The following is a 129,575-nucleotide window of genomic DNA, read 5'->3' on the forward strand; positions in this document are numbered from 1 at the left end:
AGGCCAGTCTGGTTGAGAATAATAGAAAATGACTTTCAGAAAGCATATCAGGAGACTTCATCACCTAAGGTCCCACGGGGCATTTTAAAGACTTTTTATCTTTTACTGTGAGGGAAATGGCACTGTAGGGTTTTGGGCAAAAGAGTGATTTGATTTAAGTGATATAGAGGATCACTCTAAGTGTTAAATAGAGAACAGACTGCAGAGCAATGATGGAATCAGGGAGACCAGATAAATGACTACTGTGGAAATACAGGTAAAAGATGATATTCATGACTTGAATCAGGGTGAGAAGTGATAAACAGTGACTAGGATCCTAGATATAGTTCTAAGGCAAAGGTAACTAGATTTTCCAACACAATGGAGGACAGAGAGAAATCAAGCATGATATCAATATCTTTAGCCGGAGCAATTACAAGACAGAGCTGTGGGTTTGGAGTGGGCAAAGATCAGGAGTTCACATTTGAACAGAAGTATGAGATGTCTAATTAGGTATCCAAAAGGACATGTTGAGTAGCTAGCTAGATATAAGAGACTGGAATGTAGGGAAGAGGTCTGGGCTAAAGATATAAATCTGGGATCAGCTAGATTATATTTAAAGGTAAGAAGCAGGATGAGATGACCAGTGGATAAAGAAGATCATGTAATAAGCTAAATGACTTGCCAACTCAGAGGGGAGAAGAGGAGGAACTAGAGATACAGAAGGAACATTCAGGAAGATAACAGAAAAGCCAAGAGTGTGTAGTGTAATGGAGGCCAAGTAAATAGAGTATGTCAGGTGTTATTAGGCTTAGTACAATAAGGATAGAGACATAATCACTGGATTTAGCTAGTGAGAGTCCCCAAAGACCGTAAAGGCATAGTTTTGGTGGAGCTGTAGGAGTGAGAACGTGTTAGGAGTAGATTCAAGACAAAAAAGAATTGGAATACCCAAAATAGACAAGTTTTGCTGCAAATGGGAGCAGAAATGGGCTTGTAGCTGAAAATGGGGCGGCGGGGAGGTACGTGTTGGAAAAATCAAAAGTTTTTTTTAAGATTGGATAAAGAAGCTTCTATGATGATGAGGATGATCCAGGAGAGGGGGGAAAATGATATAGAAGAAAAGAAAACTGCCACAACAATGTTTTTGAGTAAGGGATGGCAGACAGAAAATATGATGTAGTTCACAAATGGAGGGATTGGTTCCAAGTTTATTTAGTAATTGGTAGGAAATATATGGGTACAGGGCTTGGTGGGTTGGGAAGATGAGGTAGGGGAAGTCTCTGGCAGTTTTCTTCTGGTGCTTCAGTTTTCTCACGGAAGTAGCATGCAAGGTCATCAACTGAGGTTGAAGAAGAGGATGTACCAGAAGTCACAGGATAAAGGAGAAAGAAAGAATGGTCTAGAAGAGTGGGAGAATAAATTAAACTAGGGAAATATATAGTATGACTACTGGGCAGCATTAAAGGGTTCACTGTCACACATTTAAAGTCAAATTAGTCATCAAGGTTGAATGCTTTTTTTTCCTTAGACACCTTTAGTTACTAGGCTTCAGTTAAGAATAAGGAGAAAGAAAAGAGTAAGGCCAGTGAAGGGTGGTACGATAAATGGATCCTACAATTTATTGGTAGACAGAATGTTTTTAGGATTGCTGGAGGTAGAATTCTAGAGGGAGTAAAGTTGAAAAGACAAGAGGTGATAATCAGAGAATGAAATGTATGAAACTGAGATTGTGAGGTGGGCATATTAATAGCTTCAGTGGTGGCAAAAAACCCAACTGAACACATCTATGAGGAATATTTTAAAAATATACCATACGTAGCTCCCTAAAAGATTATGAAAGTTTACAAAGAGAAAAAACAATAAGTGATAAAGTAGAGGGGTAAAACATTAAAAATGCAGACCAATAATACCCACTATGGATTCTAACAGCCCAAAATATAACCTAGTTGTTAATGTCCTAAGAGAAGATGCAATCAACTGCCAGAGTATTCCACAGTTAGACCAGATGAACTGCTCTAGAGCAGGGACTCTTCCACATAGTGTTTGCTGCATAAGGAGATAAGGGAATCTGATGAATATAATGAGCAGTATTCTCAGCAGCAATGTTTACAAACCTATTACCCAACATTTTCAAATTAGAAAGGTTGATCACAGGAGTATTTTCACACAAGCAGTAAGTTACCCGTGCAGAGCATCCAAGTCAGACCAGACAAGACCACTGCAATGATACTTCTAAATCAGAAAGGGTGGAGCCAGAATGTACTGAGCCTCAAAAGGCAAAACAGTGTATTTTTCCAGATGTAAATCATACATAAAAAATAGTGAACCAAACCCTATCTCAATCTGATCATTTTTTAAATAGAAATAGAAAGGGGCTGGAGTTCAGGAAAGAAGAGTCTCATCCACAGTCTAGAATTCTATCTATGTACCATCCCCATTCAAAAGTGTTTATAAAGTATCAGTGCATGCAGAAGAATTTGCATCTAATTAATTTATGATTAGGAATTAATACTGGAAAATATGCAATGACATTGAAAGAAGTTCCTTTTGAACTGCTTTAAACCTGAGGCTCTGCAAGCATGAACATCTAGGTTAAGAAAGACTGGCAAGAATTCAAGGAAACAACACTTACGTATTGCTGATGGTAGTAGGAAAATATTCTGAAAGTATCAAATTTAAAATATACTGACCCAAGTGAAGAAACTTACCCCATAAAAATAAAAGCACCAAAATATAAAGAAATATGTATAATGATATTTATTGCAACATTATTTGTAGTGACAAAACTGGAAACGAACCTACTATGGAGTATATTATGCAGTTATAAATCACTATCAGTTGACAATATTCTTCACTTATTGAGAGAGGGAAAAGCAAGTATTAGAGTAATATGTTCGCATGATTCTAATTTTTAAAAAGTACAGTTTTCATATACATGGATATTTATTTGTTCAACAAATGTTTACTAGCATGCCAGGCACCATTTTGTAGTTCACACAATCTAGTGGTAGAGAGAGACAAACACGATAACTAAGTAAAATACAGTATTTAGAATGTTAGAAGATGAAAATAAAGAAGGGAAGAAGAGTAGGAAGAATGTAAAAGGGAGACTAAAATATGAGGCAAGTGAAGTGACATTCAAGGCAGAAGGCATAGCAAGAGCAAAAAGGATGGTCATTATGGATAGAGCAAAGTGACCAAGAGAAAGTAGTAAAATAAGATCAGACAGGTGTAAGAAGTGGTGTGAGTGGGCAGAACATGTAAGGTCTTAAAAGGCTTTAAAGGTTAGAAGTGAGGACTTTTAGTTAATTACCATACCAGGTTTTGAACTTCAGTTACCTTACAATGATGGCGTATGCTTTTCTTTTAGTTATCTTTGCATAGTTCACAGTTTAAACTGAACACATTATTGTAATAAAGAAAAAAGAAAAAAAATCATTGAAGTTGATTGAGAATAGACATGCACAATTGGACATTCCTAAAAGCTGCTTCTTGACTTTGTGATCCACAGGTATGCAGTAAATCTCTAAATGTATTTCATGTAACGTATAAACAACAAAGGTATGAAACAATTAAAGATTTTATTTAAAAACAGATATCTATGTCTCAGCTATAGAAAGGATGCCTTCTAAGATTTATAAAAATGCAAAAAGAAACAGTATTATGAAATAACTATTACTTAGCGATTCTAACATCTAAAAACGAGAGTGTAATGCAAAAACAGGATATTATAATATTATAAGGAGAAAGCACTAAAAGGTAGGTTGACTTCAATTAAGGGAGGAGAGGAAAGCAGGGAATTTAGAATAAAAAAAGTGGATTTAAACCTTAGCCTAGCTTCGGCAAGTTACTTAACTTCCCATAGATTCAGTTTCTCCATCTGTAATATGAGGGTAATAATATTTCTTACAGAGAAGACTCAAATAATACATAATCTGTCATACAACTTGGCCCTATTTCATTGCCTGGTATTTAGTAAACATTAAATAAATATTTGATGAAACTGAATATTAAAAATAGATAAAGTAACAGTTACAATAATTATAACAATATCTGTTCTCAATGTGTTCATATTCAATTAAAACTTCAAAGTGGCCAAAAAAGCTAATTTTCATTTGATCAGAATCTAAACTAGAAAGTTGTTAAAATGAAGAACTCTGATTTTAAATATATTTTTCAGAAAATAATAGTGTATTTTCACATTGACTTTAGAACAAAATGTTTCAAATAATTCATATTTTCTTTATGTGAGATGAAATATATAGCTTAACAAAGTCAGTAAGTCTAATTAAAAAGAATGGACCTGACTCAAATGAAAAATGTTATATATACAATTGAACTGTGAACAACACTGTGCAGGCCCACTTTATGCGGATTCTTTAAAATAAATAAGTACTACAGTACTACATAATCTGTGGTTGGTTGAAATCCATAGACTTGAAACTGCAGATACGAAGGGCCCAAGTGTAAAGTTACACATTGATTTTCAACTGCATGGGGGTGGGGGGCCCCAGCCCCCACTATCACTGCATATCCTTTATAAATCTAAAAAGTATATGTTAAACTTCATAGCATTTTTAACCTTTTTAAAAAAGATGAAATATGGCGGAATATATATTCCATAATATTCAATACCAACCAATTCTTTTCCTACTATTACATTCTAGAGTACAGTTATTGATAGGAACAGAGAGTAAAGAAGCAGCTATGGGACTGCCCAAACTGTACATTGTTTGGAGTGTTTTATTCCCCATGGGAATAAATGGGAATGATACTGTAGTGTGCCTGAAAGAGAAAAATACAAGAGAAATCATCCATTTAAAAAGGTACGCATTAAGGGGCAGGAAAGGAATAAAGACGCAGACGTAGAGAATGGACTTGAGGACACGGGGAGGGGGATAGGTAAGCTGGGACGAAGTGAGAGAGTGGCATGGACTTATGTATACTAACAAATGTAAGATAGCTAGTGGGAAGCAGCTGCATAGCACAGGGAGATCAGCTCCGTTGCTTTGTGACCACCTAGAGGGGTGGGATAGGGAGGGTGGGAGGGAGACACAAGAGGGAGGAGATATGGGGATATATGTATATGTATAGCTGATTCACTTTGTTATAAAGCAGAAACTAACACACTATTGTAAAGCAATTATACTCTAATAAAGATGTTAAAAAAATAATAGATATACAATAAATTTCATGCATTTAAATTGTACAATTTTATAAAAATAAAATAAAATAAAATAAAAAGGTACGCATTAAACATTCCATCAACTGGTCGTATTTCACTAGTTGGTCATGGCTTGGTAGTGTATGCCTTCGTAGTGTATTTGGTACTTCTGATAAATCCGTTGGCAACAAGTTACAAGGTCCAGGATCAATGAAGTACAGAGTTGGATGGGGATTAAGAGAACAGTTGAGATAACTGAGCATTAGAGGCTAGGTTCCCTGACTTGCAGATCAATGCAATTCCTACAATATTATTTTGTTAATTTGATTATAAAGAAAACTATTTTAACGATATAATGATGTTTAAAATACTCATAATTCTCCCCACTACTTGAGCCAAACTTGGAGAGAAAACCATGTACATAATTTAAAGCAAAACCAAAACAAAATAAAAAACCACAGATTACAAATTAGGAGGAAGAGAAGCTGAAAGGAAAAAAGTAGGTATTTTTCATATGTAAAGGTTACCATTACCTTTTCCAAGTCTAACTCCTCTAATAAAATGCTGGCATTTTTGTTTGCTTCAGCAGCCTGTCTATCTTTGGCTTGTACTATCGACTCATACAAAGGTGACACTTCTTCAGCATCTCCTAAAATGAAAAATTAAGATGTTTCCAGACTCAAAAAATTAACGTTTAGAGATTCCTGAAAACATGAAAATATTAATTAAGGTACTTGAATGAACATAAGCAATAAAGATCAGTAGTAGGGCAAAACAAGAGTGCAAATAAAAACATAATTTAAATGGTATATTTTTAAAAAATACATAAGCAAAGAGCTTCTATTGTTCTTCAAAATAATATCCATTTGACTGGTACTAAAATTATTTACTCCTGTAATTTGAATATGAGAAATCATACTGCAAATAGAGCTGCAATAATCTGTCAGCTGGTTAATGGGCTAAAGGAAAAGGTCAATGTCAACAAAAGAAAATGGGTTTAAACAATTTAAAATACTTATTTGGCAAGAACTGTTCTCAAATATTTAAGCTTTGTTGCTATAACTTCTTGTGCTAGAATCGTTCATAAAAAGCACGTATTTATAGACTTATCTCAGTGATTTCATTCTTAGAACATACACTTTTTGACAGGAAAGGGATATTTCCCTATGAAGACAAAAGCTTTATTTTTAATCTCTGCCCCCCTTCCATAAGGGGTATCCAGGAATATTAATTGTCATAAATGAATCTAGAGGCAGGCAAGACAGTGGATTAGCTATGTTAAATAAAACTTACGGGAAAAAGCTGTTCACTATCATGTGATAACTGCTGAGAAAATGAAAGACATTTTTAGATTTTCAGAGGCATGTCTTAGGATTTTATTCAAATATTTTGATCTCAATTAGAATTCTAAAGGGATTTATTTTATTTTCCGTACTTTCCCTGCAAAAATCCTAGCAAATTCATTCTTAAACTGACAGTTACTCCAACTTTTATATTATGTTGAACATCTTAAGAGTTTTCTTGACCATAATTAAAAGTACTGTGTTAATTTTTGTTTAGGTCTAAAAAAAATCCACTGACTTGTTCCTCTCAGAAGAGATATCTGTCTGGATAGATTATAGCACTAATGAATAGCAACAAGAATTTGCTTTAGATTGTTTAGTATTTACATTAAAATTAAATTAGCTTAAGTACTATTTAAAAAGATAAAGTAATTCTAAAACAGAAAAAGTTTTATTACTTCATGAGGTAAGTAAATCATCTGAAGAGTTTCTTAAATATTATACTTCATTCCCAAATACTAGATAAATGAAAATTGCTATGTACCACACATTATTGCTCAAACTAAGACTTGTTTTATCTTAGTGTGGAATATACATATATATAAAAAGCCAAATGGGATCCCAAGCTCATATAATGGGGATGAATTTAATCAGTATATTACCTTATCAGTGATCGTTGCTATGTATCTCATACATTCAGAATCTGATGGAAACTGATTGACTTCTTTGCCTAAGTAGCGCACCACCTTCACATGATCCTAAAAAATAGATATTAATGTCAGACTGAAAACAGACTCTATCAGGATTCAGTGAATCTAGTCTGTCTTAACTAAGATTCCATTAACATTAGTGCCACAAAATAAAGACTTAAATTGGGTATTATTCGCACTTTGAATGAAAAAGAGACAGGCTTTGGTTCTAATAAGTTAGATAAATCTACATTGTTCATTTTCATCCTACCCTCCAAAAAAAAATACAGAATAACGTGACCTAAAATTCTAAACCATTCTGAATTTAAAAAAACAATAAAGTCAGTTTGAAGAAATGCAGGATATGTGTGAAAGAAAAGAAAAACCTCATCTTCTTTTTCTAGCTAATTCGTTAGAACTGAGCATCCTGTTTCAATTTGAAGCATCAAGAGAGCAGAAGTAACAATTTTGCTCTTTCTTTGAGATAAAACCTGAATGCATAGCACTATACTAGGTAGTGGAAAAGAAATAACATAACTTCCTTAAAGCTTGAGCGATGATTATATTGTTCACTGTAACACAGTTCACTAAGTTCAAAACCTTTAGACCAGCCTTCAAGAGGCTCTCTACTTTCTCTAATCCACACTATTACTGACACAACACATATAAACAGATGAATAAACATCTGTTTATATTTAGTACATTTCCTCTATTGCATTTATTTCTTCCTTCTCATCCGCGTCCTTTTGAACTATCCCTATCTTTTAATGAATAGCTTAAATGCCACTTGCACCTTTCCCTGATATCTCACCAACACTTCTACAGTATTTAAACTATTTATATGGGACAACTCATACAGCTACCTGACTTTGTGTGTGGATCCCTGATTATTACATTTTGTACAAAATACAGCAGTTGGAATCTGTACAATGTAATATGCCAACGATTACAGTTGTACCTGGTAGGCACTAAGAAAATAAATAATGGAATGAATACAAAGAGTATAAAAGATAAGTGCCTTTCTTAAGGAGCTAAGTCTATTTGGAAAGATGAGATATATGCATGTTAGATGTTAAGGTAATAACAATATGTATTTGTCAAAATAAATGATAAAGATAATAATGAATTGTAGAATTTCTACAACCTTTAAGAGATTAGGTATCTCAATGTGAGCTCAAATGGAATGGGAAGAGTTTCTGTAGAAGGGGAGATTTACACTGTACCCAAAGAGTGAGTAATTTTGGAAGAATGAGGAAGGACATGGGCATTCCCAAGATGAGAACAAAGGTGCTATGAGAGACAGTGACAAAAGACCAAGCAAGGAGAAGACTCCACATTAGGGACTCAATGGGAGATGAGTTCTAAAAGCACTACATTGGGCTTTGAATAACAAACTAAGATTGGATTTCAAAGGATTACAGAGACTGGGGAGACATGAAAAGGTACTTGAAGAGGATACTAACATAGTGAAATGGTTTGGATGATAAACTTGATATGCTAGCTTGCTTGGAGAAGAGGTAGGTAGCCACTGAGAATAAGTTTGATTAGCGAGGAAAAAAAAATTCAGAGAGTCAGTGGGAAGGTAGTCTAGAACACCCAGGGAGGAGGTGGTATAAAGAACAAGAGTCAGAGAGAAGAATAAGAGAAAAAGGAAAAGATGATTTTTTACAATTTATGTATTAAAAATTTTCAATACAACAAAGTAATTTGGAATCTATAAGAGATTTTACCTACGTGAATGACAAAACTCAAAATTATACCTACAGAATGACAAAACTCAAAATTATAATCCCTGGAATAGTAGTCTGGCTTCCCCAATAACAAATCAAACCTGCATTTAAGAGATCAACCAGAACATTAAATCAAATTACTTATACACAGTTCTGTGCTATGCATTACAGAAAGTTTCAATTTCACAAGATTTATTTCTACTTCTGAAGGTTTCAAATACTGGCAGCTGAATTTTCATTTTTCCTTTTTTCCTAGAAATTAAAGTCAATAATTAAAAATGGAGCCAATTTAAGTTAAATTTTTCTCTGCTGTGCTAATACAAGAAAACACTCATTCATAAACAAGTAATTAATTACTCTTAGTTGGATTTATATTTTGTGAAAGATTAAGATTGCAACTAGATTTTGCAAATACTACTTAGAACAACTTTTTAAAAGTTTACTTAGCTTTGACATCCAATATGGATACTATTAATGGCTTTTCTGGCATGCCTGTACCTACCTTTCAATGTTGCCATCAGAGTGATTATTTGCTTATTATTTTACTGCTTTCATCACTACTGTTAGATCCTAAAATAAGAGTCTTTAGTGATAATTAAATTATGCACTTCCTAGCCTAAGTGAAAAATATCCAAGTGACTGAGGATGAAAGACTTCTACCTCTCTAAATGCTGCCATAAGAGGAGTTATCTTGCGGTTATCAGCTGCATCCACACCTGCACCTGCTGGCACCAGTAACCGAACCACGTCAAGGTGTCCACCATTTGCTGCCAGCCACAATGGAGTGTTCCCCTTCTTGTTACGTACATCAATGTGAGCACCCTTAAATGCATGACACAAATGTCACTTTTAAATGAAATGACACAGATAATAATAAAAATCAACTATGAATTTTGTGAAAATATTTTGTAAAGGAAAAAATTGTTTAAAATACATAGGACTAAAATATATTTCTCTCTCAGAATTACATTACAAAGAATTTCCAGTCATCAAATTAAAAGCCACTGAATCAAAACTAACGATACATCAATAATTGCTTTTCTTATTTTAAAAATAATGACTCCTTGTGCATAATTCTGAGCTTCAAATCCTGAGAAAATGTAAAATTTTCTTTAGTGAAAAATAATGGTACATCCTGTTAATATCATAATATATTAAACTATCCCAGAGCATAAACAGTATCCTATGAGGCAATTATATCTTTCAGATTATTTGTATTCATGTATTTATATTATGTGGCTTCATAAAAGAATGAATCTTAAAATAACATGAAGGTTTAGCACTCAGTGGGCATCATGGTAGATAAGACTCATGGTAAATAACTAGTTGATAGTAGCCACTACTCATTACTACTGTTAGGACACCATGCAAAAGTCTTTCAGACTGTTAAAGTAGGAAATCCAATTTAGCATACAAGCAACTTTGAAAGACTGGCAAGTAACTCCTAGGTGACTAAAACAAAAAATATCCTGGACTCCATCTTATATCTTGAACAGTTCCATAACTGTCTCTTAAAAGCCCTAATTACCATAAAGAACAAGAAAATCAACAATGAAGCCTTAGATTATTGCCAGACTTAACAAGACTTAAGGTGGTATCTTTGCAAAACTGTGTGGGAGATGTGAATATGGATGACAATAGCTGGATGTTCAAATAGCTTATTATAGTACTTGAAAAGTATATACACAGACAAAAAAGGAAGAAAAGAAGTATTTCAAGATTGCACTGAAATATATTAAACAATGCAGCATAGCTCTGGATGGGTGGAAAATAATAGAGGTAGGTTTAAAACATAAAAAAAATACACTGCAGTTTATAGAAGTAATCACATTTGATTTTTTAATAGTTCAAGTTGCACAGAGAATAGTAATCACTAGTAACACCATGTTCATATATGAAGGGTATGGTAGCATCATACCTGCCAATGAGAAGCTCACAGGATTTATAATGCCCTTTATCTGCTGCTATGGTTAAAGCTGTATCTCTCGAGGAGGGCACTGGAGGGGCATTAACATCAGCACCTTTATCCAAAAGAACTCGGCCCACCTCTGCATATCCACCAGAGGCAGCTTCCATCAGCGGTGTGAGGCCAGTCTAGGTTTAGTGAAAAACAAAAAACAACACGTAAGAGACCAGAAAGTACTAAAATGTTAAAGAACAACGATCTGGGGGAGCAATACGGTATAGCTATTACAAAATTCACGACTAAATTTCAGCACTGACACTGCTAACCTCTCTCAGTTACAGTGAGGTCTACTGAAAGCAGATGATTCTACCCAATGTCCATTTGTTGGTAAAACTTTTAAGACACGTGTACTTGGCATATAACTGGCACTTAATAAATGCTCCCTCTCTTCTCTTTCATAATACTACACAGTTTTCAGCTGATAAGCCCCATGTCATTATTACCTATAAAAATCTATTGCTGAGGTATTTTCAAGAGTTCATGCTTAACTGAGTCATACAGAATGATTTCTGTTTAAATATATATGTAGGAGATAAATGTTACTACAAAGTACTAGAAGTATAATTAGCATATTGCTAATGTACACCTTAAATGTCAAAGCAATAAATCCATGGGTAAATCTCAGACTTTTTCTTACCTTAGCTCTGTGTTCCACATTTGCTTTTCTATCAAGCAGAAGACTAACCACTTCAGTTCTTCCTTGGAAGCAGGCTAAGGTAAGGGCAGTGTTCCAATTGGTTTCTCTCTGAGCATTTATGTCAGAGCCCATGTCTAACAGGAGCTTAACGGCAGCTGTGTGCCCATTCATAGCTGCTAACATCAGAGGAGAAATACCCAATTTGCTACCAGTTCTGGGGGTGGAAGTATGGGGAGAACAAAGGGAAAAATATATTTTTTAAATGTCCCACAAAAACTAGATGATAGGGCTTCCTTGGTGGCGCAGTGGTTGAGAGTCTGCCTGCCGATGCGGGGGACACGGGTTCGGGCCCTGGTCTGGGAGGATCCCACATGCCGCGGAGCAACATGAGCCACAACTCAGGCCCGTGAGCCACAACTGCTGAGCCTGCGCGTCTGGAGCCTGTGCTCCGCAACAAGAGAGGCCGCGACAGTGAGAGGCCCGCGCACCGCGATGAAGAGTGGCCTCCACTTGCCGCAACTGGAGAGGGCCCTCGCACAGAAACGAAGACCCAACACAGCCAAAAATAAATAAATAAATAAATAAAAATTTAAAAAAAAAAACAAAAAAACTAGACGATAATATAGAATTCTATCTTAGGATTTAAGATTCTTTATTCTGCAGAATTATTTAAAAGAATCATTCTTCTCAGCCCTACTAAATCTTTGAGATATTACCAAGACTACACTACAAATCTTTTACTACCCAGAACTAGAATACTTTCTGTATCTCATTCAGCATTCCTAAATATGGCATTAAAAAAAGTGTTCTACAAATATCTTTAACATAGCACTGTTAAGGGACTTGGAGAGAGAGAATAAAACTTGCCTAGAATTAATCTCAGCTCCTGCATTTAGTAATATTTTGATAATGTTCACATAGCCACCAGAAGCAGCCAGGCTTAGAGGTGTGCAATCAGAAACATTCCTGTGCTCTTTATTTGCCCCTCGAGCTAACAATAGCTCTACCACCTGGAAAAAGAAAAGGAAGAAATGTGTTTTCTTCTGATGGTGAGACAAGCTGCAAGGTGTATATTTCTGATTTCTCTTTTTTTCTGCTTTATTGTATAACAAAAGAAGGGGAAAGTCATTCATCCTTTGCACAAAATCAGTCTCAAATGAAAGCAAAAGGTCTTAGAGGCCAATAAAGGGATAGTTTCTCAAGTAAAATCCATTTTGGAATCTGCTGAAATGGCACAGTGTTTTCATTGAAAGATCTTGACCTCATGTGTTCTTGTGCAATGCTGTTTTGGAAATTAGTATTTCTGTATTATTCTACCACACAGTGGTAAAATAGAATAAGATTTTTTCATTTATACATGAAAATGTCTTTAAAATATTTTTTAAACTTAAAAACTAAATGTTAATAACATTTTTGGAATAAAGCTAACACTTATCTTACCCCAACATTTTACCATAAAAACTTTTAAGCACACAGAAAAGTTGAAAAAAATTTACATACAATCATCACCTAGATTCTACCATTAACATTCTCCTCTACTTACTTTATCACATTTATTCGTCTGTCCATCATTTTTTGATGCATTTCATTTCTAAGTAAATTGTAGACACCCTTAAACACATCAGCATGTGTACCATGAACTAAACTCTTATTTGTTTTTAGGCTTTTTAGGGTTTTTTTAGGTGAAATTTGTAACTTTCAATAAATGCACAAAACTTAAGTGTATATTCACTGAGTATCGACAAATGCATAAACCTAATTTAAATCTGTTATTTACTCATGTTCTTTCTCAGCCAATCCTACCCAAAGATTAGTTTCATTTACCATAGATCTTCATATAAGTCAATCACACAGTGTTTGACAATCATCTGTGTGTATTGCGTAGCATTCCATTATGTGAATATGCTGCTTTATCTATTCTATTGATAAACATCTCTACTGTTTCTAGTTTTGGGCAATTCCGAATAAAGTTGCTATGAACAATTCTTGTGGAAATATATTTTCATTGCTCATGGGCTCCACCTAGTAGCAGAATTTCTGGGTGCATGTTTAGTTAAGAAATTGCCAAACCTGTTCCTAAAGCGGTTGTACTATTTACACGCTCATCAACAAGGAGTTCTGGTTGCTCCACATCCTCAGCAAAACTTGGTATTGTCAATCTTTATAATTTTAGCCATTCTAGTGGATGTGGTTGGTGGTATCTCACTGGGGTCTTAATTTGCATTCCCTGATAGCTGAGAATATTTAGCATTTATTTAAGTGCCATTCATAGATCTTTTGTCCATTATGCCATTTAATGCACAAAACAACTCTTTGACACAGGTACTAGCATCTTCATCTTCATTTTACAAATGAGGCATAAGGAAGTTAAGGACTGCTCAAGATCATAGCACTTATCCTTGCTCTTACTGTTAAAAATGTATCTAACTGGGAAATAAATAAATGTTAATGACCAGTGCTTTGCCTTACTACCAGCTAAAACTTTACTCGTTTGAATAAAGCTATGACCAATTTTATTTTTTTTTTGTTTTTTGGGTTTTTTTAAGTTCACATTCATAAGCATTCTCTTTTTTAAATTTCATTAAAAAAATTTTTTTTTGAAGTATAGTTGATTTACAAAGTTGTGTTAGTTTCAGGTGTACAGCAAAGTGATTCAATTATACATACATATACATACTTTTTTTTTTCAGATTCTTTTTCCTTAGAGGTTACTATAAAATATTGAGTCTAGTTCCCTGTGCTGTACAGTAGGTCCTTGTTGCTCATCTATTCCATACACAGCAGTGTGTATATGTTAATCCCAACCTCCTAATTTATCCCTCCCCAACTCCTTTCCCCTTTGGTAACCATAAGTTTGTTTTCTGTGTCTGTGGGTCTATTTCTGTTTCGTATATAAGTTCATTTGTATTTTTTTTTTTAAGATTCCATGTATAAGCGATATGATTCTTATCTTTCTCTGAAGCTATGACTAATCTTAGATGACTTTCTATCACATTTTTGCTTTTAGAGCCAGTAAGACTAACTGGCTTATGTAACAAGATCATAAAAACAAGCCCCCAAATTGGCATTAGGCTATTTTATTTTACAAACAGTCCCTTAAGCAATAAAGTAGAAAACCCTAATCACATTTCTTAAGTTTTCTTAATTCCTTTATGCAAAGATAACTGACCCTAGTTATCTCTCAGAGGGAATGGTCTATTCCCCAAAAGTAATAAACATTCAATATAAAAGAATTATTTTGTGATTTTATAGTAAAATGACTTTCTAATATTTTATTTTATTTTATTTTTTGTTTTTTATTTTAATGTCAAACATTTATATTAACATATTTCCATACAAATAACCCAATGAAAGTTTAGTATTAGTTGTTTTGTTTGTTTGGTTTTTTTTTTTTTATACTGCAGGTTCTTATTAGTCATCAATTTTATACACATCAGTGTATACATGTCAATCCCAATCGCCCAATTCAGCACACCACCATCCCCATCCCACCGCAGTTTTCCCCCTTTGGTATCCATATGTCTGTTCTCTACATCTGTGTCTCAACTTCTGCCCTGCAAACTGGCTCATCTGTACCATTTTTCTAGGTTCCACATACATGCGTTAATATACGATATTTGTTTTTCTCTTTCTGACTTACTTCACTCTGTATGACAGTCTCTAGATCCATCCACGTCTCAACAAATGACTCAATTTCGTTCCTTTTTATGGCTGAGTAATATTCCATTGTATATATGTACCACCACTTCTTTATCCATTCGTCTGTTGATGGGCATTTAGGTTGCTTCCATGACCTGCCTATTGTAAATAGAGCTGCAATGAACATTCGGGTGCATGTGTCTTTTTGAATTACGGTTTTCTCTGGGTATATGCCCAGTAGTGGGATTGCTCGGTCATATGGTAATTCTATTTTTAGTTTTTTAAGGAACCTCCATACTGTTCTCCATAGTGGCTGTATCAATTTCCATTCCCACCAACAGTGCAAGATGGTTCCCTTTTCTCCACACCCTCTCCAGCATTTGCTGTTTGTAGATTTTCTGATGATGCCCATTCTAACTGGTGTGAGGTGATAGCTCATTGTAGTTTTGATTTGCATTTCTCTAATAATTAGTGATGCTGAGCATCTTTTCATGTGCTTCGTGGCCGTCTGTATGTCTTCTTTGGAGAAATGTCTATTTAGGTCTTCTGCCCATTTTTGGATTGGGATGTTTGTTTCTTTAATACTGAGATGAATGAGCTGTTTATATATTTTAGAGATTAATCCTTTGTCCGTTGATTCATTTGCAAATATTTTCTCCCATTCTGAGGGTTGTCTTTTCATCTTGTTTATGGTTTCCTTTGCTGTGCAAAAGCTTTGAAGTTTCATTAGGTCCCATTTGTTTATTTTTGTTTTTATTTCCATTACTCTAGGAGGTGGATCAAAAAAGATCTTGCTGTTATTTATGTCAAACAGTGTTCTCCCTATGTTTTCCTCTAAGAGTTTTATAGTGCCCAGTCTTACATTTAGGTCTCTAATCCATTTTGAGTTTATTTTTGTGTATGGTGTTAGGGAGTATTCTAATTTCATTCTTTTACATGTAGCTGTCCAGTTTTCCCAGCACCACTTATTGAAGAGACTGTCTTTTCTCCATTGTCTATCTTTGCCTTCTTTGTCAGAGATTAGTTGACCATAGGTGCGTGGGTTTATCTCTGGACTTTCTATCTTGTTCCATTGATCTATGTTTCTGTTTTTGTGCCAGTACCTATTGTCTTGATTACTGTAGCTTTGTAGTATAGTCTGAAGTCAGTGAGTCTGATGCCTCCAGCTCCGTTTTTTTCCCTCAAGACTGCTTTGGCTATTTGGGGTCTTTTGTGTCTCCATACAAATTTTAAGATGACTTGTTCTAGCTCTGTAAAAAATGCCATTGGTAATTTGATAGGGATTGCATTGAATCTGTAGATTGCTTTGGGTAGTATAGTCATTTTCACAATGTTGATTCTTCCAATCCAAGAACATGGTATATCTCTCCATCTGTTGGTATCATCTTTAATTTCTTTCATCAGTGTCTTATAGTTTTCTGCATATAGGTCTTTTGTCTCCCTAGGTAGGTTTATTCCTAGGTATTTTATTCTTTTTGTTGCAATGGTAAATGGGAGTGTTTCCATAATTTCTCTTTCAGATTTTTCATCGTTAGTGTATAGGAATGCAAGAGATTTCTGTGCATTAATTTTCTATCCTGCAACTTTACCATATTCATTAATTAGCTCTAGCAGTTTTCTGGTGGCAGTTTTAGGATTCTCTATGTATAGTATCATGTTATCTGCAAACACTGACAGTTTTACTTCTTCTTTTCCAATTTGTATTCCTTTTATTTCTTTTTCTTCTCTGATTGCTGTGGCTCGGACTTCCAGAACTATGTTGAATAATAGTGGTGAGAGTGGACATCCTTGTCTCATTCCTGATCTTAGAGGAAATGCTTTCAGTTTTTCACCGTTGAGAATGATGTTTGCTGTGGGTTTGTCATATATGGCCTTTATTATGTTGAGGTAGGTTCCCTCTATGCCCACTTCTTGGAGAGTTTTTATCATAAATGGGTGCTGAATTTTGTCAAAAGCTTTTTCTGCATCTATTGAGATGATCATATGGTTTTTATTCTTCAATTTGTTAATATGGTGTATCCTATTGATTGATTTGCGTATATTGAAGAATCCTTGCATCCCTGGGATAAATCCCACTTGATCGTGCTGTATGATCCTTTTAATGTGTTGTTGGATTCTGTTTGCCAGTATTTTGTTGAGGATTTTTGCATCTATATTCATCAGTGATATTGGTCTGTAATTTTCTTTTTTTGTAGTGTCTTTGTCTGGTTTTGGTATCAGGGTGATGGTGGCCTCACAGAATGAGTTTGGGAGTGTTCCTTCCTCTGCAATTTTTTGGAAGAGTTTGAGAAGGATAGGTGTTAGCTCTTCTCTAAATGTTTGATAGAATTCACCTGTGAAGCCATCTGGTCCTGGACTTTTGTTTGTTGGAAGATTTTTAATCACAGTTTCAATTTCATTACTTGTGATTGGTCTGTTCATATTTTCTGTTTCTTCCTGGTTCAGTCTTGGAAGGTTATACCTTTCTAAGAATTTGTCCATTTCTTCCAGGTTGTCCATTTTATTGGCATAAAGTTGCTTGTAGTAGTCTCTTAGGATGCTTTGTATTTCTGTGGTGTCTGTTGTAACTTCTCCTTTTTCATTTCTAATTTTATTGATTTGAGTCCTTTCCCTCTTTTTCTTGATGAGTCTGGCTAATGGTTTATCAATTTTGTTTATCTTCTCAAAGAACCAGCTTTTAGTTTTATTGATCTTTGCTATTGTTTTCTTTGTTTCTATTTCATTTATTTCTGCTCTGATCTTTATGATTTCTTTCCTTCTGCTAACTTTGGGTTTTGTTTGTTCTTCTTTCTCTAGTTTCTTTAGGTGTAAGGTTAGATTGTTTACTTGAGATGTTTCTTGTTTCTTGAGGTAGGCTTGTATAGCTATAAACTTCCCTCTTAGAACTGCTTTCGCTGCATCCCATAGGTTTTGGGTTGTCGTGTTTTCATTGTCATTTGTCTCTAGGTATTTTTTGATTTCCTCTTTGATTTCTTCAGTGATCTCTTGGTTATTTAGTAATGTATTGTTTAGTCTCCGTGTCTTTGTGTTTTTTACGTTTTTTTCCCTGTAATTGATTTCTAATCTCATAGCGTTGTGGTCACAAAAGATGCTTCATATGATTTCAATTTTCTTAAATTTACTGAGGCTTGATTTGTGACCCAAGATGTGATCTATCCTGGAGAATGTTCCGTGCGCACTTGAGAAGAACGTGTAATCTGCTGTTTTTGGATGGAATGTCCTATAAATATCAATTAAATCTATCTGGTCTGTTGTGTCATTTAAAGCTTCTGTTTCCTTATTTATTTTCATTTTGGATGATCTGTCCATTGGTGTAAGTGAGGTGTTAAAGTCCCCCACTATGATTGTGTTACTGTCAATTTCCTCTTTTATAGCTGTTAGCAGTTGCCTTATGTATTGAGGTGCTCCTATGTTGGGTGCATACATATTTATAATTGTAATATCTTCTTCTTGGATTGATCCCTTGATCATTACATAGTGTCCTTCCTTGCCTCTTGTAACATTCTGTATTTTAAAGTCTATTTTATCTGATATGAGTATAGCTACTCCAGCTTTCTTTTGATTTCCATTTGCATGGAATATCTTTTTCCATCCCCTCACTTTCAGTCTGTATGTGTCCCTAGGTCTAAAGTGGGTCTCTTGTAGACAGCATATATATGGGTCTTGTTTTTGTATCTATTCAGCAAGCCTGTGTCTTTTGGTTGGAGCATTTAATCCATTCACGTTTAAGGTAATTATCGCTATGTATGTTCCTATGACCATTTTCTTAATTGTTTTGGGTTTGTTTTTGTAGGTCCTTTTCTTTTCTTGTGTTTCCCACTTAGAGAAGTTCCTTTAGCATTTGTTGTAGAGCTGGTTTGGTGGTGCTGAATTCTCTTAGCTTTTGCTTGTTTGTAAAGCTTTTGATTTATTTCTCCATCAAATCTAAATGAGATCCTTGCAGGGTAGAGTAATCTTGGTTGTAGGTTCTTCCCTTTCATCACTTTAAGTATATCATGCCACTCCCTTCTGGCTTGTAGAGTTTCTGCTGAGAAATCAGCTGTTAACCTTATGGGAGTTCCCTTGTATGTTATTTGTTGTTTTTCCCTTGCTGCTTTCAATAATTTTTGTCTTTAATTTTTGCCACTTTGATTACTATGTGTCTCGGCATGTTTCTTCTTGGGTTTATCCTGTATGGGACTCTCTGTGCTTCCTGGACTTGGGTGGCTATTTCCTTTCCCACGTTAGGGAAGTTTTTTACTAAAATGTCTTCAAATATTTTCTCGGGTCCTTTCTCTCTTTCTTCTCCTTCTGGGACCCCTATAATGCGAATGTTGTTGCGTTTAATGTTGTCCCAGAGGTCTCTTAGGGTGTCTTCATTTCTTTTCATTCTTGTTTCTTTAGTCTGTTCCGCAGCAGTGAATTCCACCATTCTGTCTTCCAAGTCACTTATCCGTTCTTCTGCCTCAGTTATTCTGCTATTGATTCCTTCTAGTGTAGTTTTCATTTCAGTTATTGTATTGGTCATCTCTGTTTGTTTGTTCTTTATTTCTTCTAGGTCTTTGTTAATCATTTCTTGCATCTTCTCAATCTTTGCCTCCATTCTTATTCCGAGGTCCTGGATCATCTTCACTATCATTATTCTGAATTCTTTTTCTGGAAGGTTGCGTATCTCCACTTCATTTAGTTGTTTTTCTGGGCTTTTTTCTTGCTCCTTCATCTGGTATATAGCCCTCTGCCTTTTCATCTTGTCTATCTTTCTGTAAATGTGGTTTTTGGTCCACAGGCTGCAGGATTGTAGTTCTTGCTTCTGCTGTCTGCCCTCTGGTGGTTGAGCTCTAATATTTTATTAATTACTTCAAAATACTTTACTGTTCTAATGACACCAAATAAAAGCAAGAGTGTTATAGGCAAAATTATTACCCTAAAAGACTTCTATAATTATTATAACCTCATCTGTTACATTTTAGTAAGAATACATAAAGATTACAGTAGGCTTTACCATTGCTTTGAAAGGAAGAAAATCAACTGATTTCTTTTTGATTCAATATTGAAAAATGCTATGAGACAAGTATTATTTCAAACCACACAGTGATTGAAAATTTCAGTTAAGTCAAAATTTTACTTTCATTATATACCAAAACCAGAACATTTACATTTCTGACTGACAGAATCACCTCCACTGTGGAATACAGAAAATAATTAGAATGGTGAAATAAAAAAGAAAAAGATTTTTAAGCTGAGAGTGGGAAACTCACCTGGAATGACCTAAAGTGCTTCCTAAATATAAGATTCAACAACTCCCTAATTGAGAAGTTACCAATCCACAGAGACAGCACGACTGGTGAATAGAACTGGATTTAAAAAACTGATTTAAAATGAGGTTATCCAACTGATTATTAAATGCCAGCAGAATGAGGTTATCCAACTGATTATTAAATGTCCGAAGAAGACACAGAATGGAGCAAAGCTATGACCTCTTGGGCCTACACCTAAGCACACCAGCTGTTCTACCTAAAGAAACTAAAAGGTCATATAATATAACTGAGAACCTTTCCTCCGGAGTTGAGAAGGGCTGGGGAACAATTAAAAGACAAAAGTACTCAGGACAACTAAAAATTGAACACTCTTAATTCCCTACTAATCTTACATACAGAGCAACAGAGGCTGAGCTTAAGTACCTTTCACACTAAGTACTCTGGGACAGGAAAAGATGAGTGAATATAGGCCCCACTTATCAGGAGCTTGTTGGTTTGATTTGGGATGTCTTAATCATTCTCTTAGCCTGAATGCAATATAGAGGGATTCCTATGGCAGTTCGTACTTTTACATGAGTAGGATAATAAACAATGTATGATTTTTCTGGCAAGACAGCTTATGCTAACACTGATTCTTATCCTTTTGCTAAAAGATTATAGTTTCAGTTACTGTGATAAATCTTAATGTCTGTCCACTGTTACCACAAAATCATATAAATTGAAGTGCACATCTGTTAAACAGAGAGAGACAAAAAATTACACTTGGGGACAATAATACCTCCTATCTTCCCCCAGAACAAGCCAAAGATAGTGGTGTGTCCTTGGTTCTTTCTGACCGGGCTTCAATGTCTGCATCATTGTCCAGCAATATTTCCACAACACCAACATGACCAGCTGTAGCAGCCAAGATGAGCAGAGTAAAACCTGGAGTAAAATAAAGATCTTCTTAGCTAAGCAAAGGAACAGTGCTGTTTTCCATCAAAACAGGGCTACAAGTAGTATTTCGTCACAGAACACAAATAATTCAGAAGAAAAGTTAACAAAAGTAGGCCTTACCTTTCTTGTCTCTGTGCTCAATACTAGCTCCTCTCTCTAGCAATGTCTGTACCAGTTCCTCATGACCACCAGCACAGGCAAGCGTTAGTGCCGTGTCATGATTACTCTCAGTCTGTAAAAAATTGATTAGCTCATTAGACAATTAAAAATGTTAACATCAATTACATAATATGTACATATACCAAATACACACACACACACACACACACACACACACACACACACACACACACATACATATATACCATTCTACTATATCAAACATTGGATAGTAAGTTTCTTTTTTTTCCCACTAATGGTCAACTTGTGATTTTTTTAAAGACTACAAATAATATTTGAACTTTATGGGCAATTCTTAAAGCAAGCAAGAAGAAAAAAAAGTATGATTTTCAACATATGCTGTTTTCAACTACATGCTTTAAGAAATACTACTGTGGACTCACTTTCCCTTCTACCCATAAATGGAGTAGCATAGACAAGATTTATCTTCCTATCCCAAACGACAAAAAAAAGACAAACTATTTGAAATGATGTTAGTTAGACAGGCAACACATGACAGTGATCACTGAGGACAGAAATGATTAACTTATTGTATTGCCTGGAGAGTTTCCAGGCTAAAGTGCAGGAAGAGGGTACCCAAACAGAGCCTGGCATTCTCCCTGAGTTGAAAAGAGAGTTTGGAGAAGTGAAGGTGGCTAGAATTCATGGGGCAGACTACTGGAGAGGAAGGCACTACATACAGAGAGTACTCCAGAGATCTGCAGAGGGCTCCCCTTGAGTCTTCAGCTGAGTTCTGATCAACACACGTGCATAAGAAAAAATTACTGGAGGCCAGGGAAAGACTACCAGAAGGGACTGAACAACACCTAGAGCTTACACAGAACTGGGAATAGTTTGGTTCCCACAGCCAGAGCAGAAAGACCCTCAAAACACACAGAATATCAAGAAAAATCCTCAGCCATTAGGCCAAATTAGCTACTCTGGACCCATCTAACAAAGCTGAAAAACAAGGCTTGAAATGAAAAAATTACTTCCAAGTAACTTAACTGCATTCGAGGAACAAAGCCCCTAAAAATTTAAAGGAACAAAAAAATATAATATACAATGTATTTTGAAAGACAAACACAATTATAATTGAGACATGACACTGTTTATATACAGTTTACTTCTGACTTATGCCAGTGATAGTGACCAATGATAGATTTAACCAGTGGTCACACTCTATCATAGTTTAAATACTTATTTAGTGAACTAAGTCCTCATGCTTTTAGTACTCTAAGCTTGTGCTATACCAGAAAGGTAACTACTAGCTACATGTGGCTATTAGTACTTGAAATATGGCTAGTGTGACTGAGGAACTAAATTTTAAATTTTATTTACTTTTAATTAATTTAAATTTAAAATGTGATACTCGATTTGGTTATTGGAAACCTTTTCTGTATGTCTGGAGCAAACTGAGTAATGAAATCTACTTTTTAGCCATACATTTAATCAAATCTAAATGCAAAACAAATATTTCCAATGAAGTCCAAATTGAGATATATTTTAAACAGGGTGGCAAACCATCTGGATTTGCCCAGGATGGAAGGGATTACTGGGATGAGAGACTTTTGGTGCTAGAGTCAGGAAAGTCCTGGGAAAACCAGGATGATCTGACCACTCTAACCTGTAAGTGTAACATACACACTGAATTTTGAAGACTTTTAGTATGAAATAAAAATGAGAAATACCTTAGTAACTTTTTAGTTTTGATTACATGTTTAAACAATATTATGGATATATTAGGTTAAATAAAATATTCTTTAAATGAATTCCTATTTCTTTTTGCTTTTTATTAAAATAAATTTATTTATTTATTATGGCTGCGTTGGGTCTTCATCACTGTGTGCGGGATTTCTCTAGTTGCGGTGAGCAGGGGCTACTCTTCGATGCTGTGCGCGGGCTTCTCATTGCGGTGGCTTCTCTTGTTGCAGAGCACGGGCTCTAGGCACGCGGGCTTCAGCAGTTGTGGTGCATCGGCTCAGTAGTTGTGACTCGCGGGCTCTAGAGCACAGGCTCAGTTGTTGTGGCACACGGGCTTCGATGCTCCGCGGCATGTGGGATCTTCCCGGACCAGGGGTCGAACCTGTGTCTCCTGCATTGGCAGGCGGATTCTTAACCACTGAGCCACCAGGGAAGTCCCTCTTTTTGCTTTTTTTAATGTGGCTACCAGAAAACATAAAATTGTATGAGTCTTGTATTATTTTTTTATTGCATAGCTCTGTCTAAGCCATCTTCCCGCTTTTACATATTCACTTCTATTACAGCATTTATCACCAATCTTCCTTATGTTAATATTATTTACGTGTCTATCACCCTCAGGGGACTATAAATTCCTGGAAGGTAATGAACATGTCTTATTTATGTTTGCATTCTCTACCTATTAGTGATGTCTTGCCTAGGAAACAATAAATGATAGTTAAGTTGGATGAATGACAGTAGCTGTAAGGATCATAGAATAAAAGGCTATCACTAATAAAACAAAGGATTACATATATGAAATATATATTTACTGTGTTATATAATATTATAAGGAAGGAATTATTACGTCTGATTTCAGAGAAAAGGAGACAAAGGTCAGAGAAATAACCTTCCGATGGTCACACATGCTAACAACTGGTAAAGACTGGTGTCAAAAAAAAACCAAGAGGATCATGGATAACAAAATGCTGCTTACCCTCTTACATCAGAGAGCAGCCCTAAGGCACAGCTGACTGCGGTGAACAGAATGCTAAGTCCGTCTGTATTATGTGCGCTCCATGGTAGTGCATAGACAATCAGTAGAAGAGTCATCTTTATGATGAAGAGTCAACTTTATGATGAAGTTTATGAGGTTTCTAGAAGTCTTCTAGGGGTTAGAGAGTAATTTAGGAAACTGGTGCCAATCGTAATAGAGAATGAAGAGACAAACAAAACTTGGCAAAGGTAAGCATGAAAATTTTAGAGGATCAGTAAAATTTGGGTTTTTTCCACATTATAAAACATCAATTCAGGGGGCTTCCCTGGTGGCGCAGTGGTTGAGAATCTGCCTGCTAATGCAGGGGACACGGGTTCGAGCCCTGGTCTGGGAAGATCCCACATGCCACGCAGCAACTAGGCCCGTGAGCCACAACTACTGAGCCTGCGCGTCTGGAGCCTGTGCTCCGCAATAAGAGAGGCCGCGATAGTGAGAGGCCCGTGCACCGCGATGAAGAGTGGCCCCCACTCGCCGCAACTAGAAGCCCTCACACAGAAACGAAGACCCAACACAGTATAAATAAATAAATAAATAAGGTAACTTACCATTTAAAAAAAAAAAAAATCAATTCAATTGGCATTTATTAAGCACCTTTTATATTCAAAGTACTCTGCTAGATACTCTAGGGCTGACAAAGATAAGTAAATATAGTCTCTGCTCACTAGGAGTTTACAGGTTACTGTACAGGGCAAATTTAGGTTGAAACAAAGAGAGAAATACGAACAATGTGAGAGTTGAAGGAAAAGATATTTAAAGCTGAAGAAGAGGGGGAGGTTAGTCAAATTCCCTGGGCAACTTGAAAGTAGGTAACTTCACTATATTTCTGCATTAAGGTGAAATTAAAGCAACTAATATTTTACAACAATCTTTTTAAGACAATAATGAAAGAATTTAAAGATTCTGAAGTGAGACTTTCACCGCCCCCTGCCCAAATACATACTACACATTCCCACAATGGTAAGAAATATCCTGATTTGCAATATATCAAGAAACAACTTAACTGAAGTAGGAGTTTGGGTTAAAACTCACTACTGATAAGATACAGGTAGTTTTGAATTAAAGAAAACAGGTGTTTTGAATATTTCTAATCAAGGAAATGAAATGTAGGTGATGACTTTCTAGAAGGCAAAGTAACACTAAAGTTATGTTATTATACTGGCTAGCAAGTCACATTCTTGGTCATATATCTAAGAGAAACCTGGAAAGGAAAAAGATGCCCAGAGCTTTGTTAAGAGCTTTCCAGGTTTATATTTTAAAGAAAATTTCCATTTAGCTCACAATATCATAAAATATATCATTCTGCATCATAACATGTTATGATGATTCAGGCTTATAAAAAATGATAAAATTATATTCAATGTAAAAATATTCTGTAAATTACCAGTATGACTATTCAATTTTACAAGATAAAAACAACAAGCAAGAATCATAAGACAAATGCAATATTAAAGGAAAAGGCAACTTTTAATGAGCTAGAATATAAGTGAAAAAAAAATCTGAACTATAAAAAAGGAAGTATATCTATTAATTTCATTTAAAGTAATTAAATAAATTACTTTGAAAACTATCAGGATTTAAAGGGCTGAATATTTTTAGACCTCCATAGTCCCAAATATCTCATTCTCTAACCATGTTAGGGGTCATATATAACATTAAAAAGGATGGCACTTTAGGGCATTCAATAAATGAGAAAAATCAGTAAGACAGTAAATAACCTATTTAAAACACTTCATATAAACAAGTAGAATGAATGCATTTTAAAGTAGAATGCTTTAATGGCAGAGTATTTCATATTACTATTATGAGTTAAATGAGTTTTTTCCTGGTCTCCTTAATTTCTCATTAAATCGTGGTGAAACTGTTTTCCACGTTGCAAAAACAGAAGAGAAATACCAATGATATTTATACCATTAAGGGTAAAACATAATTTTACATATTCTACAATTTCAGTCTTGATATGTAGGTTAAATTTAACATCTACCTTCTTTAAAAGATAATGGAGGGCTTCCCTGGTGGCGCAGTGGTTGAGAATCCGCCTGCCAATGCAGGGGACACGGGTTCGAGCCCTGGTCTGGGAAGATTCCCACATGCTGTGGAGCAGCTAGGCCCGTGAGCCACAACTACTGAGCCTGCGCGTCTGGAGCCTGTGCTCCGCAACAAGAGAGGCCGCGACAGTGAGAGGCCCGCGCACCGCGATGAAGAGTGGCCCCCGCTTGCCGCAACCAGAGAAAGCCCTCGCACAGAAACGAAGACCCAACACAGCCAAAAATAAATAGATAAATAAATTAATTTAAAAAAGAAAAGATGACTACTATCTTTAAAAAAAAAAAGATAATGGATACATGTTAATTATTAAAAACAGGAAAAAAAGGCAAAATTACATGAGGAGGTATTTATTTTTCTCATTTTTGAGATGTGCTAGAATAAGTTACTCCAAGTTCAAGGAAAGCCTTTAGAAATTTGAGAATAAAATGTCAAGCAGTTCAGAACTAGAACACAAGTTCAGTTCATGCCAGAACACAGGTTTTAGAACCTATGAACAGAACAACTAATTCTTTCTCACTTTTAGTGGCTAGTAGAGTTAATAAAAAGTTCACACTATAAAATACAGAAAATATTTAATTAATTCAGGGGATTCAACTCTAACCTTCAACCAGATTTATTGTTTCATATAAAACCACAGTTCTCAAAAATCTATATGTGATTCCTAATTTCCATATCTAGAGTACCCAGGTATAAGTTGTATTACACCACTCAAAATAAAAATAGAGATTAGAGCTATGTTATCAGAATGTATAGTAAAACAGTCCCAAATAATTACTTCAAACTATCATTTATTGATGTTTCCTAAAATAAATTTTGGTAACAGCACAGTGGGTAGTATTAATCTTAAAAGTTTTGATAGTATCCAGACAAACTTAATTCAATAAAACCATTACATGAGAGGGGGAGAGCCTGTGGCACACAAACCAAGGCTGATTTCTAGTTATAGAACATAAGATTTGAGGAATGTTATAAAGAATGCAAACTCTTATCGTCAGCATTCTTTAAGGGCCAGAAATTACACATATGATTCCAGCTAATCCTTGTTTAAAATATTAGTTCCCTACTACAATGATCAACTAAAGGATCATTTTTCAAGAATCATTAGCATTTTAAAAAAAAGACTTACACACTGAGGCATTAAAAAATCACACTTCTTTTGTTCTTCCTTAAGTTAAGATTTGCGGTAAATATGCCGTATGGCCAAGGCAATATGCTAAACAGATGTAAAGATTAAACACACATGACCCTTTGCTATCTAGGCAGACCCATTTTCTCGATTTTAGACCCAGAGTCTTTTTTTCGTTTGTTTGAAAGCTGGCTCCACTAAAAATTGGCTGTTAGGCAAGGCCTCTTTCCTTACCTGTAAAATGGTAATAGTAACAGTACCTACTTCATGGGATTGTTACAGAGATTAAGTTAAAGAAGTAAGTATCTGTAAAGAGTTAAGAATGTACATGTTAAGTTTTGTTAAATAAACAAATGAAAGATCCAATTATTAGAGGATTTTTAATCTTTCAAAATAGAGGAAGAATCTTAGTATGAACTTTTTCATCATATCACCTGTCTGTAATGGCACAGTATTGTCACACATAAACCAAAATATCCATTATGTAAAATCTCATGGAATTTGTATTGAGAATCTAGAAAAAACTTCAGGTGGATGAAGCATAAGAGAATCTTTGTATTTATCACTTTAAGTACCTTCTTGGTATCATAAAAACTAGTAAGTTAAAAAAACTAACACTGAAGGTTAAAGAAAAAATGGTGAACAATTATTTCCAAATAATTATTTTGTATTATGTGTTCCCAAACAGGAAATTTCTAATTTCTAACTATGCAATTATGGTAAACTCCATGAAAAGTATTGTAACTCATATTAGGCTAACCCAACTGAAAAGCCTCAATGTAAAGACCGGATAAAGAAGCAGATTTTTAAGGAGCCACAGTCAAATCTTTTTACATAAGTATGTCTACTACATTTAAAATGTACGTCATTTTTTCAAATTAACTTTTTAAAAGTATTTATATGTAACTTCTCAGAAATTAATTTATGGTTGGTTGAGTGGTATAGTCAGGTAAAATTTCATTATCATGATAATCTCAAATTCAATAAAATCATGATCATACTTGATGGAACCTTTTCTGTAGCTGATTGATTGATTGATTGAATTTTGGCTGCACCGTGCAGCACGCAGGATCATAGTTCCCCAACCAGGGATCGAACCTGCCCCACTGCAGTGAAAGTGCAGAGTCTTAACCACTGGACCACCAGGGAAGTCCCTGTGGCTGTTTTATTTTAAAGCATTAAAAAAAAAGAAAGAAAGAAAGAAACCCTTTATATTTTGGTCAAGTTTTACTTTTGCTTATGGATCAATTCTTGATCCCACAAAATTAGAAAATATACTTCTGGTTAAAACATTAACAGACTCAGAGCAAAACAGATTAGAGGAAAATAATGCAAATTCAATAAAAAGTTCAATCCAATTCTATAATGCTATCAATATGAAATGTAGACCATTGTGGTTCACCAAATGAATGTCTAATTTTTTTTATGAGACTAAAAATGAAGCTCTATAGCATGGTATTTGGAAGGGTGCCTTTGAAGTCAAACCAACCTAAGTTTGACTCCCAGCCCCACCATTTCTTAGTTAAATGAAGTGATTGTAAGCCAAATGCTTAATCTCTCTCTTAGCCTGGGTTTCTTCATCAGGAAAATGGGTGTTTAAGAGGAGCTACCTTATCTGTGTACTCTGAAGACTGAGTAAAGTTATTCCTTAAAAAAAGCCCCTAACTATTTTAGGTGCTCAAAAAAGTTAGCTCATATAAAATACGGGAAGCAAGGAAGAACAGAAATGAAATTCCTTTTTCATAGTATTACCAAGAAACATCTTAATGAAAAGGAGGCTTTATTTCAATAGCTTAATAGTACAGGTCCTTAAGGATGCAATAATACAAACACACGCACACACAAACACACACACACACACACACACACAGTCTCTCTCTCTCCCCCCATCCCCCCTCCCTAAAATTGATGCTTATAAAGAAGTGATCATTTATAAAACTGCAAGTTTTATAATGTACACCACCACCCTCACACTAGTCTCTCCATCAGGCATTAATCAAAACACAAAACTAAATAAACTGCAAACATTTCTCAGTCCTGAAGAAAGCCATATACCCTTACCTCATTCAGCAGTCTTCTAAGCTAGGCTGCTTGGCGTTTCTTCAGGACAAAACACAAGCTACCTTCTCTTTTCCAACCTCACTTTGCTCTGACATTTCATGGTAAACTAATTCTTTTAAAAAACGTTTTTTTAAACTTAACAGTGTTATAGAAACAGACACATAGACTTACTACATATTTCAGTCAGCAAGATCAGAATTTTCAAAGAGAATATAAATGCAACTGAGTATATATGCTATATAAATGGAATCCAATATGAATTTTAAAACACATCTTCTAATTTGAGTTTAGAAGAAAATACATAATCTTAAATAAGTTCTTTCTTTTTACATCCCTTTTGAAACTAAAGTTTAAGAAAACAAGATTACTTGATGACATCAGAAACCAGATCTTCACAATAATTATCACTAATAATCTGTATTTGGCATTTTATTTCTTTAAATGTGGATTCTAATTTATAACTGTGGCTCAGGTCTTTGCCCAGAGACAAAGCAGTCTAAGATGATTTAAATAACTGATTAATGTTTCTAATGATGATATCATTCCAGTTAAAAACTATCACTCCTGAGTTTGGAGCTTGCCTGTGCATCAGTATCAATGGCAGGGTAGATAGGAAGCATGGCTGAAGGAGAGATGATAGGACTTGGAGTTGGAGTCTGAGGTTGGGAAATGGAAGCAGCGATACTGTGGGTAGGAGTGTTTGACATTGCAGATGCTCCTCCACTGACTGCTGTTGAGCAAAATAACTGTACTTAATGAGGATGAAACGTTGTTAGGTAACAGCAAGAAACAGTTGTCAGAAAATATTTAAATATCTTTAAAAACAAAATATCTACAGGTAGACTGCCATAGCACTAATAACTCATTGTCCTGGTTATTTCTGACACTGGACAACAGACCAAAATTTAAACATATATTGAGAGTAACCCATTTGCTAAACAGTCAACCATATGAAAAACAAATTCCCCTCTTACGATATGTAATCACAAAAATTAATTCAAAATAACCCTGAAAACAAAAATATTTTTATGAATTAAAATTAAATATATATGCAAATGGTTACCCATTATATCTTCTTAATCAGAAAAGGAATAAAAGTTAAAATAGTCAAGTTCAGAAGGAGAAAATGTGTCTTTTACCTGCCAATTTCACACCTTATTTTCTAGAACTAATGAAAGTAATATCACTGTTTGGGGACATTCGTTATTGAATATTTAAAATACTTCCTATTCTTTTATTAACTGCAGACAGGGGGTGGCCCTCAGTATGACAGCATATATATATAAAAATTGGATCCTCACACAGAAACAGTTTTTCACATACAGAATTATTCTGAAGGGCATAAAATGCTCACCAACCAATCTAGCAATCACATTGACTTAGGAGGACAAAATTAAAACATTAGGGTAGAAATAAATGTATACATGCAATCAGCCTTCAAATATAGATTACTGTTAGTTCTTCTAAGTATAATTTTGCCATGATATTATTTTCACCAAAATAAGCAAATTAAGAAGGGGCTAATTAGGTCAATACTTGAGATGGGAGAATTCCAAAGGTGGTAGCAGTTGAGGGTACTTTATTCCCTCATCAACTCACTTCTGGAGTTGACATGTGAACATCAATCCTTTTTCCCCCTTATTCAAAATGCTATAGCACTAGAGTCTGGGCATTAATCTTTGAATGATCAACAGTAGTGTGGATGTATGTTACCAACGTAGTTATCAACTACATCAGACAGAAAACAATCACGATTCACAACTGGATCTGAAACCAGGCAAAAGAGGTTATGCTCCTACCAAGAACAAAACTGAAATAGACCTTATCATAACAATTATAAACACAATTGTCAATTAAGAAATCTATTTTACATGAAATCCTTAGTTCACGCACAAACATACACTATACATTATAGCAACACTCATTCTATAATTATACATTTTTCAGTCCACTTAAAAGCCAAAGGAAGAACAAAGGAGGAAACAAAACAAAACAAAACAAAACACACTATTTGAATCCTTAGGGATCCAGATCAATAGAAAAGGGCATGTATATTTGAAAATTTTCAAAAATTTTGCTATGTATTAACCTTAAATACCTATATGATAGGGAGTTAAGAAAAAGACAATAATTTGTTCTTTTCTTTTTTTGGACTTAAAAAAAATTTATTCCAATCAGAAATACCAAAAGAAACACGTTAACTCTGCTTAAGATCTTCTTCGGGAAGGATTTTTTTTAACCAAGTTTCCAATTTCAGTACTATCTTCATGTCAAGTTCAGGTGTCAATGTTCCACTGGCTTTGTAAAAGAAATCTGTCATTTTTCCTTCTTTAAGCTGGTGAACAATTTAAATCTTATCATTATCTTTTTCTTGAAAGTTAAAGGAATTCACCTGAAACACCATCTGGGACTGGTGTTTTCAGGGATGGTAGCTTTTTGATAACTTTCTCAATTTCTTCCATTGTTAGGTCTGTTACGTTCTCTCCTCTGGAGTCAACTTTGATAACTGGATTTCCGCTCTCCAGGCGTCCATTTCCCCGGTCTGTGGTAAGGGGGAGGGGAGGGTGGCGGACGGGGTCGACCAGGCCCCTTCCGTCCCGGACATTCAACGGAGCCAGGGGTCCCGGAATCCCAGACCCCGAGGGGGCAGGCGCCCTTCCGCGGTCCCAACGCTGCTCTCCCGGGCCGCAAGCAAAGCCCGGCCCCTCCCCGCCCCGCTCTCGATGCGCGCCGGGAGGCACCTTCCTTCCCGGGGCGCGCCCAAATGAACGCACTGCCTCCTCAGCCGGAAAGGCTCGTTCTGGCAGTCGGACGGCGCTCCCGGCCCAGCGAAGCCCGGCAGCGGGCGGCAGAGCTGGGAGGCAAGAGCTGGGCCCTGCGGCTGCAGGTCCCACCCGGGACGGCGCGCGCGGGAACGGCGGGGCGCACCGGGCGGGGGGGCGCACTGCGCGCGCGGAGGTGGGGGGGGGGTGGTGAGTCCTCAACGGCCGCGCCAGAGGGCCGTGCAGGCGGCCTCCTCAGACCCTCCTTCGTGCTTCCACTCACTCCACGCGGAGGCCGGGGGAGCCCCGTGCTTTCCTCTCGGCCGCTTCCTGGACTCAGCCATCGCCCCGGGCGCCCGGCTCCACGCCCGGTAGCGACCCGCCTGCAGGCTGGCGAGCTCGCGAGACAATCATTTTTTTTAAACTTTTATTTTTAAAGGCAGTAGTGAAAGCATAAGTGTTATACATTAGGAAGGGGACTTTTCAGCATGGTTTGGTCATAGACACATGTGATTCAATATTGTAGAGTGGTAAAAACTATGTCCTCCTATCTTTAACCATGGTCCAGACAATGAGTCTTTCTAGAGAAAAAGTTGCATCCCAATGAAATTTTCTCTGTTAAAATACCTACAATTTTTCAATCCAATGGGAGAAGACAAAAAAAAAAAAAAAAAAAAAGAGGAAATAATCATGGAAAAATGAACACAGGTTAAAATGAACAGGTGAAAAATTAATAATGTTTCAGATTAAGGTTTTAGAAAACAAAAGATATCAAAGAGCAGTGCAAAGTGCCAAACCAAAAGTACAGATCAAAGGTACTAAAACTGTTTAAAGGAGACAATGCATGCAGAAAGAATATGAAAGGATTTTGACCAAAATAACTAATTGGTATAAGAAAAAAAGAGAAGAAGGAGTGTAGCACTGGTAGACAAACATAAAATTTCTATATGCTAGAATACAGGGTTTACTATAGGAAAAGTCAAAGCTACAAGTTAGATCACAGAAGGTACTAAATTTCAATCAAAAGTGATTTTCTGACACAAGGTCCCCTTATGCCACATTGTATCTTAACTAAGTTTGGTGAAAATTTACTAAGAAAAATGCATGTCAGTCTTTCCATGAGGGATACTAAGTGCAGAAGAAATATGTTTTCTTATTGATTTAAAACGTCTCCATAAAAGTTCTTTTTCTTTGGCCGCGCAGCACAACTTGTGGGATCTTAGATCTCTGACCAGGGATCCAACCCGTGCCCTCAGCAGTGAAAGCCCGGAGTCCTAACCACTGGACCGCCAGGGAATTCCCATCCATAAAAGTTTTCATATTGATTTTTAAAGCCCACTATTCTTGATATGTGAAAAACTTGATAACTTAAAAATCAGTAGATTCAAGTGACTATGAAATTCTATATATAGATTTTTAAAAAGACATTAGGATGAAAGAAAAGAATAGGAAAGGATGTCTATTATATTCTCTCCCACCCCTCAGTTTAAGATTAATGAAGAATAAACTAATTTCAAGGATACTGTTAGGATCTAAAGACCTAGGTACCATTGCTGCTTCATCTGCTACCTGTGAGACCTAAGCAAGTCTCTCAGCCATCTCTAGATGCTTATTCTGCGCAATTTTTTCATGAATTTTTCACATGACTTATTATACATATTTACTGTCTCTCTAAACTCCATGGAAATAGGCACTTTGTTTGGAGCACTGATATATATACAGCAACTAGAACTATGCTCATCACATTGTCAGGACGCAAATAACTCTTGAATAAATAAAAAGATGGTTTGGGGACCCTTCCCTTTCAGATTCTAAAAGGTTGCAGTGTATTTGGAGAAGGGAGAGGTAGTTACAAAAAATAAATTTAAAGGTATATTTTATATAGAAAAATCAAATATTAGGTAGCAGGTAGGGCAAAATGCTATCTTCATTGATTTATTAAACACACTTTTATTACAAACGGTCTTTGTACAAGAGATATTGCTGGGGGCTTCCCTGGTGGCGCAGTGGTTGGGAGTCTGCCTGCCTAATGCAGGGAACACGGGTTCGAGCCCTGGTCTGGGAGGATCCCGCGTGCCGCGGAGCAACTAGGCCCGTGAGCCACAACTACTGAGCCTGCGCGTCTGGAGCCTGTGCTCCGCGACGGGAGAGGCCGCGACGGTGAGAGGCCCGCGCGCCGCGATGAGGGGTGGCCCCTGATGAGGGGTGGCCCCTGCTCGCCGCAGCTGGGGAAGGCCCTCGCACAGAAACGAGGACCCAACACAGCCAAAAATAAATAAATAATTAAATAATTTTTTTAAAAAAAGAGATATTGCTGTTTACTACTATGAGATGTGTAAAATTAAGCCTACTACCTAGGAGCTTATTTCTTTAATGTGAGAGTAAAAGTATACAATAACAAGAATACAAGGTAGAAAGTGCATAAGATGAAGAGAGGGGAAAAAAAGAGCCATAGGAGTTCTGAAGAGGAAGCAGAAGAGGACTTCCTCCTTTAACACCAATTCCTCTTTTCCCACCTGGAAAAATTCTTGTGCTACATTACAGAACAAGTAGAGAGACTGATATAAGGGGATGCAGTCTTATAAAAATACAAAAATAAGTAACCCTTTATTCAAATGTCAACTAAGTTATGGGTATATACCTCTTTAACATATCCTCAGTTGAGGAAATTCAGATGAAAAACTAAAATGCATTTTCCCATTGAAACCTAACTCATTTTTATCATATTATTTCTATAGAAAAAAATTCATTTTGAATAATGGCCAAGTTCTGGAACATTAAAAATGGTCTGAATAAAAAAGTCACATAAATATTCTGAAACATTTTCCTTAAATGAAATGTATAAATAACTTTCCTGAAGAGGGGAGAGACAGAAGGAAAGGGATGTCCTTACTAAGTTTATTCATCCCTAAGGGAAATAATCTGTCAAAGTTATCAATATTCAAAGCATGACAATTTAAGTTATATCTAAGCTATTTTGGATGTGCTGTTTTGACTAGCTGGATATTTTATGAAATGGTATTTGTGCATCAAATTCTTGTCTAATACAAAGAACCATCAAAATGCAGGGGTCTTAGAAATCACCAGGTTCAACTCATTGCTACAGATGAGAAAACAGAATCACAGGATCCTTATATAGATAGCAAGTTTCTAAAGATCTAACACCAAGAGATCAGTTCTCCAATTAACAAGTTCAATATTCTTTCCACCAGAAAAAGAGGCTGTTGTTTGACTCTGCTCTAGAAAAGCTGACTTTAAATTCTATATTTAAGGGATAAAGCTGTCAACACCTGAACCCAATGTTTAATTACTAAAAGTGAGACAACTAAACATTATATGCCCCGATTTATGCAACATAAAATACACAGTACCTCCTATGAAGTACTCTTGCCTCCCTGAAATAACTTGCAGTTTATAAAAATTATTAAGGCAAATATCAGGAAAAAGTTAAATCAGGGCTCCTCAATCTTGGCACCACTGACATTTTGAGCCAGATAATTCTTTGTTGTTGGGAGCTGTCCTATATATACACTTCAGGACGTTTAGCAGCATCCCTGGCCTCTACCCACTACATGCCAGTAGCAACCCTATCACAGGTTGTGATACTAAAAATATCTCCAGACATTGCCAAATGTCCCCCTGGAGGAAAAAACAAACAAACAAAAAAAACCCTGGGGGTGGGAAACTGGGAACCACTGAATTAAACAGAAGCATACAGACTAAACTAAAATCTAGACCATGTTTTAAAAGAGAGAGAGAGACAGTAAAAGGGAAGAACTGTTCTAAATTAAAGAAATTCCAGAGACATAACCATCAAAATAATATAGACCTTATTTGAAATGTTCAAGGAAAATGAAGAAATCTGAATATGAACTGTACATTAAATCGTATAAAGGAATTACTCTGGTTAGGTAAGAAAATGCCCTTATCTTTTAGAGATGCATATTGTAGTATACAGAAATATTGTCAGGAATTTAAAACAAAGTGGTGTGGCAAATTTTGATAATGGTGATCTGAAAAAGAGATTTATAGAGGCTTTATTTTATTAGTCTCTATACTTTTGTGCACATTAAATCCTTTTAGTTTTTAAAGATTAAAGGTGATGTTTTACTGCAGAGGTTGCTTTTGTTTAAAAAAATTATTTAACGGTAATACTATTCGATTAACAAAGTATTTTTTAACCGGTTTGCAGGGCAGAAATAGAGACACAGATATAGAGAACAAACGTATGGACACCAAGGGGGGAAAGTGGGGGTGGGGTGGTGGTGTGATGAACTGGGAGATTGGGATTGACATGTATACACTAATATATGTAAAACAGATAACTAATAAGAAGCTGCTGTATAAAAAAAATAATAAAATTCAAAACAAGTATTTTTTACTTTCTCCCCAAAATAAACTTAACACAAATGCTTAACAATAAAAAGCAAGGTCTTTTAACAATGGTCAGAGCTGAATGAAGTTGTTTATGCTATTAATGGTATTCCCAATCCTTGTATACTCAAAACACAAAGTCGCATGAAAATGTGGAAATGTAGCGTCATTTGGACCAACTGTGAAAATTAGCATAACATTTCAAACTAACTCCTCTTCAGAACAAATGTATTATCACTGCTACATAAGAGAAGAGCAGTCCATTTGGTAGTGTAATAAACTGGTATTCGCTCCAAAGAATAAGGATACAGTATATTCTGATTAACTAGACATCATATATACAAACTCCATTCAATTTAACGAATACATTCACTGTCAATTACATACTATGTGCAAAGCAGCAGGACAGCCACAGGAGAATGGTAATACAAAATGATTTTTTTTAATAATCAATGCCTTCCACAAATATAAATATAGAAAGGCAACTCTATGCACAAACAGCTAACTATATCAAACAAGATTGGAAAATAGTACAAAATAGATACTAATACAGTGATTGTACAGAGGAAGGAAAAGACAATTCTGCATGAAAATAGTCAAAAGAATAATGCTTAAGTAAGATGGGGGTCTTTCAGTATCTTGCTGAGAAGTTCAGAATTTATATGGGAGCTTACTGAAGGGTTTAAGCATTAAAATAAATACTCAGTGTTCTAGAAAGATAGAGGCCACGTGAAAGATGGTTTTGGATAGACAGGACAACAGAGACAAAGAAACCAATTAGGAATTATCAATCATTTGATCAATATATCAAATGAAAGATTATGCAAGGTGGGGATAGGAAAAAGGGTCAGTCTTCGAGGGTAAACATACTTTAAAAAACGAGAATGCTAGCAACTACAGAATTTGGATTTCTTGACCTTTAACACTCCCCCTCCTCCCATCTCATCACTATCCACCAATTTATTACTGCTTTTGTTGTTCTGGAAACCACCCTCCACTTATCATTGAATGTCAAGCTGGTAATCTGAATTTCAAGATGATAATAATATTAAAAGGCTGTATATAGAAAGGTAAATATTAAAAAAGAGATTAATTTGAATCTATGATAATTTTATAACACTGATTGAATAAATTCTTAATAGTTTACACTACGTCTCTCAAACAAGCCCAGAAAAATATGGTATGTGTTCTTCCTAGTTCTTTGAATACAAACACATATTTATTATTATAAGAAATAGTCATCATCATAGTCATCATAATTATTTTCTTCTGTACATCATAATTATTTTCTTCTGTACGTGGTCCTAAAATCTAATACAAATTTCTTTGCTCTGTATTTTTTATAGTCTTTTTTTTGGGGGGGGGCGTGGGGGGGGTATAGTTGTTTTACAATGTTGTATTAGTTTCTACTGCACAGCAAAGTGAAGTAGAGTTCCCTGTGTTATACAGCAGGTTCTCATTAGTTATCTATTTTATACATATTAGTGTATATATGTGAATCCCAGTCTCCCAATTCATCCCACTCTATATAGTCTTAAACAGGGTAAAATTCAGCTAAAATACTGCAACTCTTAATAAAGAGTAAATTATCCCAAAATTAATACATTTGGGGTATAATTTTTCTGTACTAGTGGAGTCCCTGAATACTGATTTATGGATACATTAAAAAAATATAAGAAAATCAAATAAAAGCCCACTTAAAGTCCTTGTAAAAAGAGTATCAATTAATAATCTGACATTATGGTATTGGTATCCTGAGATTAAAGCAAATAAAACTAAAGTGAACCTGACTAAAATAAATTTAGCTTTCAAAAATCTATTCACTGGGCTTCCCTGGTGGCGCAGTGGTTGAGAATCTGCCTGCCAACGCAGGGGACACGCGTTCGAGCCCTGGTCTGGGAAGATCCCACATGCCTCGGAGCAACTAGGCCCGTGAGCCACAATTACTGAGCCTGCGCGTCTGGAGCCTGTGCTCCGCAACGAAAGGCCGCGATAGTGACAGGTCCGCGAACCACGATGAAGAGTGGCCCCCGCTTGCCGCAACTAGAGAAAGCCCTCGCACAGAAACGGAGACCCAACACAGCCAAAACTAACTAACTAAATAAATAAATAATAAAAATAAAAGGAATTCCTTTTTAAAAAAAAAAGTAAAATAAATATCCTTTAAAAAAAAAGTCTATTCATTAAGAAAACACTGATTTATACCTATATTCTTTCATTCATACTCATCTATCCATCTAATAAATTTTAGTTAAGATCTAGGAATGTGCTAAGCATCAGTGATATACTGGAAAACACAGCAGTGTTCTCACAGAGCTAATACAAGACATGACGTCTTTTCTTATGCTTCAAAGTACTTACCTGCCTGCAACAACTCAGTATTAAATTATCAATACAATATGAAATTTTTGACATTAATTATAAACTTTATAAAGGGAACAAATTATTAATGTTTAAAATAAGTAAAAATTGTATGGAATTCTCAAATCTAGAGTTTTTAAGTAGATTTTTTGCTAACAGAATTAGTTATAGATTACTTCAAGGGTTTCCTTAAGTTCAATATCAATAATACAATGCAATTTAATTATAAATTTAGCCTACTTCTGCTATTTATCATTATTCATCAATTATCATAAAAAGAGCCTCAAAATAAAACAATTTCCTGTAAGATGGCATTAAAATGCACATGCAGATATACACACACATACAGATTACACACCTACACACAGAGTCATGACCTGGTAAAATGTGAGAATTCCAAGGATATAGAGTCTAGAAAGATTCCAGGGGGGCGCTGTTAATAAGAGAATTAAAAATCAGATTGCTATTAGACTTTTCAAATACAAAATTAGATGCTAGAATACAATTTGCAATGAAAAGAAACGAAGCACAATTATTTCTAAAACGTCTAAACTGTAGAACAAGGTAATTTTTTAGAGATGTAAGCACTCTGAAAATTTAAAAACCACAGACATGTCTCAATTTAGAGAATGTATGCCTTAACAACAAAAATGAATCCAAGAAAAGGACAGCCTTGGAATCATAAGACTAAGGAGTTAGAAAAGAAATTAGTAGAATATAATCTTTCATTAACATTTCAGGTAGTTGTTAATAAATAATTCCTTAAAGTTAAAAAAGTAAAAGCATATTAAAACAAATATATTACTAAAATTTCAAATTATTTAAAAAATAGTAAAGTCAAGTTTGAATGAAATAATGTCAAAAGCCTACGTTAAGGGAAAGGGAGCAACTAGTTACAAACAGTGTTTAATTCAATCCAATGCCTGCTGAAGAACAGGAAGAAAACATATTTTTCAAACTGGGAGGGAAATAGAATTTTAAAAACTCCAATTCAGTTAAAGACAAGGGGGTGGGGTGTGGGATAATAAGAAAATACATCTTCGCCATAATCTTCAATGTTAGGAAAAAGAACAAAGACCAAAAGACCAAGTTAATATAAAAGTGAATGGGGGGCTTCCCTGGTGGCGCAGTGGTTGAGAATCTGCCTGCTAATGCAGGGAACACGGGTTCGAGCCCTGGTCTGGGAAGATCCCACATACCGCGGAGCAACTGGGCCCGTGAGCCACAACTACTGAGCCTGCGCGTCTGGAGCCTGTGCCCTGCAACGGGAGGGGCCGCGATAGTGAAAGGCCCGCGCACCGCGTTGAGGAGTGGCCCCCGCTTGCCACAACTAGAGAAAGCCCTCGCACAGAAACGAAGACCCAACTCAGCCATAAATAAATTAATTAAATAAATAAAGTAGCTATTAATTAAAAAAAAATGAATGGGAAAATTCCTCTTATTTTAAAACTGACATGTAGATTAGGATTTAAAAAAAAACTACACTTCAGAAATAGAATTAAGGAACTACACTTATATTTCATAGTAAAATAGACCTGATCATATCTTAAGCAAAGGAAAATCTCAACAGATTTTTTTTAATTAATACATTTTTTAAATTAATTACATTCTTGGTCCATTAAGCTAAAAGAAACTAAAAATTATCAATAAAAGAATAACACTGTACTTGAAAATTTAAAAAGAAAAGAAAAAAAGCCTCCTCATGAACTCTCAGAATATGGAGGAAAAGAAAATTAAAATTGTGAGCATATTATTTCCAATGGAATTTGGTCATAGCAATCCTTAAAGAAAAATTTAGAGCATAAATGTATTCAGAAGAGCACAAGAAAGGTTTAAAATACATAAAATCTTCAAAAAGAAAATACAAATCAACATATATCAATATAACTTATAGTGATAAATACAGAAATGAAGAAATTCAGAGAGATACAAAAGTAATTAATACAACCAAAAATTCCTTCTTGGGTAAGTCTAACAAGAAAGAAACAAGCCTTTGACAAGTCTGATTACAGAAAATCAGAGAAAGAAAAAAATATAAGGAGAAAACTGAGCACAACTATACATCAATAAATGTGAAAGTCTAAACAAAATGGATGGTTTTCTAAGAAAAGAAATCATCAAAATTACCTCAAGGAAAGGTAGAAATGGGATAGAATATATCCATAGAAGAAATCTTAAGGGTAGTCCTTTCAGAAGGAACAGAACATTACTATCTTATTTACGAAGTCCAGAAATCAGATGGTGAAACTCCCTAGCTCATAAGCATAAATAACCCTAGTAGCAAACCTAAACAGAAAAAAAAACCTAAATAAAACAAAAACTTAAATAAAACACCACTAGAAAATTCAGCAGTTGTGTAAAAAGTAGAGCACACACACATATAGGAAAGGGGATCAAGAAGACATTAAGAAATCCAATTAATGTGTGATCTTCCCCTACCTGGAATGTTTTTCCCAATGCTTTCATCATTCTTCAGGTCTTAGTTTATATTTTACCTTCTCAGATGATAATACCAAAGGAGGTACTCTCCTCATCTCTCTACCATACCATTCTCTTTATTTCCTCCACAGTACTACCACAGTCTAAAATTATCTTGTCCTTGGGTACTTGCTTATTATCTCTCTTCTCCATATAAAAAAGAGAGGAACCATTCAGACTTAGCACTATCACCAGTTTGTGGCAAAGTTCCTGGCACAATGCAATATCCGATATTGCAAGTATCCAAATACTCGCTGAATAAATACTAAAAATGAGAAGCACCATTACCAATATTACATCAATGTATTCATGTAATTCACTACATTAAAATGTTAGAGGTGAAAAGAATATGTATCATCTCAACAAAAACACATGATAAAACACAGTATCTATTACCATGGAAATACCTGGTAAGCCAAGAAGGACACTTTTGTTCTTGACAATGTATTCTATCAGATATCCAAGGCATATATCAAGTAGGAGTTTAAAAATTAGAAGCATTCCATGTAAATCAGAAAAGATGCCCAAATCAGAACTAGAAGGGAACAGATCTGGAAACCTAACCAATGCAACAAGACCAGAAAACAAAATAAAACAAACAAAAAAACAAAATAGAGAAGTAAATACTGAAAAAAGGAAACAACAAAATGCCATCATTTGCAGAAAACATAATAATCCTTCTAGAAATTTCGAGAGACTCAATTGAAAATTAAGTAAATGGTAAGATCAACATACAAAAATCAATAGATTTCCTATACAGTAGCAATAACCAATTGAAAAATAAAGTGCAAAATGGAAGAAAAGATGTAATTCACAATAACAACAAAAACTACAAAATAGCCCCGGCATCTGGTTCCCATTCCCCCCACCCACCCCTTCCCCCCGCGCCCCCCCTTCCTACTCCTTAAAAATTCAGAAGAGCCTCCACCGAGGAGGAAAGCCCGCCCAGCACAGGGCGGAACGGGCGCCCGGACTCCCGGCTGCAGCCCCCGCCCCGCAACCCAGATGGAAGCGTTCGCTGCGCCCCCGCCTCCTGCCAAGAATCCGGCTCAGTCTACACCTCGGTCTTCCGGGCTCCCCCAAACCAGAAATCCACTCACTCAGACAAGGCTTTGATCTTCCAACTTTGCCAGGGAGCAGAGAATCCTCACGACCCGTCGCCTCCGCGCCCCCCGCCTCCTGGAGCCGCAAACCCTACAAAACCGGATCAGAAACCGTCTCACGCTACCACTGCCTGTGCCAGGAATCCCAGACTCGGCTGACCTCAAGCCTCTTTTTCTCAAAAGCAAAAAGTCTTATCTAACCAGTAAACCAGCCGCTTTCCCCAGCAAGGGGAGGATCAAACTCGGGAGAGGGCAGGAGCGGGCCGGCGGGGCGGGGGACGCGACCCCGAACCGGGGGCGGGAACCCTGGGTTCCGGGTGGGCGCGCGTGGCCCCCGTGCGGGGCCTCAGGCCGCCGGTAGCGCCGCGTTCCCCGGGCGGAGGGGAGGTGGGGCGGCCCCGTTACCTGGAAGACCAAGGCGGCCCGAGGCCCGGCTCTCATCTCTGCCGAGCCCCCCCGGCCCCAATCCACCCCGACGCGTCCAGAGCCCCGGTGGGCGCTCGCAGCCCCCGAGCCCTGGTCGGAGGCGCCCGCAGGAGAAGCGCGGAAAGCGGCAGCCGGTCCAGCAATGGCGACGCGCGGAGGCTCGGCCTCTCCGCATGAGGGGTCGGGGCGGCCGGGGGCGCGGAGCCGGGCGGCAGGAGAGACGCGGAGGACGCGGGTGCCCCGGGCTCGGGCCGCTCGAGCGCGCAGACTGAGCCTCGGCCGGCGCTCAGGGCCCCTCTGCGCGGACCTGGGCTGGGACGGGAGGACTGGAGGGGAGGAGAGAGAGGCGGGAGGGGGCGGGGGGCGCCACCACCCTTTTATCCCACCTCCCAAAGGCACTCCGGCGCACACTTGCACCCAGACTCCCATCCAGCACCGCACCGGCGCGGCGCCCCCGGGGGAGGAGGATCTGCCGCCGCTCCGCCCACGCCGCGACCGCCACTCGCACAAGTCTCTCCGCCGGGCCGCCGCCAACCCGGCCGAGACCCCCGGAGCGCCGGGCGCCGCGCCCGCCGCCCGCTCTGCGCCCGCCCGGAGCGCGCCCCGAAATAGCCGGCCAGCCCACTTCAAAGGGCCGCCCGGCACATCGAAGCGCGCGGTCCGCCTGCCGCCTCGCACTCACCAGGGGTCCGCGCGCGCGCTTCGCGCCCAGACCTCGCGGGCGCCCCGGGCAGGGCCTCGGCCCCGGCCCCCGGATCTGCTCGCCGCCACGGCCCCGGGCCCCCCCCGGGCCGGTCCCGGCGTCGGGGAACATGGGGGAGTCGCACGGCCGGGGAGGGAGTACGGGGAACCCGGCGGCGAGGGAGGGGGCAGAGGCGCGCCCCGCCGCCCCTCTTTCTGCGGAAGATCCGAGTAGGCCTCGCCCCCGCTGCGGCCGCCCTCGGCCCCTCCGGCCCCCGCCCGGCCCGGCTTTCGACACGGGCCCCGCTTCCAGCAGCCACTCCGGGCACCCAACGTCCTCCGGGCGCTTCCAACAAAAACTGCGCCGTGGATTTCACTGTGCACCTCAAAGGCGCGAGCCGGCGCACTGTCCTGAAAAGGAGGTACGCGCCCGCCGCGCTCCGGGCCGCCCCCGGGGCCCCCGCCGCCCCTCTCCGGGGCCATCCGGCTAGCGGCCGCCCTCCCGGCCGCCTCTCGGCCGGGCCGGACCCCCTCCCGCGCCCTGCGCCCGCGACGCGGCTGGGCGCGACCTTGCCCCCGGCCCGGGGGGGCCCGGCTCGGAAGCGGCTCGGCCGGGGCCGCGCCTCCGCCCCCACCTTTTACAGCACAGCTTTCGCCGGGGAAGACGGGCGCCTCGGACGCCCGGAAGGGTTATTTTTATTTCCCGGCGCTCCGGTGGTTACCGAGTTGCCAAGACCTTATCAAAGCGCAGCTGGCTCCAGCCGACTCCCCCGGGCCGGGCCCGGGCCCGGGCCGCCAGTGATCCCGCCGCGCCAATCACTGCCGCGCTCGGCCGGCCCGCGCCTCCCGCCTTAAAGGGACAGCGCCCCGCGCCCGCCCCGGCCCGGCCCAGCCCGCCCCCGCCCCCGCCCCCCGCCGCCCCCCGCCAGGCCCCCGAGGCCACCCGGGCGCTCCCGGCAAAGAAAAAAAAAAACACTAAAAAATACTCAGGAGTAAACCTAACAAGAAAAATGTAAGACCTACATGAAAAAAAACGATAAAACTTTACTAAAGGACATAAAAGAACACCTGAAGAAATGGAGAGGCATACCATGCTCCTGGATGGGAAGATTCAATAGTGGAAAGATGTCAATTCTCCCCAAATTAATCTGTAAATTCAATGCACTTCCAATCCAAATCCCAAAGGGATTTTTAATGGAACTTGACATGTTGATTCTAAAGTTCATCTGGAAGAGAAAATACACAGAAATTGCCAAAATTTTTTGGAAAAAGACAATGGGGAGGGGTGCCCTACCAGATGTCAAACATGAAATGACAATCATCAAAACAATGGAGTATTAAATCCAGAACAAATATATTTTGGACTTTTAAAATATGATAGAGATTGTATATCAAGTCAGTGGGAAAAAAAGACATATTGTTCAATAAATTATTTGGGGAGAAGGGTTACAAAACTGAAAAAATTAGGTCCCAACCACAGAATATATATTCTAAAAATTCCAGATGAATTAAAATCTACTAGAAACATAAATAAAACTAAGAAGCAGTAGAAGAATATAAGAGACTAAATTACTATAAGAAGGCTTTTCTGGAAAGACACAAAACCTAGAAGCTAGGAAGGAAAAGACATAGATTTTGACAGTATAAAAATGAAAAATCCAAAGATTCCATAAAGTAAGACAATTGACAAGTTAGGAGAAAATGTTATAAAATATGATGAGTATATTATAAACAGAATTATAAAGAAATCCTAAAATTTCAGTAAGAAAAAGGCAAATCCCGAAATGGGCAAAATGATATGAGTAGGCAATTTATACAAGACATAACAAATGACCGATAAATATGCTCAACTTCACTGGGAATCAGGTAAATACAAATTAAAATGTGGTATTACTTTTTATCCATTGACAGATAATGCCTATTTTGGAGATTTGGCAGAATCTATAATTGACATTTTAAAATGCAGTTTTCCTTCTAAGAATTTAGTGTACAGAAATACTTGTACATGTAAGCAAAAAAATATGTACAAGGATGTGCATTAAAGTATCGATTATAACAAAAAAACTAAGTAATCCATATGCCCATCAACAGAATAAGTTAAATAAATTATACTATGAAATAATAAATAACCATCTAAAGAATAAAGTAGGTCTACATATAAAAGCCTACACCACGACTATCTGAGGTACGTACGTATCCTGCTCATTCTGTCCCTTCACTTTTCATCTCTTTACACTTCATTATTTATCTTTATGAAACTTAACAATATAGTGACATTTTCCCCCCAACTTGTTTATTATCTTCTTCTTACTTGAATAAAATTCACTTAGGCAAGGACCATATTTTGTTCCTTGCTCTGTCCTTTGCAACTAGAACAGAGCCGTAAGCATAAAAATATTTCCTGAATAAATACATGAATACTGATGTAGAAAGATATCAACATTACATCAGGTGAAAAGTGCCTCAGTAAAGCAGGCGTGGTATGTGTCTGCTTAAGTTGATTTTAAAAACAAAATGTATGTGTACAAGAACATAAGCAAAAAATTTCAAGATATATAAACCCAAGCGATTAACAGTGTAATCAAAGAGTGAAATCAATGAGAGAATTTTACATTTTTACTTGTCTGTACCCTTCTATATTGCTTACCTTTAAAAACAACAACAACAACAAAGACCACGTAGTTTCCTATTGTGTAATCTTCGCAAATAATTTTTTAAAAAACCTTTAGATCTTCAAAGAAAAATATCAAGAAGAACTTACTTATTTCCATATTTCTAACAAAAATTCCAAAGGAACTACCATAATAATTTGTATTATTTTTAGGTATATAGGATTAACTTGCTGGTATATGTAATTCAGTCTGAAATGCACATGCAACCCAATAATTTTTAAATGAATGCAAAAAGTCTTGGCATCAAAATCAGTCATTGTAAGATTCAGTTAAAGCAACTGCTTGGTTTCCCAAGAGAAGAAAAATCAGGAGAATATTATATTCTTTCCCTTCATTCTTTTTCCTTCTGTATCCAATTAAATTTTTCTGAAAGTCAGGTTTATTGAAGTATAACTTCGAATATATTCACCCATTTTTAGTTGTAGAAATCTGTGAATTTTGACAACTATATAGTTACGTAATTGCCACCATAAACAAGATAGACAATATTTCTTATATTCAAAAATTTCTCTTGTTCCTTTATAGGCAATCTCTTACCACTACCCTCTGCCCCTAGCAATCATGTTTTCTGTTACTTTCATTTTCTCTTTCACAGAATGAAATGGAATCATCCAGAGTTTTGAGTGCAGCTTCTTTCACAAATGCACAATGCCTTTAAGATTCATCCACCCTACAGCATGCGTTAGCAGTTCATTCCTTTTTATTGCTGAATATTACCTGACTAGGATCTCTAGTAGTATGTTGAGTAGGAATGATAAGAATGGGCAACTCTGCCTTGTTCTCAACCTGAGGGGGAAAGCATTCATTCTCACCATTAAGTATGACATTCGTTCCAGGTTTTTCATAAATACCCTGTATGAGGTTAAAAAAATTCTCAGCAAACACAAGAATTCTCTGAAAATTTTGCTGAAAATTTTTTCAACAATGCATGTTGAATTTTGCCAAATTCTTTCTGTATATATAGTGAGATTATAAAATAATTTTTCTTGAGTATATAAATGTAGTGAATTACACTGATTGATTAGCAAATGTTAAATCAACTTTGCATTCCTAGAATATACACCATTTGTTCATGATGTATAATCTTGTTTATATATTGCTAGATTCTGTTTGCTAATATTTTGTTAGGATTTTACATCTAGGTTCATTGCATATTGGTCTATAATTTTCTTTTCTTATAATATCTTTGCTTGGGTTTTGGTATTAGGGTAATAATGCAGGTCTTATGAGTTGGGAAGTGACTCCTCATCATCTATTTTCTGGAAAAGTTTCTGCAGAATTTGAATTATGTCTTCCTTTCATATAATTCACAGATGAAGCCATTCAGATGTGGAGTTTTCTTTGCTGGAGGGTTTTTAATTAGAAATACTATTTCTCTGTTAGATATAATATTATTCTGGTTATTATTTATCTTGAGTGAAATTTGATATTTTGTGTTTTTCACAGAATTGTTCATTTCATCTAAGTTAAATTAGCTGGCAAAGTAATTCATAACACTCCCTTATTAACCTTTTAATGTATATGGCTGGGATAGCTTGTCTTTTCTCTCTCTTTCTCTCAATCACTTTTAATGATTCTTTCAAAGAACCTACTTCCAACTTTCAGTTTTATTTTCTTTGTTGTTTTTATTTTCAATTTCATTAATTTCTAGTTATGTTTATTTTTGTTAATTTATATTCTACTGTTAGGTTTATTATTGCTTGCATTCTGCTTGCTTTGGTTTAATTTGCTCTTCTTTTTCCAATTTCTTTTTTTTTTAATTTATTTTTAATTAATTATTTATTTATTTCTGGTTGCATTGGGTCTTCATTGCTGCGTGCGGACTTTCTCTAGTTGCGTCGAGTGGGGGCTGTTCTTTGCTGTGGTGTGTGGGCTTCTCATTGTGATGGCTTCTCTTGTTTCGGAGCATGGGCTCCAAGTGCGTGGGTTTCAGTAGTTATGGCATGCGGGCTCAGTAGTTGTGGCTCGCAGGCTCTAGAGAACAGGCTCAGTAGTTGTGGTGCATGGGCTTAGTTGCTCCGCGGCATGTGGGATCTTCCCAGACCAGGGCTCGAACCCATGTCCCCTGCATTGGCAGGTGGATTCTTAACCACTGCGCCACCAGGGAAGTCCTTCCATTTCTTAATGTAGAGCTTGAGGTCACTGACTTTACTCTTTTTTAATATAAGCATTTAATGTTATAAATTTCCCTCTAAGCATTGCTTTAGCTGCATACCACAAATTCTGATATATTTCATTCAATTCAAAATAGTTTCTAATTTTCCATGTGGCTTCCTCTTTGACCTATGTATTATTTTTAAGGTATGTTATTTAATTTCTAGATATTCGGGGGTTTTCCAGAGATCTTTCCATTTTTTATTTTTAGTTTAATTCCATTAGTCAGAGAACACAGAATCTTTTCATCAGAGTCAAAATATTTTTGAAGTTTTATAGGAATTTTAAATAAAGTTAATGGAATGATAATTGACAGAAAGTCATACTGTACCAAAGCTGTATGCTTAAAAATGATAAAAATGATAAAATTTTACTACTCAATAAACATCAAATATGAGAAGGTTAAGAGTCAATTAAAAAGAAAGATTTCTAGTATCAATATTTCTTTTATATTTAACAACAACAAAAAAAATGAATGCTCCATTCTAAGAATCCTAAATTTCTGAAGGTGGAAAGGATCTTAAACATCACCTAATCAATGATAACCTATTCTCATGGTTATACATTGAACATTTACACCTTTTTCGAACTCTGAAGATTTACGTTTTAATATCTAGCCTCTATAATTCTATCATTTTGTTATTATCTATTAAATCTTATTTAACTACATTCTAGGGTCCTAACCTTTCCTCTTTCGTTCAGTCTATCCGTTCCCTTCTGGATCATTTCCTTCCCGACCAATTCACAAATAAATGTGCCCACCATCTCAAGTACTTTATAATCACGCCCTTCTGAGCTTCTCTTCCTGGACTAACTCATTTAAATACTAATATGTCCCCTTCGTTTCATCTTGAATCTTTTTGCATGTTTAAGTTATGTTTAAGTTAGGTAAGTTAACAAGGTAACGTCATCCATAAACACGTTTTAACTGATAATTTAAAATATCAGTTTCCACTGATAATTTTCAAATATTTCTCTCTCCCAAATAGACTTCTCTGCTGAGCTTCAGTTCTATTTTATCTAAACTGTTTGATATCTCTTCCTGGATGTGCTAGAGACACTTCAATGAAACATATCTTAAATTGATATCTTTCTGTACTCTTTTCCCCATCTCCAAGAAGAGAAAGCTCTTCTTCCTCCTGTATTTCTTCTCAGAGGAACGTACAGAGCCTTGCCTTTACTATCTTCACTGTCTCCCTGGCTCCACTGCTCAGAGATAATACTCTACAATGGACAGCAACAGAGGAGGGGATAGACTGTCATCCAAATAAATGATTGAACCCTATCTAAATTATATATGTTTTAGGTTTTATATATATATAAATAAATAATATATATATAAAACCTAAAACTTAATCAAGCACAAATAATTAAAAGTCAGATTTCTAAGTATTCCAATTCCTTTTAAAATGTAAATAAGATTTATGACTCTTTTGTTAAAAACTGGCCAATGACTCGCATTTCACTTAAAGCAATGCCAAAGTCTTTACAATGTCCCAAGGTAGGAAAAATTATTATATTTCAGTGACTCATGTAACCAAAGCTCTAAGAACACAATAGGTACTCAATGAAATAATTGCTGAATGAATAATTTCCAATATTTGGGTAAGATCTAAAAAAAAGAATATTCTTGGCATATCAAACAATGGTGAGCAGCAGCAACCTTAGGACACTAGATACTTGCTCACTTAAATTCCTAAGTATTTATGAACCATATTTGATAAATTTCAGTAATAACTGGAACAGGTCACTGCTACCTATTATAAAAAATACTTTTCTTTATCTATTAATTTTACTTTATTTGAGTCGAGGTAGTATTTAAAAGGACGTACATTTTTTATGCCATGTAATAAGAATAAAGACACTACTTCTGCTCGCTTGTGACTTTCACTCAATTTTTAAATCCTGAAACTAGAAAAAATGGTAACCCTTTTCGTAGGTGAGGCTTTAAAACATTTGTATTATCAATCTCAATGAACTTACAAAAAGATGCCTTTTAATTTTAAAATTAATTGTATTTTGCATAGAAATGAGTCCTAAAAATCTGAATTTATATATAGAAGCCAAATAGACTCTACAACCAAATAAAGGGTAAAGCGATGCTTACCCTCCTCCACCCACACCAAAAAATGCTTCAGAAAACAGGCAATCACCTTGTCATGCTTCCTTGTTTGAGGAACACACATTAGTCCAAAACAGTGCAAGACTAAGATATAAATATATACAAAATTCACATGATAATTTTTTAAGGCAAAGAAATATAACAAGGTTAAAAATTTATTCCCAGTCTTCAATTCTAAAAGCCGGATGGATGTTATTATAAAGAAACCTTTCAAAGAGCACATTTTAAACTACTTAGTAAATGATTTCACTGTAGCAATCAAGAATAGATAGCTATATAGAGGAAAAATGAAAACCCCAACTGTCTTAAGCTATAAGAAGAGGTGTTTGTGGCTTTAGATACAATCATTATAGACAGCGGTGAAAGTACTTTATCTCACTAATCTTAAACTGAAAGAAAGAGGTATTTTGGCAAGCTGTGCTAATGACCCAAAACATTGTGTTAAAGACATGTATGTCAAGGTATACGTGAAGAATAATGAATAAAATTAATTCATAAAATGTTAGCATGGACAAGAATCAATATTTTTCAAAATTACTTCATAAAGTAAGTAGACATTTAAGTAGATCCTCTATATCCTGAAGGTTATACTTAAGTAGCTATTATCAAGTAACTAGATTCCTTGCTTAGCACCGACCTCAAGAACCATTTCAAAGGACTAAAATACAGTAAGAGCTCTCCCTAACTAAGTTGGTGAGTATTTTTTGGCATGACCTGATAAAAGGTTCACAAAATTAGTCAAATGGCCCCTGGAAATTATACTGCTCTTTGCAAGCTGTCATTAAGTAACTCTTACTCTGGAATAATTTTACTAGACATACATAAAATCACAATCATGAAAATACATGCCTGGGAAAAAAACCTCAAACTTTGTCCTATCTTGGTTTCCCCAGTGAAATCTTACTTTTTAAATTCACTGATTTTGTTGTCTGCCGGCAGACAAGAAGTAGCAGGCATGCAGTCTGCATCACATAGTGTTTCCACAAAAGTTTTGTTTCCCTCCTAGGAATAGGACTATTTTGCAGTGAGTTGACGCAAATATGAAATTTAAATATCTTAAATTACAAAGATTAAAAATTAATTATCATTTACATTATTAAAAGAATCTTCATGGCCAATTCAACTCAGTAGATTTTCTTAGCTAATTAATTTGGATGTGAGTCTTAATAATGAGATCAGTAACTCCTGGTTGGTAGGATCTATGTCTTTACTAATCTATTTCTACCATAGCACTTCACACATCAAATGTCACAGACATAGCATATTTTATTTACTACATTTAAAATGTTTGAAAGAAACTAATACATTCAATTTTCAGAAAGAGCTTTGTAAGCATTCTCTAACTAAAATGTTCTATTTGTCTGCTGGTTATCAAGAACTCAGGATGCATTCTGAATAGCACCCTTTTAGCCTCCAACTCCCCACCAATCACTCTAAACTGAGCAGCTCTGAAATAGTTGTTAGCTCTTGTGTTGCTACTATATCCTACCCACAGTAAGAAGGGTTCTTGTGGTAGAAGGTGGAAAAGCAGTTATTATGCCAATACCACTGAAGTCTTATATTCCTATAGTCATATAGTAAATACCGTTTACATTATGGAAATCAAGGTTTATGCAATGTTTACGGCATAGACAATTGTGCTATAACACAATAAATGCATCCTGACGAACCTCACATTCTGCAAAATAGCACATTAAAAATAATAGGACTTAGGGAAAAAATAGGACTGGGGACATTCCACTCAAAACTTAAGCAACTCTAATCAGAACACCACAAATAAAGAAATATGTCTTAACTTTTAAAAGAAAAGAGAACACTGTTACAGCACTTTCAAGAAAGAACCTTTAGGCAAACTAAGCCAAGACAAAGAAATTCAGGTGAATGAAAATCACATTAAATATATTATTTACTCTTTGACCTGGGGTATTCAAGTGTGTTAGTATACTTTACATTCAGCTCCTATTATCCCGTGGTACACAACCTAAAAATATTGGGAAAAACCATGTATGAACCAACGTACCCTCAGACTTCTACTACTGCCATCATTCACCTTAGATAGCCATATGTATAATCTAAATCAACACATTTTTGAAATTACCCCAGGAAAACAAATATAGACTAGAATTGTCCCAAGCAAACTGAAACATGGTCACTGCATCTCCTTAATAATTGTACATGATATATAATATAGGAATATAGGCAACCACTAATCTCCTTTCTGTCTCTACAGATTTGCTATTATGGGCATTTCATATAAATGGGACCATACAATATGTGATCTTTTGAGAGTGGCTGCTTTTCTTTACAGAATGCTTTCATGGTTCATCCATGTTGTAACATGGATCAATATTTCATTCCTTTTTATAGCTGAATGCTATTCTATCGTACGGATATTCCACATTTTGTTTATTCATTTGTCAGATTGACATTTGAATTTTTTCCACCTTTTGTTTTTAGAAATATGCTTCTATGAACATTCACGTACAAGCTTTTGTGCAGACATAAGTTTCTATTTCTCTTAGGTATATATTTAGTAGTGGAACTGCTGGGTCATAGGGTAACTCTATGTTTAATACTTGCAGGAACTGTCAAGCTGTTTTGTAAAATGGTCGCACATTTTGTAAAATGGCTCAGACTGTACTTTCTATCCAAAGGTCTCCAAAGCCACTTTAGATGCAAAATGTTTAAAGTTGACCTTTGCTGCTGCCCAAATCGTAGCCACTGTGGGCAGTCTGCCAGATGGCATCTTAGGTTTCTCAGGAAGAAATTAGAATACACAAAGGGGGAACTAAGTGTACAATTACATAACGTAGATTTCATATTTAATTTTTGGGAAAAGCAATAATTAGGTGGCTTTTGGTTTTAACTGGAAATAGCCACTCATTGGGAAATAATTACTCGCTAATGGCCTTAGTGAGTCACTCTGGAGCTTCTCCTAGAACTAGAAAACCTAAGCTCTGCTCCCAGCAGAACCTGGAGCCGGTGCCCAGTGCTGGCGAGGCAGCACAGAACAGGGGCGTCGTCGCTGGAGGGAGCGGAAGACGGTGCAGCCCCTCTGGAAAGGAGTTGGCCAGCTCCCTAGAAAGCGAAACGCCATTGCCCACTTTTCCCCAGTGTCACCTCTTGTGCAAGTCCAGTCAGCGTCCCAGCAGGATCCTGACGTTGACACGACTGCCCCTGTCATCCGTTGCCCTGGGAAGGCCCCCGGCGGCTTTCGGTCTGCGGCTCTTCCCAGTCAGGCGAGCGTTTGTGTACAGCTTCTGTGTGGACTTCAGCCTCCATTTCCCCGGGGTAAGTGCCCATGACTGCGGTTGCCGAGTCCTGCGACGGCTGCTTTTTGAGGAAGTTTCGCGGTAGGGGAGCGCCTGGCCTGAGCCCCGTGTGCCGGCCTCTGCCCATCTCTCTGCCGCCTCAACCCCAGGAGGGAAGGTCCACGTGGACCAGCGCTCCCCCTGCACCTGCTGTGCCCTCGGTCCTCAGGGTCACAGGGCTTCCCCAGAGCACGGGCAGCGTGGGCCCCTCCCTGCGTCGCGCCCCACCCCCGCCTCATCCGGGTCCCCCGCCCCCCGTGGCTTTGGTGGGAGGGTCTCAAGGAAGGACCCCCGCCTCCGAGCCTACTCCACCCTCAGCCCCCTTTCCCACAGAGCTTCCGTCCCGACGCCAGGCCCGTGGGGCTCCCGCAGCAGCAGCGCTGGGACTGCCGGGTTTCTGCAGCTCTTCAGTTCGGACTCCATCTACCCGGAGTCAGAGCCCGCAGGTCAGGGCTTGGCCCACGCCAGCCACAGGTCCACGTCGTCCTCTGCGCTTGTGGCCGACAGGCTGTGTCAGGAGTTCCCACGCCCCCAGCCCGAGTTCCGTTCGTTGGCTAGCGCGGGCCCCCAGAACACAGGCCCCCAGTCCACGGACTAGAGCACCGGGCTATTTGAAAGGAATAGCCAGGTGGAAGGAGGAGGTGGGGAGGCGTGGGGCGGGGCGCGGGGCGCGGGGCTTCCAGTCCGCCTGCAAGCACCCACCCCGCAGCTCTCTGAACCCCGTGTTTACCGAGATTTTGTTCCATGAGCACGATTACAGCGGGGGCCATGGGCAACGGATTCACGTTGCAACCCCTGGCCCTCTCCCCTCGCAGGAGGTGGGCAGGCAGGGGGGCCGTAAGATGCAACCCGGCCTGTGGCTTTAGGTTTAGGAGCTGTGTGCCAGGACTGGGGGCCAAGACCCGACCTCTTTCTCCCGTAATTCACAGCGCGGCTCCTGCTGGGCACGGAGGCTGGGGGACGACGGGAGGCTGAAGAGCATGGCGTCCGCCTTCACCCCCTCCCTCCTCTCTTGGCTGAGCCCTGCGGCCGTGCGGGTTCCCAGTGGGGCCCCCCCCGGGGGGCCTGTCCCTTCAGGTCCTCCCAGCTGCCTGACACCCCTCTGCCCCTAGCGTGGACCCACAGAGCCCCCAGCTCTTCCCACTCCTGGTCCAGCAGGATGGGGTCCCTGCGGCACCCTGGACAGGCGGGCGATGGGCAGCCCAGCCCCTCCCGGGAGGCAGCCCCGTGGGGTGGGGAGGGGGGCGGGCACTGCGAGCCACCCATGGTCGAGCGCGTCACCTCGGTGCGTGGCGTGGGGCGCCGTGGCTACACGCATCTTGATGGCCGGGATCAGACCCAGCTCTGCCACCAACTGGCTGTGTCCCCGGAGGCCGGTCACTGGACCCCATTGTCCCTGTTCACCATCTGCAACGTGCGTGACCCGAGGACCCCCTCACAGGTGGTCGTGAGGGCTGACCGAGTCGGTTTGTGTGGAGGACAGAGAACAGTGAGGCCAGCAGGTGCGGAAAGAGCTTGTCACTCATGGTGCTGGGCAGGGGCACGCCTTGTCACCTAGGGCCTCCTAGGAGCACGAGGGTTCGGCAGGAATGAGGGGAGGGGTGGCTGGGGACTGGAGCCTGAGGTGTGGGTCCCCGGGAAGGAGCAGGCTCAGGATTGGCTAGAATGAGCCCGGGGCTCCGGGCCTCTCCGGGGTGATGAGGGCAGGGGGACGGTGGCCCCGAGTGTGGGAGCCCCGTACAGAAGGGGCTGGGGTGCAGCCCTGCGCTGGCTGGTTTGCGTCAGAAAGTGACAGACACGGTGAACGCGGGTACCAGGCCCGACCCAGGGCTCAGCGACAGTTCTTATTCCTCAACACAAACGCTGTCCCGCTTCGGCCGGTGCTGTGCCTTGCGGTGGAGGAAAGCGGGACTCAGAGGACTGTGGGACTCCGGCATCCAGGGTGGGGCCCGGGCACGTGGGCCCCGGAGTCCACCGGAGCGGCGGGCACATGGAGCTTCGAGGCTGGGGGAGGTGAGGGTGTGGACAGTGGGGCTGCACAGACCGCCTTGACACTTGAGAACCACTGGCCCGAGGGACCACGGGGACGCCCGTGGAGGGGGGCGCCCAGGAGAGGCGGCCTGCTGGCGCGGGGCGGGGTCCTGAGTGCCGCCCCACCCTCCCAGGGCGCCCTGTGCTCCTGCCCAGTCGTGGCCGGTGGGGCCGTGAGGCTGCAGGGAGGCCAGTGCCCGGCACGGCGCCTGCTGCCCGCAGAGGCCCGGTGTCCCTCAGGCTGCTTCTGAGCCAGGCGTGCCCGACGAGCCCCTGCGCCTGGCAGAGCCAGCGGGCACGCTCCCCCAGCGCCCCTCCTGTCCTCGGACAGGCACGTCTGCTCAGCCCGGGAGCGGGGCCGGGCGCGCTGAGTCCTGGGCCGGGCAGGGGGCGCAGCCTGGGCAGGTCCTCGAGGCACCCCGCCTGCTGCTGGCCCGGCAGGGGCCCCGGGGAACCGGCACCTTCCTCCGCGCCCCACGTCGCTCCCTCCCCCAGGCTGGTCCGTTTCTACCTGTTTCTGCGAACCGGATAGACCCTGAAGGGACAGAAACTTAGCTCCGTTGAAACGGCTGAAGCTTAGGCTATCACCTTGGGGTAACTCCTGAGGAGGGTCCTAACAGTTAGGACCCGAGGCCCTTTCTTTCCCATCTCCCTCCTCTCGTCCGCCTCATCCGCCTCTTCTCCTTGAACCCCCCTCCGTGCTCCCGCCCCCCGATTTTACAGCCGTCTTCTTCCTTCAGAAAATCAAGAGCATCAAGAAGAAGCTGAGGACTTCCCTGTTTGCGCAGCGGTTAAGAATCCGCCTGCCCATGCTGGAGACATGGGTTTGAGCCCTGGTCCGGGAAGATCCCACATGCCACGGAGCAGCTAAGCCCGTGCGCCGCAACTATTGACCCAGCGCTCTAGAGCCCGTGAGCCACAATTACTGAGCCTGTTTGCCACAACTGCTGAAGCCCGTGCGCCTAGAGCCCATGCTCCGCAACAAGAGAAGCCACTACAATGAGAAACCTGCTCGCCGCAACTGGAGAAAGCCCGTGTGCAGCAACGAAGACCCAATGCAGTCACAAATAAATAAATTAATTAATTAATTTTTTAAGTTTTAAAAAATAAAAAAAAATAAGCTGAGTCTCCTGTGCATCGACTTCAACAAGAACCTGAACGGGGACGTGACCTTCCTGCCATTCACACGCGAGGAGCTGGGTGCGTGTGGGCCCCGCGGGGTGGTCGAGAGGCGTCTGTGTGCCCTGCCCCCGGGAAGGCCTTCTTCTCCTGAGGCGCTCAGAGTGTTTGGGTCCCAAGGTTCTGGATCCTTCCTAGGGGAAGGTGGCGGTCTGTCTACCGAGATTCTGCCCCGAAGGAGGTTGTCCCTCGAGACCCCGCCCCGCCCCTGCTCTCTGTGATGTTTCTTTAATCTCACAGGGTTCTCCTGCACCTGACCCGGCGTGGGGTCTTGAAGGGCTGGGGCCTGGGCGGCTTTTTCAGCTTCTGCCCTCTTCCCCGAATGCTTTATTTTGAAGTCTAAATTTTTTTTTTTAAACAGCTAACATTATTTATTTATTTATTTATTTATGGCTGTGTTGGGTCTTCGTTTCTGTGCGAGGGCTTTCTCTAGTTGTGGCAAGCGGGGGCCACTCTTCATCGCGGTGCGCGGGCCTCTCTTGCTGCAGAGCACAGGCTCCAGACGCGCAAGCTCAGTAATTGTGGCTCAGGGGCCCAGCCGCTTCACGGCATGTGGGATCTTCCCAGACCAGGGCTCGAACCCGTGTGCCCTGCATTGGCAGGCAGATTCTCAAACACTGCGCCACCAGGGAAGCCCCCGAATGCTTTAGTTTGAAAACTTCACACCTGTAGGGAAGTGGCAAGAATAGTACCAGGGAGACCCCGTGTGCTCCCCGGGCCCGGCCTCCCTGAGTGGATGCCATGTGTGCTTTTCCTGCGCTGGGGCTTCTGGACGCATCGCCAGGAGCGAGGGCGCCTCCTGAGTCCCCGGGTGCAGGCCCCCCTCGGGAAGCAGAGCGTGGAGCTATCCCCCAGCCATCCCAATGGCAGTCTTCTTTTAAAAATTAATTAATTAATTAATTTTTGGCTGCGTTGGGTCTTCGTTGCTGCACGCGGGCTTTCTCTAGTTGTGGCGAGCGGGGGCCCCTCTTCGTTGCGGGCACATGCCTCTCATTACGGTGCCTTCTTTCGTTTCGGAGCACGGGCTCTACACGTGCCGGGTTCTGTAGTTGTGGCACGGGGGCTCAGTAGTTGTGGCTCCCAGGATCTAGAGCGCAGGCTCAGTAGTTGTGGCCCACGGGCTTAGTTGATCTGCGGCACGTGGGATCTTCCTGGACCAGGGCTTGAACCCGCGTCCCCTGCATTGGCAGGAGGATTCTTTTTTTTTTTCTTTTGGAACCAAAACTTTCATCCCAAGGATTGTCACAAAACATATTACAAATGACAGCATGAAAAAAAAAAACTGCACAGTAACTCAAAGTTCAGCTCTACAATATACTCTTAATCTGGCAGGACATTGGTGTCTTGAATACTCTCAAATTCCCAAGTAATATTACAAAGAGCTTTGTATTCATGTACAGCAATCACACAGGGGACTTATGCCCTAAATCAAAGGTAAACTAACTTTCTTGAAACTTCTTCGATTCTAAAGTCACTGGACAACCTCTTGTCCGGTGTGAAGACTAGTGGAATTTTTAAACCTCTAATCTAGGGTAAGGGTGCAGCTTTAAGTTTTACCTGCTGCCTTGTGTTCACAGCACCTTTTAAAGACTGCTTGCTTAACTACAGCTGCATGCCATATCCCAGCTACAGAAAGCCTTTTCAATGTTTGCCAGTGTTGTTTCCATAATAGTAAACATCACACTTTAGCTGGGCAGGAGTCAGAGTTTTATTATCCGTCTAGGCAAGACCAAAAATTCAAAGCAAATTCAATTTTGCTTAAGGGAACATTGGAAGGTAACAATTCTTCATATTACATGCCTCACAGGACCCATTTCAAACCATAGAGAATGACACCTTTATGTGTCACTGTCCCAAGAGACAAACAAATGTGAACAGCTAAAACATTTAAAAAGTGCACCAAGCTTCGGAAGTCTCAAACAGAACTTGAATTTTCTGTACATACTCCTGTCAAATGAAGTTACTTCCTGTACACCACTCTTCTTGCAAAGTGGTCCTCTATTTCCTTTCATTTGACCTAGATCGGCTAGGAGACCTAGAGAAAGATCGGGACGGCTTGTGATTTCTCTCCTGGGACAGGGATCTCTCTCTTCTCCTATATCTAGAAAGGGACCTGCTCTGGCTGAGGGAGAAGCTTCTCCGTCTCGGACATGTGTGGCGAGGTGAAGGACTCCTCCTCCGGTAATCATCTCGAGGGCGACGACCCCAAGAAGGAGGCGGTCACGATTTCGACTTCTCTTTTCCCCATTCGACAGGTGCACTCTTACTCGGCAGCCACATAGTGTTCTCCCATCTAGTTCTCGGACAGCATCGGCTGCATCTCGGGGATCTTCACGTTCAACAGGAGCGAAGCCGGGAGGGTTTTTAGCAACCCACACACTTCAGAGTGGTCCATAATAGCCTAAAGCTCGTTCCAAATCAGCCTTGTTACCACTGTTTCCAAGATTCCCTACATAAACTTGACAGTCCAACGGACAGGCATCACGATGCAAGACCCTCGTGGCTCCTGGGTTTCACAGGCCATAGGGTGATCCCAGGCCTCTAGAATCTGGCAGCTGCATCTGCTCGCACAAGCTGTCCTGTGGGGATGCTTTTCCCCCTTTGTGTCCAGCCCGGGGCCCTACTGGCTTGGCCCCGCCTCCCCGGTGAGAGGGTGAACCCCAGCTCCCTGGAGCAGACACTCAGAGCCCTGTTGACCGGACTCACGGGACTGGGGCAGCGGCTGGACATGTGTGGCCAGCCTGGTGGTGTTTGGCCCCGTCTGCAGTTCCAGTTCCAGCTGAGAAAGAGCCTCGCTCTGTAATTTTCTCCCGGTTATGTAAGGATCCCCGGTGTCATTTGACAGAAATGTAGATGGTGTGTTCTTTCTCTGTTTTCTCCCTGCTTCCTCTCCTCCCTCTCTGCCTCCCTCTCTCCCTGTCCCTCTTTCCCTGTCCCGCTCTCCCTCTACCTCTTTCCCTCTCCCTCTCTCTCTCTCTCCATCCGTCTCTTCCTCTCTCCCTCCCTCTCTCCCTCTCCCTCCCTCTCTTTCCTCTCTTTCCTCTCCCTCTCTCCCTCTCCCTCTCTCCCTCTTCCCTCTTCCTCTCCCTCTCTCCCTCCCCCTCTCTCCCTCCCCCTCTCTCCCTCCATCTCTCCCTGTGCCTGTTTCCCTGTCCTTGTTTCCCTGTTCCGCTGTGCCTCTACCTCTTTCCCTCTCCCTACCTCTCCCTCTCCCTCCACCTCCTTCCCTCTCTGGAGAGGGAGGGGGAGAGGGAGAGAAAGGGGGGGAGAGGGAGAGAGGGATAGAGGGATAGAGGGAGGGAGGGAAAGACATCTCTCCCTCCCTCCCTCTTCTCCCTCTCTCCCTCTCCCTCTTGGAGGGAGAGGGAGAAGAGGGAGAAGAGGGAGGGAGGGAGAGGGAGAGAGGGAGGGAGGGAGAGATGTCTCTCCCTCCCTCTCCTCCCTTTCCCTCTTCCTCCGTCTCTCCATCTCCCTCACTCCCTCTCAGAGAGGGAGAGACGGAGGGAGAGGCAGAGACAAGGGAGAGGGAGAGAGGGAGAGGGAGAAGGAGGGGGGAGAGAGGGAGAGAGAGAGAGAGAGAGAGGTCTTTTCCTCCCTCCCTCTCTCTCCTCCTTCTCTCCCTCTCTCCCTCCTCTCTCCCTCTCCCTCCCTCCATCACTTTCCCTCCTTCTCACTCTCCCTCTCTCCCTCCCAGAGAGGGAGAGACAGAGGGAGAAGAAGGGGGGGGAGAGAGGGACACGGAGAGGGAGGGAGGGAGACAGAGCGGGAAGCAGGCACCCTCTCTCCTTCTCCCTCTCCCTACCTCCTTCTCCGACTCCCCCTCTCCTTCGCTCCCTCCCTCTCTTCTCCCTCCGTCTCTCCCTCTCCCTCACTCCCTCCCAGAGAGGGAGAGATGGAGGGAGAGGCAGAGACGAGGGAGATGGAGAGAGGGAGAGGGGAGAGAGGGAGGGAGAGGCAGAGACGAGGGAGATGGAGAGAGGGAGAGGGAGAGGGAGGGGTGAGAGAGGGAGAGGGAGAGATGTCTCGCCCTCCTTCCCTCTCCCTCCCTCGCCCTTTCCCTTCCTCTCTCCCTCTCCCTCCCTCTGGCTCTCCCTCTCCCTCCGTCTCTCCCTCTCACTCACTCCCTCCCTCTCACTCACTCCCTCCCAGAGAGGGAGAGACGGAGGGAGAGACAAGGGAGAGGGGGAGAGGGAGGGGGGAGAGAGGGAGAGAAGGAGGAGAGAGGGAAAGGGAGGAAGAGACCTCTCTCTCTCTCCCTCTCCCTTGTCTCTGCCTCTTCCTCCGTCTCTCTGTCTCTGGGAGGGAGTGAGGGAGATGGAGAGATGGAGGGAGAGGGAGGAGAGGGAGCGAGGGAGAGGGAGGGAGAGAGGGAGGGAGAGAGGGAGAGCGAAAGAGGTAGAGGAAGAGTGGAACAGGGAAACAGGGACAGGGAAAGGGGGACAGGGAGAGAGGGAGAGGGAAAGAGGGAGAGGGAGAGCGGAGCAGGGAAACAGGGACTGGGAAAGAGGGAGGCAGAGAGGGAGAGGAAACGGGGAGAGGGAGGAGGGACGGATAGAGGGAGAGGGAGAGAGGGACGGGGGAAGAGAGACAGGGATGGAGGGAGGGAGAGAGGGACAGGACAGGGCAAGAGGGACAGGGAGAGAGGGAGGGAGAGAGGCAGAAGAAGAGATGGAGGGAGAGTGAGAGGCAGGGAGGTAGAGGGAGGGAGGGAGGGAGAGAGGGACACAGAGAGGGAGACAGGGAGAAGGGCTGATGGGGGCTCCCTCCCCCTCCCATCCTCTGCCCACTGCTTTCTCTTTTTTCTGCTTCAACAAACACCAGGCGCCTTTTAGATCAGCCCTGAAGTCAACGCTGATGCTTGGACGGCCTGACCTCCCCGCTGCCTTCCAGCCCGGGACCACAGCCAGGAGATGAAGTCTACGGGGCCCTGGGCGGCAGCGGCGGGCTGCACAGGCACCTCCTCTGACGCCCTATCTCTCCTCGTTTACGAGGCAGCCGCCAGCTCCCCTCCCTGACTCCCCCAGATTTGGGGCCTTTTTAATATGTCTCGATAATGTCGTGAGCTACTATTTAACTTTTCCACGAGGACCCATCTCCCGAAATGCAGTGGTTTTCAGCCTTGGCTGCACTAGAGAACCCCCAGGGAAGGGAGAGAAGTCTCTCCCTCCCTCTCTCTCCCTCTCCCTCCGTATCTCCTTCTGGCTCTCTCCCTCTCCCTCTGGGGTGATGCCCGATGAGCTCAGATTCGCAGATGTTCCCCCCATCCCCTCTCTGTGCCTTGCGTGGGGTCTGGGCCTTCTCACTGTGGCCTGGGTACAGCCTTGACATTCAGACATCGGTTCCTGCAAGGACACTTGCGTTTGGTCCATACCGCTGCAGCCTATGCTTCTCCCGTTTAGCATCTTCAGTAGATGGGGGCTGTGCACGAGCCCTTCATCTTCCCCGCAGACACCACTGGTGCTTGCTCGGCCTCGTGGGTGATGCGGGGGGCACGGGGGACAGTCCTGTGTCCCCACCTTCTTGGGCTGCAGACAGGCCACGTTGGTCCTGTGGTGACTGGGGGCTCCCAGGAGAACCCCACCGCAGAACTGGAGAGGTGGCCCCAGAGAAGGTGACGTACGCCTGGGGCCGGGCCTCACCAGCCAGCCACGGGCCACCTGCAGCAACAGGCCTCTCGCCGTCCAGGGGCTGGGTGTTCGGGCGCCGTGGGGATGAGCTGCTGTCTGCACGGCAGCCGAGTTTGTATTGTTGAGCCCGGGGAGGCCCCTGGGTGGCTCCTGGAGAGGCTGGTCGCATTTCTTCCTGCCCTTGGCCTTAGAGCTCATCACGGTTCACGCCGTTTCTGGTTCCAAAAGGACCTGTGTTCATAAAGACCACGTGTTAGGACAGCACCAAAGTGTCTAGAAATCCGGGCCAGGAGGAGGCCAGTGGCCTGAGAGCCCTGCCCGCCCACAGAGACCTGGCCCGGGGCCTGTGGGGAGGGCGTGGCCCACGGTCCCCAGCGCTGGCCGTCTCTGGGTTCCAGAACTGCGCGATCCTCGGGGAGCTGGTGAGGCTGCAGGCTCAGAAGTCCCGCCTGCTGGGGTTCAGCACGCGAGCCGACTCCGTGCTGGAGATGAACATGCCCAAGACCAGCCAGCTGGTGGCCACTTTCGTAGGTAACCCCGCCTCTCCGAGTCCCAGTGGGGACGGGCGTCAGGCGGACCTTGACTGGACGTGGTGCTGCCTGAGACCCCACTGTGTCAGCCCTTGGGGGTCGCCTTCCCCAACCCTTCATTCTGCCTCGAGGGGCGTGGGGTGGGGGGCGGCTGGGGGGCTGCCACAGGGACATAGCCGAGCCTCTCCCCTCCGCCCGCAGATGAGCTGGCCCAGAAGCTGAAGCCCCTCGGGAAGCAGGAGCGGCCGTGATCCTGGAGCTAAAGAAGGCTGAGTGCCAGAGGCGGGGCCTGCACTTTGACGGGCCCATCAACGTCTAGGACCTGCGCTACTACATGAACCAGGGGGAGGAGACGCGCTACCACGTGGACCAGCACCTGCTCAATGAGTCCTTCCCCATGCAGGTGGTCACGCGCGGGCAGCTGGGCATCTCCCAGGAGCTGCTGGGGCTGACATTCGACCTGGAGGAAGGCGCCAACATGTGTCACGAAGATGAAGATGTGAGGCACTACACGGTCCGGGACGCGGCCTCGGGCAAGGTCATCCATCCAGGATGCCATCCAGGTGGCAAGTTCCACCTGGACCTCTACCCTCGGTGCATGCGTGGGGGAACCTGTCGGCCGTGGGCCAGGGCTCCTCTGTGGAAGCGGGGCCTCACCCGCATCCCTCCCCAGGGAAGGGAAGTCCGGGCACATGGCCTGCTTTGGCCTGCAGCTGGGCTGCCTGCAGCAGGATGGGAGGCGCCAGATCGCCATCGCGGCCATGGTGGCCAACTTCACCAAGCCTACGCCCAACCCGCCCTCCCTGTTGCAGCATGATGAGCTGGAGACCTACTTCCATGAGTTCTGGCAAGCGATGCACCAGCTCCGCTCCCAGGAGGGTGCAGGCGAGGGGCTGCAGGCAGGGGGCGGGGAGGGCCCGGGCTCTCCCGTGGTCCTCAGGCAGGCCCTCGCCACCGGATTCTTCCGCTGATGTCACCCCGCATGTGGCGACGCCCTCGGTGTCAGTTTCCATCATCAAACTCCACGCACTGGGCGCGTAAACAACGTAAGTGGACGTCCTCGAGACTCTGGAGGCTGGAAGTCCCAGATCAAGGAGTTAGGACTGGGTCCCTGCATGTTAAATACATGTATTCAAGAGATGCCTTTAAAAAAGACAAAATAGAAGAAAGGAACGTTGCCTGCAAGTCTGGTGACAGGCGGTGATGAGAACCAGAGGGTAGGCTCTGGGGCCGGGAGCACCGCGCCCTGTGAGGCCCTGAGGCTGCTGCCAAGTCTCTGTGGAGGCTCAGCAAGTCCCAGTGACTTCCGCGTGCGGGGGGGGGTGGGGGGTCCCCAGCTGAGCGTCTGGGCCCAGGACCCAGTGCTCGTTCAGTTTTCCTGCGGTCAGCCCTTCGTCCTGAGAGCGATGCTCTCACAGGCTGCACCGGAGTGCGTGGGGACACTTTACTGAGCTGTGCAGCCGTCACTACTGCCCTGTTCTGGAACATTTCCCTCACCCCGAAAATGTCCCTCACGCCCTTACTTATCATTCCCTCCCCTCCCCTGCCCCTGACAACCAGGAACCCACTCTGACTCTGTGGATCTACCTGTTCTGGACGTTTCCCCTCAGTGGGGTCACACCCTGTGTGTCCTTCTGTGTCTGACTTCTCTCGCTGAGCATCGTGTTCTCAGGGTGCATCCACGTGGCAGCGAGTGTCAGGGCTTCACACCTTTGCGTGGCTGAGGGCCGGAAAGAAGACAAACGAAAAGAAAGGCACGTTGCCTGCAACTCTGGTGACAGCCGGTGATGAGAACCAGAGGGGAGGCTCTGGGGCCGGGAGCGCCGCGTCCTGTGAGGCCCTGGCGCTGCTGCCAGTCTCGGCGGGGCACGGGCAGCGTCGTCCCCCAGGGGCTGCTGGACAAGCTTATCAAGTCCCGGCTGGCCAACCCCGGTGCGGCCGGGCCGAGGGAAAGAAAAGGGGCTCCCGGACCGCCCGGCTGGAAAGCGCGGCCTGGACACAGTGCCAGCCCCCCGTCTCCTTCCTCCCGCCCCCCAGGCCTCTTCAACCTGCGCCAGATGGTCCTGGCCGAGGTGGACCAGGCCCTGCACACGCAGACGCCCTCGGACCCGGCCCAGGACAATGCCCGCCTCTGCCAGGAGATCCTCGGGGTCCCAGCCACGCCAGGTAGCCAAGCGCGCGCTGGGCCCACCTTAGCGGTCGGTTGGCGGCTACTGCCCAGGTCAAGAGGATCCTCTGGTGGTGTGTGAAGGGGGACCGGCTGATGGGCTCTGGCCAAGGCCCGCTGACCTCTGGCCTCTTCCTGCCTGGGTTCCTGGGCTGGTCCCTCCAGCTGTGGCCCGCGGAGTCCGAGGGTGGGGTGGGCGTATCTGCACGTGCTTTCTGCAGAGCCTGCAAGAGGCAGGAGAGGGCTTCATAGCCCGGACGGAACTCGTCGACGAGGTTTGCAGGTGCGTGTCGGTGCAGAGACGCAGTTCACTCCCTCGTGAGCGCTTTAACCCGCGCTCTCCCCGTGCTGGAGCGCGAGCCCTGACTCATCCCTCGGAGCCTCGGGCAGCTGTCCTTGTAAGAGACTTAGGGGTGAACCCTCGTGAGCTTCAGCAGAAAGTCGGCAAAGATTGATTTGTGTCCCTCCACTGAGTTGCCCACAAGGTCCCCGTTTTCTACAAGTGTTGGGCCAATACTCCCTCTAGTGGCAGGGGACTCAGACAGGGCTGCTTTGAGGACCCAAGCTCTGCGCTCTGGGGAAGGGGCACGGAGCGGCCAGGGGGCCGGGCAGGAGCCTCTCCGCGTGTGTCCCAGGGACCCACCTGCCTGCGACCTTCGGCCGCCTGGCAGGAAGATACAACGCCCAGTCCTATGGCTACCTGTGTAGCGAGGTGTACTCTGCGGACACGTTCCACACACGCTTCAAGCAGGAGGGCGTCCTGAGTGGCAAGGTGAGAGGCCGTCCTGCCGCGCAGACCAACACGGTGGTCCTTGGCCTGGGCCTAGATGCTTGTGCCGCCCGCCTGGGCCTGCCAGGCTCTGAGGGCCCTGCCCTGGACCTCGTGCTCCCTTGCCCTTTGTTCAGTCACAGCAGAGGTGGCCACACCCACACCCTCAGTGAAGGCGGAACTCCACCCTCCTGCAGCCCCACACCCTCAGTGAAGGCGGAGCTCCACCCTCCTGCAACCCCGCCCCCTCTTGCCAGGTTGCCATGGACTACAGAAGCTGCATTCTGAGGCCAGGTGGCTCCAAGGATGCCAAGGGCATGGTGAAGCTCTTCCTGGCTTGCGACCCCACGCAGGATGCCTTCCTCCTGAGCAAAGGGCTGCAGCTTGAGGGCTGCAAGTTCTGCCCACCCAGGCGGGCCCGGTGCCTTAGCGCCCCGCCGGGGCGGGGGAGGGGCCGTGTGTCCTCCCAGCCCCTGAGTCCCTGGCGGCCGGCCTCGGCCAAAAGTCTCCACCTGGACGTGTCTGGAGAGCCTGGTGTCAAGGCTCCCCCTTGTTGCACTAATGCAATCCCTTCCTGGGGAGCTTTCCTGCTTCCAAAACGGTTCTTTGAAAACGCAGCCATTAATAAAAAGACTCCACTCCTGGTCTCTGCCTGCGGTGCCTTCCACCACAGGAGCGGCATGGGGGCCATCACACTGGGGGGAGTTCTGACCTTGGTCGGGGATCAGCCCTGCGGCCGTTGCAGGCTGCTCTCTGCTGGTGTAGCGTCTGGGTCACTGGGAGATGGCTGAGCTGTGGGGTGAGTTCACACGGGGATGGCTCCCCCCAACCCTGGCCGGCCCGGCTCTCCAGTGAGGGGGTGTCAGGTTCCTGCCGGCCTCTCGCCTGCCCGGCACTGTTTGGCATGGCGGGGGCTGTGATTGGCTGCAGCTGCTTCTGGCGGTGGGCACAGCTGCGGGAAGCCCGGCTGTGGCTGTCCCTGTGCCCGTGCCCTGTCCTCCTGCTCATGGCCGGCCGGCTGGCTCCCTCCGCTCATTGGCAGCTGGTGAAGTCTGGACCACAGCAAGGGGCCGCCTTCCTGGGTCCTAGCAATTCTGCCCAAAGGCCTTAGGGATGCGGTTTGGCGGCAGTAGGAATTCAGAGAGGGTGCTGCCCCACTGGAGCGCTAGGATGGGTCTGGACCGTCCCGTGTGTCCTTCCCTGGCCTTTGAGCTCCTTGGGAGCCCTGCCTCCGGCCCTTCGCCCCCACAAAGGACGCCAGGCAGCGGAGCGAGGGCGCGGACAGCGCCCCGACCTTCTCCCCGGGGCCCAGGCGGGAAGGCTGTGCCACGTTCTGTCCTCCCCTCAGCCTGCCCGCCCGTTCTCACCCGCCCTGGGCCAGTCGGCTGTGGACCAGGCTGTGGTGTCTGCCCTTCTGCAGACCCGGCTCAGCTCGCTCCCTGCACCCACTTCTGTGCCTTCTGTGTTCTGGGCTGGTCGCAGGCCCAGAGCCGGTGGGCAGGCACCCCGTGGCCGGGAGGGCTGTTCCTGCGAATTCCCTGGGGCTCGAAAAGGAGCACAGCCAGCCTTCCATCCGGCACTTCTCAATGGACATGGAAGGGGCGTGTCGAGGCCTGGGGGCTGCTCGTCTTCCCGTGCACCGAGCCCCCCGATGGTCCCCGCGCAAAATCCAGGTGTGGCGTTGGCACCCCAGCCGTGCGCCGGGAAGTCTGTGGCGGGCGCCACAGGCCTCGGGCTGGTGGGCCACAGGGTTCCCGAGCGGCAGGTCAGGACTGAGAGGGTGAGGCCTTTCCCCGGGTCCAGGGCCCAGACTGACGCCGGCTGGAGGCCCCTCCGCTCACCGCCCGCACCCCCCAGCCCCTGCCCTCACGTGAGCCCCCAGGGCTGAGCTCAGGTGTTGCATGCCCAGGCTCTCCGGCAGCCCAGCCCGTTCCCACTCCTCCATGGTCACTGAAGGACTTGGAAGCAGGTTGCCCCACAGAGACCGCTGTTCCCCGAGCCCTGGGCAGGGGGCAGGGAGGACGGGCACAGGGCCCTGCAGGGGTGTGGGCGCCGGGGCAGCCGGAGCAGCTCCACACAGTAAGTAAGAGCAGCTCACCAAAAACAGTGCGTTTCTCCAGCCGCCCCGGGACCTGAGCTCAGGTCCTGGGGCAGGAAGGGGCAGCAGTGCAGCTGTTAGCTGTCACTGGGGGTCGACTGTGGCCCGGTGCCACCTCTTAGATCCTCCCCCGTCCCCTTCCGGGGTTGCGACCGGACCCCTGCCAATCGGGTTCTCATTCCTCCCCATCCCATACGCCGGCTCCATGAAGGTGGAAGGAACACATTTTTTAAAAGGTTAGAGCTCGGGCTTCCCTGGTGGCGCAGTGGTTAAGAATCCGCCTCCCAATGCAGGGGACAAGGGTTCAAGCCCTGGTCTGGGAAGTTCTCACACGCTGCGGAGTAACGAAGCCCGTGCGCCACAACTACTGAGCCTGCACTCTACAGCCCGCGAGCCACAACTACGGATGCCCGCGTGCCTAGAGCCCGTGCTCCGCAACAAGAGAAGCCACCGCAATGAGAAGCCCACGTACCGCAACCAAGAGTAGCCCCCGCTCTCCGCAACTGGAGAAAGCACGCACGAAGCAAGGAAGAGCCAACGCAGCCAAAAATAAATAAAATAAATAAAGTACATAAATAAATTTTTAAAAATCATATTAAAAACCTATTAATGAGATTTTAAAAAATAGTCAGTTAGCTACTTAGTTAATTGTGCTGGGTCTTAGTTGCCACAGGCCGGCTCCTTAGTTGTGGCAATCAGATATTTTATATTCTTTTTTGTTCCTGAACAAAGGCCTCAGAATTCAGTATCTATTTGATAACGCTCACAGCATAGCTCAGCATGGAATAGCCACATTGTTTTTCTTTGGCTGCTATGTACCAAACAGCCGTTTGTACTGTTTTACCAAATGCCTGTATTTAACACCTGTTTTAAAAAACATAGTGAGATCTCAAAACTTTAAATTGACTAAAGTAAGATTCTCTCTGTAGTACTACTTATTTGACCAACAAACACTACCTGATGACACCGGTGTGGTGCACTGAGCCTTACTCTAGCATATCGGGATAAACCCTGTTGCGACAAGTGCTCACCCTCCAAGTCCCCAAGGCCTGTCACACATTGCCAGCGAAACTGCTTCCTGCTTGGGAAAGAGTGCCCCAGTTCGTTTCTTCAGAAGCTTGAAGGCTATGGAAGCCCTCCAAAAGGTTAGAGGGCAAAGAACAACTCTAAAATTGGCACATTTGTTTAAAAAAAAAACACTTGTCAGTATTACAAGAGCCAGCTTGCTTTCCCTTGTGACACGGTTTCTTCGGAGGCAAGGGGTGTGGCCATGGGACTTGGACAAGCTGTTTCCCTCTGTCTCAGTGTCCCACCTGTGAGTGGGTAGTCTGACTCAACTTCATTACAGACATCTGAATAAGGATCATGAACAGTGGCATCTAATTTCCAAAATAAAAACAGGAGAATCAGTATGTCTTTTACAACAGGACGTCAAGTCTACCTCAGTGATATTGCTAGCCTTGAGTCCAGTGCTTCTCGCTCAGTGCAATTGTGCCCCCCAGGGGACATCTGGGAAAGCCTGAAGGTGACTTTGGTTGTCACAACTGGGAGGAGAGAGAGGGAATGTTACGGGCATCTAGTGAGTAGAGGTCAGGACCTTGCTAAACACTCTACGATGCACAGGACTCACACCCACAGCAAAGGTTTATCTGGCCCCAAAAGTCAATGCCTTGCTTGAGAAACCCTGCCTTAGAGCAAACCACGGATACTCATCTTTAGCAGGTAACAGGGCATTTACTACCCACCTGTAAACCTACAGACTTCCCGACTTCCACAGCTAATCCTGTGGCAGGAATGAAATAGATAGCGTATGACCATCTGGTAGTATCTAGGTTTGCCCCTCAAGTCACACGGGACAGTGCTAGAGACTGACATTTTCTATATTGGAGGCCTTTGGCAAGCCACCAGTTTTCTAACCTAAAAAGTCTAAGCAGCATTATTACAATACACATAATAACACGACAACTCTGCTTTTATAGACAGATTAGATGTGGGAAAGGAGCTTATCTGACATCAGAAGGAAATGCTTTAAACGCATCACATCTGCTGGTTTGACTGTCAAATCTTGACAGCTGGAGAGGTAGGAAGATAGACAGGAGAGAACACACCAAAGTTACGGGCCTGCTGAGTCCTCGGCTCTAACCAGAATACACTTCGTACTGCCCTGGGTCCAGGGATATGTTCTAACACCCTCTCAGTCACTTACGGTCCAGAGACAGACCAAGTGTAAATTCACAATTACCAGCAAGTGTACCAAAATAAGGCAGAGTTAAGAAACTGAAACGCGAGCCCTACCTGCTCTTTTTCTTCTTCATCGACAGAATCACCTGATTTTGCTTTTTCAGGGTCTTCCTCAGGTTTCTGTTTGGCAGGGCTGTCACACACAGTAAGGCCAACTGGTAGCTCAGCCAGACCCTACACTTGCAGTGGGCACAAAACAACTTATATTCCTCCCTACCAAGAATACCCTCTGTTTGGAAAGATTCAGGCCATGGACACCCTCTTCCCTCCAAGGAGAAGCCCTTTTGGCCAGGACATTAAAACAAGCTTCGAGCTTAATGTTTCTTTGGATGACAGGTTTAGAATACCACCGTTTTGCAAACCCTAAGAAATAATGAATCTAGACTTTGATCAACGGCTGCTAGAATCACTGAAGAGACATTACATGCCTCTGATGGACAGCCCCATACCGTCAATGAAGTCGCACAAAATAAAGCTGGAATCTGATCAGGACTCTAGACCTAACTACCAGTTGACAGAAAACTGGACACAAGGGAACACATTCACCACCGAAACGATGCAGTCAGCCAGACCTAGAAGCTATTAGACAAAAGACCTCTTTTCTTTAAATAAACGGCAAGGAAATAAGGAATCTATCACTTGAAAGGCTTAAGGAACAAATCAACCAAACCCTGTTACACAAGGGGAGGTATGAACACTGCTATATATTTGTTCGTAAGGAACTGTTACACTTTGTAAGGCATGTTTTGTCTTCTTCAAAAGACTGTTTGCTAGATGTTAGCAATTATAGCAAAATATGAATAAAAAACTTGTCAGAGAAAGAGACCTTGTCATCTAGAAATATCGTATTTGTGGATAAGATGACATGTCCGATTTGTTTCAAAGTAATCCAACTGGGGGGACATGGGTGTGTATGGAGTTGTAATCCATTTGGAATAATTTTCACTTGGAGCATATGGCGGTATAGATGAAACAACAGCCAGGAGCTGTTAACTGTTGATACTGGCTGATAGGTACACAGGGGTTCATTTTACTATCCTTGGTATTTTGTGTATGTACATTTGAAGTTTCCTATGCTAAGAGTAAACATGGATGAGGTCTTCAGAAATGCTGTTTATGAATGTCTAAAAACAGAATATCGAAAGGGAAACCTAAGCAATGTGGAAGTCAGAATTACTAAGTTACATCCTACTAATTCTATATGTGTTTTACCAAAAACAGTTGGCCCCTAAAATGGGGGCTGTCCATTCATTATATACTGACCCCCTTGTGAAATGAGATGTGATGGTGGTCTGCCTGGTAGTTTGCCTTGTAATCCTGGGGCTCCATGAGACTTCAGGTGCTTACAGAAAAGAAACAAAAAAGCCACTATGAATAAAGAGTTCACAGACAAGGTACAGTTCTTCAGCATTAGCAAGCTGGTGCACAGACCAGGTTCTGAGGATTAAGTATCCTTCTCTTCTTATTCTAAGCAACCACCGTCTTCATAAAGTCATCAAACGAGCACCTGCCAGTTTGCTAGGCCAGTTTAACACAAGCTCTTGTATGAAGGGCCCAACCCTGAGACGGACAAGGAAACAGAGCCTCTGCTTATTTCGTCACACGATGAAGTGGCCAAGCACCTGACCTGAGCTCAAGTCCCAGGCTCTTATTTTTAAAAATTCCAGAAGAGTTACTCTGACTACAAGGGGGGAAGGAGTCTAAGAATAAATGTTTAGCTTCAACAGGCATGTCACTTACAAGTCATAAATATCAGCAGCTCCTGTTTTCTTATACCTCATCAATTCAACCACATTTGGGGATCTAATGCTCTATAACTTGGTCGAAGACAAAAATTTAAAGTATATATCTAAGCTAGTTAGAAGAATACACAAGAGGGAATTCCACGGCGGTCCAGTGGTTAAGACTCAGCACTCTCACTGCCGAGGGCCCGGGTTCGATCCCCGGTTGGAGAACTAAGGTCGTACAAGCCGAGCAACACAGCCACCCGCCACCCCCCACCCCCCAAAAAATAAAAATAAAAAAAAGATACACAAAAAACAAGTACTGCCGGTGGAGGGGTTGTGTGTGGGGGGAACAGACAGACCCTATGGCACCAAGTCTGTCCTCCCCTTAGGCGGTACCAGACTCCAACGAGGTCAAACGAGTCAAGTGCTCTTACATTTTGTTTCTCCATCAGACTTGCTTCTCCTGGGCATGCAAAGTTTGCAAACAGGTTTGGGGGACTTCTTTCTCTCTGCTATTTCCACTCTGCGCTCCTCACCACTTGGCTGGCTCCCGTTTTCTAGACATCCATTCACTTCCCGACTGAAAGCATGTTCTCCAAGGACAAATCTGTATTTAAAAGGGATTTGACTTTAGCCAGGTAGCCCTCCTACAGCAGGAAAGGATAATTTAAGTAGCAGTGAACGTCAACAAGTGGCCATGAGAGAATAAGGAAACACATGCGCTTCCTTTATAACTATCAGGTAACAGGGAGAGGTGGGATGATCCTGCCTCCCTGGTCACAGACAAGTTACATGGGAGGAAACGTTTTCTAGCCGCCGGGATGCTGACGACTGAACCTCTGATAATTCTTCTTTATGTCATTTGGTTTCCAAGTCACATAACTGATTCTTTATTTCTGTCTGCAGAAATTCAGGCAAGAGATTCCATTTCTCCTTCACGCATTCCTAAGGGAAGGATATAGGTTTAGAAGTCTCCACATTCCCAAGCTATGAACCAATGGACTAATACACAAATAGTTACACTGCCTGGTCACATAACAATGACTGAATGGCAGGCAATGCTGAGTCGGCCAAAAAGAAAACTAAATATTCACAAGACATGTTCCTGTTGTTTTCGTTAAGATCATATCACACCATCTCCAGAGTGGTGAAAAACGGAAAGATTAAAGGTGAAACAGACACATAATAGCATACTAGAACAAACCTGATTTTGAAAAACAGTGTGACCAGGACAAATTATAATCCAGACTCGATGGTACGGAACCCAGACTGGGAAACTCGATGAGTTACCAAAAGCTAACCAATAATAGCCTATTAGTCCAGCACATTAGACAAAATCATCCAGGTTATCCTCAACTTCAGGGAAAAGAGAGCCAATTCCACTTAAATTTGTTTTTAGGAACTACATAGTGTCTGTCAAATGGTCATATTTGATCATACATTTTGTTAAGGTGGAGATTACCTTACCTTTTCTGTTAAACTATCTCTTTCCAAATCTTTGAGCCTGGGGGAAGAAAAAGGGAAGAAACAAACACTTGTTCTGCAACATTGTCTACCTGTAAGAATACCACAGTTTAAAGAACTTTGGAAAGAAGTTTAACATGAATGTTAGAAAAAAATACAATGGCTTTTCCCTCCCCCAGTGTCTAGAATGCCCTAAGGTAATGCCTACACGTTAAGAAGTTATTTTCAATATGAATGAGGTCCCCCTTTTGGGGGGTGGTTTTCTGATGGTGGTAAGAGATGGTAGAGGAGCTCTAGAACAACATTTTTTCTTTTTTTTTTTTTTTAACGTTATTTTAAAGACACTGGGAAAGGGGAAGCAGGTCACACAGTTGGGTTCCTTCCCAAGCTAATTGACCTATAGGTGGTCTTCCTCCAATTGGACCTGACAAGATTTCATAGGAGGGCATACAGAGGTTAGAAAGAGTGGACCAGGGTGACAGGATGCTGTGGGGAACAGCCAGCTAACATTCCCAAAGGCCAGGATGGGGTGGTGGCAGCATTCTGAGGAGGAATATACGAAAATGGAGGAGTCAAGGCATCTGGGGCAGCAGGGGGTGCCCACACACAAGCAAGAGAGATGAAGCTAGAAAAGTGGGCTGGCGCCTCACCCAAGAGCTCATCCTTGCAAATGTTTGTACCCAGTCATTCAGAGGTGCAGAACTGTCATGAGTTTAGTTGGAAAATCATGGCCTGATTTGGTTCTTGAAGATTAGTATCTTGCCTCTTTGGGGAGGAAGGCAGCGAAAAGAAGAAAGGAACAAAACTAGAAGACACCGAGGAAATGGGGAGGCTGCTGTTCCTAGCCTGGGCGCTGACTGTGGGCAGTTGGGTGCGAACAGGTCTAACCAGCTGGGCAAGCGTCCCTCAGCAGAGGGGCAGCACCCTGGGCAGGCGCTGGGCCTCCACCATCTATGGATCCTCCCCTCCAGCACCCAGGCTAGGTACTCAGTTACCAGCAGCCCAAAGGGCAGGAACAGACCTCTGCCAGGCTGGCCTTCCCAGAGGGCACGTGTAAGCAGCACAGCCAGGAAGGTGAGCGACAGGCTTTGCTGGCTTGTCGGGAAGGAGGGCGACGTCTGGCTCGGCACGGCTGGAGTCAGCGCTAGCCTCCCCTCGGACACCGGCACTGGGCCCCTGGCCTCAGGCGCACACAGGCCTCCAAAGCCCTTCCCTCAGGATGGCGCTCAGACCCTCCGCCCAGCCCACCCTCCCGCCCCAAACACCAGCAGGTCAAGCACCACTCAGAGAAGGGGGCCTTTAAAGGGCTTTGGAAAATCTTAGAATCCGGACATGGAAGCTACTATGTTTCACTTGTAGCTGAGAGCTCTGCTTCCAGAGCACAGGATGGCCGAGGGGGGCGAGACGGGAGGGTCTCGCTGTGACCCCCCAGGCACCGCTGGCCTTTTCAGCCACATGCCTGCCTTCCTTGGAAATACATTTCATTAACAGCCAAACGGAACACCCTGAGAAACAGGAGGAATTATTGCTTCGTTTCAACCCTTAGCAACAGTGAATTTTCACCACCGGGTATTTCGTCTGCTCTCTGCAATGCGCTGGAACTTGCCTTTGGGCTAAACGTGCCTCAGCTGTCCACGGCACCCGACACACTTGGCGACTCCTAACATAGGCCTCCTAATATGCATGTGGTTAATACTGGCTGTTTTAATTTTAGCACATCGGAAAACATAAGGGGTATAAGTTCTAGTAGCATTAAAAACAAGAAAGAGTTAACCAATTCTAATAGTAGCTTTTCCTTTTCGACCACTTCCCAAAATTATAGTTCTCTTTTTCTGTCTAGCAGTTGTGGATGCTTCCTTCACCAATGGAGAAGTTATCCACTGGTACTGAGACAGAAATGATAAATATGCCATTTAAGTTACAGGTATTTTAGGAGGGTTTGATCTTCATTGGAAATTAAGATACTTTAAGTTAATCAAAGGTTTTCAATCTGCATTTCTGGGAACCTAAATTAAGGCATCACACAATATTTTCAAAAACAGAAAAGCCATTTCATTGGACTAAAAACTTAGTTTTAAGATGGCAGAAAGGGGCTTCCCTGGTGGCACAGTGGTTGAGAGTCTGCCTGCCAATGCAGGGGACACGGGTTCGTGCCCTGGTCTGGGAAGATCCCACATACCACGGAGCAGCTAGGCCCATGAGCCACAATTGCTGAGCCTGCGCGTCTGGAGCCTGTGCTCCGCAACAAGAGAGGCCGCGATAGTGAGAGGCCCGCGCACCGCGATGAGGAGTGGCCCCCACTTGCCGCAGCTGGAGGAAGCCCTTGCACAGAAGCGAAGACCCAACACAGCCAAAAATAAATAAATAAATAATTCCCAAAAGAACTGAATGTTAAAAAAAAAAAAAGAATAAAAATATTAAAAAAAAAAAAGATGGCAGAAAGTACCTTGATAATTTTCTTTTAAGAAAGAAAGAAAAACAAGCCATTAAAGAGAAATTCTTCGGAGAGAACTAGAACATGCTATATACCTCTGACTTGGCACTCCTTCCATCTGGAGAACTTTTTGGATAACTGCTTTCATCACAGAATGATCTAAAGTAAAATAAATTGAAATTAGAGTAATTATTTCCCAGTGAGTGGCTATTTCCATTTAAAACCAAAAGCCAACTAATTATTGCTTTTCCCATAAAATTAAATATGAAATCTACATTATGTAATTAGACACTTATTTCCCCCTTTGTGTATTCTAATTTCTTCTTCAAAAACCTAAGATGCGAGAGGGCTGGGCTCCGTCCGTCCGGTCGGCGGAGACCGAGTGTCCCGAGCGCCCCGAGAAACCCGGTAGGAGAGGAGACGCCCGGAGCCCGGGTCCCCGCTCGGCGGGGCGGGGCGCGGCCCGGCGCGGGCGAGCGCCTCCCCAGGCCCGGGCGCCCCCAGCCAGCTCCGCGGGCGGCGCGCGGCGCTAACTTGGGCACTGCGGCAGGCGAGGGCGGGCGCGCCGCGGAGTTTGCGGGAAGTCCGGCGGTGGGACCCGCGAGCGGCGCGAAGTTGGGGTACCTGCGGGCGCCGGCCCGGTCCGGCCTGCAGCAGGAAGTGCTCCGGCGGCCCGGCGCTCCGGCTCACACGGACTTTCTCCGGCGGCGCCCAGCACCTGGCCGCACCACGGCGGGCGAGGCACGCGGGGGAGGTGCCGCGCGCCGTTTAAAGGGACAGCGCGCCGGCCGCGCGCGCGCACTCGCCGCCCTGGGGCGCGCCGCCCCGCCGCCAGGTGGGCGCCCTGGGAGGGGCGGGGCCGGGGGGGGCATCCGCGGCCCGGGGGTCCGGGGCGGGGTCGGCCGCTCCGCGCCCCCTCCGTGCGCCGCCTCCGCAAACTCCTGGCGTGCGACTCTGCGCCGGGCACTGAGCCGGGGTCGCACGCGGGAAGGGCAGGGGTGCCGACCCACACCCTCTCGAGGTGTGGAGCCCCCGGTCCTGGGGCGCCCCCTCACCGCGGCGGCCGCGCTCGCACGGGACAGCCTCCGGGATGCTGGGCCAAGTGGGGCCGCCGGCGGGAGCGGGTGCGCGGCCTCGGCTGCACCGACGCTCCGGAGGCTGGAAAGCGGGGACGTGGGAGCGCCCTTGGGCGAACCGCGCGTCGCGGCGCCTCCTGCGCGTATCCCGGTAACTGCGAGCTGCGGAGACGCTGCGGGGTCTGCTTTCAGGCCCGGCGTGATCTGGGCGCACTGGCCGTTAGTGACTGCCACCACCCACCCACCCACCCCCGACTCCCCCGTGGCTCCCGGTTTGCTCGAGGTCACCCTCCTGCGGACAGAGGTGAGGTTTTAAAACAAGTGCGCAGAAATAAAATCAGCCACAAACCGGAAAGGACCCACAGAAGTCCCCCTCAGTCGCCCCACCCTAACCTGAGGCCTGCGGTCAGGACAGGCTGCAATGGTCCTCCAAGACTAGAGACCTCCTGGCTCCCTCACCCCTACAGGGTCCTGGCAGGAAAATGGGGGTGGCACCAGGACAGTGGTCCGGAGCATAGCGTCACCAGGAGGACGGGGTTGATGTGAAGAGCAAGATGCCCACCCCCACTTCCACCCCCGCTGAGCACATTTTGGGCCCCTTGGGGGTCAGAGGCTGGGGCTAAAGCCCTGCAGGACAGTGGGCCAAGGTCACTCCTAGGGCAGTGGTCAGAAGCCTGGTCTAAGTACTTCTGTCCCCAGTCTCATGGTGGTAGGTCCTTGACCTTGGTCGTGGACTGACCCCTGACCCCCAACTTGAGGTTCTGCACAGAAAGCTTCCCCCCACCAGCTCACTCCTGCCTTGCCCTCTGGGCAATGGGTATGAACCCTCGAAGACTCTCTGGGCACACCCCCAGAACCCCACTTAGATCTAAGCTTGTCCCAGGTCCCACCTCCCCCCCCAGCCCAGCGCATGCCCCAGCCTGCAGGGCAGTCTGACTGTTCTGAGGGGCCTCTACCAGTTGCTGGCACAGTCACGTGGATTGGCGTGTGGTCCCAGCCCAAGAGGTGCACGGAGAGAGGGACAGGTAACTGCCACCCGCTCAGCTTGGGGACCAGCTGAGGCCCTGGGCCGGGAGGGAGGCCGTGCCTTGGCCTAGGGCAGCTCAGCAGCCCCAGGATTGCAGCTAGCTACTAAGTGTTATTTAGGATCTCGGGGCCCTGGGAAACCGGGGCTTCTGCAAACAACACCTGTGAGCAGAACGTCTAGCTGCTTCCAGGCAAGGGGTCAGGACTCAAGAAGCTCTCCACTAGGTGCCAAGGTCCTCCCCTGCCCAGGGCTGGGGTCACCGTGTGGATGGGGTCTAGAGGTGAAGAGGGGCAGGGGTGCTGGCTGTTGTACACACTCCCGGTGGGAACCTACTCACCCGGTGGGCTGGTCACAAATTCGCACATTCCAGTTGTTTTCCTCACTTGTATTTTCTAACTATTAAAGAGATTATTTCTTCAAAAAAAAAACAAAAACCTAGGATGCCATTTTACAGACTGCCCCCAGTGGCTACTATTTTGGCAGCAGCAAAGGTCAACTTTAAACATTTTGCATCTAAAGTGGCTTTGGATACCTTTGGATAGAAAGTACAGTCTGAGCACTGTCCAGACACTTAGATACCTAAAGCGCATCTAAGATATCAAACCAAAGTCCTGATATCCCCTCAAAAGCTGCTCCTCCTATCAGCCCCCTTTTTCTAAGTGATACCACCCAGTTGCACACATAATCATCAACGACTTGTCTCCTTGTTACTATTTCCTTCATACCCCACATCTAATCTATCGGCAAGCCCTGTTAGCTACACCCGCAAAACACAACCTGAATTCAATCACTTTTCACTTGCTCCAAACTTCCAACCTAAGCTAAGCCATAAACATCTCTTATTTGGACCACTGTGATAGTCTCCTAACTGGTCTCTCTGTTTCTCTTCTTTATCCCCACAAGTATATTCTCTATACCAGGTCATCTTATTGAGATACTATTTGGATCGTGCCTTTTTCCAGTTCAAAACCCTCTACTCATTTGGAATAATCCACACCTTTACTCTGGCCTTCAAGACTTTACAAGATCAGACCCCTGGCTAGCTCCTTGACCTCATGTCATACCACACTCTTCTTCACTCAGTACTCTGACCATGTTGGCCTCCTTGCTTTTCCTTAAATACTCCACCCACCTACATGCCTGCATACTCATTGCCTCCTTGTCCTGAAATGTGCTTACCCCAGATCTTCCATGGCTTGCTCCTCTCTTCATTCAGGTCTCCGTTCAAATGCCACTTCTCCAGTGAAGGTGTCCCCTAACAAACCTATCCAATGGAGTCCTACCTGCTCCCCCTCACTCTCCTTACATTAAGATATTTTTGCACTTCCTACTGTCTAAAATTATATTACTTAACTGTTTACTCATTTCTATCTGAACCCCTTCACTAGAATGTAAGCTCCACGAGGGCAAGACTTTTGTCTGTCTGGTTCACTGCTTTATCCCTAGTGTCTGACCCGTATCTGGCACACAGTAGGTATTAAAAAAATTACTTGTTAAACTGACAAATGAATAAAGTACTCCTTGCAAGAATTCAGAGGTTGCACAATAAGGAAATAATGCTCTTGGTGGAAGCAGGCTTAGTATCTAGGTTCACCTCTATTCAGAGTAGAGATAAGAACAATGTAAAGGTATAACTCACTTTAATTAGTACATTATCTGCTAAAAACATAAGGGAAGTGCAACATTAGAAAAGTACAGTTGACACTTGAACAACATGGGTTTGAACCTCGCAGGTCCATTGACACACGGATATTTTTCAATAAATATGTACTATCGTCCTACATGAGCCAAGTTTGGTTGAATCCACAGATGTGGAACCACTGACTATAAACTTATACCCAGATTTTCAACTGCGTGGGGGGCGGCACCTCTAACTCCCAAGCTGTTCAAGGGCCAACTGTATACGATGAGGAAAGTGAAACACATTAAGTTTTAAAAACTGTCAATACGTGAACAAACTCTTTTTGTTTTGCTATGTGTTAATCAATTAAAAAAAAAAAAGTGACCACATACCAACAAGTGGATTTTTGTCTTATATCCAAAACAACCAGAGTTCTGTTGCTTTCAAGGGCCTTTAGTAAAGCCTTTGCTCCTTCACTGGTGAGGCCACACTGCTGCAGGTCAAGTGCTTTCGATGAAAGACAAAAGGTCACTTGCGAAGTCTATACAGATTTAACATATAGACAACTCTCATTTTCTCACGTGTGGAAGAGTCCTACAAAAGACCAGCCATGGCAGGTTTGTAATTTTGGGTATGGAAAAAAACAAACGTATACGCACACACATAATGCATAATCCAATTTAAAAACCTCTTCTTGGAATTTTCATTGCAGCTCTATTTACGATAGCCAGGACATGGAAACAACCTAAGTGTCCATCGACAGATGAATGGATAAAGAAGATGTGGCACATATATACAATGGAATATTACTCAGCCATAAAAAGAAACGAAATTGAGTTATTTGTAGTCAGGTGGATGGACCTAGAGTCTGTCATACAGAGCGAAGTAAGTCAGAAAGAGAAAAAGAAATACTGTATGCTAACAGATACATACGGAATTTTTAAAAAAAAATGGTTATGAAGAACCTAGGGGCAGGACAGAAAGAAAGACGCAGGTGTAGAGAATGGACTTGAGGACACGGGGAGGGGGAAGGGTAAGCTGGGACGAAGTGAGAGACTGGCATGGACATATATACACTACCAAATGTAAAACAGCTAGTGAGAAGCAGCAGCACAGCACAGGGAGATCAGCTCAGTGCTTTGTGACCACCTAGAGGGGTGGGATAGGGAGGCTGGGAGGGAAACGCAAGAGGGAGGAGATATGGGGATATATGTAAATGTACAGCTGATTCACTATGTTACAAAGCAGAAACTAACACACCATTGTAAAGGAATTATACTCCAATAAAGCAAAAAACAAAAACAAAACAAAACAAAACAAAAGCACTTTTTGGATGTGCAATGATAACCCTGCCTTCAGTACCAATAAATGGTCCAACATACTCTACAATTACAGAACTGAAGAATAACTGTATATAACCTATGAGAATAAAACATCACAAAATGAATCTCAGTTCATAATTAGCAAGGGCAGCAGTGGCATGTAAACCTCAGAAGCAAAAACTGGTGGAGCTGAGAAAGGCACTGCATTCTTTTGATCATGATCTTGAGCTTCAAATCACACTTCAAACTAGTTAAAAGGGGAAAACGAAAGAGAAGAAATGTAATAACTGTTAGTTTTAGAGCAAAAAACACAAGTCTAGGAGGATACAAATAATAACAAATTCAAAGAAGGTGTGAAGACACAGTCCATACTAAAAACCTATCATGAAAGTATGATGGTCAAGAACTCTCTCAGTAAAAGGTCAGACAAAAACTAGAACAAATGATCATGAATTCTAGTAGTTCTGGGGCTGAACAACCTACTCACTTAAACAAAAGGCATCATCACAAAAGCGCAGGTATTAAATAATATTACATGAAAGGCAACTATCATGAGTCATTTTCTTAAGTGTTGTGTGGAGCATCACATTTAAATAACTGGAGTCTTTCAACACCCCATGACACACAGAAACAGAAAGTCAGACATATGGATCTGACAGGAATAGGATACAACCGTTACAACCTCTCACTACAGAAGAATGGACACAGGGTATAATTAACCAACTCGCCAAATTAATACAAACAGCCAGTAAACCCATCAGTAAATCAAAGGAATACAAAATAAAACAACATGTGGTTATTCTCCTATCAGATTGAGCCAAGCCTTTACAATGTGTATACGCTTTTGATCCAACAACTCTCTTTCTAAGTATTTAACCAAAAGAAATAGTCAGAGATATAGGCAAGGACACATATCAGAGTACTATTTGGAACTGGAAACTGGACACAGCTTATATACAAGAACGGAGAAGCTATGTGTACTGTGGCATATTCATATAATGGAACACTGAACAGTCACAAAAAATGATGCAGTAGATGCAAATTTACTGACTTGCTAAATTAACTGAAAAAAGTTATGATATTTGGAGTAATCCCACTTGCATGAAAAAGGGAGAGGTATTCACTTTTGTAGTTTTACACTTTTTGAAAAGTGCTACAAGCCAGTGTTTGTGTGAGGCAGGCTTCACATCCACTGTTGGGGTGGACTACAAATTGGCATAGCGTTTCTGGATGGTAATTTGGCAATGTGTATCAACAGTCTTAAAAAGGCAGAAGCAAGAAGAACTACAATCCTGCAGCCTGTGAAACAAAAACCACATTCACAGAAAGATAGACAAGATGAAAAGGCAGAGGGCTATGTACCAGATGAAGGAACAAGCTAAAACCCCAGAAAAACAACTCAATGAAGTGGAGATAGGCAACCTTCCAGAAAAAGAATTCAGAACAATGATAGTGAAGATGATCCAGGACCTCGGAAAAACAATGGAGGCAAAGATCGAGAAGATGCAAGAAATGTTTAACAAAGACCTAGAAGAATTAAAGAACAAACAAACAGAGATGAACTAACTGAAATGAAAACTACACAAGAAGGAATCAATAGCAGAATAACTGAGGCAGAAGAACGGATAAGTGACCTGGAAGACAGAATGGTGGAATTCACTGCTGCGGAACAGAATGAAGAAAAAAGAATGAAAAGAAATGAAGACAGCCTAAGAGACCTCTGGGACAACATTACATGCAACAACATTCGCATTATAGGGGTCCCAGAAGGAGAAGAGAGAGAGAAAGGACCAGAGAAAATATTTGAAGAGATTATAGTCGAAAACTTCCCTAACGTGGGAAAGGAAATAGCCACCCAAGTCCAGGAAGCGCAGCGAGTCCCATACAGGATAAGCCCAAGGAGAAACACGCCGAGACACATAGTAATCAACTTGCCAAAAAATAAAGACAAAGAAAAATTACTGAAAGCAGCGAGGGAAAAATGACAAAAAACATACAAGGGAACTCGCATAAGGTTAACAGCTGATTTCTCAGCAGAAACTCTACAAGCCAGAAGGGAGTGGCAAGATATACTTAAAGTGATGAAAGAGAGGAACCTACAACCAAGATTACTCTACCCAGCAAGGATCTCATTCAGATTCGATGGAGAAATCAAAAGCTTTACAGACAAGCAAAAGCCAAGAGAGTTCAGCACCACCAAACCAGCTCTACAACAAATGCTAAAGGAACTTCTCTAAGTGGGAAACACAAGAGAAGAAAAGGATCTACAAAAACAAACCCAAAACAATTAAGAAAACAGTCATAGGAACAAACATATTGATAATTACCTTAAACGTGAATGGATTAAATGCTCCAACCTAAAGACACAGGCTTGCTGAATGGATACAAAAACAAGACACACAAATATGCTGTCTACAAGAGACCCACTTCAGACCTAGGGACACATACAGACTAAGAGTGAGGGGATGGAAAAAGATATTCCATGCAAATGGAAATCAAAAGAAAGCTGGAGTAGCTATACCCATATCACATAAAATAGACTTTAAAATAAAGAATGGGGCTTCCCTGGTGGCGCAGTGGTTGAGAATCTGCCTGCTAATGCAGGGGACACGGGTTCGAGCCCTGGTCTGGGAGGATCCCACATGCCGCAGAGCAACTAGGCCCGTGAGCCACAACTACTGAGCCTGCGCGTCTGGAGCCTGTGCTCCGCAACAAAAGAGGCCACGATAGCGAGAGGCCCGCGCACCGCAATGAAGACTGTCCCTGGCAAACTAGAACCTATGGTGACGCCATCTAGAGCAAATATTTGAGCCATAGATACCTCATTCGTAAGCAGCAGGAGTTTCTCTACTCACCCTTTTTGTTCTCAACCCTGCACCTAGTAAAGAGGAGGTCTTTGGCCAAATAGAATAAACTGACAGACTGGCATAACTCATCAGTTACTTGATGAAGGGCAGTCGATATTAACAGGGCTACATTTTCTTTACATTGTCCCCTCACAAACTTCTGAAGGGTGTAAAGCAGAGGTTTCGGGTTGATAGACAAAGAACAAATCTGGTCTTGGGGTCATTTTATTAGACTTACACAGTATTTTTTTTTTCTTTAAGGATTTGAAAACATTGCCAATATTCTAAATTGAGATATTAAGAAAAATACCCTCATTTGCAACTTCTCTTGAAAAATTGGAGACATGTGTTAAAACTGAAACTTCATTATCACTTGTCAAGGGTCAAGTGGAACTGAACTGTCAGTGCCTCCTCTCTCATTCTCTCTCCAAGTCATCACACTTCTCCTGAAGTTGAGGTTTAGTTTCATTCATCATTCCCTTTGTAATATTATAAACTTCCTGCCCAATTCACCCACAGGTCCTGCCAAGACCCTGAAATATTTTAGATGTTTTTTTGAGCTTCGTGTAAACCCCCTTCAAACAGCTTGCAGCAAAGATTTTCAGAGCGGTGCTGGAAACAAGAAGGAGAACAGAGACTTAGAAAAACTAAGGAGATTTTAAAAGGGAAAAAGGATAGAGACTAGAAAACAAGAGTGGACTCTACCCAACTGAAGTGGATCTTTACGGACTGAGATAGGAAATAACATATAAGGAGGCAGGAAATAATATATAATTACTAAATATTTGTGGACTGACAGATCACATTGCTCACCATTCATCTGAATACCATAGGTGAGTGTGATCATCTACAGCTGTTTTTTTTAATAACATATTTACAGACCTGCCTAGAATTTATAAGAAGGACACAAAGATTACATGTAAGATAAAAACAATAATATTTATTTAACTATAAAACTGTTGGGATCAAACCTAGTAATCAGTAAATGTGATTTTAAACTATAATAACTATAAAATGTTATATGGCTTGATGATGCTGATGCTGATGCTGATGATGGTCTGTATTTATAGAGCACGCTTTTTGGTTTGGGAGGTCATGAGAATACCCAGATAGAGTCTGTATTTCTTGCTTCTTCACTCATTTTATTCACTGACCACCTCTTGTTGAAAATGGAGAAAAAAAATCCAGTAAGTCATAATTAATATGACTTGGGTCAGTTTGTCACTTATTTAATTTACTCTCTGTACTCCCTGTTCCTTGCACACTGTAGTCCCAAAAAGGGAAGAGCCAAGATCTCTGAGCACCAGATGGGTTTGCAGCAAAGGGCCCTGGGCAACCTAAGCTTTGGAAAGTGGAAACATCAATGTACAGAAGACAAAGAAAGAGAAAAAGAGGGAAGAAAAAGATGGCCAACTAGCCATTCTCCTTTATCATACTAAGGGACCACCTCACATCTCTGCATGGCACTCCTGAAAATCCACTTTTGGCAACAGGAATTTTGTGTGCTGTCCCACTTACAATATTAATAACATTAATATGTAAAATAACATCATGGGAGCTTAGTATGCTAAACGCTTATCCCAATCCTCACACTAGCCATATGAGACCAATATTATTATCTCAAATTTATAAATGAGGAAATTGAAGAACAAAGGGATTAAGTAAATACTCAAAATCATGCAGTGAGAGAAATGCATAACCTAGATTTGAACACAGATAATCTGACTCTAAAGCCCATGTTGTTGACTTCAATGCCATGTAGTTGCTTGTTACTTCAAACATTTATATATTTTTCTCATGCTGAATTTTTTATGTTGAGAAAAGAACCCTGGCAGTCATTTTCCCTTTCTCTCTCTGTCTTTCTTATATACCCCCTTCTTATTATATTATGAAACTTTTTATGATAATATTTAATTTCATATAAAAACAAAACTTTTTTTAATGGAATCAGTAATTCTTCCAGTGCTCAGAAAATCCAAGTTTGTAAAGTATGTATTAACACCTTCATTTTCTTAATAAAAAATATGAAACTCAAAGAAATTTGAGTTGCCAAAGTCACACTGCTATTATATGCCCCATTCTGACTCAATCTTGGTCCTTCTAATTTTGAATCTAATGTTCTTTTCAGTCTCTCTTCATGTGCTTTCTCACCTAGCTCAATGTCTGTTGCAAAAAGAACCACTACAATGCTGTGATAAATGAGTGAGCACATGTCCTAATAAAAAAAGATCACTCCATTGCACATACTTTTGTACAGATCTTCTAGCTTTCTCTTCTTATTCACAGGATAGAATGGCTAGGTGCAAAGATTAGGCTTTTCTAGGCTGTCGTTTAGGAACAAATGGTAAGTAGGAACAACAACTTCTGGTTTGTAACAGTGAAAATTAAATTACATTCTCCCTCAAGGATTTGGAATTATTTTAAAACAGATTTTCCTAAGAAAATGGAAGAAAAGTATATTCCTTTGATATTTAAGCATCTACCATGTCCAGGAGAATAAGAACTGTGTTAAAAGAAGAGAGAAAGGGGGAAGTCTGGACCAACATCCCAGAAGAATCATAGGAATTTCCCCACAGTTACTAATCTGGCTTTAATTAAGACTGGAAGACCAAAAAAGCCTTAGTGTGGGAGGCAATTATTGCTCTGCCTCACACTAGGGATGTGTATACACTAGTCATGGACTTGGCTAATGACTATCTTCAGAAGGACACATGTAACAGAGCAGAGACCGCTATCTGAGGAGCTCAAATTGATGCTACAGTTCACCCCAGGGAAATTAATATAGTACTGCATAAACTTCTGTCAGTTCTACATATTAAAGACACATTACTGTGTAGTTCATTTCATCAGCAATGTTTTTGAGAACTTACCATTTATCAGGCACTGTTCTAGGCACTGAGGATAGTGATCAAAACAAACAAACAAAGCAAAACTTCCTTCTCTCATGTAGGGTACAATCGAATGGAAGAAGAAAGGTAATAATATAAAAACAACACAAAATGTAGTATATCAGGTAAGTGCTGTGAAGAAAAATAAGTGCAGTGGAGTAGGGACGAGGCATTGAAACAAATGCAACATAAAATCTATCTACCTTGTTAGCAAATTTTAGGTATATAACACAGCTATGACATTAGTTATACCGTCGACCTTCAGAACTTAATCATCTTGCATAACTGAAGTTTTGTAACCTTTGACCAAAAGTTTTGCATGTTCCCCTTCCCCCAACTCCTAGTAACCAACATTCTACTTACCATGAAAGAATGAATGAATGGATGAATGAATGACGGAATAGGGCAGGAGAGTAATTTTGGAGGTGATGGATATGTTTATGGCGTTGATTGCAGAGATGGTTTCATGGGTGTATACTTATCTCCAAATTCATCACATTGTTAACATTAAGTAGAGCTTTTTATATGTAAATCATACCTCATTAAAGTAATTTAAAACAAAACAACACATAAAAAGCCAAATACAACAAAACTCGCCCCTCACCCCCAAGAATAAACAAACTAGTAAATACTCTGACTTGACACTAAGAAATATACAAAAATAGGTATAATGCACAGAGGATTGTTTCCATTGGGCATCGGAGAGGAGGCAAGAGGTCTTCTTTCTCTGACAGGTCTGGTTTGTGGCCACGTGGCCCTGGAGCAGCAAAGCCTTGGAAGCCTAAGCCTTGCTAACAAGGAGACGGGTTAGCCCCTGGATGTCAATTTCTTCATTATAAATGGAAATTCTTTGATATAAAAACCCTACCTGAAACTTTCGTAGAGTAGGATAGAAAGGACATGCCGTTTAATACTGAGGCAGGAGATAGATGGGCTCCAGGCTAGGCATTTACAGCTAGCCTCTTGTTTACATTTCGTGAGGAAGGAGGCAGGTGGGCTCTAGACTAGATATTTACAGCCAGCCTCCTGTTTGCACTTCAAGATGTAAATAACAACAGGAACAGGGTACACAGCTGGACTTTGTTTCCTGTGGACACCTTAAGATAACAGTCACGGCAGGAACAGAAAGGGGATAAACCTTGTTTGAGTAAAAGATCAAGAGGTCATATATTTCCCATCCTTGGGACAAGGGAAACACTGCACATGCGCAGAAAGGCTCCTTGGGGGTCAAAAGGAGGGGGCACCACCCCATAATATGTGATGCTAAGGCCGTCCCATAGGCCTCTGGGCTGAAATCCAGCTTGGAAAAAAGTTGCGCACGCATGTTGGGCAGGGTCCTAGGGCAGGTCAGGTGTGGAAAAAGAAACCAGATAATTGGCCAAAGGTAAACAAAGATCTGGAAGAACTGCCCTATATAAGTGATTTAACCGCCTCTTTGCCGAGCTCCTCCTCATTAGGGAGGATGCCGACACCCTTTCTTTCCAGGTGTGTATCTCTGCCTTGCTTCTGTCTTAAATAAACTGTTTCTCTGTGTGCTCTCCCACTTGTTTTGCTGTGCCTCTAAGAATAAACTTTGCACCTGTTTTTACAGTTTTTGCCTCCTTGAAACATTCTTGCTTTCAAACAGAGGCAAGAGCCAGGGAAAATTTGCTTCTAGCCTCTAGCCTTTGCTGGTCTAGTAGCTAGGATTCCTGGTTTTCATCCAGGCTACCTAGGTTCAATTCCTGGGCAGGGAACTAAGATCTCACTTCAAGCCACCACTCACTGCTGCCGCCTCTCTGAGATAAATACCACAGGTGAATCTAAATGTGAAAAGTGCAATTATTCACTTTTGGTAAAAATAAAAACATCTGTGGAATTGTGGAATTAAAAAATCAAGTTAGAGTTACCTAGTAAGCTATCCTTATCCTCTTCCATAATTTATTCATCTACACACAGGATTTTGATGATTTATCACGTAAGAATTATTTCTCTTGGATATGTCTGAAGACAAACTAACAACTCGCCTTCTCAACAATACATCTAATTCTGATTTCCACAGTTGGTGGAAATTTTGTGTGTTACTGATTTTTAGGATCACACCACTATCTGTGAATGTTCAAGAGCTCTTCAAAAGACAGACCTGGTTTCATGTCTTGGTTCAGGCCCCTATGCGAGCAGAAGTAGCTAGACCACAAACATGTTACTTCACATGTCTAATCTTCATTTACCTCATCTGTAATCGATAGTAGTCTTGGTCTCATAGAATTGCTGGGAGGAATCATTGATCCCACACAAAGGGCTTACATAATACTTGGTACATAGACTAACTCAATAAATACCAGTTCCTGCTAACATTCTTATTGCCATTAATGTTATATAAGAGCCTGTTTTTATTCATGTGAGTGTTCATTGATTCACTATTTCTTCTTGCTAATTTCCTTTCTGTGGGTATGTAGAAACTTCTGATAATTTCTTCTATATACTACTTAATATAAAAAAAATAGAGGCAAAATAATGAGTGATGTTAAACAGCAAAGAAAGAAGACAACAGCAAACTTTATGCCACAGAAAAGCTAGTCTACTGTTGCCAAGGGACATCCTCAGGTGGCTTTTACTTACAATGGTGAGAGACTGATTTTCAGTTATGGTCTCAGAAATGTGACTTTGACAGAAAGAAGCAGAAACTTTTTAAAGGTGGAGTCAGGGTACCAAAGTTCACAGGATATATTAATAACACAAATATAATGCTGGACAAACTGGCTAACCACATGCAGAAGAGTGAACTGAACTCTTATTTTATACTATTCAAAAGATTAACTCATAACGTATTAAAGACTTAAATGCAAAACCTGTAAGCATAAAACTACTAGAAGGAAACATAAGGAAAAAGCACCTTAATATTGGTCTTGAAAACAGTTTTTTGAATATGACGAGAATTGCAAAAAATGAAAGCAATAACAGCAAAAATATACAAGTGGGACTACATCAAACTAAACAGCATCTGCAGAGAAAAACAATTAGCAAGATAAAAAGGCAGCCTACGAATGGGAGAAAATAGTTGCAAATCACCTATATGATAAGGAGTTAATGTTTGAAATATATAAGGAACTCACATAACTCAATAGCAAAAAAAATTAAAAATGGATAAAAGACTTGAATACATTTTTCCAAAGACGTCATACAAATGGCCAAGAAGTACATAAAAAGATGCTTGACATCACTAATCATCAGGGTAATGCAAATAAAAACCACAATGAGATATCACCTCACACCTGTCAGAATGGCTATTATCAAAAAGACAAGAAATAACAAGTATTGAGGCTGTGGAGACTAGGAAACCATGTGTACTGTTGGTGGAAATGTAAATTGGTAAAGCCAGTATGGAAACAGTATGGAGGTTCCTCAAAAAATTAAAAATAGAACTACCATATGATCCAGCAATTCCACTTCTAGGTATATATTCAACAGAAATAAAAATAAGATATCAAAGAGATATCTGCACCCTTATGTTCACTGCAGCATTATTCATGATAGCCAAGACATGGAAATAACCTAAGTGTCCACCAATGGATGATTGGATACGGAAGATGGGATATGTGATATGTTCCATTGTGTATATATATTCAACCCTAAATAGAAGGAAATCCTGCCTTTTGTGACACCATGAATGGATCTTGAGGGCATTATTCTAAGTGAAATGAGTCAGACAGAGAAAGACAAATACTGTATGTTCTCACTTATATGTGGAGTATAAAAAAGCCAAATTCCTAGAAACATAGAGTAGAATGGTGATTACTAGGGTATAGGGGAGGAGGAAATGGGGAGATGTTGGTCAAAGTCTACAAACTTCCAACAATAAGATGAATAAGTTCTGGGGATCTAATGTATAGCATGGTGACTATAATCATCAATACTGTATTATATACTTGAAAGTTGTTAAGAGAATAGATCTTAAAATTTACCAACACATACACACACACACACACACACACACACACACACACACAGTAATTTTGTGAGGGAATAGAGATATCAATTAACCTCATTTTGGTAATCATTTTGCAATATACATGTGTATTAAATCATCACATCGTACACCTTAAAAATATACATCAATGATCTATCAGTAAACCTGGAATAAAATACTACCAATATGATACTAATAAAATTAATCTTATGTCATAGGAAACAGTACTGCTTTGAGGACTGGCAGTCGTATCATATATCCAGCACATGCATTTCCCAAAACACACACATTCACACCACACACACTGGAAAATAAATTCTAGTCCAAAGATTTCTGTCAAGCCTAGAATCAAGGCAAGGTAAGTGAGTTATATAACTTGAAAGGTTAATAGCACAAAGCTATGATATCTCAATGTACACATCTCAATTTGTTTTTGGGGTAAAGGGATCTCTTAGGCCAGAGTAAATTCTTCTAAGCAAAGTTCTCTAAAAAGTATTGCCAATGTTTGTCTCTCTGTTTTATGTTTTCTTGTTTGAACTATCTACCTTCTGAGTGATCTATTCTCCATCTAACCCTGGTAATTTAATTGGTTAACTTAATTAACCAATAACCAATCAACTGGTTAACCAATAGCTTGGTCTTTCTCTTTATGATTGGACTTCAAAAAGGAGTTGATCGTTAAGTATATTTTGCATTTATCTGATTTCATTTATTATGTGTTGCTATATTGTTAACTTTTAACAGTTAAATGTTTTTAGGGCAGTTTGCTGTCTTATATATGTAGATACATGTGTGTATTCATATATATAAATTAAACCCTCACCATGTGAAATCTATATTAAATGTCTCACATTAAAAGATATAACTAAGTATATATCGCATTGTTTACACAGTGTTGTTTTGCTGATTAATTTTCTAATACTTAGATTACCAAGTTATTTTATAATGTAAGATCGTTTCTTAAAAACAAGTGGTACAAAGGTTTTTAAATGTAAGCTCTTCTATTAGACACTTATAAGTAAATGTTATTTCACTAGAAGGATATGTAACTGAGCAGGATCCTATGGGGCCTTCCCAGGACAGACCCCTCCATGTCCTTTGCCCACCTCTTGTTTATAGAAAAACTTTAGTCTCCTAGGCCTCCCCTGAGTCACAAAAGGCTGGCTCAAGAATTAATGATTAGAAAAATGTGAACATGTAGTAACAAAGAAAGAGCAATTGGGCCAGGAGAACTGGTATCAATTTAAACAATGGATCAGCCATATAGCAGAGTCACAGAATCTTTAGTTCCTCCCTGAAGGACATAGATAATAGCATCTGATGCACATTCCTGAGCTGTTTCACAGATACTAAAACCCCCACCAGATGGAAGAAGTTAACTGCAAGATGACCATGAGCACATAGCCCCCAGACTGGCTGGAGCCTGAGGATTGATGACGCTAACCCCTGTGACATCACCCTGGTACCTCACCGTCAACCAATCAGAGAATTGTGCACGTGCTGATCATGTACCCTGAGACTCTCTCGCTCACCATGCCTTTAAAAACCCTTCCTTGAAACCCATCAGGGAGTTCGGGTCTTTTGAACATTAGCTGCCCGGAGTCCTGGCTTCGCACCTGCAGTAAATGCTGCACTTGCCTTCACCAAAACCTGGTGTCAGTAGATTGGCTTTACTGGATAAAACTAAATAAAATACATCATAATTAATAATATGAATGTGATCCTGGAAATGTGTTAAATTTTCACATCCCACAAAGACTCTGGAGTTGCTCCTCCATTATACTGAAGAAAAAAGTTGGTGGGAGCACCTGAAACCAACTTCAAAACTCACCTTCACTGTATTTGCCTTTTGGCAACCCACACACTATTTTCAAGCCCACGATGAGAAGAGCAAAACTTTTGCAAGAGGGAACAAAGAACAAGAAAAAAAATTGCTTAGAAACTCAATAGACCAGAAAGAGAGTAGAAAATTATCATGAAAAAAAGAGCTTTTCATGTTGACTGCAGCTGCTGTAAAACTACTATCTGGTATAGGTCAAATTAGTTATGAAGAAGTGTGTAGGAAGACACAGCCCTCAGTAAATTGCATTAGGAACTAAGCAGGTGGGTAGATTCTATTTCCTGTTATGCAAGCTGATGGAGCTGTCATCTTTGAAAGAACTTAGAATGGCTATTTTTTCTAATTAACTTGCCCTGGGTAAGTAACACACTCTTCTAATATCCTGCCCACCCAACCTCAAAAGCTGCATCTTTTTCTTTGCTCACTCCCTGCTCTTCTTATTATATATGCCTAATCACCAGAATTCCCTGAATATGACTTCTACTCCTTTGCCTCTGGGATTTTATTCAATCTGTTCTCTGTGCCTAAAATGACTTCTCTACCCACCAAGTCAATGGAAAATCTACTCTTCTTATAAGACTCAACTCTAAGGCTACTTTCAAAGGCAATTTTCTAAGTGACACCTCCATTTAGAAATAATTATTCTTTTTGAATAAGCCTTTCTACAGAAATATTTCCAAGCCTCAAAAGATACCTAATAAGATGTAATGGATAGTACATTCTCATCACTCTAGTTATATGACTTTGGAGAGATTAAGATTTCTGATCTCATTTTTTTCTTTTGCAAAACAGGAATAATAATCTTGGAATCTTGTTGTAAAAAATAGTTTGTGCATGCTAATTAGCATTTGTATGTTAGTCTCTGGCATAGGTCCTAGTTCACAGTAAGTATTCAATAAGTGGTAACAATTAACAGCTTCTTATGCTTATAATTACAGTAATTTCTTTATCTGTATGCCTCCCCCATTAGACAATTGGTTCCTTGAAGGTAGATACCAAACCTTTGAATTCATTTCTGTATCTTCATCCCTATTCCCAATCCATCGATGTTTCTCACAGTGACTTGTACTTAGCAAGCTTTTTTTTCCAATAAAAGTTCCCTAGCTTATTCAATTAATATATTATATAAGTGTGATGTTGTGATTTATAATAAGAAATACATATTTGGTATTCATCCCCATTTCTGGCCTAGAGTTCGTAAAACCCTTGGGATTTCCTAAGTGTGGGAGGCCTAAAGGTATTTTTGTTACGTTAATTAGGTGACTTATGGAAAGCACCTGTGAATAGGGGCTTAATTTCTAAGACAGTCAACAATGTGATTAGAAGGTTGGAACTGCAGTCCCACCCCCTGATATCCTAACATCTGGGGAAGGAAAAGTGGCTGGAGATTGAATTCAATCAACAATGGCCAATGATTTAATCAATCACAGCTCTGTAATGAAGCCTCCATAAACACCTAAAAGGACAGGGCTCTGAGGGTTTCTGGGCTGGTGAACACGTGGAGATTTGGTGAGACTGGCACACCTGGGGAGGGCATGGAAGCTCTGCGCCCCTTCCCACATACCTTGCCCTATGCATCTCTTCCATCTGGCTATTCCTGAGTTATAACCTTTTACAATAAACCAGTAATCTAGTAAGTAAAATGTTTTTCAGAGTTCTGTGAGCCTCTCTAAAAAACTGATCAAACCCAAGGAAGGAGGGACTCATGGGAACCTCTAATATATAGCCAGTTGGTCAGAACTACAGGTAACAGCCTGGGCTTGTGACTCGCATCTGAAGACCAAGGAGGGGGGTCCTTGAAACCTCCAATTTGTAGCCAGTCAGAAGCACAGGTAACAACTTGGGCTTGTGACAAGCATGCGAAGTATGGGGGTCGGGGGGGCAGTCTTGTAGGATGGAGTTTGTAACCTGTGGAATCTGATGATATTTCTGGAAAGACTGTGTCAGAATTGAGTTGAATTGTAGGATATCCAGGTGGTGTCCCAAGAATTGCTTGCTGGTATGGGAAACTTCTCCCATAACCCACACTGGAATTAGTATCAGAACCTATTGAGTAAGTAACCCCACATTTTAATAGCTCAACTGAATAAAACTGGTTTTATACAGTAATAAAAATAAAACAACTATCTTGTAATTTATCTATCATTTTGATTCTGAAGCTTGAATATTTTTATAAGGGCCTGGGCTTGAGAAATTTAATGATCACCAGATAAACATGTAATAAAATAGAGTCTATTTCATAATAGTAGAGTTTGATGTATAATAGTAGAGTTTATACTATATTATATGAAATGTCTTTAAATATTGGTTTATGAATTATAAACTGAAAGAGACTTGGGGACTATCTAATCCAACCCTACTTATTTCACAAATGAGCAAACGGAGACACAGTGTGTGTTGGGTAAGGGGCTTGTTAGGAGACATGCAGATTGGAAGTCAAAGAGCTGAGACTTAAACCCAGGTTTCTTCATTATTCTTTCTTACCTAGCACTTACATGTCTTTGGAAAAGAGTATTTAGATTTTCCAATTGTGTTATCAATATGATAAAACATCTAAAATGATTTTGAGCAAAGGCCAGATATGTTTTCAGAATGGTAATAATAATTTTGAACTGAATATCTTCAGGTAATAAGATTTAAGTTGACCTTCAAAAGTAGGATATTTTAAAGTTACTTCAAGTGTGAGAAATAATGAGAGAAGTGTGGAAGCACAATAGACAAAGGGTTCCTGAGAGACAAGGAAAAGAAGATGGGGTTGGAGAAGCATGTTTACAGAACTCCAGCCCAACAAATGCAGAAAATGACATAATTATAAGGAATCTGAGAAACATGTGGTCCAATTCAATCATGTGATGGTAAACAAAATTGAAACATCTTGTCTTTTTCACTAAATCATTAACTACATCTGAAGGACACTGAGGAAGAGGCCCTAATTATTATTATTTTTTTTTTAAATTGATAAGTTGGAGTCTTTTTTTTTTTTTTTTTTTTTTAAATTATTTATTTATTTATTTTTGGCTGTGTTGGGTCTTCGGTTCGTGCGAGGGCTTTCTCTAGTTACGGCAAGTGGTGGCCACTCCTCATCGCGGTGCGGGGACCGCTCTTCATCGCGGTGCGCGGGCCTTTCACTATCGCGGCCCCTCCCGTTGCGGGGCACAGGCTCCAGACGCGCAGGCTCAGTAGTTGTGGCTCACGGGCCCAGCCGCTCCGTGGCATGTGGGATCTTCCCAGACCAGGGCTCGAACCCGTGTCCCCTGCATTAGCAGGCAGATTCTCAACCACTGCGCCACCAGGGAAGCCCGAGGCCCTAATTATTAAAAGTAAGTTTTAGGAAGATTAATCTGGCAATTGTGTGTAGAAGATTATGGAAAAGTCATGGTATAGATCCTCATAGATCATCTGTGAATCCTTAAAGGTAGGCTGAAGCTCCAATCAAGTTGTAGCAGTAGAAAGTAAAACACATAAGTAACGTTACAAAAGAAACATCAGAAAATCACAATTGGCTGGAGAGTAGGTAAAGGGAAGAGATGGAAATAGAAGGATATCACAGTTCATGCTAATATTTCAAGCTCAGGAGACCCAAGTTTTCCAATGTCGACATTAGGATGCATGGAAGAAGGTCAGGCAGGTTCAGTATGACAGGTTCAGCTTCAGACACACTATCTTTGGGTTGAACGTGAGACAATTCAGTACATGTGTTCATGAGCTGAGAGAGGGGTAGGAGCAGGAGACATAGATTGAGATGGTACACACATAAAGGTGAGAACTGAACCTATATAAGGAGAAAGCTCTTGGAAGAGAAAAATAGGAAGAAAAAAGTACAGGAGGCCAAGACAGATTCCTAGCCAATACTCACATCTGGTTGGCAGAAGATAGAAAGGGAATCAATGAGGAAATGAAGGGCCACAAGTGGAGTATTTGAAAACAAAAACAAACAAAAAACAAAAACACTATGGTATTTTCAGCTCTATCTTGGAAGAATTCTATATCTTAAATGTTAATTTGGGAGGTTGTCCACCATGTATATGCATATCAATTTCAAAATGTTAGTTTCTGTGTCAGTATGTATATCTGGCCAAATGTTTCAAATCTTGCATGAAAAACAATTACAGAAAGTTCAGTAAAGAACTTTGAAAGAAGAGAATTACATCAGACTAGTTCATCTTCAGAAATGCAATAGTGAGTTGAAATATCTCATTAAATTTTGATTTCTAAGTAAAAGTCTCCCCAGACTACTTGTTAAATATTAGATATCAAATTTGCTTTTGCTCTGAAACCCCTTTTATCAGGATTTATGACTGAGGCACAAATGATGTCTGTTGTTTGACTCAGTGGGAAAGCCTACACTGGTCTGGTTAAATTGCTTAAATAAGTTGACAAATCTGGACACCAGTATCACTGAAGGAGCTACATATAATCTTGAAAGAGATGGAAGAAGAAAGGACAACGAGTGTCAGAATTTGTTTAAATTAAAAAGCTTGCAACCACTCACTGATTCATTGAATGATGCTCTTTAAACCACAATAAATCGTATACCATCAACGGTGAAACACAACTTAACCTATGATTGTTTTTCATGATTACAAAGGTTTGTGTGAATTTTTGTTTCAATTTTCAAAGAACTAATGGGGAATCCCCTGGAAGTCCAGTGGTTAGGACTTCACACTCTCACTGCCAAGGGCCCGGGTTCAATCCCTGGTCGGGGAACTAAAATCCCACAAGCTGTGTGGTGCGGCCAAAAAAACAAACAAACAAACAAACAAAAACTAATGAATCAGTTCAGAATGAAAGTAAGTCATGCCCAACTAAGCAGATAATCTTGGGAAGTTCACTTTTCCTTAATTTCTGTCTCTGTAAAATGGGATTGAGGTGGATGATCTGAAGTTCCTTCTCTCTTTAACAAGAATTAAGTAGTTTCTAATTATTGAACTGGGATGGTAATGTGTCTCTTATCAAACCCCCTGCAACTTAACTTTGCACATAGTTGGAACATGGATATGGATATAGGTATGGAATACATAACTTGCTATAAGTAAAGCATTAAATTTAAGCATTAGGTTGAAGTGAATAGATTTTCTTAAAAAGTATATTTGTGGGAGGTTTAAAGATTAATGTAGATATGTATCATGTGGAAAATTAGTACAAAGCTTTAGGAAACATAGGATGGCAAAAGTTCTGCTTCTAAGGCAGGAAAGCTTTTAGGAGATGGGGAGAGACTACCTGGTTGGTTGTGTAGCTCAAAGGCGGTAGTGTGTGTATGTGTGTGTGCGCACATGTGCGTGTGTGTGTGTTGTGTGCAATTACTATATAGAAATATGAACACTAGATATAGAAAACAGAGGTAAACCTTTTAAGCAATCATGAAACAACCGTGCAAAAGTGGGTATTTTGTTGATGTCGTTTGTTTGGTTGGAATAGTATACCAAGTCCTCCCACAGCAACTCCTGGTCTCCGCAATTCCCCAAACTAGCAGCACAACCAGGGCACATCACCAGGCTGTCGGAAAGAGACAGCTATAGGATTTCACTTTCAAGAGACCAAATAAGTGTATCTCTGAACATATTCTCTGACTGCAATCCAACAAAATTAGAAGTTAATTATAAAAGTTTTCAAAAATCCAACATTAACAATTGAATGAAAGAGGAAATCAAGACACAATTGTAGATCAGTCATTCTTTAACATATATAAGGAGATTGTACTTGAAAAAGAGTGTGACACCTTAGGAACAATTAACGAACACAAATTAAAACACAATGCCATCAGATTGGGAATATACGTATACATATAGCTGATTTACTTTGTTACACAGCAGAAACTAACACAACATTGTAAAGCAATTATACTCCAATAAAGATGTAAAAAAAAAAAAAAAGCCATCAGATTGCCAACATATCTAAAGACACTGATAAGAGCCAGGTCTGACAGTGTATAAAGAAATGGGTGCTGACATACACTGTTGATGCGACTTTAAAGTGGCAAATCCCATCTTAAGGTCAGTTTGGCAGTAACTTAAAAACTAAAACACACATTAACTTTAACACAGCAATTACACTTCTGGGAATCTCTCTTACTGAAATACATGTACAAAGCCAAAATATAGACACACAGTGATATTTATTACCATATTATGTCTGACACTGAACAATTGAAAACAAGTCCTAAAAAAACTTTTCAAAATTTTACAATCCTATGAAGAAGCCATTAAAATGAATGAGGTGGCTCTACATGTCCTGATGTGGAAAGATATTATTATATATTCTTAAGGAACAAAGCAAGTTTCAAAAACTATTATGTTATGACCTCCTTAGTTGTAATCCCCCTATTTTATGAATGTATCTGTATTATATAAGTTGGAAAGACTAAGGAAGGATAATATGTTAAGTTGTTATAGTGGTCACCTGTGGTGAGTGGCTTTGGGAGGTCATGGGGGGATTTACATGTTATTAAATAAATAAATATATTATAAATATGTTATATATTATATATAATGTGGTTGTAATTTGAGAAAATTAATTTCAAATAACACAATAATTTAACATGAATTTAATGGATTAAAAAGGTAATGCTGCATCATTGCTCCTCATTGGTGACTAGTTATATAACATATGAATCCTCAACACTAAAGTATTATATAGAGGTTAACCTACATTGGCCACTGCTGCCATGTACTTAAGCATACTATTTTAAAAGTGGTCACTTCAAGTCACTATAAAAGCCTAAGGAGAAAGCTTGCTCTATTCTAAAAGCAAATTTAAAATATTAAAAATTATGTAAATACTAAAAATATTAATTCTCACCAGAAATCAAAGAAATAAAAACAAGAATAGGGTATCATATTATAAAAGCTAAAACTGATAATATTTAATATTTGTGAGAATCTTATCACAAAGTACTTTTATATATTGCTGGTGGTAACACTATTTTTGCATGGTATCATTATCATTTCATTAATGCATGTGTATGTCTACACAAAAGCTGAAAGTAAAATATTACAGAATATTAAAATTGCTAATCTTCAAATAGTAATATTTTAGACTTTTATTTTCTTCTCTGAACTATATACATTCCAGCGTTTGTAATTTGTTATCTGTACTGCTTCTACAGTGATATAAACATAAAAAGAATTTTGAAAGTAGTATTTGTTTAAGGCCCTTAGATTATTCATTAGAATAATCAGAGGTATTCTGACTTTTGTTGGTTTTTGAAAATGGAACTCTTAAGCCTTAACCACTTCTGTATGAAGGAACCTTTCTCCTCACTTCTCCAAAGATGAGGGTAAAATTCAGTTTACATGTAAAGAATCATGTGAGACAGATACCACATGATAACTGGCAGACTGGCTGGATCTTGGCAGATGACTTCACAGCTTCTGCCCAGTACCTGGAGCTTAGCAGGGCTGAATCACCAGTTTCTCCCCACTTTGCAATCTGTGGCATTACTCACTCTCCACCACTCTTAACCATGAACCTTCTTCTAACGGATATAAGTTTATCTATATTATGGAACTTAAAAATGGGATGAGAAGGCAAAGGTCTCCATCAATCTCACTTTGAGCCTACTTCTTTTCCTTTGAAGCTACATCAATGAGGGGAAAAATAAAAGTTCCTGGTCTATGGTCTAAGGTATTTAAGGGTCTTTGCAAACTATAGGTGCATCTTTTGCCTGAACATTTTCATCACACACACACACACACACACACACACATAGCATAACATCATATATTTATAAAATGATAGAACCAGAAGTGATATTAGACCCTCTAGCAGTTTTAAATTGTGATCCTTGGAGAACCTGGGTTCTGTGCAGCTGTCTCAAGGAAACCTGGGAAGGTTGGAAGGTGCTGAAAGAGCGGTCAACTGGGCCATCCTAGCTCTCATTTAAATTAAGAAACAAAAACAAAAACAAAGAAACAACAACTTCATTTTCATTTCTCACACAACCTGGATGCTGCTACTTAGAAAATATTGTAACCACTGATCAAGTCCATTTTATTCATTTAATAGGTTAAAAAATTAGTGGCCCAGAAAGTTCAGTTACTTAACCAAGGTTACAAATCCATGGTAGAAACAGGACAAGAATCCAGGTATCTAGACTTTTAATTCCAAGTGGAAACTGGAAAGTTAATGACAATGGTAATCATCTGTAATTCTGGATTTTCCATGAGGTTGCTATAGCTTATGAAACTCACATTATAAAGAGGTAATTAAGAAAATAAAGAGGTAACCAGGCAACAGTAATGCCATTTTCCTAAAAATAACGTGAGGGATATTATGCAGGGATAGGTTACTTTTGCTTCAGCTGAGCTGTTGCATATGTAGGAGAAGAAAGGTTGAGCATCTGCCGGGAATTAACACAGACCTTTTTCTACACACCTGTTCTGCAGAAGAAGATCTATAATGAAAGCGCCTAGAAGTTTGTTCCAACATGACTGCCAAAATCCGAACCAGTAATACCCCTTGGCCATATCATAAGGCAGAATCTCATCTGTGATATGGCTCTAAAGAAAACAAATAAGGTAATTTGATTGGGAAATTCTATGGGTAGAGTTATATGGAAGCTTGTGTATTATGGGCCAATCCCTCTCCCATGGGCTTCAGTTTCCCCATCTGTAATGAGGGGAATGGAATTGATCTCTAAAATAATTTTCAATTCTTACATACTTGGTTATGTTAGTTGGGGTGTAGTGCTTTTTGTTTGTAATTTTGTTTGGTTTTAAAATCAGGTTCAATGTCTAGAGGGAAAAAGACAAAAGGAAGAAAAATATTAGCAACTGTTTTACAGACATGGTATCAAGGCTTTGTATTATTATTTTTAAAAATACCATCTCAGATAGAGCTGTAACATGACCATGGATATTATTAAAAATATTCTTTTGAATAGAACAGGGGAGACACAAAACAATTTTTTTAAAGTATGAGTCGTGTGTGTGTTTGTCTGTGTGCATGTGCACATCACACCAACTCAATGAATATACCTGGGCAGTTAAACCACAACTGGAGGAAAAAATGTGTCAACATGTAGGCTGATCTCCCTAAAATTTATAACAATAACCTCGAATGGGTCCTTAATGCTAACGAGCAGTCAAAATATATTTCCCTGGTCATCTTATTTTGCCACTCTCCTAGAAGGATATTTCATATTTTATTCCCTCACTGCAAATTCTGTCTTCCAACACCTCCTCCCCAATCCTCACTCTCAGCTGATGATTTTGCTTCCTGTTTCACTGAGAAGATTGAAGCAATCTGAAGAAAACTTCCACAGCTCCCACCCACCCCCTGGTATCTGTACCCATGTATTCTGACTTCCTGCCTGATACTCAAGATAAACTAACTGCACTCCCAACTAAGCCCATCCATCTCCTCTACTTACGCAGTAGTTTCCATCACTCTCGCCTACTTCAGACCAATAATTTTCCCATGCTCTCTCCCCACCCCACCCTATCCTTAGTTGATAACTCCCCATCACCATACAAGTAGGCTGTTTTAATCCCTAAAAATTAAAAAGAAAAAAAAAAAAGCAACCTCTTTGACTCCAGTTTTCCTGGTGGTTTCTTCCCAATTTATTTTGTTCCCTTTTGCTCCAAAATTCCACAAAAGTAGGGTCAGTAGCTATTATTTATAACTCCTCTTCTTAAACCTTCCACAGTAGGTTTTTGTCATTGTTGTTGTACCATAGCTCCAGGAAGACTGCCAAAGTCACCAATGGCTCTTCATTGCCAAAGTCAATGGTCAATTCTTCGTCTTCATCTTATTTGGTATATTAGGGACATTTGACACAATTGCTTGTGCCTTCCTCCTTGATATACTTTCCCCACTTGGCCTCCAGGACACAACTCTTCCATGGCTCTTCCCCAACCTCACTAGATGCTCCTTCTCAGTCTTCTTTGTGCATTACTCTCATCTCCTGACCTATCAACTTTGGAAAGGCCCACAGCTCAGTCTTTGGATCCTTCTCTTTTTTATCTTTATTCCCTACCCTTGATGATCTCATAATGTCTCACGGTTTTAAACATTATCTAAATACTGATATCTCCTAAAAGCACATCTCCAGTCCAGATATCTCTAACTCCAGGCATTTATACCACATATCTGTGTTCTTTACATTTCCACTTGATCTGAACGAATCATGTCCAAACACAACATTCCCAAATGAACCTCCTGACATTTGCTCCCAGACCAAATTCACTCATACTTTTCCCATATCAGTTGATGGGGAAAACCTTGGAGACCAAAATCTTGACTCCTTTTTCTCATAACCCACATTCAGTCCACTTTCAAAATATATCCAGAATCTAACTATGACTTCTCACCATCTCCACTGCTGCAAGTCTCCTAACTGGTCTCTCTACTATCACAGTTGCTGAGCATGGGGGTAGGTTTGGGATTGAGAGTGAGTAGACATGAGGCAGATGAGTTTAAAATGAAATCCAGCTAATATGACCGCTTTGCTTAAAACCCTTCATTCAATGAACTTCCACTTCACTCAGAGTAAAATCTCAAATTTTTATAATTAATATATGACAACAAGGCCTGAAATAATCTTGCTTGGCATTACAGATATAAACACACATCTGTTTCAGGGGACAGTTTTTCCATATTCCTTTGTGAATGCATCTGTAAGAGTTCAAAGCACATCACGGCACAAACGCTTACAGAGTTTATTCATGACTAATACATCACCTGATTATCCTTACAATGGAACTACATGGCATATATAATTTGACCATGCCATTTGTAATGTCTCTCTACTTTCAGTACCTTATACTCTTTTAAAAATGCTGCTGTCATTTCATCTTTTTTCAGCCCTAATAATTTTGGTTTCCCCTTCTATTACTAGTGTCTTAATTCACTTCCCTTCCTAATTTCATATTTTGCACATCAAATTCTATAAATGTTTTATAAACCTATTACCTCACTCTTGGTAATACAATGCAATATATATACAGTATATAATACAATACAATATTTATTTTTATTGTTGTCAATAATAAATGTGAACTGTTTAAAGAAAAAAATCCTGGATTCATGGAAAGGGGGGGCTAAGTACTCCTTTTCATTGTTTTCTGTATTTGTTAATAATATATGAATTATAAACTTGCATATACAAAAGTCCTAAGTGGAGGACTTCAATAGAATACACCCCTGGCCTCTCTTCCCCAGGGGAAAAAATCTAGTTTATCTGGCTTATATGATTTGCAAGTTTGGGGAAAAAGGAGCTAGGAATGCTTGGTTCAGCAATTTTTTATCCTCTATTTTGGTCTGTTCCCCTCTCTTCTGCCACATAATATGGGGTCTGACACTATGGAGGTTGCCTGAGGTTTCCCAGTTGTGTCAGTTACTTGGTGGGAAGGTCTCAAGTTCAGAAGAAGAGGAAACTGGACAAGCTCATTTGCTCACATCAAAGTCCCATTCTCCTAGCTTTCATCAGTTATACAGCTGACCTTTTGATAGCCATCTGTCAGTCTCTAGTGCTCTATTTATCAACTGGTTTAAAACTCAGGCAGGGAAGAGAGAGGTGTAATCTATGGAGTCCATCAAAATCCCAACATATTCAAGGACTGCGATACTAGTTTCTAAGCTTCCCATTTTTGTATGTAGAGTCTGAGGGCAAAAGGGTATAGCGGAAAGAATGGGGCTATGGAGTCAGTCTTGGCTTCTAATGTCAGATGTGTTACTTATTGACTATGTCACCCTGAGTCAAGTTATTTAACACCTCTCGGGCTCTTTAATCTATGCAATGGCATGAACAATGACTCCTTCATTGCATCATTGTGGAGTTAAAAGAAATAAAATACAGGGAATGACTAGCGGGCAACCTGGTATAAATGTATGCTCAGAATTTTATTGTTCCCTTTATATCAATAACCCATTGGATAAATGTCAGAAATAAGATTTACCAGTAGTCATGAGAAAGTTGTTTACAGACCGTAAAACAACTGAGTTGTACAAACAGCATTTTAGGGAGAATGACTAGTTTTTTATTTTGAGGGGAAAGCAAATAAATTATCTTCTTGCAAAACTGAAGTAGACTAGTGAAGAAGAAAAAGGCACCAGTAAATGTCCAAAATTTCTACAGTAGCTGATGTGGGTGGAATAAGAGAACCCTTGATTCATCCAGCCAACTACTTGTGTTCTGCATAATTACAACTTTTTAATGGCTTCTGCAAGGATGTTGATCGTTACATGACAACAAACCCATAAATATCTGTCTGTGTTAGAATAGTGACACTCACTGGTTACTTCTGATATTGACAGCCATACTCACTACTAAAACACATCCCTTATAAAGCAAACTTAAATAATGCTCATAGAGATCAGCAAGGTAGAAAAGGGGATACCCAACTCCTTGTAAATATTTGGACCAACATAATTTTGAGTTACGCAATATGGAATGAGCTACCTTTCTTGTGGCTCCCTACACCTCTAGAGATGCCCAAATATACTTTAAATGATCATTAATTGGAGTAGTCCTAGAGAAGATTCATGAATAATAATTAGGGATTCTAGATGATCTTTACAAGCATTCCAGCCTCCAGTTCCTGGTCTCAAGGACTCAGAGCAAACCCACATTTATGTGACTTGGAAGCTTAAAACATTTTTCACAGTAAAATCTTGGTTCCTTTGTAAATTATACAAATCTTTTTTAATTATTAAGGCTCTATTGGTTTTGGAAATAGGAGTGCTTGCCAAATCAGTGCCCTTGTTATCATTCATCAATGATAATTACTCACTGCAGTGAAATATAATAGAAACATCTACAGCTTCTTACCTACGGGATGATTTTCTGTCACTTAACACAAAAACTGTAAGAACGACTGACCTCTTCTCGTCTCCTAATCCCCAACCTCAGTAAAACCTTCAAATCTCACAGTAAAACTAATCTCAGGTTTAAGGAGGAATCCAACTTGTGTCAGTGACTGGAAGGACTCTACCCTAACAGCATATTAATTTTTTTCTCCTTTTTAGATGGTAAAAGAGTAATGTTTTGAATTTCAATGACTTAAACATGTTGCTTATTAGTCACCCCCTCAAAGCATTAAAGGGAGGGTCAATTAATCTAGGGTCAGGAGCAGCCTTGGCATCTCATGCAGACATTTTCTCATTTCTTATTTTAGAGATGTTTACATTCAGGGACTTAAAAAGAAAGTGCTAACTTGCCCAAGGCAGTAAGGTTTTAATAAGCCCATTCATGTAATGACAGTTGGTTTTCCTTAGGTATCAAGAACATTCTTATGTATAAATCAGTGCACATAGGATCAGTTACCACTACAAGAGAAAAAAAGAATCTTGCTACCCACCACCACTCTATTACAGAGAATATTAAACACATTCATTTTCTTTTCCTTATTAAAGAAAAACCAAACAAACATACTTAGGCAATGAAGAGCAGTGACAGCACTGTGTTTAAGTGTTTTTTCTACCATCCCTCTGTCCAGTTAGCATTGGACTGCGCTTATCACAAGAGAATTCCCAAGCTGAAAGAAACAGAGGCATATAGACAGTGTCAGCTCTGTAGTTTGAGAGCAGGAGGAGAAACAATCCCATGAGGAACACAGAAGATGAGAGCATGGGTGAGGGTAGAAAGAGAGAGGAATTTGGTTCAAAGGGTCCATTATGCTCTGTTTTCTCAGACTGGATTATTTCCAAACAATAGCATCTGTAAGAACAAAACCCAGAGATATATTAAAAGGCATTTTCAAGGAGGTGGGCTCAAGATGGCAGAGTAGGAAGACCCTGAACTCACCTCCTCCCACAGACACACCAAAACTACAGCTACATATAGAACAATTCTTCCTGAGAATGTCCTGAAGACTAGCAGCACAGTTCTTCTACAATTAAGGATACAAAGAGAAAGCCACACTGAGATGAGTAGGTGGGGGAGAAAGCAATCAGAACCCACACCCCCAGTGGGCAACCCAAAAGAGGAAGGGCATATCAAAAACTAGGAGATCCTCCCTAAAGAGTGAGGGATTTGAGCCCCAGTTTGAGCACCCCAGCCCTGGGGACTGGCACCTGTAAAATAAGCCACTTAACTGGTTTTGAAAACCAGTGGAGCCTATGACCAGGAGAGTCAGAGGGCTATAAGAAACCGAGACTCCCCTCTTAAAGGTGAGTATGAACTTACTTGCTCTGAATGCCGGCACAGAAGCAGCAGACAGAAAAGCGCCTGAAACTCAAGCTGGCTTGCCAAGGCTGCCCCAGCATACTTACCAGCCCAAACCCAGCTCCAGCTCTAAGCCCTCTGCCAAGGCAGCAGCCCTCAGCATGCCCCAGGAGAAGCCACAATACACCTAGCTAGAGCTAGGCTCCAGCTCTAGCCCCTCTGGCTCCAGCACTCTCACCAAGATAAAGGCCCTCAGCACATCCCAGGAGAAACCCTGGCCCATGTTGGGCTCTGGCTCTAGACAGTAGTTAAGGGATACATAAAAATATGTTACATATGTCAAAAACAAAAAACATGGGGGAGGAGTAAAAATGTACAGCATTTAGAATGTGTTCGAACTTAAATGACTATCAGTTTAAAAGATATATATATCTCTCTCTATATATAGAGAGATATATATATCTTTTATATTTATATATATATATATATATATATATATATATATACACACATATATACCCACACGCATATACATATAAAATGGTAATCATAAACCAAAAACTTACAATACACAAAAAAGCAAAGAGAAAGGAACCCAAATGTAACGCTAAAGAAAATCATCAAACCACAAGGGAATTGTGGTTTCAAGCTACTGCTTTAAATTGTTCATCAGCAGAATGCTAAATGGACATACTTCCGGTAATCACTATAAAATAAACAAACCATATACCGGCCAACCTCACCTTGAAAGCACCTTTATATTTTTGTTTGTAGTTCTCATTTTATAAACCTATATAATTCTTAAGTACACTTAAGTTTGAGAAACACTGAACAGAACTAAAGCAAGAACAATATATACAGATGCTTTGGTTACTAAATATTTTACTTAAGGTAAGTATTATTTCCCTAGTAATTAGTGAATAGAAGGGAATTTTAAAATTAGGCATACTATGACCTCTTAGGCATTTGCAGTTCAACGCACCTTCCAAAATCTCCATGTCACTTCAGCAGGGCATGCAGAAAGTTCTAAATCCATTGCATACCATTCACAGATCACAGAATTCTTGGACCACTTCCTGGTCCATCTATATGCCTACCCCCTTTTCATCTTTGTATCATATATGTAGGCACAAAATTAAAGCATGGATTTTCCTAGAGGCCCCTAGAATCCTCAGTTGATGCTTGTGTATGTACACCAATAGCACAAATATTCTCAGACTCTCCATACCATTACAAATATTTATACTACCCTCCAATTTAGGTTCCTGTCAGAGAAAAAGAAAGTCTGAATCCTGGTGCCACACCACCTTGTTCTGTATTTGTCTCTCTTCTCTTTCTTACACTTCACAATGGAAGTGGAACGCGCACATTTTCCTCTTCTTAATACTTGCCAGGGACGTCACTTACATAACATTTTAAGATCTATCTATCCCTAGCTATAGGTTTGTATCTGCTAGTTTTAAGGCAAGTAAGAACTAGGGATTATCAAGAACAAAAATGTCAATAGATGCATTTACTTGTGCAAATTAAATGAGAGTGATGTAGCATGTTACATTTTAAGGCAATGGGTATTAAGTTTTCAAGTAAACATACATGCATGGTATGATAACACTATGATAATTATTTTTTCAAACAGCTACAGGGCATTTCTAACAACTCCCAACATCTTGGCAAAGGAAGACATGTCAAAGGCACTAAGAGATAAACAGTAAGATAGCCCATGATGTTACAAGTATCAGAGAGAACACACTGGCGCATATGGCAGCAGGACACAACATCATGCCACTTGGTTCCTATTACTGTGTTCAATACATACATGTTATTCACTTCTGCAGAGGTTCCCAAGTCTCATAAAATTGGACTTGCCCTCACAAAGCTCATAACCATCATCATCACCATTTAGATCCATTGTGTCAAGCTCTATACTCACACAAACCTCACAAATGGGTACTATTTTAAAGAAGAGGTAACTGAGGCACAGTGAGGTTGAAAACTCACTTCACACATACACAAGAAGTTAGTAATAGAATGGAATAAAGGCCATACCCCTCATACTCTAAAACTCATGCTTTTAAATAATTTATAGCTTGTCTTTCTACGTATATGCATAATTATAATAGGAGGAAAGAAGTAATAATGACAACAGAAGTACAGATAAAGCACTGTGATGGAATTTCAGAAAAATTATATATATATATATATATATATATATATATATATATATATATATATTTTTTTTTTTTTATAGGGGCAAGGTGAGCAAATACCTCATGAAGATGTTTTGCTTTGGATCTCTGAGACAGGAAGTTCTCAACTGTGAAAATAGGTACAGTATCCCCCAAAGCAGAGAGAACTACATGAGCAAATTCTGTGGGGGAGGAAAGTGGCTAGAAGAGCACAGAAGCAATATAATTTCAGTTTGGCTGGAGTATAAGTCTTACCAAAGAAAAGAGAAGGAACATAACATTCTTGAGTGTGTTCTTTAGTGCTAGTCACCTTGCTGTACATTTCACATGAAATACCTGATTTTATTTAATCATTACAAGAATTCAGTGAAGTGGGTATTATTAGAGTTTTGACAAAAATAAATAATTGACAAGATGACAGAGAAAACATGTATTCTGGTGAGAAGTTGGAATCAAAGCTAATTATAAAGCCCATATTCCCTCAAAAATGTCATATATTATAACATGATGAAAAATCCTAAGGACAAATTTAGGAATGGAAATAAGGACCACATTGAGTAGGACCATGAAGGCCAAGATAAAAAGGATTAGACTTAGCTTTGAAGATAATCGTAAGTCATTGTTGGTGTATTTATGTCTATACTCTAGGAAGATTTCTCTATATGTCAAAAGCACATTTTAGTCATTAACTGACTGATTTGTCTGTCATGAAAAACCAAGGTCAATAAATTCTAATCTGTGCTAATTGAAATTTGTTCTTTCAGCCAAACTTTAAGCTCCTGGGTCATAACTCCCATGCAACAATCAGACAAATAAGAAAATCTAAATACTTGAGTATAAAATTCATGATAAAAAAATTATTAAATTACTCATAAAAAGAGTAAAATAAAATGGGCAGTAGGATGGGTTCATGAAATGGAGCTTTAGAGTATTATTCGTATAAATAGGACTGGATCATTCGCTTTGGTGAAGGAGGCAGCCACGTATTTGCCAATAGCCAAAATCTACCACTAAAATGTCACTCCTTATTCATACGCTTTCAACGGATAATCATTTTTCTGAGACTTTATCCTGTGGAAGTAATCCAATAAAAACAATAGTTAGGTGCACTAAGATATATTTCTAATCACATAATTGTGCAGGAAAAATACAATGTGAAGGTATATCCTAAAATATTAACAGTGATTGTGGGGATGTCTGGCTTATGGTTAATTTTGATTGCTTTTTCATGATATATTTTTGTATTTAAAAATTTTTATACAATCAGTACATATTATGTTTATATTGGGAAAAATTATACAATAATACAAAATGGAGTGGAAGAGGCACAGAATTGGGAATTCAGGGAAAACAGACTTCTTACTAATTTCTTACTCTATCTTCCTGCTTCTGGCCATCTCTGGGCATAGGAATAGGTGCACGCTGCATAGACAAGAGGTGCTTCCCAATCTTTTGGTGTAAAATGTCAAACCACAGGACCTAAGCCTACTTTGAGTATTTGGAAAGCAAAATGACCTAACATGTCATCAACTTATTCTCAAACTGGAATTAGCATGGTTCAATATGTAAGACATATTTCTTTTCTGCCCAGAGAAAGGTAAAATTCATTAGAGTTGTTGAGTGGTGATTGAGATGTTACTCTATGTAAGTGATTTTTAGAACTCATTTCTCATTCTCAAGGTCAAGGTCAAGGATCCATTACTCTGACTCATGTTCTATGTTAGTAAAATGTTTCTGATCTTCAGAGTATCAGTGATCATACTTCTTGAACTTTCAGACATTCTATCTGATAATTTTTGATTTGTGTAGACGTGTATGTAAAAAACTTTCAATTTCTGAAGTTGATATTACAATTTAACTATACATTTAATGATCACTTTAATAGAAAAAATAAAGTGTATTGTTCTTGAGAAAAATCGATTTTTTGTTCTAGATATCTAAACACTTATCACTCAAATACACCTGCCGCTATTAATGCACGGAGAGAATATCTCTGTAAGTAGTACTGTGATGGCTAATATTTTATCACACCGTTTATTTTCTTAACTATCTTATCCAGTTTTCCAGTTTTGAGGCTATTTCTTTTGAAATTTTGTATTATATTATTACTAGAGTTTGTTATTCAAGCAGGACGAGCACAAATTTCTTTATCTTATTTCAATTTGTATTTCTTTCAACGCTTTGCTTCATGGCACAAGTGAAAAGCCCTAGATAAATCATTTAGATGATAAACTTATTTTGGGAGAATCCTTTATCATCAGTAAAGAAACCAGCTGATTTGTAATAATGGTTATACATACATTTGGACAGAAGGTGAAATACAGTCATTTAATAAGGATATGGAAAAGAATCATAACAGAGTTTTAATAAGTAGTACATAGTCCAGCTGAATGTCTGAGAAAAGTATGTCTTTAGGAGGGTTTACCAGTGAAGAAAAAAAGGAAATTTCTGATACAGGTGGAAACCATCAGGTACAATTACTTTAGCAGTAACTTGAACATCATAAACATATACCATTCATACACATAAACACATTCAGAATGCACACTCTAAGTTACAAGGTACATGATGAAAACACTGACCTTTTTCTCTAACCATATATAATTGTTCCTCTGGTTTCTCTGTCTCGTAGCATGTTGTTTTTCTTATTCTATTTCCAGTGACTATTATCATGCCTGCATGCCAGCAACAGAGCTGATGTCAGTGTGTTAGCATGAAAATGTGCCCTTATCATGTCTTCAAAGACGAATAATTTCACTTAAGTATTAATCGTGTTTGCAAATAATGTTATAATATTTGAATTTGGCATTCTTAGAACACATAACCTCTAAAGATTGCTGTAGCAGTGCCCTGCCTTTGCCATTTTAGTACATGCCTTCCTGAATTTTGCTGTTAGCATCTGTGTGTCTTTGCCTACAGGGTTTTTCTCATCATCTGTGTCTATTCTGTTCATGTGAAAGGCAGGCTAGGAGTTCTAGGGAATTAGCATCCTTGGGAACATCCCTCAAACAATGATTAAGGGGTCTTAGTAGATAAATACCCCAGGTCCTTCACCTTTGGGGTGGGATAAATCTGAGGCATGTGTGCTATGCCATTTCCAAATCACCTGGGGTTCCAAGCAGGACTAAGCTACAGATACCTACATTGATGACTTTATTACTCTATTAACTTCTTCCACTCCCTGTCTTACTTTTCTACTTCCCTACTCTCATTCCCTGGAATTGCTTCTCAAATGAATTATAATACTTACATTTAATTATGTCTTTGATAACTACTCATCAGAGACTCATGGAACATCAGGGCTACTCATTCAAAACTTGATGTGTAATCTCCTAGTCTGCTGACACATTGCTACATTACGTACAAAATCAAAGTCACAGACTAGACACTTAAAGCAGCTCCTCCTCCTTCTGACTTCCCTATACCTCATGTTATCTCGGAGCCCAGTCAAAACAGCCTTCCATAAATCAGTGACTCCTTCTCCTTTGTCTTTCATATCCAACGAACAGCCAAATCTTGTCCGTAGTATCTCCAATATGTGTCCAGCACCTGTTACCACTTTCCTTTCTTTCATTATTAACTTAGTTCAGGCTCCCCATTACCTCACACTTGGATTATTGCCACATTAAACTACCTTAAACTTGAATTATTAAAATGTACTTTATCCCTTCTGTCCAAAATTGGGTATGAATTAGTTAACTACAAAAATAGTTGCTTGATAGTCGATAGGAGAGGATGGTAGAAAACCAGACAAAGAAATAATGCAGTCATTGACTGCTGAATGGAGTGAGAAGTTTACCTATTCTTATTATTTTTTGAAAGCTCTTTCCTTCCTTCCTAACCAGCATCCCAGAAGGGTCATTAACATGAGCGATCTACCAACTGTTCTTCTATAGTCTGTCAATATACTCTCATTAAAATGTAAAATTCAGTTATGGCATTCATCCCTTTAACAGTTTTGAAAGTATATCTTATTGCCTATAGAACAGACCAACATTCCTCAGATATGAATGCAAATTTTGTCTTACATCCCTTGCTATTTCCCCACAAAAGTTCCATGCTCTAGGTTTACCTACCTGTTTACATTTCCCCAATGTTCTTTATCACTCAAAATCTTTGCATAACTGCTCATTTGATCAGTACAGTTCTCGCCAACTAGTGTTTCTTAAGCTTCAATGTGGAGCTTAATTGTTAACTTCTCTGGTAAGCCTTTAATGCAAAATTCCCATCAAAGATAAAGCCACATGCTCTTCTTCAATATCCCTGTACCTACTCTTTCATATTACTCTTTTACTCTAATGTAATTTATTATCTTCCATTTCCTACATTAGATTGTGAACTGCTTGAAAGAGGACTTTCTTTGACTCTCCAAAAGATGAATGACATATGATTTGGTAATAGTAAGTCACTGTTTGTTTGCTCTTTAGTTCTTCTAGATCCTTGTTAAATGTTTCTTGTATTTTCTCCATTCTGTTTCCGAGATTTTGTATCATCTTTACTATCATTACTCTGAATTCTTTTTCAGGTAGGTTGCCTATTTCATCTTCATTTATTTAGTCTTGTAGGTTTTTACCTTGCTCCTTCATCTGTAACAAATTCTTTTGTCGTTCCATTTTTTTTTTTTTTTTTTTGGATGGGTGGCGCTGTATTCCTGTCTTACTGGTTGTTTGGCCTGAGACGTCTGGCAGTGGAGTTTGCAGGCAGTTGGATAGGGCTGGGTCTTGGCGCTGAGGACCTCTGCGAGGCCTCACTCCAACTGATATTCCCTGGGGTCTGAGTTTCTCTGTCAGTCCAGCGGTTTGGACTTGGAGCTCCCACCACAGAAGCTCGGGCCCAGCCTCTGGCCTGGGAACCAAGATCCCGCAAGCTTTGCGGCACGGTTAAAAAAAAAAAAAAAAGGAAGAAAGAAAGAAAAAAAGGAGTACAATATCAAAGAATAAAAAACAAAATAAAATAAGAAAAATAAAAAATATATTAGGAAAAATAAAAGTATAATTGAAACAACTGCAACAAGGTAAAATAAAACTACAACAGAAAAAAAAAAAAAAAAGAAAAAGAAAAGGAGGGCGTGTCCGCAGCCCTGACGAGTCCGGCGCTGCCTCGGCTCCCCGTCGCCCGGCCCCTCGGCTCTGACCGGCCGCGGCCCGCCCTCCCCCGGCCCCCGAGCCGGAGCCGAGGGGCCTGCCCGTCCCCGCCTCCCAGAGGCGGCGGCCCCGGCCGCGGCGCTTGTGTCGGTTGGCGGCGCCGATGGACGGTTGGTAGCAGCCGCCGAGGACAAGGCGGCGGCGGAAGATGGTGCCGGGAGCCGCCGGCCCTGCTGCTGCCGCCGGCGGAGGAGGAGGCGGCGCTGCCCGTTCACTGAGTTTAACCAGTAACGCCATTCAGTTGCCAGTATCAAGCAAAGCAAACATAAGACACTTTTAGTCTGCTTTTTAAGAAAAGTGGTAATCCTTTTCAGAGTGCCTGGCGTAATCGTATCAGAATGCGGTATAAGCTCACAGAATCCAGAGAAATCATCATAAGTTGTATGTATTTCTGGTGAACACTGGAACCACCCTGACATTTGACACTGAACTTACAGTGCAAACTGTGGCTGACCTGAAGCGTGCCATCCACAGCAAGCGCAAGATCGCTATTCAGCACCAGGTGCTGGTGGTCATCGGGGGAGAGTGCACGGCTGCAGACCGGAGAGTGTGCACCTACAGCGCCGGGACGGACACAAATCCACTTTTTCTTTTTAACAAGGAAATGGTCTTATCTGAACGTCTACCTGCTATTCCTAAAACTACCTTTTCAACAGAAAATGACATGGTAAGAAAAGTTGAAGCGTCCCTTATGATGCCTGCAGTTTTTCACACTGTTGCTTCAAAGACACAACTTGCAGTGGAAATGTACGAAGTTGCCAAGAAACTTGGCTCTTTCTGTGAAGGTCTGGTCCATGATGAACATCTTCAGCACCAAGGCTGGGCTGCAATCATGGCCAATCTGGAGGATTGTTCAAATTCCTACCAAAAGCTACTTTTCAAATTTGAAAGTATTTATTCAGATTATCTGCAATCCGTAGAGGACACCAAGTTAAAACTTACTCAGTATGTTTGCCATTAAAATGGATAATAAGATGTTTGTTTAAAATACGTTTGCAGTTTATCCGTAGTTTTAGTAACAGTAATTTCGTTTCCAGTAGGTCATATATTTATTATAATTGAGGTTCATGTTTTTGAGACTTTTATGATGACTTTTATGGACTGTAAAATTTTTAAAATTATGGACAGTTTTATCCTCCATATATTTTATGGATCTGCCATGTTTCTTTTTCTTGTATTTTCTTTATGTAAAAGACTCAAAATACTTTTGAAATCATTTAGAACCCCCCCCAAAAAGGAGGGGGAGAACAAGCCAAAAGGAGAGATCACTAACAAAGTGTAAAGAATAAAATAAAATGAGAAAAATAAGACTTCTTAGGAAAAATAAAAATATAAAAGAATCAACAACAATGAATCAACAAGGTAAAACAGAACCCCAGTCTAAAACAGGAAAAAAGAAAATAAATAAATAAATAAATAAATAAAAGCCTTGGCTATGGAGGCAGAGTTTAGGCAGGGGACGGAACTTACGGGGGGGGGGGGGTGTTGGGTGGGGTGGGACCTAGGTGGGTGGGGGGTGACGTTTGAGCGTGGGGCGGGGCCTCTGCTTAGGATCTGCAGGGAAGGGGAGAGGCAGCAGGTGGAAAGGAGGGCCTGTGGAGTGTGGAGTTCCGGAGTTTGGAGGTAGGGCCCTGAGTGAGGGTGTGTGGGTGGGGTTTAGGCCCAGCTCGTCGGAGGGGGTGTCCGAGGGTAGAGGTGGGGCCCTGGGTGGGGGTGTAGGGGCGGGGCTTGGGATCTGTGTGGCAGGAGGGAGGTTCCAAAGGCAGAGGATTAGGCCCGGGAGCCCAGCAGGCTCCCCAGTGCCTGAGTGGACAGGGAAAGGACTGGCCCGGTTCCCTTCCAGTCCTCTGCCCCTCCCCCACCGTCTCCCCCAGGGTCTCCCCCATCGCCACTGGACCCCTAACCGTGGGTGGGTCCCGCTGGGTGTAGGAACTCCTCCCCTCCCCCAGCCGCCCCTCAGGGGTGCTGGTCCCAGAAGTCCGGCCTTTACATTTGCTCCCCCTTCCCTCCCTCCCACTCCCTCAGGACCCGCACGGCTGGAGCGGGCCTAGGTGGGCAGAGGATCAGGCCCAGGATCTCAGAAGGTTCCTAGGGGCCCAAGCGGGCAGGGGAAAGCTGGCCACGCTCCCTTTTGATCCTCTGCCCTCCCAATGGTTCCCCAATTTCCCCCTTTGGGCGTGGGATCCCTTCCCCTCCCCCAGCCGCCCCTCAGGGGCCCCAGTCCCTTCCCGCCTCCACTTCTCCTCCCCCTTCACTCCCCCCAAGCCCCACATCCTACCCGGTTGCTGGTGGTTCCTCCCGTGCCTTTAGGTGTCCGTGGTCCCCCACCGGTGCCTGGTAGGGGCCCTAGTTGTGAGGAGACGCGGATTCCGCGTCCTCCTAGTCCGCCATCTTGACTCCACCCCACAACATGCCACTTTATACTGACAGAGACCTAAAGTTTGCTTATGGAAGTGTTGTAGATCATGAAGGGGTGTTATCCGAATCTAAGGGAATTCTGTGATGCAGATGAGGATGCGTGAGGCTCATAACACACAAAATGGCTGAGGGAGCTGGTAATTGTTTGAGGGTTTGCATGTGTGTGTTTTGTGTATTCCTATTTGGCTGGGTTCAGTTGGGTGCGGTTTTCTGTGTTCACCTAGTGTTTTCTGTAGATGGACTCATGCACAAGTAAATGCAGACTTCACATTTGTCCTCTAATATATCAATTGTGTTGAAACAAATCCTTATTTTCAAAACAAGCTCTATAGTAGAACAGAATTCTGATAAATACAAGAAATCCCATCCATTTCACTTCAATCAATGTTCCTTATGCAGGGAAGGAGAAGAGAGATCTGATAGGACTATTAGTTGAGGGACCTTCAAATATAAAAATAATGCCAGTGTGACATCTGATACTACAGTGTTGTTCTAATCATGTTTCTATTACAGCAACTCACACTATCTAGCCCATTAATTCATGGTCCTCTGCACATGGTTTCAGGATTAAATGGACTAATTTGTTTAAGTGAGCTCGTGGTGAAGAAAGAAGCCTGGTCCAAAGAGGGGCCAAACTCTATAATAACAATAGTGATAAACAGCATCGTGTTTGCCCTTATCTTAGTGTCTCTCTCTCTCTCTGTAGGGGTCTTGCCTTTAGACTGTACATGCATGGAGAGCAAGACCCATATTTCATTCATTCTTGTATTTTCAAGAACTATCTGGAACTTGAAAGGCACACAGTAGACATTTATGAAATGAATAAACTACCGTTCATTGGTGGTTGCTCTATGCTGAGTATTTGTCATGCTACTTCTGATCCTTACAGCAAATGTGTGAAAGAGGGACTTGTTTTCTCTCTTTCTAACTAAAGAAGCTAAGGCTCAAGGAAGTTATGTAACATGTCTAAAAACACACATGGGTAGAGTGGAGGAACTAGGATTTTAACAAATGTTCGTTTTCAACCACTTGCATTGGCAGTTCATTACTCTGTCTCTCAAAAATATATGACCTTTTTTTGGTAAGCACCAAGGTCTACATAAATAAACCACTAAAATTTAACCTTGGTTTAAAGTAGACATAACACATATCTTTGGTAGGTTAACTGGTAATCACTTCTTCAAATATCTGTTATTCATCCACTCTGCACACACACATGATGACTAATTTAGTGTATAAGCTGGCAAAGCAATATTCCTCTCTCCTCCTACCTTGCTGCTTTCTGGGACATGGTACAGACCTAAAGAGGGAAACAGTCTGCTTTAGATGTTTTCTTTCTTTATTGCTCCAGGCACACAATGGCCAAAGAAATTGGTCTGAAATTGGAAGGAGGGCAGAGGCCAGGGAAAGTCTACACGTTCATCCACTCTTGTTTGGGTTCATTATTACTGAAGCTAAAATGACAAGCTTTACTGAGCCTATTTGGAAATACTACTACTACTGCTAAGGCTGGGAATCCCTTTTCTACCCACTCATAGAATAGTGACAATTTAAGAGACAAGATTTATGTTTTCTCCTGTAGGCACTTTCTTAGAACAATTTAAAAAAAAATAACAGAAAATCCCACTTTTACTGTCCACTGACATGGGGTCCACTTGACGTTTTCTGCACAACCACTGTCTCAAACACGAGCAATAATAGATACCTTTGAAGTAAACCTCCACTTCTTGACCTTAAAAGCAAGCTAGGAAAATGGCAGGTTGATGGTTACCCCTCAAAATCCTTTGTCCTGTTGTGGGGAGAGTGTTGCCAGCCCGTCTCGCTAAGGCATCTTCTGAGTCCACCCCCTTTCCTCTTGGATACTTAGTCTCCCCCTCAGCGATATTCAGATTCTCGGCAGGAAGGAGGGCACTCTCTGCCTTCCATAATGATTTGATTAATTTTATGATGTACTTAGTCCACGCTGCAGCGTGGACAGTCCATAACATACATGAAGAAGAAAATGGAAGGGAAATTGAATCCAAAGGATGTCTTCATGACTCTTCAGAAGTCAGTATTTTCTGGTATTTGACAAGATTCTCCCTTGGTTTCAGAAGCTACATGGAGAACAACTTGGACTTTACAACTGAAAGAAAATAAATCTGAGTTTCAACCCATCCCTGGCCATTGACCACTTATTAATTAATTAATTAATTAATTATGGCTGTTTTGGGTCTTCGTTTCTGTGCGAGGGCTTTCTCTAGTTGCGGCAAGTGGGGGCCACTCTTCATCGCGGTGCGCGGGTCTCTCACTGTCGCGGCCTCTCTTGTTGCGGAGCACAGGCTCCAGACACACAGGCTCAGTAATTGTGGCTCATGGGCCTAGTTGTTCCGCGGCATGTGGGATCCTCCCAGACCAGGGCTCGAACCCGTGTCCCCTGCATTGGCAGGCGGATTCTCAACCACTGCGCCACCAGGGAAGCCCCATTGACCACTTTTTGATAATAGAATAAGTCACTTACTTTTCAGGGCCCTAATTTTCTCATCTATTAATTGGTTCCTAAGTATCAGGTTTATTGCAAAGCTGTATAAAACGGTGGTTAGAAGCAAAGGCTTAGAAACACCTACTGCCTGGGTTTAAATCCTGATTTCACCAATTATTTACTGTGTGACTTTAGGTAAGTTTCTTAACTTCTCTGTATTTCCATATCTGACTCAGTGGAAAAGCATCTCAAAATCCACAGACCTAATTTTACCTACTATACTAATGATACGATAATCAGGGGGGTAATGTATTGCCCACAAACTCATTGTGCTTCCACTAATTTATATACACTTTGTTGCTTATAAACTCCTTCCTGCTGAAAATCTGAATATCTGTTGCCCGGGTTTCCTGAAAGAAAAAAATCATCTAAGCAGAGAATCTTAGTGGGTTTTGGAGCAAAGCTAAAGACTCTCAGACGATGGGCTGAGGTTTGTGTCAAATATCCAAAAGCTTCCACACCATCAAGCAACAATACACATCACCAAATAAGTTGAAAGACTCCTGGCCTTTTAGGAGCTCTGTGTTGATAGAGGAGAGGAAAGCCCACCCACATTGCCTGGTACCCAGGCTGAGCAGTGGTATGTGAATAGCAACATCGCCATCTTCTGGGAATTTCAGGCTTCACACAAAACTTACTGAAGCAAAATCAGTATTTTAACAAGATCCCAAGGTGACTCCTATAATATAAAGATTTGGGAAACACTACACTACACCAGTGATTTCCAGAACTGGCTGCACATTGGAGTCACCTGGAAAACTTAAAAAATGACTAATGCCTGGATTTTAATCCCAGCAATTCTGATTTAATTGGTATGAAGTGTGGCCTGAGCATCTGAGATTAATATTTTCCCAAACGATTTCAGTGTGTAGCCAGAATTCAGAACCACTGAGCTAAAAATTAACACATCCCAGGTTTTGTATCATTAAATTATGATTTCTTTCATGTGCTCTGGATAAAAAAATGTTAAGATATATCAAATGCATATCTTTCGTGGTTGAGAAAGTTTTCTTCCTCAGATTTTATTGTCACATGCTGTTTTCAAACCTCCTGGACTATTTCTCTCATTGTGAGTTGGGTCTGTGCAGAGCTGACCTGCTTATTTTCAGACAGACAGCTAAAGGCCGATTCCCCAGCAGGCTGAGCTAATGGCCGTCGGTTAGGATGGAACAGTGCCAATTAAAAAGGTGGTATTTACCACTTTATCTGATACCCGGAGGTAACAAATAAAATCCAAGGCACTTTCAGAACTCACAACACATTACGTGTTAGATCCTTGGGAGGAGGGCAATCCCTATCTAGAAACACATGCTTCACTGGAAGGGCGCTCATCTATCTACTGGCACCTAAGAAACTCCATTTTGAGTGATGTCTTTGTCGCTCATACCCTTGTGTGGACTGCTGCTACCCTGCTGCTACTGTCCTCAAGCAGCATTTCATGGTTCAGCACACAACAAAGGGAAGGGACGCCCCAGGGCTGGCCTGTCTTGCACTGTATCTGAAACCAACATTTCCGATCTGATGGAAATGATTAAATAAGAATCTACACATAACATTATTAGGAGATCAAGCGGCACCCAAATGGTTGCTATTATTGTTGTTTTTGTTCTTGTTATGTTTATGCTTATTTTGTGTTATTTATTTAACTGGAGATATTTATACTATGTGACTCGTGTGCTCTAAAAACTTCCTATGGTAGAAAAATTTTATATTCAGTAACGTATGACCTTAGAGGAAAAACAGATTTGGGGACCATGTAAAAGGTAACTTTTTAAATTGTTCTTAAATATTTATTATTCACTTAAAAGAAAAAATAAAGACAGCACAGTGAATAATATAATTTTACACATCTTAAGATAATAACACTGGTTTCTATTAAATTTTATATAACCCTGTATGCCTTACTTACTAAAATATTTTCAGATTCTTCCTCAATCACAGCTTAACTTAGATGCTTTGTTGCCAATTATTTAAACGATGAGTTTCTTTTTTTCCCCTTCATTTCCTACATTTTCTCCTTCCAAAATGTTTCTGATCAACACTCCAGGATCTTGTATGTAAAATATGCATACAATTTTATAAAAAATAACGACATAATATTTATTAAGTCTATGGGTGACCAGAAGATACTAACTTCACCATAGTTATCAAAAGCTATGAATAAAAAACATTGTAGTAGCTCCCTCTAGTGGACATTCTGAAGGTAAGGCGGCACTAACAGAACAGCCATTCTACATTCAGAGGCGTGAATACCATACCAGTACTTACAGACCAGCTAGGCCAAACATTCAAAAAAGTGGGAGAAAGGAAGATCAGTATTCAAAATGTGTATTTCTGAAGGTAATAAATCCAGGAAAAATTGATTTATATTCTTCCACTTTTGCATTGAATGATGGGGGGAAAGTTAAAGCTCTCTCATTATCCATAAACACAAAAACACTTACGCCACAGGCTTATAAATGAAATCTGTTTCTCCTCCAATCTTTCTCCACATCAGTAAACGTGTGCAGCACCAGGGAATCAAATTTGAATCCTCTTTCTCCCATTTTGCTTCACATTCTACTCGACAGCAATTAGCATCTGTTTTCTGATACTCCACCTATCTGCAATCTCTGTTTAGTGCAAGCAGCCGTCACCTCTTACCCATGCTGTTGGAGGGTCTCCTACCTGCCCTCCCTGCTTCCCTGTATTGTATTTATATGCTCCATGCTGCACACAATGGACTGAATGACAAGTATGTTGTCAGCCTTAAATCCAACCCTTAAATTGCTCCTTGCTGCACTCAGAACCTTCCTTGCCCCGGCCTCCAAGGCTGCAGTGATCTGGGGGCCACCTGTGCCACCCACTCGAGTCAGCACAGTGATCTCCTCTAAGTTGCCCCAAATAGGTCATGGTATTTTACGTCTCAGTGTCTCTGCACAAACTGTTCCCACCCTTGGCCACACTTTTCTCATTTTTCTTGTGTCTGGTCTGTCTCATCTTGTAAGTCTCAGTTTAAATAATACTTTAGAGATTTGTAGATCTAAACTTGGTTTCCCATCCCTCAGTTTTCTTTCTCATAGCAATCTATTTGTTTCCTTCAGAGCACTCATACAGTTTGTAGTTATTTGTTTGTTTAATCTTTATTATCTATTTCCCCTATTAGAATTTAAGGTACAGATCTATCTTCTTTGACAACTAGATTTCCAGTATCCTGGAGAATTGGTGCTTTTAAGTGTTAATTGAATAGATTTGTAAATGGATTCATTTTTATACACTTATGTGATACAGGTTGGCCTGAGTAGGCCCTCACTAAATGTCAATCCTTTTCTCTTTCCAGGAATATGTGGGCTCAACTAGTTCTCATTTCTAGTAGCAATTACGAGCTACTTTTTATGTTGAACTACAGTCGTCCCTTGGTTTTCATGGGGATTGGTTCCAGGACCCTCCTCGGAATCCAAAATCCAAGGATGCTCAACTTCCTTATATAAAATGGCATAGTATTTGCATATAACCTATACACATCCTCCTATATACTTTAAATCATCTCTAGATTACTGAAAATACCTAATATAATGTAAATGCTATGTAAATAGTTGTAAATACAATGTAAATGTTATTTAAATAGTTGCCAGCAAATTTAATTTTCCCTTTTTGGAACTTTGTGGAGTTTTTTTGGGGGTGGGGGTGGGGGATATATTTGATCCATGGTTCGTTGAATCCACAGATGCAGAACCCCTGGATACAGAGGGGTCAACTGTAAATGTTTAATGCTTTAAGTAATTAACTGAAGACATGGTGCTTCTGCCCTTACTTGCAGGGCATATTTATACATAGTGAAGCTAATAAACCTTAAGCACCAGGAGCCCAGATTTTCCCTGGACCTTCCAAGACCAAGCGAGGGACCCTAAAAATATGGTCACATTGTCATTTTTAAAAAGTTTCTTAAGATATGGTTATGCTAACAGACTAGTATATGAGTGACATCAATTCAAAGAGGGTTTAAGAGTAGTTCCTGCACAAGAAAATGTGAAATACAATGACATCACACAGTTCATATATGAAGGGGATTAAATTAAATTAAAAGGGGATTTCCCATAATTGATAAAAATTTGCATGGCAGTAAGTTGTGAAACAAAACTTTTAAAAACAATATTAATGATTTAAAGTGTTTGATCAGCTCTTTTGGAGGAAGCAATGAGTTGTCTTTCAATTTTGTTTTCTGTAGAAAATGTTATAAAAATGCATTAAAATATTCAAAGAGCAAGTAGTCAAAATGTCAGAAAAGTAATTATAGGGTTGTGACAGGTAGTTACTTAAGACATACCTTATGTTATTTTTCTGAGTTTTGTGATGTTTTCGGTGTATGTGACCTTTTAAAAATTTATAATTTTTTTTTGTTTTCTCATTCACTTTCTAGTTCTATGTTTGTAATTTCGTATTATTTTTTTCAAACGTCCCCTCAAATTAAAGACTACTGGGGCTTCTTGAAACCTGAATTTTCCCTTAATGCTTGGTTGAAGTGATACATGATAAGTATTGTATTCAACTGGATAGATTGGAGATATATGCTTGTATTTCCAATTTTATTTAGTCATCTTAATCAACTTCTATTTTAATGGCACAAAGTGACCTACATAGTGTTAGGAATAGTAAATTAAACTTAATTAAAAAAAATCTTGTCTTTTTCAGAAAGGAACAAATACACAGGGTAAGATTTTAAAAGTAGAGAAGAAACAGAACAAAAGGAAGATATTATTGGGAAAAGATGAATCCAAAAGTGAAATTAATATGTAGAAGGCAGGCTATGGGGTAATCTAATATTATTAGAAGTTGGCAGCAAATCTGTCCCTGAGTTACTTGACAGCCAACAAAAAGACATAAACACAGACACAGGGATCAGATAATCTACTAAAGAAAAAAGAACAAAAAACCCCAAACCTCCCCAACATTATAAAAGGGTCCTATTATACAAATCCCAGGATATAGTACACACATCTCACAAAAGCACAGAAACACACACTCATGTGCACACAACACACACACAGTCTGAGTCTTAGTCTGGGTTCCCCCAGAAGAAGACTCTGAGACAAAATTTCAAATGCAGATAGTTTGCTTGGGAGGTACAGAGAACACTAACAGAAAAGTGGGGAAGTGATTCAGGGAAGACAGATAATAAAGGGTATATTAACCAGAAAGTTACTACCATGGATAACTGGAGTTTCATGCACCTGGGGAATTCTCAGACACAGGTGCAAAACTCAATATCTCAGAATTAGTACACCTGAGGTCCAAACCAACCATGGCATTATTTTTTTTTAATTTTATGACAACTATTAAGACCTATCTGTTGATGGATGCTTGCTTGCTTTCTGTTTGAGCTCAGATAAGTAAGGATAAATAGTCAGGTCTGAGAAAGGATAACTAGTGAAATACATATAATCAATCATGACTCTTTGGACTCCAGAAAGGTAGAAAAACCAATATTAACTAGATCACATTCCAAAATATGCTCTATTGAGTCATGACAATTTGTATTCTCAACAACATCACCAACATTCCAATTTCTGTGCCTTTCTGCTCTGTTACCAAAACGCTGGCTTCGTGTGGTAGCAAGATAGTGGTAGAAGTTCCATTCCTCTCATCTTTCATGATTCATAGTTAGTGGAAAACTATGAGTCTCTTTTCCAGGAGGATTAGCAGTGTCTTAGTGTTGTCCATCCTTGAGTCAATCACCAAGGCCAGAAGAATGTGGCACTCTCATTAGTCAGATCTAAACCACACGCTCATTAACAGAAGCAGAATTGAATGGCGTCAACATCACTGGAAGCACATGGGAGTGCATGCAAGTACAGAAATAGAATCTGGGAGTCATTACTACAACAGTGGGACTGGGAGTCATTATTAAAATAATGGGGAATGGATGCTGGGCTGCAATAATGACAGATACCACCATCAGTGTCTTAGAAGGAAAATCACAGGTAGAATTAAGTTCAGAGTATGTCTACCAGTTTATACTTGGAAACACAATGAAGCTTATTTATACATTAAATCAATCTTTTATTCATAGAAATGTGTGACCTGAGTACGTTTTAGATCACAGGCACACTACCAGGCTTTAAGAAAATCCTCAAAAACTCAGTCTACTATATTAAGTGATGATGTAGTAGAATTTTTAAGGCAGAATTAGGAAAAGGAAGAGTCAGGAAAGTTTTACAGAGAAGACAATACTTAAGTCAAGAAGAAGGAATTCTGTGTTTCGACAGGTCTCTGAAGGAGGAAAGAAAGGAAGAAGGGAAGAAGGACATTTCAAGTAGAAGAGCAGCATGTGAGAAAGCAAAGAAATATGAATGGATGTAACTTGTCTAGAAACATGTAATTTGATCTGGCCAGAATCTTAGAATGAAAAATGAATGAGTAGCAAAAACTTTTAAAAAATTGTTTCGACCCAAATTGTGAAAGCCCGTTTTTCTAAGGAGTTTATATTTTAATGTATTGACAACAAGAATTCAATGAAGGGTTTTTAACAAGAGTGGGGAGATGATGAGACAAGAAATATCCTGGGAATCAAACTGATTGCTTAATATAAAAAGTCTAGGTATAGTATGAACAATTCTATCTTGCAACTCACTTCCTCCTCCATTTATATGATGGGAAATAGTCTTTTACTAAACACATGCACATTTTCAAAGCATTTCTTAATAACTGCTTATTTTGATTGAAATGCTATTCGTGTCGGCTCATCCAAAATAATACTTTGAGAAAAATTCTCACACTAATAACATTATTATTTGGTGAAACTGAGAGACATCTATTTTTTGTGTGGACTAATTTATTTCTGACTTAAATTGCTCCAGCCCCGACCCCCGCGAGTGAAGGCGGAACCAAATCCCTGAAGGCGCGATCTGAACAGCGGCCACTAGAGGACAAGCTTACTTCGTGCTGTGACCAGTTAGCAACCAGCTGCTGTAATTCAGAGCATGGTTTGGCAACAAAGGTGACGTCAGCAGAGGTTAGCAAGAGCCCATTACTGTAAAAGGAGAGGTCAGTCCATCAAGTGACAGAGATGAAATATCATCTGAGTCACTTTGAAGCCAAGCTGATCAATTATACCCATCAAAGCCCAAAGGTAATAAAAATCAGAGGAGCGAAGAGTATCATTTTGACCAATTCTACGTTTACATGAATGAGGTGGGGGCATTTTTCAAACACCTTAAATAAGCTACTGAAAACGTGTTGTAACCGGGGGTTAATCCTAATAGAAATAGAGCAGTGTGGGAAGTGCTTTTTAATCTAAAAACAATGGCTAAATAAGACCCCTGAGGGGTGTAGCCTTTTTCACAGGAGTTTATTCCTTGGGAAACTGACCCCTACTTGAATATAAGCACGACGATCCTAGAATAGCCTGTATGCAGACAGCCTCATCTCAGATTAAAGTCTTGGTGTTGTTTTGAAAAGAGCTAAAAGTAATAATAAAAATAATAATATCAATATCAATATATCAATATCAATAATAATATCAAATTCACCTATAAAAATGAAGCCAGAGTTCCGTGAAGGAAGGGGGACTACCTGCCTCAGGCTACCTTCCTCAGACATGGGAATAGTGGCTAAACTTTTGATGAGTAGGTTCCATCCCAGATCGTCCCTATCAGAATTTCTGAGGTGGGGTCTAGGCATCTGCATTGTTGACAAGAGCCTTAGGCGACCCTTTTTATTTGCAGTTTTTGGGGACAGAGAAGTGTGGCATAACTCAAGGTACCTGCATGATACCTGTGTTAGGCACTTTTGATGAGTCAGGCTCCTAAGTGCATCTAAGGGTCATCTGTTTGCTCACATAAAAATACACATTTTTATAAAGCAGGCAAAGCCTCCCTTGTGTGGGACACCTGTATTTAGACACATACTCTGCTAAGCACTGTATGTACATTATTGTATTTTAACCTTCCCCAAGCCAGTGAAGAATATATTGTTATTCCCTTTTATAAATCAGAGAAAACACAGCTTCAGAGAAGTTAACTGATTCATCCAAGGTCCTGCAACTAGAAAGCAACCAAACCAGAATTAAAAGCAAGATCTATTTACCTCTAAAGTTCTTTAGCTAAGAAGGAGAGGAAGAGGGAAGTAGTTCAAGGTTTATTAGACTTCACGTATTAATTTCCTCTTCATTTCCTACTCCTCAGTTATTGAACTGGATGTCCGAAAGCCCCCCTATATAAAATTCAAATCTGCTGTCCTAGAACATTCACTCAATCTCCTGAGATCTCCAGAGTTATACGGGGAAAAAGCTAATCTTTGACCAATATGACTTTAGAGAAAAACATTAACTCCCGACTGTTTCAAAATAAGAAGTAAAGAAGACTTCTAATGCTATCTTCTTGAAGGAAATCCATTTAAAATCCATTTTAATGGATTTCTTTGGTTTAGAGATGTGTCTGTAGCATTTTATAAACTATGGGCCTCAACATTTAAAGTTAAAAGAAGGTCAGGCATCTCATCTCTACCAAAAATAAAGTGAATAAAAATCCTGGAAAAATTATTGCAGATTTTTTAGACTTCTCTAAAGAAGCATATTTCACTCATTAGAGTGTAGTCATGAAATACTATAGCATAAAAATGAAATGTGGCTTATTTTCTTTTTAGTAGATTTGGCCATTCTCATTAAATAAAGAAAACATTTTTTGGTAAATTGTATTTCATTTCAGTAGCATGCATTTAAATATGTCAGCCAAGAGATAAAATCCAGATATTCATATATACATATATACATATATATATATATACACACACACACACACACACACACAGTTGGTCACCCTTACAAGTATGTGAATAAAGCAACAAACACACACAAAAATTAACCCTTAAAAAAAATCAAATGACTTAAAAAAATACTTCTGAAATCCATGATAATATTCACAGGGGTAAAGATAAATTATAGCATTTTCAGTTAGCCTATTTTCATTTTTAAATTATGTATTATATATATAATACATATATATAATACATATTTGGCATTTTCTTCCCTCAGCTATTTTGTTTTATTAATTTTTTAGACATACAAAAAGCTATAATAATATATATACAATTTGATGAGTTTGGAGATAAGCATTCATTTGTGAAACCATCACCACAATCTGTGCTACAAGTTTTATAAAGAATAAATACATATTTGTATAAAGTAAAAATTATGTTTCCTCCTCCTTCTGCCCCCTCACTTCTAACCATGGCTCATGGTTTATTGTGTGTTCTTTTATATCTATCCATATAGGTAAATCAGTAGTTGAAAAAGGGTAAACAATTAGGAGGGTAAGTAGATTAGATAAATCGTCCATTTTTTTTAATGAAGAACAGTGTATCACTGGAGTGCCTCTGTACACTGTATCTGAACTTACACATTTGCAAACAGCAAAATGATTCCCTGACTTAAAATGAAAGGATGTATGACAAAGTCACAAGCAGATGGCATTATATATCAATCATTTGTATATAGCCACTATAGATTTATGAATTAATCGATTTACATTCAGAATTTGAGGAGGAAGAATGTTAACAATACAAGCTATGTCAGGATGATGGATTTACTCTCTCAGTGCCACCTCAAAGTTATGCTGTTGGCGATAACAAATGACTCTAAAACCCTGGTGACTCCCAACAACAAAGGTTTAATCTTATTGTGCAGCCAACAGGAGTGGGTAGCTGCTCTGTTCCATGATTCCGTCACTCTCCACTATGAGACCAGAATGATGGAACAGACACTAACAGGGACATTGCATGTATCATAGCACAGGGAAGAAAAACCATGGAGAATGGATGTTTTTGTAGAAAAGTGGCAGGCATCTCTTCTGCTCACATTTCATTTCCTTATTTAAGTCCTTTGGTCAAGCCTGATATCAGTGAGTCTGGGATGTATAAGGAGGGCGAGGAAATATTTTTAACAATATATAAATTAAAATCGGTATTTTTAATAGTAATAGGATCTGCCAAATCTAACACTTGCATTATTATATATTATTTCATCATATGAATGCATCATAATTTATTTGTGGACATTTATGTCTAAAATTATGTCTAATTTTTCAATAATACAAACAATGCTTGGCTGAACATACTTCAACATAAACCCACATGCACACATTTCTTCTGGACTATGTTTAATAAATACAGATTATACACATAGATTTTTTTTTTTAGATATGAAAATCATAGAATTCTCTTCTATGCCTGCATTTTCCTCACATTTTTGTTTTCTTTTATAAAATAATATGAGTCATTCTTGCCTGGTTAAATAGCCTCTCCTTTCACCAAAATCCTGACAGAAGCTGACTTAAAATTCCTATTACTGGGACTTCCCTGGTGGCGCAGTGGTTAAGAATCCACCTGTCAATGCAGGGGACATGGGTTGGATCCCTGGTTCAGGAAGATCCCACATGCCGCGGAACAGCTAAGCCCGTGTGCCACGACTACTGAGCCTGCGCTCTAGAGCCCGCGAGCCACAACTACTGAGCCCACCTGCCACAACTACTGAAGCCCGTGCTCCTAGAGCCCTGC

The 129,575-nt window shown here is 41.2% G+C and overlaps 3 protein-coding genes, 3 long non-coding RNA genes and 1 pseudogene across 14 annotated transcripts in view; 3 read left to right on the plus strand and 4 right to left on the minus strand.

Annotated features, from left to right (window-relative positions):
* Positions 1–30,099, minus strand: part of LOC309606634 (ankyrin repeat domain-containing protein 17-like) — a gene marked incomplete at its 5' end in the record, with an annotated part of 63,722 nt that extends 33,623 nt beyond the window's left edge. Inside the window, 12 exon segments of the mRNA XM_082343931.1 lie at positions 5,680–5,768; positions 5,771–5,795; positions 7,092–7,187; positions 9,509–9,670; positions 10,767–10,771; positions 10,774–10,942; positions 11,452–11,665; positions 12,319–12,461; positions 21,106–21,108; positions 21,112–21,251; positions 21,384–21,495; positions 29,974–30,099. Coding sequence (XP_082200057.1) covers positions 5,680–5,768; positions 5,771–5,795; positions 7,092–7,187; positions 9,509–9,670; positions 10,767–10,771; positions 10,774–10,942; positions 11,452–11,665; positions 12,319–12,461; positions 21,106–21,108; positions 21,112–21,251; positions 21,384–21,495; positions 29,974–30,099 — 1,284 coding nt within the window.
* Positions 30,100–57,932: 27,833 nt separating this feature from the next.
* LOC309606635 (serine/arginine-rich splicing factor 3 pseudogene) lies at positions 57,933–59,556 on the minus strand (annotated as a pseudogene). Its single transcript has one exon. The product of its transcript is annotated as a serine/arginine-rich splicing factor 3 pseudogene (transcript).
* A 1,659-nt stretch (positions 59,557–61,215) lies between these two features.
* LOC309606449 (uncharacterized protein) lies at positions 61,216–81,927 on the minus strand. Of its 8 annotated transcripts, none has more exons than XR_014231824.1 (8): positions 80,220–81,927; positions 76,199–76,262; positions 72,640–73,709; positions 65,395–65,594; positions 64,791–64,923; positions 64,037–64,314; positions 63,580–63,663; positions 61,216–62,904 (listed from the first exon to the last, which is right to left on the minus strand). XR_014231824.1 is itself a non-coding variant. In XM_082343580.1 (6 exons), the coding sequence occupies exons 1-6, from the start codon at positions 72,674–72,676 to the stop codon at positions 62,878–62,880; spliced, it is 579 nt and encodes a 192-aa protein (XP_082199706.1). In that variant the 5' UTR covers positions 72,677–74,824; the 3' UTR covers positions 61,216–62,877. The 8 variants fall into 8 exon arrangements, 1 of the variants encoding a protein (XP_082199706.1); XR_014231825.1 differs by lacking the exon at positions 80,220–81,927 and adding an exon at positions 79,386–80,201; XR_014231826.1 differs by lacking the exon at positions 80,220–81,927 and adding an exon at positions 76,728–76,796.
* LOC309606435 (uncharacterized protein) lies at positions 64,923–67,563 on the plus strand. Its single transcript, XM_082343539.1, has 3 exons — positions 64,923–65,369; positions 66,006–66,142; positions 66,397–67,563. Exons 1-3 carry the CDS (start codon positions 64,991–64,993, stop codon positions 66,928–66,930), a joined length of 1,050 nt encoding a protein of 349 aa, XP_082199665.1. The 5' UTR covers positions 64,923–64,990; the 3' UTR covers positions 66,931–67,563.
* Positions 69,298–72,478, plus strand: LOC309606494. Its single transcript, XR_014231888.1, has 2 exons — positions 69,298–71,527; positions 71,635–72,478. It is a non-coding gene; the product is annotated as an uncharacterized lncRNA (long non-coding RNA).
* Positions 81,928–89,074: 7,147 nt separating the features above from the next.
* On the plus strand, positions 89,075–98,545 carry LOC309606501. The gene is made up of 2 exons (XR_014231895.1): positions 89,075–95,598; positions 95,977–98,545. It is a non-coding gene; the product is annotated as an uncharacterized lncRNA (long non-coding RNA).
* A 1,112-nt stretch (positions 98,546–99,657) lies between these two features.
* On the minus strand, positions 99,658–116,616 carry LOC309606497. Its single transcript, XR_014231891.1, has 3 exons — positions 116,385–116,616; positions 106,045–106,147; positions 99,658–101,404 (listed from the first exon to the last, which is right to left on the minus strand). It is a non-coding gene; the product is annotated as an uncharacterized lncRNA (long non-coding RNA).
* Between the last annotated feature and the right edge of the window lie 12,959 nt (positions 116,617–129,575).

Source organism: Balaenoptera borealis (assembly GCF_965194805.1).
Source record: "Balaenoptera borealis genome assembly, chromosome: 11".
Taxonomy (NCBI): domain Eukaryota; kingdom Metazoa; phylum Chordata; class Mammalia; order Artiodactyla; family Balaenopteridae; genus Balaenoptera; species Balaenoptera borealis.

Coding starts and splice junctions, on each gene's coding strand:
- LOC309606435 (XM_082343539.1), top strand. CDS start 64,991: ATGAGAACCAGAGGGGAGGCTCTGGGGCCGGGAGCGCCGCGTCCTGTG. Junction 65,370..66,005: donor CGGGGTCCCAGCCACGCCAG/GTAGCCAAGCGC, acceptor CGTGTGTCCCAG/GGACCCACCTGCCTGCGACC. Junction 66,143..66,396: donor AGGGCGTCCTGAGTGGCAAG/GTGAGAGGCCGT, acceptor CCCTCTTGCCAG/GTTGCCATGGACTACAGAAG.
- LOC309606449 (XM_082343580.1), bottom strand. CDS start 72,676: ATGCCCAGGAGAAGCAAGTCTGATGGAGAAACAAAAT. Junction 65,595..72,639: donor GTCTGATGGAGAAACAAAAT/GTAAGAGCACTT, acceptor TGCCTCTTGCAG/GCTCTGCAGAAAGCACGTGC. Junction 62,905..63,579: donor GGGAAGGACTCATTGAGCAG/GTGCTGGTCCAC, acceptor TTATGAACACAG/GTCCTTTTGGAACCAGAAAC.